This window comes from Rhinolophus sinicus, linkage group LG05 (genome assembly GCF_036562045.2).
Source record: "Rhinolophus sinicus isolate RSC01 linkage group LG05, ASM3656204v1, whole genome shotgun sequence".
Classification (NCBI taxonomy): Eukaryota; Metazoa; Chordata; class Mammalia; order Chiroptera; family Rhinolophidae; genus Rhinolophus; species Rhinolophus sinicus.
The window spans coordinates 85,128,773-85,272,951 of record NC_133755.1 but is presented as its reverse complement, the minus strand read 5'-3'; positions in this window follow the sequence as shown (position 1 = coordinate 85,272,951).

Genomic DNA, 144,179 nt, shown 5'->3' with positions numbered 1-144,179 from the left:
ATAATTTAGAAAAAGAATTGGGAAAGAGATTTGAGATGCAATACAGGATTAGTACTCAGAATATGTGAGGAACTCCTAAAAATCAGAACCACTTAAGATCCTACAGTCTTATTCCAGCAGCTGCTTATATATATAGCTGATTATATATTCACATTAGCATAATCTAACAGCATGCTGCATTACACTCATGCCAACACCTCAACTCCTGCCCCTGGGTTTCCCTCTTCAGATGGAGGCACAGAATACCCCAGATCCCTGCTCGGTGCTCACACATGTGCAAATGGGATGTATGGGAAGGTAATGTTGCATGGAATCAGCCTCTGACTCATAGGAGAGGGGAATTGGCAGATCAGCTTTTCCCTTCTCTCTCTGAATGAACTGTCAGGGACACAGATTATGTAGAGTCTCAGAGGAGGGTCTGCAATATTGAGAAGTCAGTTGCACTGTTACTTCTCCCCCTTTCCCTGACTGTAACAGGCACTTTTGTTCCAAGTCACATCCTCCTGGCTCACCTCTAATTTCAGCTGCAGACGTTTTGGACAGTTCTAAATGAACTTGAACTCATGGTGGCAGTGACTGGCCTCAAGTGAGCTTCATGTCTTTATGCTTTTTGCCTCAGGGTCCTGAAGTCTGCCTCTGAAGCCACTGAAGGCAGCTCAGCACAGGTGCAAGCACAGGATGAAAGTTCAGAATATATCTCTACTGATGGGGAAGGGAAATCGGTAGATGAATGACCCAGATACCCGTCCTTCATAGAGATTTTGGAAGACAGCCATTTGTTTCTCAAATTTCAGCAAAAGCAAGGCCCTATAGCATCACTATTTAAGACTCACCTTTCCTGGGTTGAGGTACAGATGGGAAAGGAATCACTAGGTAATAGAGATGCTCTAGCACCTGAACGGTATTGGGTAATAGAAACTATAAGGATGGTAGAAGAACTTGACTTTAAAAACTGATTTTGAAAACTTGAAGAAAGAATGACAGGCTCAGATCAGCCTACTACCAAGTCAGGACATGCTGTGAAAACCAGAAAATTTCAGTGACTTAATTTTAAAAGATCTTTATCTCCTCTAGCTGCATGACAGACCACATTGAAAATTTGCACTAAGGATTTGACTGTAAAGGTGGTGATACACAAAGGACATTAAATATGAAAACTTGACAGGTCTCCTATACTAGATTGAAAGCCTTGACAGTGAAAGGCTGGGATCCTGAGACTCAGGATAGGTTCATTTGGGTGGATGCCCCTGAGAATCTTGAACTCTCAGATATTCCCGAAACCTTTTAGGCTTGGTGAAGTGGTCCCTCTCCCCTATTTTTTTTCACTTCTCCATTCCCAAATCCCGGAAAAGTTGGTCAGGAAATCGGGAAAATCAGCTCTTTGAACCCACATGGTTGGTAGTATAGGCCGTCATGTTGTGGAAATGATTCATTGTGGAGAACAGAAAACAGTTTATATCTTGGGATTCGGGAAGGGGAAAGCGAAAAAAAATTCCTGAGAACAGGTGGGAATTCCCACCTGGAAACCCTATCTATGAAGTTTCCAGGTTTGAGCCAGTTGCCTTATTGAAGGAGAATTGGTCTCCTTGAGGAAAGGCCTACCATATCACCAAAAGTAAGTTACATACGATATCATCAGAAGTATTTCCCCAATTCTACTTCAGAATGAGCCATTTTTGAATAACTGTACATAGGTAAAGAACAGCTCAACTTTCAAGTCTACTGGATAGAGAGTCTGAAGTGACATCTATACCAGACAACTTAAAATGTAATCATGGACCTCATGTTAGCATCTGGTTTTTGAAGACCAAGTGATAAACAAAGTCCTGGCTCACGTTCATGCCACAGTAGGGTCAACAGATCCGTGGATCCATGCTGTGTTTCCCAGTTCCTTGAGTGAGACATTTTGATAGTTATAGTTAGCAGGTTGTTAACTTACATTGGCTCCTTGATTGGTAGAATATAAGAAATTAAGGTAGGGAAAGCCAAGTACAATCTCTCAAAACTGCATCTCCATCATTATCCATCCAACCAACCTCCAAAAGCAATACAACTTCCCTGGAGGAATTACAGGGACTAGTACCACACACCGGAAGGATGCAGGGGTCAGTGGTCTGTCATTACCCTGTCAATTCACTTGTCTGATTCTTATAAAAACCAGACATGTGTGGCTGATAACAATGGACCATCCTAAACGTAAATGGGATTCCTAATCACTGCTGTGGCAGATGGGGTTTCTTTATGGGAACATATCAACATAGCTCCGACACTTCTCTGGAAAATACTTTTTTTTTTTCAAACTCCAGCAAATAAGGACCACCAAAACTTTTCATCTTATCACAAGGCAAAGTCTTCTGCTCTGCTACAGTCTGACTTAACTGTCAGACCTCTCATGCCAGGCAACAATTAGCAATTATCTCAAAGCAAAGGCAGAACAGAAGTGACTTTTCTCTAACATGCTGCAGCTCTGCCAGCTACCCTTTATCTCAGGTCACAGCCACTATGCCCATGGGGACTGTACGTATCAACTTGCCCAGGCAGTTCCATTTCATGCCTGTAGCCCTACTGTGACTGCTCTGAAGTATCCTGTTTGGACGATTATATTGGCATTGTAGCGACCACAGACACACACCACTCAGATCTGAGTGAATTTGCCTTGAGGAGTGCAGTTAGCCACCAGCCTCCAGATGAAGCTTCTTTGGGATCTGTTGCAGTGTCACAACTGAGGACACTCTTCACCCAGGTAGCTCCCACTCAATGACCAGGTAGGGCAGGGCACCCTAGAGTCTGGCTACTTCTGCTCGATGTAGGGCTCCTCAAGGGGTGGTCATTATACCAGAGGTCTCTGTGAGGCTGGCTGAGGCTTTCTTTGACCTGCACTGAGCTCTGGGTGTCTTCCTGCCAGACCTGAACTGACCCAGTCATCTTATCTGATCAACTCTCCCCCTTTCAGTCTGTCAAGGAGCCTCTCACAGTTATTCCTGGATTCCATGGGCACTTCTATAGTTTCTCCAGGGTTGATGGCTGAGGAGGGAGGCAGCAGTCAGTGCTGATTTATCATCTTAACAAGAAATCTCAGGCTGGGGGTGGGAGGCAGGAGGCAATGGTGCTCACTGTCCCAGCCTCATTCAGGTGAAAGTTATGCAAACTCTTGTCAAAATCTTAGGTTTGTTTCATCTTTGATTCCTCTAGTAGTTGCTAGAACCTCCCTTCTGAAATACTGTCCCAAGGCCATAGGTTACTGGATCAAAGTGCTTCTTTCTAGAGCTCCAGTTCCGAGGATACTCAATGTTACCTCTCAAAATTAAGTTAACTCAGCCTCTCCACAGACCCCTAAAGCCAATTAGATTGCAGGATTGTGCTACTGGATATGCTAATATAAATTGAGTGGAGAGAATCCAGAAATCCCAGTTATATTACCCTCTTGGATACCCTGTTTTCAAAACAACTGCCTGTGAATGTATTGTGTACCGGGTGCTTCCAAATGCCAACTTTATTCAACACATTATCTCAGGATAAAATCTTAGGTAATTGATATTGAACATGTGTCAAGTACATTATTCACTAATGAGGGAATCATGGAACCAGGAGGTGGAGTATGCTCATCTGGTAAACACTGGGGAGCACATCCCAAATATAAGTAGCTAGGATGTCTTTCTTTCATGACACAGCCCCTAGTGAGGGAGCAAGTTTCACTACCCTGATAAGCCAACTCCATTTCCGAGGCTCTCTTACCATCTGGCTTCCAGCTGGGTTTAGCCAATGGGAAGCACTGGTGGGCAAGTGGGAGGCAGGTGACAGGGAGACACCAGGGTATTTTTTTCCTCTCCCCACTTCAGCAGAACCTCAAGCAGTGGCTATTTCACTTCTAGTGAGTGAGTCAGCCCTGCTCTTCTACCCGTTTCCTTTAAGTATTCCCTGTTATGGCTCTAGTCCCCTCTGTGTAGTCTCTACTATTATAATGGTAACACCACGTCTTCCCCTTGACCTTTCAGCCCTAAGGCTAGAAGTAGCTTCTTACTGTTAGTCTGGATTTCTTCACTGTTTCCTGTTTGGCTCCCAGCTCTTAAAATAACCTCGTGGCTTGTTGTCCATATTAAATTCCCTCTATTAAACTACTTAGCTTTGGCTCCGGTTTCCTGAGTGAACCCAGACTATTAAAGCTGCTGATTTATTTCAAGAATAAGCAAGCCATTAAATTGCCATCTTTTTCAGTTGCCATCAGTTAATATTTAGGGCATGGGATATTTAGAGGTATCTTAATTCATGAGCCATTAATCATAGATACCAAGTAATATATCTAGGAGCAAAGTATGAGCAAATTTATCTGTAACTATAAGCTGTGCCAAACCACAAGAGTTTATCCTCCACAATACAGTACTTAGCACAGAGGTTTCAAACAGGCCAAAGTCAGCTTGTAGAAACACAGGGCCCTTACAGTTTAAACAGATAGCGGTAACTTTCTGTAACAACCTTTCAAAAACACTGAGCACCAGTTTAATACCCATTCTAGGGACAAAGTTTGTTTTATCGTCAAGCTTTGAATATACTAGATTGATCCTCCAGGAGTTCAGGGTCTAATATAATCCGCTAGCAGATATCCCAGTGCCCAAACATGGATAACCCAGGAATATTTCTTCAAGGAAGAACTATCCTGAGAGTGACAGCTAAAGGCACACTTTTGTAGACACCATGTCTATTCTAACTGCCTCTTCAAGAAGCCAGATGAAATATTTGTCACTTATCACTCTGATTTTATCAATGCCATTCACTTTCATCTTTAACCCAGAGCCTCTAATTTACTCATTTCACTGACCCATCTACTTGCTAACTCACTTACACCTAGATACACAATAGTGGACGGGACATCAAAAAAGAATTCTGGCCATAGGATTTTTCAGGATGTTCTCATGGTTGTCTTTGCTATAGACCAGAAACATGTTTGAGACACTGATACTTAGTATCGTATAGAGAACATAGCCTCTTATTGTCTCTACCACAAGGTCCAGGCCACACATAGCCCAATACTTATTATATTAGGTTGGTGCGAATGTAACTACAGTTTTTGCATTGTTGAAATTTGCTGTTTGATATTGGAATACTTTCTTAAATAAATGTGGTGATGTTATACATCATTTTTTTTGCTAATGACTTATTACTTGCTGTTTATTTTGTATTTTAGACTATGGAAATTATGTTAGACAAGAAGCAAATTCAAGCGATTTTCTTAGAGTTCAAAATGGGTCGTAAAGCAGCAGAGACAACTCAAACATCAACAACGCATTTGGCCCAGGAACTGCTAATGAACATCCAGTGCAGTGGTGGTTCAAGAAGTTTTGCAAAGGAGACGAGAGCCTTGAAGACAGGAGCGCAGTGGCCAGCCATCGGAAGTTGACAATGACCAACCGAGATCAATCATGAAACTGATCCTCTTACAACTACACGAGAAGTTGAAGAACTCAACGTTGACTATTCTATGTTCATTCGGCATTTGAAGCAAATTGGAAAGGTGAAAAAGCTCGACAAGTGGGTGCCTCATGAGCTGACTGCAAATTTAAAAAATCATTGTTTTGAAGTGTCTTCTCTTATTCTGTGCAACAACAATGAACCATTTCTCCATTGGATTGTGACGTGCAACGAAAACTGGATTTTATACAACAACCGGCTTGGACCAGCTCAGTGGTTGGATAGAGGAGAAGCTCCAAAGCACTTCCCAAAGCCAAGCTTGCACCAAAAAAGGTCGTGGTCGCTGTTTGGTGGTCTGTTGCTGTTCTGATCTTCTACAGCTTTCTGAATCTCGGTAACACCATTACATCTGAGAAGCATGCTCAGCAAATCGATGAGATGCACTAAAAACTCCAATGCCTGCAGCTGGCATTCGTCAACAGACAGAGCCCAATTCTTCTCCATGACAACGCCCGAACACACGTTGCACAACCAATGCTTCAAAACTTGAACGAATTGGGCTATGGAGTTTTGTCTCATCTGCCATATTCACCTGACCTCTCGTCAACTGACTACCACTTCTTCAAGCATCTCGACAACTTTTTGCAGGGAAAACACTTCACAACCAGCAGGATGCAGAAAATGCTTTCCAAGAGTTCATTGAATCCCAAAGCACGGAATTTTACGCTACAGGAATAAACAAATTTATTTCTTGGCAAAATTGTGTTGATTGTAATGGTTCCTATTTTGAGTATAACTTGGCTCTAACACATCTTTTTTAATGATTTAAAATTCACAATCTGAAACCACAATTACTTTTGCACCAAGTAAGGGTGCATTGGGAATCATTGAAAGGGAATCATTGGGGAAGTGGGTTTTCAGCATAGCCATTTTCATAGGGAAGAAGGAGAGGCAAAGAGGAAAATCTGATTTGGTCTGTTTCACAAATCATGGCACCTTCTCCCAAGTCCGCCCCTGTGGACCATTTGCTTTTCTACCTATCACTCTCAGGATAGTTTTTCCTTAAAGGAATGTTCTTGGGCTAGCCATGTCTGGGCACCTGTGGGACTCTGTTCATTTAAACCAGTAAGAAACTTCACACTGGGCTTGTTCAAGCCCTGAGGTCTAACTCTTGAATCAGGAAGAAAACAGTTGATGACCCAGCTAGATTTTACTTTACTGGTGTCATCAGTCTTTCGGTTCTGTCACCCCAAGTCAAACACCACGTTTAGAGGGTCCAGTGGGAATGAGAGCACTCACGCTAGTGTGCATATCTTGGCACTTCTGTTCTCTTGGGAGGAGGAGGTTTTGTGTTTATTCAGCCCTGAGCATTTCCTGCTGGCCTTCACTACCACTGCCTCAAGTTCATAATGCAATCCCAGATCTTTGGTGAGCGACTAGAAGTGAACATTTTTGCTCCTCAAAATAAAAGTTGATGTAACCACATAATTGCCACCTGTTATTCCAAAGAACTACCACTGGGCCAACCTCCTGAAGCTGTGCAGTCAAGCTGCAGCTCCAAGACAGCTCTCCCACGTAACCCTGGAGAACAATAAACAACTCTCAAGTTTCTTCTTGAGGATTTCCATGAGTTCCTTCCTCATATCCAAACATCTACGTGACATTTTCTTGTGGCTGCCCTAATAAGCATCTCAGGTTTAGGAGCAAAAATCTTGGGAAAGACTAGGATAAAGTTTTGAGCAAATCTATCTTATTGGCAGCACCAAGAACTACCCATCAGGTCAGAAAGTCAGGGATCGTTCTAAATTCTTCCTTACTCTTCATTCCTCCTCATCAAGACCTGTTCATTTTATTTCTAAAACATTCTGAATCTATCTAACGTCTCCATTTTTCCTGCCTCATCTTAGTTCTAGCAATACTTCTGCTTCTCAATGAGCAGATTGCATGGGTCAATAGGGGAGGCAGAGCAATTTAAGATTTAAAAATGGAAACCATTCACGTTGCTCTACTGCTTAACACTTTCCTAGTGGCTTTTCATAGCTATACAATGGAACCTACCGTCGCTACCGCAGAGCTCAGGGTTCTTCGTGAAATAGATCCTGCTTCTCACTGTCTCTCCCCTTCACTCATTAAATATTAGCCATACTGCTTCCCTTCAGTCCTTCAAGTGTGGCAAGGCATTTCTGCCTGAAGGCTGTTATTTGCCATCCATCTCACATGACTTCTGCTAGGGGTCTTACATGCCAAAAACTTAAGTTTTTAAAAAATGGAGCAAACATTAATGTCATCATAAAAATCCCTGACCATTTTATCACTGCCTCCACAATGCCTGACTAATCAGATATCACTCGATTTCCTTTCTTTAACTTATTAACTAAAAATGGCTTGTTTGACTCTTATCCATTTCTTCCATAAGAGCACTAAGAGCCTGTTCCTGTGGAACTCATTGAGTAGATTGATATTCAGGCATGGAAATATGCTGCCAGATCTTCAGGAAAGAACTTGCCATTGAGCTGCAAAGAGTGCATTAGCCAACAGCCTCATCTGCAGCACGTCTGGGATTCACCACAGTATTCGAGCTAAGGCCACGTTCTTGAGTATGGAACATAGTGATGGTACCAGGACACTTCTGAGGGACGGCTCTGCAGGCATTCTTTGCACCAGAACTTCCTTTTGGGATTGCCAAGGCTCTCTCAGGGCTGCACTGCAGTCTGAGTTGTTCTTAGCCAACCTTCCATCCTTCCCTTTTTTCACAGGTGCCAGATCAGCATTATTGTTTGAAGCCTTGCCTATGTGTAAGCCCACAGTGGAAAGTTTGCTAACTTAATTGTCTGACCTTGTATATCTGTTCCATCTTCCCTTTATCTTTCGTAGGTATTACCCTCCATAAGTCTCAGACTTCCAACTCTGCTTGGCATTTACTTTCCAGAGGACCCACCATCATGGTTGATAAAAGCAATTTGAGATATCAGAGGACTGAATCACCTCACTGTCCAGATAGCCAAGGTGGACCCAATCCCAACTGACACGTGGCACAACACAGGTGGCAAACCAATTGCTAAAATCTACACTACTAGTGACTCGAGAGAATGTTCCTGTTGAGGGGGAATTCTCTGGCCAGTGCAATGATTCAGACCTTTAAGTACAGAGGAAATGAAAGTGGCTAATTCCACATGGTGGTGATGTCCCACTGCAGAAAGATGAGAAACTGAGGAGTTTTCATGGTTCGGGCCAAGTGAGAGTCAGAGAGTCTCTGGGAGCTAGCTTACAAGAGGTCCTTATCACCTGCAATTGGAGAGTAGACACAGCTATCGAGCAAATTCAGGATCTGGTAGTGAACAGGCTAGAATGATGGTTGAATACTGCCCAGGCAGGTCTGCTACAATGTCAGAGCTCTAGCTGGACCGACCTAGGGCCTGTGAAACATGGGATGGGGACATCTCGGTAGATGCTCCTAAGGACTGTGACTCTTCAGACAGCCCCGAGCCAACACTATCATAGCCTGTACAGGAGACCTACCTCTCATTATTAGGAGCTAGCTTTCCTGCACGCAGGAAGACACTGTAGAGGCCTTTACCCCACAAGGTATCAGATTCCCCCATAAGGGGGCATCCTTTCCTAGATGCCAGGCTGATAACTAGGACTAAATCCCAGTATACCTCAGCATAATTGAGCTCAGAATGTGCTGGGCCTCAATAAAGGAGGAAAGATTATATCCCAAGAAGCTGCAAGAACTAGCTAGCAAGTACCAGCATGAGCCCAGGGAATATATGTAGGACTGGGTTTTGAGGATGTTTATTCAAAGGGCCAGAATATAAAACTTAAGAATACTCTCTCACGACACTATATTTAAGTATGGCAAAGACCCCAAGGGATGGGGCAAACTCACTGTGCTTAGGTTGATTCTTAAGCATTTTAGCATTGCTTAGAATTGACCATCTCTATCTCTAGTCTTCTGAGTTGGTGTGGCAAAGAAGGCACTAGATTTCTTAGGGAAGCAGGCACGTGGGAATGGATGAGTTGTATAAGGCCATAAAATCCACCAAGTGATCAGATTCCATGAGAGGACAGAGATACTCCATTAATCAAGGCCATGATCAACATACTGGTGAAAGGGAAGGGACCCCACAAAACTAGGTTCAGTGGTAGCTCTTCTACAGGCCAAGGCAGAAGGTGAATCTGTCTCCAAATCTGGGTTCAGTAGTAGCCTTGAAGATCATAGAGCCTCAAAGCAATCAATGCCAAGATGCTACAATTACTATATCAACTAGAAAGGTTGCAAGGGTCTCCAGGGGGGCTTGTCCCACAGGGAATCAGAGATGATTAAACATGGCACCCTGGGGGCAAAATAGAATGGCAGCTGAAAAAAAATACAGCTTAATTCATACAAAAGAATGCATTAGCTGTTGGCTGAGGAAAATTGCTTCAAAGTTACAGTGCCTTAGCTACTTTCCAGATTTAAACAATTTTTTTTAAATTAAATTTATTGAGGTGACAATTGTTAGTAAAATTACATAGATCTCAGGTGTACAATTCTGTATTACATCATCTATAAATCCCATTGTGTGTTCATCACCCAGAGTCAGTTCTCCTTCCATCACCATATATTCGATCCCCCTTACCCTCATCTCCCACCCCCTACTCCCCACCCCCCTTACCCTCTGGCAACCACCAAACCATTGTCTGTGTCTATGAGTTTCTGTTTCTCATTTGTTTGTCTTGTTCTTTTGTTGCTTTTGGTTTATATACCACATATCAGTGAAATCACATGGTTCTCTGCTTTTTCTGTCTGACTTATGCTGAGCCAGATCTAAACAATTTTTAAACCCATAACCCACCGACTGAAGAGGTGGCCAGGTCCCAGAAGGAAGGGCTCTGTGACACCACAGCAAGTATACTTTCATTCTTTCTCAAATACACCTATTGGTGAATAGGGTAGGAATATTTAGACACTAAATTTTTCTTGGACACAGGGTCCAAGTTGATATCAATACCTGGAGACCATCAACTTCCTCATGAAGAGTCTCTTTGGCAGAGTCTCCTTCTTTGTTAGAGTGTGGGCCAAGGGGAGTCCAGATAATAAATGGGGTTATGGTCAAAGTATGAGGTTCAATGTGTTTTGCTGCGTCCATACACCCACCTAGAGGTCATTCTTCCTGAATGCGTAGCTGGCATGGACATACTCAACAATTGAAGTAATCCGCACATTGGCTTCTTGGGCTGAATTAACTGCTATCAGTGGGGAATGCCACGTGAAAGCTGAAACTACCCAACCCCTGGCCAAGATTGTGAATCAAAATACCATATTTCAGTACCACCCTTAAGGATTTTAACGCTTCAGGGCTGGTGCTTTTTATCCCAGTCATTTAATTCGTCAGGCTGACCTGTGTAGAACTTGGATGGATAGGATAACTAGTCTTAAACACGTAACCTAGCAGTCACAGTTGTTGCTGTCAAACCAGATGAAATATCTTTGCTAGCACAAATTAATAAGACCTCAGAATATGCTATCTGATTAATGATAAGGTAACTGCTTTTCTACCCCGATCATAAAAGAGAATCATACAGTTTGAATTCATGTGGAGTTGTTGATGTACATTTAGATCTTTGCCCAGGGCTATGTGGACTTTCAGCCTCTGTTATAATATATGCAGAAGACTTCAGTCATCGTGGACATCTCAGAACATATTGATCCATCATAAAGGGAGCCATGCTGATTGTACAGGATGAGACAGAGATGGCTCATACCCTGGAAGTCTTGGTAAGATATGTGTGCTTCAGAGGCTGGACATTATACCCTATGATAATTCTGGGATCTGCCACTTCAATAAAGATTTTAGAGATCCAGGGTTAAGAGAATAATGCGACAACCCCCCTAGTATTAAGACAAGTTGGGATAGAGTGTGTTAGATGTGCTTTCTTTTTTGCTACAATGGCTGATAGGCTTCTTTAGGTTTTAGCAACAACATATACCAAACCTAGGAATATTGTGTTAGCCCATCAAACAGGCTGTCAAGCTCTTGAGATGAACTCAGAACAGGAATTAGACTCTGCAGTAGGTCTGGACTGCACCCTGGGCCGTACAATCTAATGAGGTGATGGAGATGTCTTTTGCTTCAGTTGTGATGGTTTCATGGATGTTTGCATATGTCCAAACTCAAGTCATATACAGACATGTGCAGTTATTTGTATATAAATTACATTAACAAATTATTAAATAAAGTAGATCACAAATTTAAAAAGAACTGTCAGTAGTAGAGAATGGTATGATATAAAATGTATGTCAAGCGCCAGTGGGGAATCACAATGCAGCCCCCTGGGCTTAGAAGCCTAATCATGCCATCTGCAGCAGACAACTATGTACTTTTCAAGAAATGGTTCATGTGCTACCAGTCCTTGGCAGAGAGAGAACTTTAACCATGTGGTACCAAGTAATCACACATCTGCAAATTCCTACTATGTTTGGAGGTCAATTAGACCCACTAGATCACAAATTTGGCTTTCAATACGTCAGGCCCACTGGAACCCTGAGGGACCTGCTCCTTGAACATGCATGGGGAACTATATCCACAGGGCACAAGGGGTGAACTGTGACACCCACAGAGGCATGTCATCAGAATTTCCCTTACAACAACCAACTTGCTACCTGTGACGAGTGAAATTGTCTAATAGCCTCCAACTGTAACCCCTTTGGGATCCACTACAGCATTGGAGAGGGTGGCTTCAGCTCAAATCAACCCCCAGCAGAATGGCAGAGGCCCTCCAGCCTGTTCATCTCTGCTCAATGGAGGAAGTCATTCATGCAAAATATTTCACCTGTTGCTTCCCCATCAAATGAGCTGTGGTCTGAGCCTATACAATCTTCCCTCCGTTCTATTTTTTTTAACAAGTGTCAAACTTGAATTTGTAGTCTGAAGTCTTTTTTCTGCATATTTCTGGATCCCTCCCCCTTCAACATTTACAAACTGTAGCCCAATAAATATCTAGTCCTTCCAACTCCAGAGGTTTCAATCAACATGTTTGATGTATACCCAGCACTTTAGATAGTGCCTGGAATGAAGTAGGTATTCAAATATTTGATAAAGTGCTAAGATAGAAAGGCAGAGAACTTCAGCTCCGCTTCGTAAGATGTTTTGGCAACGGTGGGGAACAGGCTACTCAGGTATTCAAGGCTAGATGCGGATATTGGGAGTAAAGAGTGTAAGCTCGTGCTGGATATTGCAGAGACTGGAAGATGAATTGGACTCTCATGGGTATATTGGAATCTGTCATTTTGCCTTGATAGATAAGACCTTAAAATGAGGAAACATGGAACATAGAAGTTACCGATTCTCAATGACTACCAGGTCATCTCCAATCCCTGACATCTTAAAGGGACACTGACCAGAAGAACAATCCTAAAAGTTGGACTCCTAACTCAAAGATACCCATTTTGTCATGATCTGAACCCAGGGAAACACTAGCTATGGGAACAAGGTCTCTTATTTATTCAGTTTAATAGGCACGTGCCAGGACACAGGGATGAGCTGAGTAGGCCAAGGTCAGCACAAGGGCACCTCTCACGTTTCACTTCTAATCCCTCTGGACACAGAATTCCCGGTCAACGGCAGCAGTTGTGCTGTAGTTTACCCTACAGGTCCTACTTGTCTCTGTGCCTCTGAGACTTCTTATTTCCTCTGGGGGCCCCTGGTTCCCTTAACTCCCCAAGTCACTGTCATTTAAACCAGTACCTAGCTAAGCCTGTCTGGCCCCTGAGGAAAGGGAAATGGTGATGCAATTCTAGGGGGCCCATGAGAAGCAGAATACAAGAGTTATTGGTGCATCACTTAAAATACAGAAGTAGTGAGGTATAAATGCAGATTAAGCAATGCCTCATCATCTTTATTTTAAAAAGTTCTCTCTAGTACCTGAACACTTGCCGAGGCCCATTAATTCAGGCTAACACTAAGTAGGAGATTTCAGCAAAAACAAGGTGTATTTTTCTCTAGGAGTTCTTGCTCTGCTAACAAGGCTTTAATTTTATTTTAGGCAGAAAAGATTCAGAGCATTTTATCTCTTAGGATAGAGTATCTCCAGGATCCTGGAAAAATCTTATGCCTATAACTTGTTTGTTTCTACCATTGGTTTAGAAGTCAAGATGTTGAAATGGTTTTGTCAGTGTCCACCCATCGCAGAGTGTAGGGCTGAGCCATGACTGCAGATACACCAGCCAAGTTGGCTTGCTTGGGAGCTAGAAGGTACCCTCCAGCTTGAGATTCATATTACCCTAGTCATCCTCAGACCAAATTAATTCCTATTGCTATCACACTGGAGTTTCTGCTTATTTGATATCTTGCCCTCGTAGGCAAAGGTACTTTGTTTTGAAAGGTAGAAATGATAGGTCAATATGAAAATTTAGACAATTTATGGGACAGGGAAAACTCGATTTTCAGCCCCTGATACACAACAATGTATGACGTTTTTATATCCTGTAGATACAAAGAAGTGGCCCAGAGTGCTGAGCTAGTGACTAAATCTGCAGCTCCTCGCTCTAGGCTCATTTCTTTCATTCAGAAGCTTGCTAGGTTTCTGAAGTCCTGGACAGTTCCAGGTCAGGCTGACGATCTCTCCCACTCACCCCACCTCACATAGCACCAACTAGGAAAAAAGGTGCTATGTCATGCCCAGGCCTGGCAGGCATCTTTGAACTGTGTGTTAAGCAGGGCTTTGCCATCCATCACAATACCTTCAGGATAAAGGTAGTTCACAGCAGGAAGAAGCTCATGGGGATCATCTGGGCCCCAGAGTTCAGTCCTCTCCTTTCAAGCTTGACTTGCCTTGGGATGCCACCCACAAAGCCATCCACTTTGTCATGTATACCAATGAGATCAGGTTTCAGCCATGAATATAGCTCTTTAAACTGGCTAGCACAGGTGTTTCCGCTCATCACTGCTGAATGCTCTGGGATCCTCTGGGGCTCCAACCTACAGGGTCCACCGAGCTGAGTCCTGGGTCAATACAACTTTGAGAACAAGTAGAACACTTGAGACTGGTACAACATCCTTTCTACTACTGTGTTTCCCCGAAAATAAGACCGAACTGGAAAATAAGCCCTTGTATGATTTTTCAGGATGACATCCCCTGAATCTAAGCCCTAATGTGTCTTTTGGAGCAAAAATTAATATAAGACCCAGTCTTATTTTCGGGGAAACATAGTAGCAAAGGCCAGTTGAAAAAGGCACTCCTATCTTAATGTGACAGGAAGGTGACAAGCTTCCTCCAGGTCATGAAGCAGAGCCTGCTGTCCACTGGTCTCAGCTACAAGAGTCAAAGTTTACGTGCCTGGCCTTGGAGAGTGGCTGCTTTATTACCAAGACCCTAAACCACATATTGTGCCTGGCAGTGCACAAATAACATATTCTAAGTACTTTTTAGTTACCTTCCAATGTCTGACCAAGGAAGACAAGGCAGAAGGCAAGAGGGCACGTGGGATGATAACCCTGCACCTGACACCAGTGATTAACTAGCTACACAAGGAAACCTAGCAGATGCTTTGACATCAGGCACCATGTACCATTTTCATAGCGACGTTATCTTCTACAAGATCAGTGCGGACTAAAGCCTGATGTAGTATGAAGAAGAAGTCAGATTTTTGGATCTGACTTGTAGCTCTTATGGGGGAGGTCTACCTGTCTTTCAAGGTAGGAGGCTAAATGCCAAGCCAACTTCTTGAGAGAATTGTGCCAAGCATTTCACCTATTTTAATCCGACATAAAAAAGCAGAGCAGGCACGATTCCTTGGATAGCCTATAATAGAAGTGCTGCAGGGTCATGGCAGAGCAAGCCAGAGAACAAGAAGAGAATAGCTCCTCACTCTTTGATACACTGCAACCATGATAAATGAAACCAGAACAGCCACTCAGGATGGTAAAGCTGTATGTAGGGTCTGTGGCTTCCTAGGTGTATATACCATACAGGGCTTGTTGTACATCTTGAGTTGCATCATGAACCAGACCCACCTTCTCAGATAAGGGTAGGAGATGAACTCATGCTCCTCAAGACCAGGAAAAATAAGAACAAGTTGGCATTAAGATATAAGAGCCTATGTGGAGGAGCTGTAGCAGATAAACCACCAAAGCCAAGTACAAGAAGTACTCACAGCCTAGCCTTCCCATCAATGGCACATGCCTACCGACCCAGTGCCAAGGCTCCAGCGATGTCCTAGACCACCACCACCATCTTTCCTCTTCCTTTTCTTGTTTCCAGATCAGGGTTAAATACCTAGCCCTGGCTGTAGGAATCATACCAACTACCAAGAACCTCAAAGATCTGCTGTGCCAGGGCTGTGGCATCCGCTACAAGATAATGCTAGAGAATATGTTGTGCTCACTCAATTCTATCTCACTTCCCGAGCATCTCCATCTCACTGGTGGAGAGCTGGCAGGGAAGATCTAGAGCAGCATTAGTGTACCATCCAGTTAGGCCCGCCCTGCAACTCCTAGCCCGTGGCAACGATAAGTATGACACAGGTAGTAGAGTCTCCTGTGACAACCAGAATGCATCTCATATCTGACTACAGGAAGCCTAAGTGACCAGGGTCCCTCACTGCTGTGCTCTAAAATCCATCACTGCATTGTACCAAGGCCGTACTTCTGGTGATGTCTCCCAGCCAGTGACTAATCACGGCAGGGATACTAAGGCTGGTCTGCTCCTGGGGCATGTAGGACTCCTGATAAGCTGCTTTGGCTTGACTCTTTTTTGAATTGCATTGCAGGCTAAGACAACTCCACCTAACCTTCATTCCTTCCTCTCTATTGCTTTCCTCAGGGCCAGGCCAGTCTGACAGTGCTCTAGCCTTTTTGGGCCTCTCCCCATTTTCTCATGGGTATTTACCCTCATAAATTTCTTACACATGTAATCCAGTCTTGGCATGTTTCTTGTAGGACCGGAACTATCACATATCCTTAATTTGTAGGATTTACCATTTATCAGTTACAAGAGAAAGTGATTTTACATAAAACTCTTTGAGAACACTTCCCAACTTGTTTTGAGGCAAGAATAACCCTGATGTCATTAACTGAAAAAGGTATTACAAGAAAATAAACTATAGGCTAATATGCCTTATGAACATAAATATTGCAACGATCCTTAAACTTTTAGCAAATAAAATACAGCACGTATAAAAATTCATCATGCCTAGGTGACATGTATTCCAGGAATGCCAGATGAGCAAAAAAGAAAATCAGTAATTAACATTAACAGAAGACAGAAATCTCGACGCATGCAAAGCATGTTAAATACCCATTGATTGCAATAATTGGACTGGGAAACAGAAGATAACTTTCGCAAGCTGAAAGGTGTTTATGAAAAACCTACAGCTACCAATTTGTATTTCTTAATCCCTTCACCTTTTTCACCCAGCTCCCCAATTCCCCTCCTCTCTGGCCACCATCCGTTTGTCCTCTATCTATGAGTATTTGTTTTGTTTATTTATTTTGTTCTCAGATTCCACAAGTGAGAACGAATGATATTTGTTTCTCAGTCTATTTCACTTAGCATAATACCCTCTAGGGCCATCCATGTTGGAGGCCATGTTTTTATAAGCTCAGTATGGGCTATATGTCCTCGATAGGCCATGAATGACAACAGGAGATACTCCTATGAAACAGGGCTCTCTAGTATGATCGCGTCCACAATTGGCACTTAGCCTCCAGAGGCAAAATGAACGGATTATAATAGGCAGTGAGTCTGGTGTAGCCACCAGTGTACCTTGACCAGCAAGGTTCTCTTGACTGTGGCTAATACACAATCAGGTTCTTAGGGAGTGAGGAAGATGAGAAGCTAACTGGAGTGTTTGATTTGTAGATAGAGGGAAATAAATCAAAGGTCCCAGAGCTGGGAAGCATGGTTTTTCACCACAGCGATATAAAATCGTGATCCTTCACCCAGTTTCCAGATCTAAAGCAGTTCTCTGACCCAGACCCCATTGCTTGAAGATAATAAACTGGGTCCCATTAAAGGATGACTCTAGAACACAACTATAGGTATATACCATAACTATTCTTCTAATTCTTTGCCTAAGCCATTTATTGGAATTATACATGGGGGAGTCACAAAGGTTACTTAAGGTCTGAGCTGAAACTCCTATAAAGAAATTTAAATTACCATCATGGTCTCTTAGAGTAGGGGCCAGATAAGAGTTGTAGTTCAAGGCAATCTCAGTAAGTCCAGTGGTCCAGAGATACATCTACTCTGAGAAGCATTCTTTCCCAAGTCCTCAAGGATGGATCAACTTGAATCTGAAAGAACTCTCAACCAATTCCTTGGCATAGGATGTAGATAGGCACATGGAGAAAATTTCAAGGGCTTAGCCTTAGTGCTTCGTAACAGACTGGTTCTGAGTGATGCTAAATCCTGGAATAAAACTGCAGAGAAGTAGTCACAGAGTCAAGATGGGGACCACTAGCTCTGCATGTTATATCACATTTATGGCCTCTATACAAACCTGAATGTGCTATGGCAAATGGACGTCAAGGTTGCCTAGTTCTCCATGTGATCTCCAATTGTAGTTGCTTTGCTAAATGTGGCATCTTTGATAATACCAATGTGACATGCACTTGATATAGAACATATCAAGTTGATGAGGCATAAGTATGGCAAACATGTCTTTCTCAGTCCCCGCTGAGATAATTTGAGTCAGTTTATACTTATGTGGGAAGATAACTATACAACTTCACAGCCTTGCAAGTCTGTTAACTCTCCTGCTCTTTTGCTGTATAGGCTACAAGATCTTGATCACTTTGACCTGCCACAAAAATACCATATCAGTCCTTTATGTCGCTGTCATGCTCATCAGATCTGGTGAAAAGGAGTAGCAAGTTTTCTGGCTGCCCTAGAAAGACAGATATAACAGGTGGTGAGAGAAACCCTACAGAGATTGAGTGCTTCCATAGTGGTAAGGATTGTAAGATTCTAGTGATCTATTCTATGCCCAAACATCTCTAAAGTAAAGGACATGTTATTGCATCTTGTACCCCCACTACCAAAAATCCACACACATTTGGTGGGTTTGGGTACAGGCAGCATGTAACACACTTGGGAACATTCAACACATTTGTCAGCTTATGCTCAAGGCTCCTAATTTCAAATGGGGCCCAAAGAAAGACAGCTCTGTAGGAGAGTCAAGCTGTTGTGCCAGCTGTTCTGCCACTTGGTCTATATAATCCAACCAATTGCAATGTACTAGAGACGTCTTTGGTTCAAAAGGAGGCAATAAGGAATGTTGAGGCAATAAGACACAATTTGAGAGCCCTAAAGTTTCTTGGACAAAGTCACGTTAACTGTAGCATGAAATTATGCAGTTAGAAACAGCTCCTGGCATATTGTCGTGGCCTCATAGAGACTGACGGTCTAGCTGGGGGACACCAAATGACTGTGATTGGAGTTGGCCATGTGTTAGTATACACAGACCCAAGTCATAAAGTTGGGTGGACACAATAGAAAATGTTTAAAACAATGCAATATACAGATGATGTATTATAGAATTGTATACTTGAAACATATATAGTTTTATTAACCAATGTCACCCCCAAAATTTAAAAAAATGAACAGTGTAATGAGATAGATTATGAATTCTTGAGGGTACAAGTTAGATAAGCAGGTGGTCCAGACCCGACATCACCTACCTCTTTCCCTAAGTTCACGCCTGTTAACTCATGAGGATTTGTTTCCTACAATCAACCATGAGGAGGATAAAACAGCTCTATTTCAAAGCTCAGTGAAGGTGCTAGTCAATGTTTACTGTTGCTGCATTATAGCCCTCCAAGAGAATAGCCCCAAAGGATAGTGGTAAGGGGAAAGCCTCTTAGTGGAAAAGAACTCTAAAGAGTATATCTAGGGTAGCCATACTCTTTGTCAGATTTCTTAAAGTGGCCTCATGATAGGCAAATCCTCCCCAAGAGGGCACTAGACTGATGGCAGCCTCAATATGAGCCAGAATGAGTTGTATGGCCCGTTTGGCTTGGGGTGTGTGTGATGTTATGAACACTTACTATACCTACCCTAGCAAAAAGTACCCGAGATGCCCTCCAAACCTCACAGCACTCACTCGATTCACTCGCAAATGTTGTCCATGACAACCAATTGGCTCTTGATTACCTTCTAGACAAACAAGGTGGTGTATGCAAAGTTATTAAAATGATTTGCTACATCTCTATTACTACTACTAGCCAGGTAGAAGATGTCACTTAACTATGTCACTTGACCACTTAACTATGGTCAAATTAAACGGCTTCATGATTTTGCAGAGGGAAATCCAACAGCTGATTCCATCTGGCAGGCTGTAAAAAGTGTTTTGCCTTCCCTAACCTGGTTTCTGTCCCTGCTAGGACCCTTGGTCTTTATCCTACTTCTACTACTGTTTGGACCATGTCTTCTTAACCTCCTTATTGAATTTGTCTCCTCCAGGTTATAGCAGTTCCACATAAAGATGATGGTCCTCCAAGGATTTCAGCCAGTGCCCTCAACAGAAACCACACTGGCGGGAGGTCTTGACCTCTTAGGTCAGGTAGGTAGAGGGTCTTGGTCCCAGGTTAGGTAGGGTGAATGCCCTGTCTTAGCCCGAAGCAGCTCTGGAAGTCTGACCTGTCCCTCAACAACCCATATAATTATGGATCTGAAAATCCCTTGGGAGGATTTATGAGGCAGGATAGGGAGCCTAGAAAACTGACAACCCCTTCCAGGGTACAACATGAAGTGCCTCACTGGTTACACAAGTTAGCGATTGTATCCAGTACCTGCTGCTGGAGAAAAGCGAGCACCAATTTCATTCTGCAAGGCTAATCCCTATGACCAGGGATCTGACCTTTAACTAATTTTAATGTCATTATAATGTAATTTGCATTGTGGTTGCTATGACTTTCAGCATGCATCTGAAGCCACGACAGTTCCAGAGGAGACAAAGAAGGAAGAAAAAGCAGGAAACAGAAGGTCTTGGCCAGGGGGAGGAGATGAATGAACCACGTCAGTGGGATGTCACCAATTCCTGCCCTGAGGGGGATAAAAACCCCTGATATCACTTCCTCAGCACAACTTGTTCTGAGTTTGCCCACACATTCCTCTCAAGTGGGTACTTTAATTTTCAATAAATCATTTTAGCTTTCCTGGGGTGAGGGAGAAGCATATCTATGTATTGACAGAGAATTGACCCGAGGTAAGGATATGCAGCAACTTCTAGGTAAATAGCCTTGCTATTTGGTCAGGTGCTTGGAAGGAATCACAATAGAAGAATGGATACAAAGTTCTGATGGAAAGAGTGTCATCAGATCTATAGCAGGGGTCATGAAGAATGACCTGTGTATCTCACATCAATGCTATGACATCCAAAGAGATACTGAACAAGATAAACAGACTTGTCTATTTGACAACAACCAGCCTCTGTTCTTGGCCATTCTAATGCTTTCTCAAATGACTCATGAATGAAGTATTTATGATGCCAGGAATGTAGGCTATTGTATGGGCCCAACAGCATGAGTTTCTCCTCATTGAGAATTATGTAGCTATTGCCACTGAATATCTAACCTAATAGCATAGGCTTTTGGTAGTGACATTCGCTATATTGTATCATCCCCTCAAAGACTGACCAGCCATTTGGGGATAAGATGAATATTAGGTCTTTTCTATCCTGCAAGTAATAGTGACTCATCCTTACTGGAAACACGTAAGGGGCTAACCTTTCCTAGTCATGGTGCTTAGCCATCAGCACCACATAAGGGCTCACTAGATTCCAGTTATGTAACATTGTCTCTCAGACTACGGAACCCATTCTATAGTGAATATATAATAGGAACGTGATCAAGAGAGCTATTGGTCCTACCAGATCACTTGGAATCTTCAAGCCCAATAGGATGTTAGAATGGCCTCTTAAAGGAGCAGATCAGGCACCAAGGAACCAACCTGGACACAATCCTTCAGTAATGGGACAGTCTAAGAAGGAGGTATATGCTTTAAACCAATAGCTATAATAGGACATCTATTCCCTAAAAAAATAGCTAAAAAACACAGGTCTTTAGGGTAAAGGGTAGAATAGCCCTTTTCTAGGGTAAAGGGTAGAATAGCCCTTTTCTATTATCTTAGATCCTCTTGAGGAACTGATGCTTCTTTTCCATATGCCTTTAAGCACTGTTGGACTTGAGGTCCTGGGTATCTGGGAAAGAAGTGGAAGAGGAAGAGGAATGCCTCTACCAGAAGACACAATAAAGAGTCTACTAAATCTTAACTCATGGTAAACCAGCAAGCAAAGGAAGGAGTTTATTGGCAGGGGTAGAAGACCCCTATTATGTTGAGAATAAGTTTGTTCCTACATAAAGGGGATTAATTGTGTCTGGAATATCTGGAATGCAGCAAAAGCATGACAAGGACTTAACCAGACCCTCATTCCCCTTGGAACAATGATTTTGAGCTACCTGAATAGGCAAGCAACCCAGACCAGAAGAAGTGCAGACAGAAGATGGAGTGTGGAGCAAACGGGTGGTAGAGGAGGAAGTTATCAATTATCACCTCAGGATAACCTTCCATAAGAGGAAGTGCTGACCATCCCACTCACACTTCTGTAGTAATATTTTGTGTTTATTAAAAGCATCTCAGCTTCTCTCAGTATACCAGATTCAGGGATGTAGATAACAGGGCAGTCAGTATAATCTCAGGAAAAAATGTGTCATAGTAATGTCAGAAGCAAATTTAAAGTCCATGGATTTATTTTCATGGACACTTGTGGCCACCTTTCAAAAACGTTAAGAAACAATTTATGCAATCGCAGAATCTCAGCATGTCTGGTTCCACATAAAGACAAGAATGAGGAAAAAATGCAAAACACATGTAGTTTTGTGACCTGATTTTTCAATCAAGTTCTTTATTTGGAGAGCTGTGACCTTCTCTCTAGAGAGGCTACCATCATGAGTTAGCAACAGGATCATGATTGCATTAGGTTTTGCTTTATGGGTGGTGGTGGTGGGGTGCTGACATTTTTCCTTAAGGGTTTCTAGTTTGCATCTTTGGAGCAAATGATTGCACGAGTGTCATAGTTCTTGTTACAGTGTCATCTCTAGAGTGTTGGCCCTTTCATGTCTCATACAATGAAGTCTTACTGTGCCCTCATCAGCATGAATTTGTTATTAAATAGTGGCCAGTCGCTAGCAATATTGGACCTTTTCTTCCATGCTTGCAGCAGAAAAGGCAGATACATTTGGCAGATACTAAGAACCTAGTAGACAAATGGGCCAATGATAGACCAAATTCACAAGTAGAGCCAGCAAGTAAGAAGATGTTGCTACGTCTGTGTCATCCTCGTCAGCCCAAAAAACGTTTTAAGGAACTCAGACCAAAATAAGTTAGTCCTTGCGCTTGGCTTCTAACCCAGGTCAGTGACAAGTTATTAGCACCTGTATAAATCTTGCATGGCTCTTGATCATTCCTTGTTTCCACCCTTTGCATCTCAGGCTGAATTTTATATCCATTAGATTAGTTTGAGGGGATAGGATTCCATCCTCTCTAGATAGGCAAGACACTTTTGAAGTCAGGTTCAAATTGTGACAGGAACTGCCCAGTTATCCCTCAATATTCTTCCCTTCTGTAACAGGTTTGCTCCAGGCACATGGACACAGCTAGAGATTCCTTTCCCCAGCCTTCCTTGCAGCTAGCTATGGACACGTGACTAGACACTGGTTAATAAGATTGAGGTGATTTATATAAGTTTAGAGTCATGCCCATGAAGGTATATCTTCCTTTCCCTTCTAGTTTTGTAGGCTCTAAATATTTTGAACTCGCTGAGAAGCCCTGATGTGGGTGCTATTTCCATAATGGCACTTGGGCCTGATGCTATTGAGTGGCACCCAGTCTTGTGATTGAGACACCTGCCCCAGACTGTTCCATGAATATGCTTCACTCACTCCACCTTCCTCATACCATGTCCTGGAGTTGATACCTGAAGATCTACCTGGTGGCTATTAAGGTAGATATAGGATTAGATACGATCACGAAGAACGGAAAGTAACCCTAGAATACGAAAATAAAAGCTTCAAATTAACAAGTAGGAGAAGAGGACGGGAAAGAAACTTGATCAAGCTACAGTCTCAGATTCTGCTTTCAGGAAAACAAGAAGCTTATATGCCAGTAGTTTGCTTGGGGACATGAAAGCAGGGAAGATTAAAGGATAGGGACAGAGGCATGTAGAAAGCTGCATTATTAATTTGGCCACCAATAACATCAGCTGGTTGCTCCTCCAGCAAAATTACCCAAGAAGCCTAGGAAGTCCATCTCAGGTCCCAGGGGAAGATAAAACAATGCATTTATCCATTGGCTCTCAGCTCCTATCTGTTGAAATTTGCCCCCATATGCTAACTACCTCATACTACCAGGTCGCTTGGCATGAATGTCCAGTGGATTCCCAAGAGCATCCCATACCTCCAAGTTAGAGAAAAGCCCTGGGTAGCTAGTAGTATGAGGTCCTGTCATTTTATACCAGCAGCTACAGCTAGAATAAAGAGGAGAGACAGAGGGTATCTGACAGGACACACAAGAAGTCAATACACCAGCCAACAGAAGGGGGTTATGGTAAAGATAGAAGATGCAAGTCAAATTAGGTTTCAGGTCCCAGAATGATACTTCCTATGTCCTATTTCATCTGGGTTTTATTTCTTTTAGAAAGAAATGTTGCCTAGCAATGACAAAGAAGCTTTGGAAATAAACAGGAGGAGCCCAAACATGCCAAATACTAATATAGTAGTAAGAGAAATAAGTAAAGCAAAATAAGACCCAAAGCATTAAGCCATAAAAGAATGGTACATAATGATGTTTTTAAATATATCTTAGTGGATTATAAATCAAGACTGACTATATTAGATCTCAAAGTGAGAATTCCCAGAAACTTAACTTCCTTGAAAGATCAAGGAGAAACAAGACGTAGAAGGCTTATAGAATTATTCACTAGCATAATAGAGTAGATACACTGAACTTCACACTTTAAGATACATTCTTATCTCCATATAATAGACACAGACCTCGAGTGTGAACCTCAGAACATCCCTTTGCCAGAACAGTGGGGCCACTGGAATTAAATTGAATGGCATTCAGTTTTATTCTCTTCTGCACATTTTTGATCTTTGCTTCTGCCTGTAGAAAGCCTGAGACCCTTCCATTTTGAATCTCAGAGCCAATATTAGTTTTGCCCTTAGATGTCAGCCTTGCTTTGGACTGCGTTATTTTCACCCACTGCCTCTTCAACTGGCCCCACAGTACCTGCCCAGCTTTCGTGCTTGTGTCCCTGCTCCCTGCACAGCCATTAGAGCCCAACAGAGCTTGAGTGCCTTTCGAGTTTTGTTCATTTTAGCATCTGACTTCCTAGAAATAGGATGTTCAGCTGTGGAAGCAATAGGGGCTTCCAACACTGGATTGATGAGACTTACAGTTTCACACACAAGTCATTACCTCGCACTTCCCTAATAAATTGTTTTAGAAGCAGTGGGCTGAATGCTACCCCAGCAGTAAGTGAGCCATCTTCTCATAAGATAGATGCTCCAAAATCCAGATTCTCCTCTCTGCTCAGTGAGGGGATTCTGATAGGCTATGCTTACAGTAGAGTGCAGAAGATGGTGAGAGCGTTAGTTGGGGCAAGAATCTTGGCATAACCCACTAGACCAACTCCAAATAATCTTGAAAGGAAACTTCTTTGTTGAGTTCATCTCACCCCAGAATGAGACCTATTGTTTGAATTGTAGGAGGTTAAGCTGGAACCGCACAAAACTAGTTCAGAGACATGAACATCTGCGGAACCTATCCCTAGTGCCTTTGGGCAGAAGGCTTTATAAGCTCCCCTTATGTTCATCTTCTTAGATGAAGTGGACCCAATTTGAGTACAATGCTCACTGCTTCTCTCTTCCATCCCACGATCCCCGAGCATAATTCTACCAAATCTGTTTAGACTGGAACCGTGGTTCACTTAAATGCAAAGAGAGCCCCGAGTGCCTGGGAAACTTACATAACCTGTGACATTCCCTGACACTGGCATATTGAGATTCCCATTCCTACCATCGTGATCTCTCATCCTACATTAAACCAGCTCGACAAACCTACTACAACTTTAAACCAGTTGCAGTAAGTCAGTTAACTAGACAGCTACTAGTTCATACCTCTTATCTTGATCAGCTAAATCCTCAGAGGTCTGCCACCCAAGTAAGTCATCTCTGGCTTGTTGCCGAGTGTGGTTTCTTATCCTAGTTTATGGGCTTTGATTTCCTCTAACTTCTTACTTTGGCTTTTTATCTCTGCTCACCAAGGAACTGCGTGTCCCGTCTTAGGCCTCAAACCCAATCCTGGCCCTGGCTACCTGTGGATACACTCAGACTCTCTATGGGAACACATACCAGCCCCAAGTATGAATCAGCATCGGGAGAGGGCCAATAAGATGCCTAGTCCCAGGAATAAATTCAAAGAACTTGTTAGTTGGCCATCGACACCAAGGAAGAATCCTAGTTGGCAGCGCTGACATTTGCTAATTTGTACCATATGTCTTTGCTGACTACTAATAGCTCATTTGTACAGGTAAAGGTATGGACACAACCCAGCAAGTGATATTCTTGTGAACTAGAAAGGGGATCTAATGAATCAGTGACTGAAAATAACCTCACAGCGTGATCTGTTCATAAATCCCTAACTGGGAAGGTCACGGGGGATAGTCACACCAATATCCTTTTAAAACCTGATGTGCTAGCTGGAATTAAGCCCATTATATAAATTTACTTTAAAAGGAGGCTTATAATTCTACATATGAGCCCCTGTAATTCTCCTATCCTTCCAGCAAAGAAACCCAATGGAAAAGGACAGAAATTTGTATGGGAGCTCAGAGCTATAAATAAGTTATTCCTAGACGTCCTTGGTTCCAAATCCGCACACCCTATTATCAGCCTTTCCTGTGGGCTGCCAATATTTTTCAGTAATAGATTTATGTAGTGCCTTTTTCAGCATTCCTATAGAAAAAGACAGTCAATATCGCTTTGCCTTCACTGGAAGATCATCAATTTATTTGGACTGCAGTGCCTCAGGGATATAGGGAGAATTCCACTTATTTCTCTCATACTGAAGGCTAATTTAAATGTTGAATTTCTCAGAGATTCCACTGTAATCCAATATGTGGATGATTTACTTTCATACTCTAGGACATTACTCGACTCCCAGAAGGACACAATTTACCTATTACAACAGTTACCTGTAAAAGGTCTCAAAGGAGAGCAAGTCTCCACTTGCTAGGGTGCTGTGAGATTCATGAGTCACTCAATAAAGCCCATTAGATCTTTAAATTTACTTGGCTGAATTTTGTTATTTAACAGAGGGAAGGCAGAGCACAGAGGATGTTTAGGGCAGTAAAACTACTCATTGTATGATACTGTAATGGGGGTTACGTGTCATTATACATTAGTCCAAACCTATAGGAGGTACAGCACCAAGAGTGAACCCTAATGTAAACTATGGACTTTGGGTGACAATGATGGGTCAATGTCGGTTTGCTGACTATAATGCATCACTCTGGAGGAGGATGTTGGTAATGGGGGCAGCTGTGCATGGGAGGGGTATGGGATATACAGGAAATCTCCTTTCAATTTTGCTGTGGACCTAAAACTGCTCTAAGAAAATAAAGTCTTTCATTAAAACAACAAAAAACTTAATACAAAAGAAAGATCTCAAAGGACAAGCTTCAATTCTGTTTGCCCCAAGTAAAATACCTTGGGCATCTTATATCTAAAGATGGGCTACTAATTAATTGGGAAAGACTCAGAGGAATCCTATCCTTTCCACTTCAAAGAACTAAGAAACAACGTAGGGGATTCCTAAGGCTGACTGGACACTGGGTTCCAAGTTTTTCATTAATGGTTCAACCTCTACATGCCCTATTAAAATCAGACCGACCTGATCCAATCCAGTGGAACCCCAAAGGGAAACAAGCTATAGAAGCTCTATTATCTAAAGCTCCCACTTTGGGACATTCTAATTATAAGCTTCCATTCTTCCTGTTCACACATGAAAATAAAGGAAATGCTTTTAGAGTTTTAACTCAGAAACATGGAGTTAAACGTGTTTAACATGGAAACTATAGGATATTATGGCCAGCAATTAGACTCAGTAGCAAAAGGGCTTCCTTCCTATATGAGAGTCATCTCCGCAACAGCCATGCTATGCAAACAGAATAGTTACAGGCTCTCCTTTAACTATTTATGTTCTTCATTCTGTGGAACCTTTGCTGAACTCTCACCATACTCAGCATTTCTCCACCCGCCTACTGGCTTCTTGCCAAGTATTCCTTTCTTCACCTAATATTACTTGAGCCCAATGTAACAGTCTTAACCCAGCAAATTTGCTACCTTCTTTATATAGGATGAAGATACCCATGATTGCACTTTACTTACTGACCACCTCCTTCCCCTGGAATGATTTACAGGAAACTTCTATTGATAATGCTGACTTAATTTGGTTTGCAAATAAATCTCAAAAATGAACAGGGACATCACCGAGTTGGATATGCAATGGCTTCCACGGTGGGTGTAATTCAAAGTTCTTATTTACCGGAAATAAAATCTGCTCAAGAAGCCAAATGAATTGCTGTAACTCCAAGCTTGTCGATTGAGCAAAGATCAAATATCCAACATTTACACTGCTAGTCACTGTGCCTTTGGTGTAGCTCATGACTGGAATGTTATGGAAGCAACGAGGCATCATTTCCTAACTTCCTCAAGGTAGTCTATAAAGAATGGAAAACAGGTCACAGAGTTGTTAGATGCCATGTAGCAACTAAGACAATTGGCAATTATCAAAATCCCAGGACATTCTAAAACTATCATAGAAGCAAAAGGAAATCATTTAGCTGATGCTTCAGCTAAACAAGCAGCACTAAGCAAATTATGCAGACCCAAGAATGTCTTTTACTTCCACTAAATCAATAAAAGATTCTTATAGTTCAAAAAGTCAGCTGCAGAATAGAAGATATACCTACAGAAAGGGGAAATCTTTGACCCAAAGATATATGGCTTGGACCCAACTGGAAACCAGTATTACCTATAGAAGCTCAATTGCCTATATTTCAACATGTACATGAACACATTGGGGTCCTGAAAAGATTTCATGGAGTTAGCAGTATTACCAGAAATCTCCCACTATAGATCATAAAGTGTATAGCATATATTCCATCTGTCCAAAATATAACCCTAAAACCACTCCATGGATTCCCGGGACATTTCCCACTCCCTTTAGACTCACTTGAGGTACGGCAATTGGATTCTATCCAAATGCTACCATATCAAGGATACAAATGTGTTCTTTATGATTTGCATGGTCTCTCAATGGGTTAAGGTATCCCATTGCAGGCGAACAACAGCCTTAGGGATAAATTTTATTGGAAAAAAAAAAAGATTCCCAGTTGAGGAATTCCTTGAGTTACAGAGGGACGAAGGGACTCATTTCATGTGCAAATAATGCCATCCATTTGTAACATTTGGCCTATTCTACAGCATTTCATTGTCCTCTGGATTGGTGGTACATATCAATGTGCATGTAAAACTAGCTAAATTTTCAGAAGCTTTTAATCTCCCTCGACCAAAAGTTCTCCCTATAGTAGTTCTCAACCCGAGATCTACCCCTTTTGGTAAACATAGCCTTTCTCCTTATGAAATAGTCACTGGTTGCCCTATACATCTGGGTGAAGGGACATATTAACCAACCTTACTAAAAGAAGAAATTCTGCAATTGTCAAGGATTTATTAACCAGCTTAAAGAAATCGATAATTAATAACTGATTCATTTCATAGTGCGCTCCCGGAAAAGGAAGACTTCAAAGACCATGGCCTACAACTGGGAGATTTTGTCGGTTGGAAGAGATATCAAAGAAAAGACTCTCCAACTTTGTTAGAAGGGCCTTTATCAGGTATTACCAACTAATCCACGTGCAGATTAACTTGAGTTAACTTGTGAATTCATACTTCTCATCTAATAAAGGCACCCAACCATGAATGCATATCTGACGCTCACCTTGCCTACAAAGGACACCAAACACTCCTCAAGGATGAGAAGCCACCAACGTCAGAGGTAGATAGCTATCCCAAGATATCAACAAGGCCCATATACCTACGGACTCGTGTTGAACTCAAACCAATTGTTTGATTGTCTTTAACTATGTTAATGACATTAGGCATTAACAGTTGTTCTTTAGTTTTTCTATAGTCCAAAATACATACTAGAAACATGGGCATAGTGCTTTTAAGTGTGCATGACTTTTCCATGTACTTTTGCCAGTGAGATGAGGAACACCCCAACCTTGTCCCAGGCACCCTATGCTGAGTGATATCTTTGCTGGACTGATAGCATGGAATTATAATTCAGATGCCCTCAGTGCCTACTACACACAAAATAACCCTCCAGTCTCAACAGACAAGTCAAAGAAATAAGTATAAGCCTAGACACACACAACCTGTGAGCAGAGCACTGAGAGGTCAAGTATAAGACTTAGTTTAGGACTCTGGTTCAAGAATCCTGAAGACCCGAACCGCCACATCAAGATGAGTAACAGCTACAACTCACAAGAAGTAACTTGGACCTACATACCAAGAAAGGTGTTGGTGTGCCAGGAGTGATTAAACAAGGAAGAGCTGGCTGAAACACAAAGAGAACAGATGCTGGAACTGAGAAGGAGCCCCCAGCGATAGACGGGTGACTATTTGTTGATGGTCTGGCCTGGTCATGGAATCCACCTACTGTTCCATAGCAAGCAGTGGTTTTCCTGAGCACATCTCAGACCTGGGCAAGCAGAGTCATTCATACCATTTATTCTCAGGGCCATTAGTGTCAGTTTAGATGATAGTCCTGCCAGCCAGCCCAGAGTCATTCCAAGTCCTAAAATTAGATTCCTTATTTTTAGTTGTTATGAGTACTTAACTGCAACACAGAATTTCAAGAAATAGGTTCAGTAATTCCAATTCCAGTGTGATCATTATTGGTATTTTGCTTGTTTCATTTTGTTCTCCCACCACTATTAAGCACTCACCTGTGTCCCCATCAAGTTTTATTCTGTGTTTTAGGGAAGTCTAATAAATGCCAATGTTTATTCAGTCTGGCCAATCTATTATCACAAGGCAGACATCCTAGTTTTACCTTTTCCCAACCTCATTACTTCCATTTAGCATAGATTAAGAAGGGCCTAAAGATTGTGTGTTTATAATTACCACAGCCTCCAAAAAAGTAATTTGGTAACTTACACCACCATTGATGCTAGAAAGAGCCAAGTGGAATTCTGTGTATAAATGACCTGTATACATCTTTCATTAAGCAAAAATTAATGACGCCCCTTTTTGCTTAAACTCCTTAACTGTTGAGCTTGAAGATTTCCCCACAAGACCACCAGCTATCCTGGTGAGTTTGTCACTACTCTTGACTGCAAGGCCACTGGATTATGCCTATCCTTACATATCGTTTAGATCACTCCTGAGGAATTTTGCAGACACTTGTCACTTATTAGATTCAGGTGTGCAAACCATAGTGATTAGACATTTATACACCTCACAAAGTGATAATTCCAATAAATCTATTACCCATCTGACACTTTACATAATTATTACAATACCACCATTTTTTTTTAGTGTACAGAGATTTCGCTGCCTAATGAAAAATATGGAAGTGAAAAAAGATACCATGTATCCAAGATTTGGTAGATATTTTGGTCCAAGAGTTTCAAGTTTTCTTTAAATGTTCAGTGAAAGGTATGACAGAAGGCAAATATCAAAACTATACTTTGCAGGTTGCTAAACCATCTGCCATGCCACTACCTAATCCTTTACTCATTTGAGAACAATGTTCCCTTCACAATAAAGAGTATTTCACATATAGGGATAGTTTCTGGCCTTATTTTAGAACAAGAGTAAACAGAACAGAAACTGAGTACACAAGTAGACTAGCCACACAAGTATCAATGGTCTATCATCTTTTTACTATTCTCGTTGGAGCAATAGGTCAAGTTCACACTTGCAATGGGGTGAGGTTTCCTGTTTAAGTGTTTATGCTTCAAGAGATAAGAGATAACCCTGAGTCGGTCAGCTGGCTCCCGAGGCTTCAGCTGGTAGGTTCTTAAAAACCAGATCTGTTCTCAGAGTTTGCCTTCCACATGTCACGTACCATTCTGATTTCTTCTATTCTGACACCAAGTAATTGATCTTGGATTCATGGCTCAACTCTGCCTTTTGATTTTGACTGGATTGGATGATCCAGCTCTTGTTTCTGAAACTGATGCTTTAATAGTATTTTGTACTCTGACCAGAATCATCTTTTGGAAAGCCAACCAAGAATGTGGCAAGTTTTTATGCTGAAGGGGGAAACCTCCTTTCCTGAAGTCTTTCGAAGTTCTACTCCTTGGTTAAAACCACCTTTTGGCCACAGCCATACATCAATGCTCAACAGCTCCTAGGCTTATGTATCCTGGAGGCACTGGGACCTCCATGAATTCAGGGGACTCAGGGAAAAATTCCCATGTGTTGCTTCACAAACCTGGCCAAGGAGCTTCTGGAGTGTAATAGTTTCTAAGATCCTGTTCCAGAACTCTCTGCCTGAAAGGGTAAGAGATCCAATAAACAATGAGGAGCCACAAATTAGTCAAGCAGATTAAACATGACCTGAGAATCACACTTAAATTCACCTGGACCCATCAAGCTAGGTCAAGGTTCCATCCCAACAAATGCCATGTATGAGTGCCTGGCCTCCTGAATAGGCAGGGGCCACTAGGACTCATCCATGCTGTTTAATACAGCAAGCAAAGGGAAGTTATCAACAGAAGGATAGATGAAGCATGGTGAGTTTATATCAATGCTGGATAGCAATTAAAATAAGTCGTGTCACACTGGTCTATGCAGTACGACAAGACTGATGGCTCAGGTTCTGTTGACAGCACCTGTCAGTAGACTCTGTTCCAGGGCATCCTGTTATGAGGATATTCTACAAGGACAGCATGCATTTGACCCACTTAAGACTGTATGCTCATATTTCCCATTTTCACATGAAATACCAAGTCCATAGCTTTACTTTTCCTGCATCTATACCAAGACAAGATAGCGATCAGGAACCCCTTGACTGATAGCCTTGACCTACTAGCAAGTCCACTGAATCTACAAGGTGGCCTTCCAATGCAACATTAAGACAGACCTTACCCAAAGCCTGGAGGAGTAAGTTCTAGTTCCTTGTCTACCAGGCACATGAAGCTGATATCCTGGATCATTAGAGTCCTAGTTGCAAGGACTTGGTATGATATGGGCCTGCAAGGTCTGAAGGTCTAACTTGTATCTAACACCCTGACCTCAATGTTTTATGGCACCACTCTCTAACTTAGTACTTATGTCCTATACCCTGGCTGGGGTTGAAGGAAAGCACACTGAAAGTGACAAAGTTGGGTGCCATTTTTCTTCATTCCTTTGCTCTTCCCAACCACTCACCCTAAGTATTATTTCATTCTGATCCTGGTAACCTGCCTCAACACTACCCTCCTTTAAGGTTGGCAATTGCCTTGTGCTAGACCCAACTTCAGTGGCTACTCCAAGACATCTGCTCCCTAGAATTGTGCTTTGTTTTGAGGAGTTCTTACTTTGGTGCCATGGTTGAACAAAGGCTACTCCAGTTCAGTAAATAGATTAGATGGTTCTCTGCACCAGTACAGGGAAGTTCATTGTATTAGATCTTCTTCATCCCTTAAGTTCTTTCGAGTCAAATCTAACTTTTAGGAGTTGGCTTTCAATTGTTTAAGCCAACAGATGCATAGAATAAAAGTCACTCTATGCATCCTCACCTCATGTTTCAATAACTTTTTGTTATCAAGTTACTTGGACTCCCTAACAGATAAGTACCTAAACTTAGTATTGGCAACTAAACTAAGAGACAGGGACATGTAGGAAGTCCCATTCAGAATATAACGTTCATGGACCATGTTGGAGAAGCTTATACAGTCATGAAAGGAATGCATGTCCCTGAAGGCTGAGCTCTAACGAATGATGGAGACATTTTCAGTAAGTTCAGGCCTTGAATGTCTAGAGGACAGCCAACAGCCAGCCGAGACAGCTAACCAGGACACATTACCTTATGCTAACTGAACACTCACGATTAACTCTTCAGGTAGAGCCTCTAGGTTACAGGGTTAGGTTACAACATGGACTAGACAGTGATGTCTCTGCAGTGGGAAAAAGTGGGTTATTCCCTGGAATAACTATAGTATCTGGCTAACACATAAGCAGGAACTTGAACATTTCTGAGACAGGCAGGATATAAGCTGTACAGAGGAGAATAATCACAGAACCAGCCTAAACCAGCCTTGTCCTCTTCCTAAGGACATGGTAAGTTTTTCAGAGATTATGGAACAAGGCCAGAGATCATGTGGTTAGACAGTCTGACACCTACTAGAAAAAGAATTCACCCTAGAATAACCTTTCAACATCACAGTAGTCCAAATCTACTGTGGACTACATACTAACCAACCCCCAATATTGCCCCCCCCCAAAAAAAAAACACATGTGATGCATGAAAAGCCATGATCCCTTAACACCTGCACACTAAGTTCTCATATCACAATCATGCAACTATAGAATATGTGCCACTTCCCCACTTCTTCCTTTAAATATAACCCAAAACCCTGGGTGTGAGAGACAGATTCGATTGAGTCTTGCCTCTTTCCTCTCTCCTTGTGGTCGGCTTAGCGATAGAAGCTTCTTTTCCTCAAAAGCCGGGGCCATAATATTGGCTGCTATGTGCATCAGGCAGAGGCCCTTGCTTGGTAACAAAAGGATCTTATGACTTAACATTTAACATTTCAGCAGGAGTGCCTGGAGCCAGTCCTAACATGCTGTGGGATGGTTCCCTGATGCTTGGATACAGTGGCCTGTAGTAAATGGGAGGATGGGGAGTAAGGGGGTCAGAGTAACATGGTAATATGACCAGAGAACACACCACCTGGCCATGTGCCCTGGAAAAGCCTGTCCTTCATTAGAGGGACAGTGAATGACCAGTGAGGGTCAGTGACCTACCAAGGAGCCCAGTGGGGGTGTCCTCTGTGGGTAAGAGCTGAGCTAGGAGATGCTGCCATGGGACCAGGCTGCCTTGTGTCAGTCGGGATAAGAGTCTAGAACAGGGGCCAGGTGGCTTCACTTAATTGCTGAGACATGGATGTAGCAGCCATAAGATCAGAATGGTCTTGACTGGCAAGAATCTATGGCAATAGCCTATCAAACCATCTCATATGCCTAGGGATAAGAGGTGGGCAGCCCACAGAAGTACTGCTTGATCTGTGTATTCACAGATCAAAACAAGTGAGAAGGCAAATATTAGCCATTGCAAACAAAAGTCATGACTCCTGTGATGGCATTTTTGGTCAGCTTGGCTAGGTTTCAGCCCATGGCACTAAGCCAAACACTAATCTAGGTACCTTGAAAGTATGAGATGTGAGTAAAGCCCCTAAATATTTGACTTTAAATAAGGGAGATTATCCTGGATAATCTGGGTGGGCTTGATTCTACAGCTGAAGAGTTCAATCCTGCTCTTGATTTTTTCCTAACTGCCTGTGGACAACAGATAACTCTGGCCCACGCCTGTTGAGTTCTAGCCTGCCTGGGATCTTTCCTTTTTTTTTTCTTTGCATTAATTGGGTAATATACATTTGAAACCCTTAAATATGTTGGGAAAAAAATTCCCAAGTTAGGTGAGTGAGTTATTTAGAGGCCACAGAGACAGGAGGACCCTAGAATTTTAAGATTTTTATTAAAAAACATAGCTAACATACAACTTTGCATCAGTTTTAGGTATATGTGATCTCTCCATCTTGACTGCTGGCCTTACAGATTCCAGATTCTTCACTGGCTCCCACAATCACATAGTCAAATTCCTTGTAAAAAAAAATCCAGCTTCTTGATACATACATCCTACGAGTTCTACTTTTCTGCTTGAACCCTAACTGATGTAACCCTTCACCTAGTTTCCATATTTAAGCAAATTTCTAGACTCAGTCCATGGATTGAAGGGGGTAGATGTTTCCCTTGAAGGCCCTACAACATCCCAGTAAAAAATAAATATTCCTCCTCCCCCCAATAGGGACCTATGCACATTTACCTGGGTAACTAATGGAGAAAGGGGAACACTCAGACCTGTCACAGGCTGTTGGATAGAGGGTCTGAACTGACACTGATATCAAAGGACCTCAAGTCTGATCCATCCCCTTGATACAATGGGGAAGGGTAACAAACTGAGACTAAGGGAATTTTGCAGTGGCTGCAGTGAATCGGTAGACCTACTCTGGTCATTTTCCTGACCCTCAAGTACCTAATCAGACAGCAACTGACAGTTCTCACGCTAGTTTCTTGGCCCATGGAGCAAAACCATCATGGTAGGACATAGAAAAGGCCAAGGGGAATCCACTAGAACTTCTCCCTACTCACAGCCAAGAGTAATTCCTAGATCGAAGATGACAGTACCAGGCGTGGGGACTCCCTTTCATATTGATGCACAAAGATGGCTCCTAGAGAAATGAGGTGAATCATGACATATCCTGCAGTATCAACTCAAAATGGTAGCTCAGTTATAGCTGCTGTACTAGACACAGCATCTCTACTACTGCTCAGCCTCCTTGAGCACACTTGTTTGAAGCTATTGATCTGGCAAACCCACTCCAACTCCTGTGGGGAGATTGAAAGCAATTCATATTCACTTCGGATGAGCAGCAGTCTACTGTCTTATCCCAGGGTTCTACATGTATTTCCTGCTCGGCTACAATAATTTCAACGGACTTTTATAGTCTTGAGATTCTGAAGACCATCATACTGTTCCATTATATAATATCAAGTGTTTAACCTCATGAGCAAGAGGTGGTTGATGCCATTACGAGGACACACATAAGCCAAAGAGAAGATACATCCTTCAGATATTCTAAGACCTGCCATATTAGACCTGGGGGCAGGGCAGTTATTTGAGGTACACCAGGAAGTCCACTCCAAGATAAAGACTACTTGTTCTGTTATTCCATTAGCACCTAATGCCTCCTACCCCTTGGTAGCCCTGTTTGGGTTTGAGGGACAGCATGACCACATGCTTGGGAGCAGTACTCTTTTGGGTAGGGCTCTGCATAGGTCCAGAATTCAACAAGGTATCTCCTGCAGTTTGGGCCCTGACCCTCCATGCTAGTGATGCCAAAGGTACACATGGTAAATAAAGATATCACATAGGGTTCTGGAACAACAGGTCCTGGAACAGAGCTGTGCAATGCTCATCACAGCTCCTGAACTGCTCCCAGGCTCTAAGAATGGCAGAGTGTCTGACTGCAAGACATCAAGTGACTGCAAAACTAAAGTTGCCATTTTCTGCATGGTATTTTGGACTCCAGTCTGAGCACATCAGAAACTCATTGCACAACAGAAATGGTACAGAGGATACAAGACAGGCCCAGAACTCCATGTCGCTTACGACTCTCCAACTTCCATCTAGGCCTTACAGGGGGTTCCTCATGATTGGAGGAAAGTTACGGATGCAGGGCTGGTTCAAAATGGTCAGCTAGATATTAATGAGAGAAGGAAAATTGCTACACTGAAGGCTCCTCTATGACCCTGACAAGCAGTGGTGACAAAAGTCCCCCCAGGAAGCAGAGACTCAAGCACTATTATCAGCTCATCTACTTGGTCAGAGAGACAAGTAGACAAGGGTTAAGGATTAGACTACTGGGTAGCAACTAGTGGCGTGGCTGGATGGTTGGGGACCTGGAAGGAACAGAGTGCAAAGTGAGACAAGACCTGGGAGAATCTAGATAAATCTATGGAAGGCAGCAAAGCATGCAGATCTCATTCTTGCATACTTCTGTAGCTCAGAATCTTACCAAAGGCTGTTAGACTTTTGCTTGGCCGCTGTGGTCCCTCTGGAACAGTGAATAGACATTTAAAGATACTGAACCAGATATTCAGGTTGGGCATTTGGAGATAGTTGATCAAAGTTTAATCAGTAGCCAACTTAGTAGGGTGTGGCCTTTGCAGAAATAAGTGACCGCAGCCTGCAGATTCACACGTTAACTTAATGTTCAAAGATAGACGTGCATCTGTGAGCTCTGACATTCAGATCCTGCATCAGTTACAGTTTACATGACCCCTAGTCCATCCCTTTCTCTACTTATCCCATTGTGGGGTGGGGGGTCTTCTGCTGAACTACAACTAGTGGAAACACTAGGAGGGGACTCTCTCCCCTTCCCACATTCGGAGCTGGAAGCATATCTCCCAAAATGCCAAGGAAAGACTTAGTATATACTAGATAAGGGACGAGGGTCCCCATTGCTGCCCCAGGGTATGAAGGAGCAATGAGATGTTAGGGGGCTCTGCTCCCTTCAAGCTAAAAATAACTTGCTTTATGTATCAAGTCAGGGTCTCAGGAGGAAACTGAATTCAACTCAAATGGTTTGAATGAATTAAAGAAAGCCTTGGTGGAATATGAAGGATTCAGGGAACCAGGGGCTAGCAATGGCAGGAAGCTACTACCAACCATGCAACCAAAAGAAAGGAGTTACCTGAGCAGAGTGAGCCAGAGCTATGGAAATGGGTCCTACCAGGCAGGAGCGGCAAGCCTGGAGGGACACACCTACTGTCTGAGATGTGGCTGTAAAGCAGAGAGGGAGTCAGGAAGTACCCAAACCTCTCATCTTCTAGCTCGTGTCCTCCCGGTGCCTAAACCCACCTGGATATTCACTTTCAAGGGAGACTGGGTGATGCAGTCCACAGGGATCTACCCCTACGGGGGCACAGAACAGCGGAGAATGGATCTGTGTTGAGGGTGGGACAACAGCCAGCTCACTTGGGGACCAATGGGTTGGTAAATCAGAAAGGAAAGAAATTGCCACAGAACCCTTAGGGAGAGCACAAAGTACAAGACCCTGTACCCCGTCTTTACATAGGTCCCACCTGCCAAGGACCACACCGGCCGGAGTGAGCCAGTACTGGAGCCTAGAAGACTCCCCTGCAAGGAACACACTAGGTTTGCCAACAGCTAGTTGGGGATTCAGAGCAGAGTCATTTTGGTTTAAAGAGGAGAACAGCAATATTTCATTCAGCAGAAAATACAGCGCTAAATTCCTGCTTGTTATAGAGCTAGCAGAGGTGGATACCCTGCTGGCCGAGGAATTTGCCAGCATCAGCCTTCGTCTGTGGATGTTCTCTGCACGTGGCTTTGGTGCAGCTCCAACACATCCTTGCTCCCTAAATGAGATTAATCTCCTTTTCTTAGTCCTATTACCAGGGAGGTCAGCTACTTCCATTTTCTAATGGAGTTAGATTGGATGATAAAAACCCTGATTAAGGATGCATTATCCTCCTGTCAGAGGAGGTGCCAGAGTCTCAGCTTGGGAAAGCTATGGTGTGGAGGGGATTGTTTGAGGAAAAACAAACAAAAACCCTCTAGGGGTTGTTTTCTACTTAATGAGTATAAAAACAAAGTTAATATACCTGTGTCTTCATTTGCTTTTAGCTGAGCACAGCACTGTTTGCTATTTGAAGACTTTGTCAGTGCTACACAAATGTAATTGTAGTCAGTGTCAGAAAGACGTCTAGCGATAAAAGGAATATGGCTGGAAGAGGACATTGTGTAATGCATTTATATTGCAATTTCAACTTTTTAAAAATTTCACCTGCATACTATAATTAACCCATTTCAGAAATGAAACATTTCACACAATGATGACAAATCCCCACGCTGCTTTCAGCATCTGCTCATGTCCAGGCCACATTTCCCGGCACTCTCATCATTTCACATATCTAAACGCACAAGCCTTCTTTGAAGCTGTGGCTGATCTAGCTGGCATTCCAACTCACAAGCTCCGACTTACCTCCTGTATCAGCCATGGAGTGAATCTAAAGCCTTATTTCTGATCTGACAGCAACATTCAAACACTAACTCACTTCAAGCGGATAGCACTGTGCCCAGAGTGAGTCCCTCATGCATTGACTTTCCACTTCAGGGTTCCGAATTCTGGGGATTTAGGCAGGAGTTTGCTAACTTTGAAAGGAACTCAAACAGAATCTGATAGATAAACACTCTTGGCTTCTTAGCCTTCGAGCAAATAATTCCTGAAGGTGTTCTGAATGGCTCTGGGAGGTCTCAGCAGAATTAAGCCCCTGAGACAGATAGCAAGGATATTAACACCCTGCCTCCTCCGGACTTCTCTGGACCACCCACCCCAAATAAGCTACCCATACATACATCCTCACATCTGGTTGTTTTCAAGCAAGTCCAGGCTAAGGCAGGACCCCTTCCTAGCCAGCCAGATGAGGCACAAGCCCCTTGCCTTAGCATGAGTCAGATGAATGTTTCACAACCACGTGAGTTGTAAAGTAATATGGAGTTATATTGGTTGAGAAAGTTCTAATTTTAAGTGTTTGGCTCAGGCAAGAAAGCCACTTGATCTCCACCTCAAGTTCATTTCCATCAACTAGTGGTTGCCTATGAATGCTCAGTCACCTTTTCATGGTAAATTCTAAGGAACAAGTTCTAGGAGGACATGACTAAGCCTGAAGCTCCTCAAGGATCCGAACAGACAAGTTAGAACTAATTCCAGCACTACTCCCTCCTCCCCCCAGGGGAAATGAGTCTTTCTAATCCTCTAGTTTCTGCTGTTATTCATTACTTGGTCACTGAACACTGAATAGCTTCACCACATCTTGTCTTTCATAGACCCGAGGCCCTTTTTTCAAAGGCTGCTTAGGAAGCCTTCCTGGAGGTTAGCAGCAGGAGTAGGATGGATGGGAGGAAAGGATTCTAATCCCCGCTCAGGAAATAGGCATTTGACAAACGCATATTCCACACAAACTTCAGAGGTATGTTTTGAAGCATATGGGGCTGGTGATTCTATAGCTGGACAGAGGCTAAAATGTTAGTAAAGGCCCAAGTTAGCAAGGGCAGTATGCAAACACAACTGGAGAGGGTGGTAGGAGCCTGGCTCATTTTCTGCCAAATCCAATTTCTCAGCAGCCCCAGGCTGACAGGTAGAGCAGGTAGAGAGGAGGCCCTCAGGTTTCCCTAAGATGGTAGGTCAGGGCCTCACCTCAAAGCATCTCTACCAAAATGCATTTTGTTGATCTACAGGTTTTCCATTAGTGCATTTCCTACACTTCTCATTTAGTAGAATCTTTAAATCCACCATCCCACTGCACAGCCAGTACCATGGTATGGGTGCCCCTGAGACCCTCTGTAGGGGCAGAGCCCCAGAAAGAAGTTTCCAGGCTCTCGACCTCACATAGACAGGTGCCTGGCTCAGGTAGTAAATGGCCATCAACTGTGATTGCATGGCCATCAGCTGTGGCTAGTTGGCCGTCAGCTGTAACCAGTGAGCCATTGGCCACTAATATAACTGCTGTGGCTACGCTAGCAGAGAGAGGAAAAAAAGAAAAGAGAAAAATGGGGGCTAGCAAGAAGATGGCGGCTGGGCTGACAAGCGTGGATTGCAGTTGGGATGGCTGGTTGCGGACAGTGTGGATCCAGCCTCCAGAGAGAATATAGTGGTATGACTCCCCTACCTATGGCTCCGTGGGTGTTCCTTTTGGCCTCACCATATCCTGCGTTCTTGTATGGGGAGCGGGAGCAGAGACCCTGCAGGCCTCCCTGTCGGACGCCCTGCACAACAAATGGCGCAGCGAGCAGGGTCTCCTGCACGACAAATGGCGCAGCGAGCAGGGTCTCCTGCACGACATCCTCCTACTGTTATAACCTGTACTGAAGTATCTATCCTAGTCTCTCAACCACATTCTGTCCTGTGCATCTCCTTCCTTTCCAGTCAGATGCACTCTCCCACTTAGTAGCTTTGTCTTGCCTTTGCCACTAGCGCCCGCTCTTCTTTTAGCGAGGATGTTTCTTTGACTAGGACAATTCAAGTCCCCTGTGTGCGTGCATAGCTACGTTCCCTACTGCTTGTCCAACATGGAAGGTGGTCGTTACTTGTATAGAAGTTGGAGCTGGATAATTCTCATACTAACAACTTCCAAGCATCACCCTTCTTTGCGTTTACCAACCAAAATGGAAGACGTTTTATTTCTCTTCACTGGGCTTCCAGGCTCTACCAACAATCCTTGAAAAAAATAAGCTGAGTCTCCAGCAGCTAATGTCTCCCACGCCTTTGATAAATCAGGGCCGATTCCACTCACATGTTGCCCCTCGAAGGGCACTGGCACTGTTCCCAAGAATGCTAGGAGGGTGCCTGTCACGTGTAATGCTGCTAATCTGCCCACTTAAGCCATTACCCCAGCAGGTAGGTTTGCCATACTTCTGCCAGTTGGCACGGATGTTTGCCTCTTCTTAATTAGATCATCTCTATCTTCATCTCTAAGTGGTTATGTAAAAGGTGTGAGTAGCTAATTAAGCCAGAGAAAGAATGCTAGAACTAGCTCATTTTTCCAGCTAAGTACAACACACAGCACAGAGAACAGGAATTCCTATCTCTGGTCGGGGGAACATCTCAAGGTAGTTCTCAGAAGGAATCACAAAATTCTCATGGTCAATGCCTCATGAATGAGGGTAACTAGATATCACCCTTTCAAGCGTGTGCACACGAGGTCCTTAAGTAACAGTGACGCTCAAGAGAGTGAAGTCTAGAACTGAGTTGATTCCAGAAGAAGTAGGGAAAAAAGCTAGGCCCCCTCCAAAAGGATACTATAATTGCCTGAGAAAGGAAGTCTGCTCAAGTTCATTACAGTATTACCAACCTAGATGTCTCAGCAAGGAAGCATATAAGTGGGAAGATATACAAATGGAGGTTTAGAGACCCTGGTGAAGAGGGGAGACTTGAGGTGATGGCTTAGGAACAGGAGATGTGGGTGTTTACAAGTTAAACAAACTGTTCTAGAGTAGTGAGCTTGTCAACACCCCCAGCCATACCCACCTACTAAACAAATGGCACTCAAAGGAGTTTGACTTGAGGGGGTTGGGTAGGCTGGGGTGTCTTGCTCTTAATCTAAAATAAAACCCTTCCCAGTAAAAGTCCCTTTGCAGTGAACCATCTGAACAAGCATCTCACGTTGAGTACTTAAGAGTCCCCCAAACTTCATTTTCCCTAAAAAATGCATGAATCAGAACAAGAGTTCACCTATGGTAACATACCAATGGGTTGGATTTAAAGAGATCATGTCTCCTCACTCAAATCCACTTAAGTGACCAGGTTAGGTAATGTACAACTTCCAGTGGATTTAATGTCACTTGTAAGAAAACAATATGGTCCTGAAGAGCTTTGAAGGGCTTTCTTGTCTAATCACTGACGATTTATACCCTACTTACCACGTACAATGCTAGCAACTGAAGAGTAGGTATCTGAGAGATTACTCTAGCAACACAAGACAGCTGTGCTTGTGAAGATCAGAATTTTCAGCTCTGCCTTCTACATGAAGCAAGGCAGGATAGAACATGGCAACCACTGGTTGGAGGCTAGAACTAGGACTAAGTGCCTGAGAAAGCACGAGAAGGAAAGAGCCCTACTGTTAGAAGTGCACTTCGTTCTAGGAGAGCTTTGAGAACAGATTCCTACCATGTCCCCTCACAGGTCCTAGTCCCCCAGTCCACTCATATGCAAAGCTGGCCTAGAACAAGGCCAGGTGGGACCCACAGATGATCAGACTGACACGGTAGGCTTTTCTACCCTTCCTTCCTGCTTGCGGGCAATGCTTGGGAGTCTTGTCTTCCTAGCTAAGCAAAGTAGGTCTCCAGGAGGTGGTTCTGTTAGACTGGCTACTTTCCTTGAAGATCCTGGAACCTTTTCTCCATGTCCAATACCCTACCCAGGAGTTAAAACTCAGGGAAGTGTGAGGAGCCCCCTAAAACTGGATCCCCCAGCGTGAACTCTCAAGCTGGTCCCACACTGAAGCCTCCTGCAATTTGTCAGTTATCGCTTAAGTGTTCCTGCTGGTTTGTTGCTGGTTCCTGCTGTGGCTTTTGCTTCTGGCTAGCTGTGATTGTCTCCCGTTTAAGGCAGAAGCTTGTCCCGTGACCTCAGTTCTCTAAGCTGTGGATACAAGTTGTGGATTCAGTTAATGCATCACTCCTGTCCTTATAGCAAGAAAGCTGACTTCTAAGCTCCTACTTTCTAATCCGACATGTATGTAAGAAGTCCAGTTAGGATCATTTAGAATGAAAGCCTCTCAAGCCAGACAGCCCAATACGTGTTCTAAATTACAAAATGTTTCAGTGACAAGTTAGATTCCCTTTGTATTTAAAGGGATAAAAGCCTCAAGTCCTGTTTGATTCTGTTATTGAAGCAAAGAGGCCTTTCTAAGAAGAAATTCCAGCAGGTCTGAAGAAAGCCACTGGCAGACTGGATATGAAACAAGCCTTTAATTTACAAGGTAGTCCAAATTAAGAGGAGAGAAAAGCTATAACATCTCTAATACAAAGTGCTCCTCTCCAAACAGAAGGACTGGGAGAGAATTGTGCTTTTGCCATTTTAAAAAGTGAATGGAAAATGAGCTAGCTTCCTTGAAATTGTGAGAATAGACAAAACAGATCTGTAGGATCTCAAATTTGGGGGGGATTCTCAACTTGAGATGAGACAATAAGAGCAGGAACCGCTGGTTTAACAGTTTTCCTCTTCTGCCAATTATGGCTTTCCTCAAAGGGAGCACAGAATGAACATAATGACTATTCAAGTTAAAATGCACATGAGATTGTGGAAACTTGCAAAAAGCCAGCTCCAAAGAGTTTCCCTAGTTGTAAAACTTGGGTCTCTGAGAAGTGGTTGAAATAAGCAAACATCCATCCTCTCAGTCCTGCCTTGACCCTGCAGAGCTGCCACAATGGAAGGTCATTCTGGGGTATCTCAGAGGGTAAACATAAGCAGGGACAGATTCTGAAACAGCCCAAGGGGTCAGCACAATTTGCCTTCCCTTTGTTTCCTGAGAAAACTTTCCAAAGAAGGATGGCAGAAGAGACCATTTCTCCCCACCCCACCACTCGGACCTACCTCTTAATTAGTCCAAGGCTTCCATGCAAATCCTTAGTCTCACGTTACCTCAAACAGCTTAAAATGTCATGGTGCCACCATCTTTGGTAAAAATGATCAGACGTGCTATGAGCTGGTCCAAAGCTACCCCAGGCCTATGAAAGGAGCCCAATGAGCTGGGAAGTAGAAGTGTTCAGAGACTAGGTCACCTCTGCAGCAGTCCATCGGCTGTGACAGGTGGAGTTAGACTCAGGGGTGGGAGGTCCTTTAGCTGAAGCTACCCTTCAAAGGGACTTCTTGCCCAGGGCAAGACTCCACATGCTGCTCAATCCGCCGTCCGCTTCTCTGTAAACCAACACAGCCGACAGTGAGACTACAGTGATACGAACCTCCTATCTATGGTTCCATTGGTGTTCCTTTTGGGCTTTACTATATTCTGTGTCCACTTGCCAAGAGTGGGACCAGAGACCCTGTATTGCACTTGGCGCAGCGAGCAGGGTCTCAAACAGCACAGGGAAAGGAAACGTGATCTGCCTGGGAGAAACATGACCCCTTGGCAAAGTGGTGGTCTCTCAAGCCTCAGGATGGCACACCATCCTCTTGGCCACAGCAAGCATTGCCTGCCTTTTGGTACTCCACTGCTGCTGTAGGCTCCTCGAGTTGTGGACATCTTACACTGGGGCCACCACTCACCCAGACACCTGGCGCGGCAAGAAACATTCCGGCCAGGTAAGAATGATGTCTGACTCTGGGCAAGAGGACATGTGGCCCCCACACAGTGTGTGGTACCCGGTAGCCACTGTTCTCAGGAGTTGGACCCGTGGAGGGGTGGGAAGATGTGGATGGCTCTCTGGCCAGCATAGAAAGGGCTCTGCAAGTTTTAACTGAGCAGTTGCCGGAGAAGGCAAAAATGCAGCCAGCTGTGGGCTGGATGTTCCTTACCACATTGCATCGTAACATGGAGGAAGTGCTCACCGAAGCAGCTGAGGTACAGGACCGGCAGCCCAGGTGGGAAGCACTGGAAGCTCGAGTCTGCAGTTAGACGAGAAGCTCCACAGTGGAGACTGAGACAGCGACGGACAACGCGAGTGGAAGCAATGTAGCTCCCTACCCCCACGCCTGGCCCATCATGCAGCAAAAGTTGAAGCATGAGCAACCTTTGGGCCCTGGGGGCATTGCTGCTGGTAACCCAGCTGTGACTGAGTTTACAACCTACATAGCTTACACTCCCCATTGAGTTGCAAGAGCTGGGGATGCGATGCCAACAGCACCCTGGAGAGCCAGTCTCGGCTTGGCTACTACATTTATGGGATGAGGTGGCAGACAGTATTCTCTGCTCCCCAGGTGAAGAGGAAAAGCTAGCTTTTGTGACAGTGCATCCATCCCTGCGGCCAAGGTTACAGAATTGCCATAGGTTGGCCCAAGACCAGGGCAACCACACTCTAATGGAGTGGCTCACTGCTGCGGTACACACAGTATGGGGACAGGCTGGCAAGGTGCCAGACACTGAGTAAATGGTAGTCATATATGGAACTTACTCAAATCATCTGTGTAATGGGTATGAGACATGCTATGTTCAACCCTGATATACGGGGGTCCGATGATGAGCGTTTTACAACCAGCATGAGAGATCTGGTTTTGGATACTGCACCTGTGAGTGCTTTTGGATCCTTGGTTGCCATTCTTACACCTTATGTGGGGCAACGGATCCATGAAGTTACCATTGCCATGGCCACCCTAGGGGATGTTGAAAGCGAGGCAAAGGAAGTTAAGACAGGAGGTCAGAGCAGTTGAGACCTGGAAGCCCAAATGAAAAGTAAGGGAGTGAAGCCTCGGGCCTCAGCGAGGAACACACACGCAGATGTGGCGTGATCTCGTGGCAGCAGGGGTCGATAGGAAGAAAATAGACCAACAACCCAATGCACTCTCATTGGAACTTTGGAAATAGCTGCGTCCAGAATAGCAATTCCGGCGAAGCCTAAAGGAGAAGTCCAGGAAAGTGCGACCCGTGGCCCTCCAGGACTTCATGTGGCTGCTTCAGGCCGACTCCTTTCAGCTTGACTAAGGGTGGGGCCAAGTTACCCGGTCAGAGGGGACGAGCAGGGACCGGAGGTCCCACGTGGAACTGTCTATACATTGGTCCCCTTCTAATGTGCAGAGGGTTTTGGCCCTAGTTGACACTGGCGCAGACTGCATCTTGTTTATGGGAACCCAGAACTGTTCCCTGGACCAGCAATCTGCATTGATGGCTACGGGGGAAAGACTGACTGTGGAAGCTGTTTCCTTACCATTGGGTATAGGAAGGCTTCACCCTCGTACCTACAAGGGTGTATGTCTCCCCCGTTCTGGAGTATACTCTAGGGGTGGACGTGCTACGTGGCCTCAGCTTACAGATGTCGGTAGGAGAGTTCCGTCTCCGGATCCGGGTGGTGAAAGCGGTGACACGCGGCATGCTCACCACCCTCCCCAAGTGTTGCCACAGCCCTGGAGTGTGGTTACAGTGCGACAGTACTGCCTGCCAAGAGGGCAGGAGAAGATTGGTCGTACAATATTGGAATTGGATAATTGGTCGTACAATATTGGAATTGGAGAAGGCACATATTGTGAGGCCAATGCACAATCCCTTTGACTCCCCAGTATGGCCTGTCAAGAAGCCAGATGGGACCTGGCGAATGACTGGACTATAGGGAGTTAAATAAGGTGATGCCACCTTTGCATGCAGCAGTACCTTCAATTCACGATTTGATGGATCGTCTGACTGTCCGCCTGGGGACATCACTACGTAGTGGACTTGGCCAATGCTTGTTTCTCCATTGACACTGCACCCGAGTGTCAAGAGCAGTTTGCTTTTACTTGGGACGGGCGGCAGTGGACTTTTCAAGTCCTTCCACAAGCATACTTGCACAGCCCCACTGTCTGCCACGGGCTCGTAGCCCAGGATTTGGCACAGTGGGATCGCCCATCCTCTGTGGCCTTGTTTCATTATGTCGATGATATTTTACTAACATCTGATTCTATTTCAGATTTAGCGCAAGCAGCTCCCTCTCTTCTCTGCCACCTGAAGTCACGCGGCTGGGCGGTGAATGAGGAAAAGGTCTAAGGCCCTGGCTTATCCGTCAAGTGTTTGGGTGTTGTGTGATCGGATAAGACAAAGGTCATACCTGAGGCCATTATTCATAAGATACAAGCCTTTCCCTGGCTGACCAAGGTCTCCCAACTGCAGACGTATTTGGGTCTGCTGAGGTATTGGCGGGCGTTTGTACCCCATTTAGCACAGATAAAAAGGCCCTTGTATAACATGATAAAAAAGGGGCCCTCATGGGATTGGACAGAGGCTATAGAGCAAGCCTCTGTTACCACAAAACGGGCAGTGCAGCAGGCACAGGCTCTGTAAGTAGTGGACCCCGGCCGCCCATTTGAACTTGAGGGTACCCCAAGAGGGGTAAGGATGGGGCCTCTGGCAATGGCAGGAGCGTCTCCGGTTGCCAGTGGGATTTTGGTCCCAATTATGGAAAGGAGCGGAGGTCCGCTACTCTCTAATAGAGAAACAGCTGGCTGCTGTGTATGCAGGCGTAGTGGCCACAGAAGCCATCACAGGAACGGCATGGGTGTTGGTTCAAACAACCTGTCCCGTCCAGGAGTGGGTTTGTACATGGACCCAAGGACCCAAATCGGGGGTGGCACAGACCACCACCCTCACCAATTGGGGTGCCTACTTGGAGCAATGTAGCACCCTTAGTTCAAGCCCTTTGAGCAAAGCGCTACAACAGGTCCTAGGGCCTGTGGAGCTTATAGCCCAGGCTGAGCCAAGTGCTCTGCCTAGAGGGGAGGACTTGGAGCCCTCGCCCTACAAAGAAGGACAGTCCCCAGTACCTGAGGATGCCTGGTTTGCCAGTGGTTCTAGCAGAGGAGCTGCAATCGTTTGGACGGCTATTGGTGTGCAGCCCAAAACAGACACTATTTTTGTTTGATAGTGGGACGGGCCAGAGTAGCCAGTGGGCTGAGCTATGAGCTGTGTGCCCGGGCCCCTAGTTATTTATACTGACAGCTGGGCGGTATTCTGGGGCCTAACATTGTGGCTCCTTACGTGGAAACACCAAAACTGGTTGGTAGGACACCGTCCACTGTGGGGTGAAGCCATGTGGCAGGACCTCTGGGACCCAGGGCAGGGAAAGGAGGTGACCCTAATGCATGTCACAGGTCACTCCCCCTTAGTGTCTCCAGGTAATGATGAAGCAGACGCCCTAGCATGGGTCCGATGGTTAGAGCGGGCTCCTGCCACTGATGTGGCCCATTGGCTGCATAGGAAATTACAGCACGCTGGAAGCCGAACCATGTGGCAGGTGAGCAGACGCTGGGGTCTGCCTTTGAAATGGCAGGCGATAGCAGATGCCTGCTATGACTGTGCCGTCTGTGCCCAGGACAGCCCCCAATGGCAGAGGCTCCCCTGAGAGACACAGCAGATTACATGAGGGAGGGTGCCCCTCACTCACTGGCAAGTGGATTACATTGGACCCCTGCCTAAGGCCCGCTATGCGATATACGCATTTACAGCAGTGGACACTGCTATGGGGTTGATGTTTGCTTGGCCATGTCCGGCTGCGGATCAGCGGCATCCAGTGGTCGCTCTTACACGGCTGTGCACCCTCTATGGTCGCCCCCAAGTCATTGAAAGTGACAGGGGTACCCATTTTACGGGGCAAGAAGTGCAGCACTGGGTGCCAGGATGTACGTACAATGGTTGTTTCATACTCCATACAATCCACAAGCCGCTTGCTAACTGCACTTGCTAGCTGCAATCCACACTTGCCAGCGTAGCCACGGCAGTTATATACAAAACAATAGTGGCTAATGGCCATCTGACTACAGCTGATGGCCATCTAATAATTGAGCCAGCACCTTTCCACGTGAGCCCGAGAGCCTGGAAACTGCTCTGTGGGACTCCATCACTACTGTGGATCCTGTTTTTCTTGCCAGGAGGCCTCCACTTGAAGACCCAGCTACATGAACCCCCTTCTCGACTCCCTCTCCCCTACCTCTGGTTCCAGGATAAGTCTGAGTTACTCAAACAAAGGCTACACAGCTTAGTGATGAAGAGGGTTGTCACGCAGGGTGGCATGTGGGGTCTCTGCTCCCGCTCCCCACATAAGAACGCAGGACATGGTGAGGCCAAAAAGGAACACCCACGGAGCCACAGATAGGGGAGTCATACCATTATACCCTCACTGGCGGCTGGGTTGGAGACACAGGAAGCAGGAGCCACACTATGCGCAATCTGCCGTCTGCTTCTCTGTCAACCAACCTCATGTGCTAACTACAATCCGCTCTTGCTAGCTCAGCCACCATCTTCTTGCTAGCCCCCATTTGCTGCTAGCGTAGCCACAGCAGTTATATTAGTGGCCAATGGCTCACTGGTTACAGCTGACAGGCAACTAGCCACAGCTGATGGCCATCCAATCACAGTTGATAGCCATTTACTACCTGAGCCAGCACCTTTCCACGTGTGGCTGAGAGCCTGGAAACTGCACTCCTGGCTGTCCCCACAAGGGGACACAAGGCACCAACGTGGGAGAGGGAGATGCTGCTTGAGAGTGAGTTTTGCTCAGGGGAGGAAGCTATACAGAGGATAGGCGCCTCTCCACCACACCTAGAACTGAAACCAGGTGACCTAGACAGGGTAGCAAGTGCACAGCTCTCAGTGTTTACTAGTTATAGGACTGGCAGTAAGCCAAGACCTGCGATGACTATTGAAGCCTCAGTAGCCTTTAGTTTACCCATTTTAATAGGTCAAATATTCAAACAGCTTCAGCCACGTCAAATACTCGAACAGTTAAATCAACTCATCCAAGACATAAGAAATAAGTGGCAGGATTTAGGCTGAAGTTACATCTGGCCCTGGAGCCTGTGACCTCAAACTTTTGGTTCTATGAGCCCCATTTCTCTTCCACTGAAAGTCTATTAGGGAGAGCCTGGGACCCAAGATTTGTCATAAGCAGCTTCTCTGTAGGGAATCTACAGTCTAGATTCTGCCTAGTCCTGCACTCATCCTCCCCTGCACTCGGACAAGAGAAGCTCTCAGTGTAAAAAATCCAGAAGCAATTGGATTTACCAGCCCTTTATCAGCAATAACTGGAAGCCTTGAGTTGGCCCTCATCACTTAGCTCCTACTTGACTACCAGTTGAGCAGGCTGGGACCCTCCTTTCAGGACTCTAGTACCCAATCATGTGAACTTTAGACTTTTACTTGGCACAGAGCCCAATGTCCCAAGTAAAGTTGGTTCTGAGTGGCAGCCCAGACCATGTAGGTCGTGGACCCTGACGGGCTCAGGCACATGCGGGACCCGGTTTAAGTCATGTGCTCAGCATCTCAGCCCCCTTTTCCCTGCCCACAGGTTCTTTCTGGTAAGTGCTAAAGCTGACCGTCTATGAGTTCCTGGGTATCTTCAGTCCTTAACATTTGGATAAGTTACAGCTGTGACTACTTGACTCTTAGGTCAAGAGTTCAAGGGTTGCCAGCAAGAGGCACCTGTAATCTATAGTATGAAAACTGGCAAACATTCTTCAACCGGAAAGATATTCAAGATTCTATCCATCCCCCTACTTTTAGTTTTTCATTAAGGCAGCTCATGCAATTTTAAGTGAACACTTTCAGATTACTGGCCTAGCTATGACCTTGTAAAATCCATTATCACCAACCATACTTCAAACACTAAGCAACCATACTTCAAACCCTGAGCAATTAACAAGAAACTTTCATCCATGCCCTAAGATGTCATTTGACGCAATTGCTCAGGACAGGCTCATACAATCCCAGGTGCAGAGTTTGCCTGAGATGGTGAGGGAGCTAAGCAAGAATGAAGTACCAAACTGGGTTCAGAAAGCCTGCCAGGCTACAGGGAGTTTATAAGGCACTTAAGTTCAAATGACACTTGTGACTGATGAACAGCAGGAGTTCCATACAACAGAAAGAGTGTAAAGTGCCAGAAAAGAAAAACAAAGTGATCCAAACACATGAGCTCTGCATTGGCTAGGGGTACTCTACCAGCCAGGAGGTAATGTTTACTGAGCACATACTATGACGGGCAGTGGTTTACATGCAGTATCATCTAACCACAAAACTTCAGAGTTTAAGCTAGTTTCTCAGAATCAGTAACTAGTAAGTGAGCTAGTAAGTGATACAGTTAGCAAGTCTCAGCTAGTAAGTGACAGAGCCAGGGACAGACCCCAGGTGAGTTCAAGCCCTTATCTTCAGTGTCACGCACCACACTGAAAGCACTTTCCCACAAAGAATCCCCACAGAGATTGAGGCTCTGGTGAAAACTGGCTTCACTGTAAGTAGATCAGCTCCTGCCAGACCTGAATCCAGACCCCAGCACTCCCACCTCCAGTTTGAACAAAAGAATCGCTCCTGAAACACTGAAAGTGGCCTTCAGAGGACCTGCCTTAGGAATGTTTGGCCCAGAATTGGCTCAGGTAGGCAAACGCCACACCCACTAATCTTACCCTATTTTCAGGTTAGTATTTCCCACTATTTCCAAGTTCAGCAGGTTGAGCTATCTCCAAGCATCAAGCTCTCTTGATTCTCAGGCCACATCATGTGATCAGTTGCCCTTTATTTCCCTCGAGTTCCCCTTGTGTGCACTAAGGCTTCATTTGCTTCTTCAGAGCCTTCTTCAACTTGTTTGAGTTTTGTTTAAGATGGGCCCCATCACTCTAGGCATATTCTCAGGCCCCTACAATATTTGGCTTGGTCTCTGCCACCCCATTGCATTGAGCCTGCACTCAGAAACCGGTTCCTGGAAGCCGCTAGGCAGGGCAACCAGTCATAGCTCCTAAATGAACATGTTCATTCAAGGGAAAGATGATGCAAATAATGGTAACAGGCCAGGCTCATTACCACGATACTTTAGGTACGAGCAGTGGTTACAACTGTGAGATGGGTTCTACGAGTTACTCCCTATCTCAGGTGAGGTCGAGGAGAGTGGGATGTCAGACCTAGGTCAGCAGGAAACTTCCAAGAGCTGTTTAGCTATGCTTCTGTGAGAGAATGTAACAGCTCTTAGAGGATTGTATTATATTAGAGGAACTTCCGTCAGTCCAGTTCCTACTTGGGCGCTCGCCTGGAATGGATCCTAAGGAAGAGGAGTTGAGTAGAACAATCCATAGGAGAAAACCCTCCTCTTCAAGGGCTGATACTATTCCTACTATCTACTATCCCAGATCAACCCACATTGATATTTTTTTCAGTTGAAGAGAAACGTGGGTATCCAGGCTCATTTTAGAAGGTTTTGCCCGATTTAAGCTCATATATCTGTCCTGGCTTTTACAATAGCACGTCTACACTGTAGCAGCTTATTTCTAGAGAAGAGCATTAGAAAGCTTAAAGGATCAGGAGAAAAGTAAATCAGTAGGGCTGCCGTAGGGCTGCCGTCACCAGGACCTGACCACAGAAGCCAGACCATGGTTTGGAAGAGAGGGCGTTTGACTAAAAAAACTGAAAGATGAGTTTATCATCCTGTCAGAGGAAGGGCTTAGGAAAAGTCACTGACTGACAGAAACTTTTTGTTGGTTTTGAGGAGTGGGAGGCAGTAAGTTTGCTCCTGTATGGCTCTTACAGGTGCAAGCTCTTAGCTAAGAGTTGGCAGCTAGGGAGTTTAGCAGCACTAACCTTCCATGCTTACCCCCCACCAACAGAGCTATTGTTTTTTAGAAGAACCTACTCCCAGGGAAAGTTCATTTCTGGGAGAAAGCATGGCTTTCCCAGACAAAGAAGAGCCTGTAGTTTTGCTTTAGCTACCATGAGAGATTTTTAAGGCTTTTTTTTTTTTTTTTGTCTCCAGTTGAGAGAAACAGACACCTGAAGACAGGTTTTTCAGACATAAGGACGCAGACAGAAGAAGCCTCTTGGGGAGAGCGAGGCAGGAGCCTGTATTTTTGAGCAAGAACTTCTATGAAGAGAACGAAAGGAAAAAACAGGAAAGTGCCCAGAGGATGGCTTTTGGAGACAGCCCCCCACATCCCCTATCCCAGAACTCTTTCTTCTTTGAAAGAAAAATAGGCTTTCTCCCCCCACCTTCCAGGCTTTTTCTGCTTTCCCCACGCCAACTCAGAGGAACCTCAATAGTCACCCCCACTCACACAGCTTCTACCACCCACAACCACCTCAGACTGAGCAGCAGCGCTCTTTAGGCAGCCGACTGCAGATTTTATAGGCTGTGGAGACTTAATTCCACCCCTGCCCCGAAGCACTCCGGGTGGGCAGCTGTTCCTCTGTTTCTCACTGGCTCCCTCCCTCCCAATCAGTAGCTAGCTCCTGCCCCCTCTGCTCATTTTCTGTTCTGTAAGTCTCCAATACCAGTAAAAGGAAGGGGAGGTTTCAATGGCTGCACCCAAACTGAGCAGTAAAAACTGACTTCCTGCCCCTAGCAGTGACTTTGATTGGAATAGGAGGTCCAGCCTCTTCAAAGGCAGAATTTGTAATTATCTCCTGTGTTTGCTCAACTTCCTATTGTTAAGAATCCCCTGACGTGCTTATAAATCCGAGGGTTATCAAGGCTTTTCCCTGGAAATTATGAATCAGAGGTCTTGGATGAGGGTCTGGGAGTCTGTGGGTGTTTTTCATAAGTATCCTCAGGATTTGTGTCTTTAGGGAAGTTAGTGTAATACACTGAAAGGTGGTGTTCCAAAATTCCTTTGAAGAAATTGCTTCTGGTAAATTGTTATGGGGATGCTAATATTCTCCATCTGTTTTTGCTTTGGGTTTGAGTTTCTCCAGCAGCTGCCCCCAATAAGCATTGTTTCTGAGAAAGAAAGAAAAAACGCAGAGTGTAAAAGGGGGCTGCCTAGTCCTGATTTTCACAGCCCCTCTGCCCTTCGCTGCTCCTTCAAGGAATGAGCCACAGATGGGAGGCATCTTTCATAAACCAAATTACCTGAATCCGTTTAGGAGCCTAGCTGCAGGTCTGCCACTAGACCTGAGTGAGGGGCTAGGGTAGGGTGGGAACCTTTTAACAAGAGAAACTGCGGTGTGGGATGAGAAAGTTTCAGATACACAGGGAAGGCCTGGGCAGCCAGAAGAAGGTAGAAACACAAGTGACTTTTGGCAAAGAGGTGGCTTTCTGTGCACCATGCATGTGGCAAATGAACTTGATATAAGACACCTAGTCTGGGATCAGAAAAACTCCAAGGGGACATGTTAAACTCAGTGATTAATTCTTGTTTTTTTTGTAGCACATTTGAAAGTTGATTCTGTAAAAATCACTCATTTCGTAATCAAACTAACTGTCAATGTCCTCGTCTCCACAGGTCCTTCATTTTCCTGACTTTCTATCTTTATTCCTTCTGTTCCCCCAGCCAGGAATGTCCTTTCCTTCGTTTTCTGCCACAAATCGATATTCTATCGATTATTTGAGAACCAGTTGAGATGCTGAATCTTTGTGGAACTTTCTCTGATCTCCCAGTTGGATTCCACCTGCTCACCAAGTGTTTGCCAAGTTCACTTTCTGAGGTGCTGGTGGTTAAGGAATGGAGATGGCCAAGGTCTGGTCTTCTCCCTAGAGAACCTCACACCCTGCTTAGTAAATTGCTCTGTGTTTTGCTCTGTCATAGCATCCCTTGCAACGCTATATAACACACACTTTATTTGCCTTGTATTCAGCTGCTATCACACTGTCCACATCAGTACATTGGAAGTGTCTAGAAGGATGTTACAATGACTTCAATTCTGTGCCAAGAATGCAGTACAAGTACAATGTATGTTTCTTGAATGGAAGGATGAGAGAAAGAAAAAGAGGAGATGGCTGCAAAGAAACCAATCTAATTCTGCCTCCTTCATTGTTTTCTCTGTGGCCTTAGAATTGAGTCTGGGGGTGACATGAGAGAAAGTTCTGGAATGCCTTGGGCTCTAGAAACATCTCTACCTGCATTAAGCTGGCCTGCAAGATTGGGAAGAACAACTATTACCAGAGTGATAGCGGGAAGATACTTCAAGGCAATAACTAGGTCCCCTCTCCCTTACCCATAGTGTATGAGTTCATGTTCTACCCGACACAGCTGTGGGTGAACTTTGAGAACTTAGGCGGTGGTGTAGCGTAGTAGTTAAATATGCAGATTCAGTGTTCATAGTATGGCTTACTAGTCATGTGACCTTATGTGACCTTGTACAAGTTATGTAACCTCTCCAGGCTTCACTGTCTGCATAGGTGAAATGGGAACGCTTATGATTATGATAGCACTCACCTCTCAGGATTACTGAGGGTTTAGTCGAGCTAATACATACAAAACACTTAGAATAGTGACTGGCACATAGTGAGTACTAATTATTATTGTCATCCTCTGCCATATAATGTATGGGCTGAATAATGTATAGTGCAACAAGGCTTAGCTGTTATCCTTCACTTACTCTAATTGAAAAACAAAGGTAAATTCAATGCAGATATAGACCAAGCCTATGCACAGAGGCATTTTGAGAACTGCTGGGAACTTAAGGGGGTGTTGGTTGGTAAAGGTCCCTAACTTTATAGGGCACCCATGCCTTTCCCCACTTAATCCACGTGCTCCTGTTAGAGTCAGAGCCATGAACCCAACAGGGCCTTGGGTGGCTCAGGGTGGAGAGGCTGACTGATGTGTTCACATTCTTGTTATTGGAGAAAATGATTTCTTGTTCCTTTGCAGAGAAATAACATACATTATAAATGATTAATTTTGTCTGTGATGCATAATGACTTTGCATCATGAAGGCTGTTATTGTATAATGACAATAAGGCAAAACAATTTTATTGGTCTCTAATTAGCTTCTGAAGAAGATTCTGGAAGCAAAAGAAGCATAATGGCCACCTGCCTCACTCAAAAAGGAACTGACAAGCAACTGTGGGATGGGGGCAGCTGTGACAGGTAAGTAGGGAGGGAGGAACAGTGCAGCTAACAGTATGCCTCACACCAGCGGGAGTCTTCTCCCCTAGCAAAATTCTCTGGGAAAACATCTGTCCCCAAGCTGGGGCCGTGGCAGAGTGGGGCAGTTAGATAATTCCCATTGGTGGTGGCTGGATGGGGTGTGAGTATGTGTGAGAAGGGAGGGATGGAGGCTGTTCTGAAGACACTGGTTTCTCAGGGACATGATATGACATGCCTCTCCATGCTTACCTGGAACCTCAAGAGCATTCCTCTAAACTCGTGTGTCTCACATGTCACTGAGCACATGAATCCCCTTAGAGAACTTGTTAAAATGTAGATTCTGATTCAGTGGGTTTGGGTTGGGTTCTCAGATTCTGCATTTCCAAATGTTTCCCAGTGACATTCATGCTGCTGGTACTGGGAACATACTATGAATGTCAAGGTCAAAGACCTTGTATCCAACGGCATCATCATCACCAGGGACCTTTTTAGAATTGCAAATGCTCAGGTTCCATGTCAGAATCAGAAACTTTTTTTTAACAAGCCCTCCAGGAGATGTTGGTGCATGTTCAAGTTTGAGAACCACTGTTATAGATTCTACATGAGCTATTCTCGTGGGACGGGCAGATGAGGTTTTAGAAAAACAGTACTCAACTAGCAGAGAAGCCTTGGATGGGGAGACATGGCCAAGAGGTTACTGAGCCAAGCCCTCTTCCAGGTGGGCCCTGGAAAAAGTCCTTTGCCCAGGGGCTGAATGGCAGAAGCTACTGGCACCCTCACCTTTCTTGAATCTTCCACAGGAACTCATGCTGATGGTGGGGCTTTCCTGCGATACTAGCTCTCATCATCCATGAAGAGAAGGCTTGTGGTGGGCATTTTGTGGAAGAGGAAGAGGAGCAGGTTTCTTGAGATTGGTAGAGAGAAATTGCATGCAGAGAAAGGTGTGTGTGTGGGGGGGGGCTTCTTGGCCTTGCCACTAACACAGTGCAACATATACAAACATACATGTCCCCACGCTGGTGAACAGAACTGATCTTTACATTGGGATAGAGACAAGCTAAGTTTTCAAGGCCTGGGTTGGGGTCTTCTAGCCCAGAGGAGAGAAAGAAAGGCCAGCAGAAACTTTTTCACAAAATTCATCAACTGTCTTTGCATCCAGTTAATTCACTAGGAAGACTAAATAAACCCTACAGCCTTATTCATTTTGGAGGGGACCCTCGATGTCTCTGAGCACCAAGACCTGGGAGGTGGGCAGGGCTGGGCTGGGAGCATCTCCGATGGCTGGCTGAGCAGCATTCTGTCAATCATGGCTGTTCAACTGTGTTGTTTTGATTCATGTGGAATAGATTAGGAGTGTGTTTGCCTCCCCCAGGCTTTCCTGTGGAGCATAATTATAGATGCAGTGGAGTAGGAATTCAGGTCAACAATTACTTTAATGAGATGTGTGAAGAGCATGGCCCAGCAAAGGGGAGGGCAGAAGAACAGGGAGGGAGAGAAGTTGTGTGAGGAGAGGAGACAAGAGAAATCAGAGGTGGAGAGAAAGTGAAGGATACTGGCACGATAAGGGGGTAAAAAAAAGAAAAAGAAGATGTTTGTGAGGAGGTGAGTGAGAGAGGAGGAATGGAGAGTGGGGGAGACAGAGAAACTAGAGTTGAGCAGCGCCTGGCACTCTTTTAAAGATGCATGGAGAAAGCTGATCAATAAACAAGGTAAGAGAATGATACTGGGTATCCATGGGGGAGGTTCACGGTGTTAGATTCTGATGTTCCTCTCTTGGTTCTATCTGGAGACAGTGGAGAGATATGGAGAATGACCTTTGTCGTCCAACTGGCTTGGGTTTGATTCCTGATCCCACCCTTTTTGAGCTGTGTGACTTCTGGCAAGTCACTTAATGTCTCTGAGCCTATTTCCTCACCTGTAAAATGAGAGAGAACCATATAAAGTCTATGTCTTAGACTGTTTGGGCTGCTATAACAAAATATCATAGACTGGGTAGTTTATAAACAGCAGAAATTTATTTCTCATATTTGTGGAGGCTGGGAAGTCCAAGATCATGGTGCCTAGTGAGAGCCTGCTTTCTGGTTCATAGGCAGCTGTCTTTTCACTGTCCTCACGTGGCAGAAGGCGTGAAGGACCCACCTGGGGCCTTTGTGATAAGGGCACTAATCCCATTCATGAAACCTCCACTCTCATGATCTAATCACCTCCCAAAGGCTTTACCTCCAAACACCATCGCTTTGGGATTAGGTTTCAACGTGTGAATTTTAGTGTGACACAAATATTTAGTCCATATCAGTGTATAATGATGATCTCTTGTCTGACAGATAGTAGATGCTCAATAAATTACTGTTATAATGAGGAATCCGAGGGTTTCATTTTGTCCAAGGGCTCATAACTAGTCAGTAGCAGAATTGAAATTTAAACCCAGGTGTGTCTGATATTCACTGCCACAGAGGACATATATACATGGCTGTCCTTGTCGGGGGGAGACAAGGTCTGCTTTCCAGGGGGTGACCCTTAGCCCAAGAGGACAGTCATTGTAAGCTGGTGCTGGGGCTCAGGGGAGAACCTAACCAGTTTCAACCAACTTTAACCCAGTCACGGCGGGATTTTAAAATTAAACACAGATTTGAAGATACCACTTCCACAAGCTAGCTTTTCAAGGACATGCCCTTGGTTACATTCCCCACACTCCATAGGTATGTAAGGTGTATCCATTGCTTAGTTCATTCCAGGGCTCACTCCTACGGCCAATACTATTGCAGGCCCCTAAGGAGCACAGGGTTCATCTAGCTGGGCAACTGTGGCAGTCTTGGTAGTGCGCTGCTCAAATCTCCCTTCAAGTTCTAGAACCTGCTGTAAGAATCTGCCTTTGGAATCCATGAGAAGGTTCACACCACAGCCACATTCTTTCCCAGGCTGTTCCCAGCAAATGACAAAATAGGGCAGGAGTACAAGAGCTGGGCCATTGCTGCCCAGTGTGGGACTTCTTTAATAGGGAGGGAGGCTGTGGGGCTCCCCAAGTCCTGCTCAGGACTTTCTCAGAGCTGCACTCCAGCGTGAGGCTCTTTCTACCCAACCCTCCTTCCTTCCCTCTCCCCTTTCTTAGAGGTCAGACCTGCATCACCGTCTAAAGCCTCTCCTTGCCTCCTCTCGCTCCCTTTCCCCTTACTTTTCACACACATTTCTCCCAAGAAATCCTTTGTACTTCTACCTTGCTGTCTGCTTCTTAGCGCACCAGACTGACAAATGAACCAAGATCTATTGTTTATTTTTTTTAAAAAGAAATTTAATTGACAATATAAATCAATTGAACAGAAGTCACAAGCTCCTTCTAAATATCTCTTGAATCTACCCACTTCTCTCCAGCTCCACGGTCACCACCTTAGCTCCAGCTGCCGTCACTGTCAGTCAGGATCCTGGCAGGACACAGATGGCATGCTCAAGTTGTGTAGTTTGTTGAGAAGTTAACAAAGGGACAATTTACAAAGTTGTAGTCCAAAGACATGACTCTCGGTCCAGGGGACAGCCTGCCTGCATCAACTGGGGTAGGGGGTGCGTCCCCCTGCCTCCCGTGCCTCCCATCGGTGTTCCTCCTCGGCCAAACACTAGGCCAAACACCTCTCTTGGAAGCCAGAGAGGTCAAGAGCGTGTTGATGAAAGTCCAAGTCCACTTTCTGGGGAACAGACAGGGTCAAGGATCGCTCGGGTGGGGCAAAAAGAAGATATCTGACACAATTGTGTCTTGTCAAAGCTTTTCAAAATATTGTTGTTAATATTTTTCCTCATTCAAACCAGTGACATTTTAAAAACAGTGCTAACCCTCCCAGCTACTTACAGCCATCCAATGGCTTCCCACACACTTAAGTTCAAGGATCTAGCCCCCACTCTTGTCCGCACTCAACCTCACCTTAGGTTGAGATTAACAGCTTGACCTCACTCTGCCCTCTGGAATGCTCTCCCTCTTCCCTCCCCACTGCCCTTCAACTGTCCTCTCCACCTCATCCTTCAGGTTTCAGCACCTCCCCCTCCACACACACACACACTTTTACATCAGACCAGACAAGTTCTCTTTAGGTCCCCTCTATGACTCCTGAATTCTGCCTTCATAACACTCATTAATATGCAATTATTTATTTACATATGCGGCTATTTGATAATGACAGCTTCCAAAAGGACCGATTTCTGCAAGGTCAGGAGCTTTGTCTGCCTGTCTCAAGGTTGCATTCTCTGAGATTAGAACAGTGTGGCACCCCACAGATACATGTTTGATGAGTAAATAAAATGTGATGGGCAAACCATTTATTTCAGATGATATTGACTTCAAACATTTCTTTCTCTTACTCCCAATCAAGTATTGGGAAGTCCTGGAGCTTTTAATATTTGTATCCCAAGTCTGTCAGGTACCACTAACTGAGCATCTACTATGTGCTAGATATTCTGGAAAGTGTTTTTCTTGAAACCAGTTTTGCAGGCTGGTCCCATACACAGAGGGTAGGGAGACATTGAAGAAAGAGGCAGACCACTCCGGATTGGGAGGTGACAGGTTTAATAAGCAAGGGAATTTACTTAGGAGGTTTGTTTGGGGTGATTGCAAGGTGAGTAGATCTCTGCACTCATCTGCCAGAATCCTAAAAGTTTATATAAAGGCCTTACCTGGGTTCAGTTATGTATATCATCTAGATGGTTTCAATAAAACCTTACTCTCTTGAGGCCGTATCTTTGACAATAGATTCCATGGTGGGAATGGTGGGCTGACTGTACATTCCAAGGACAGGGAAGGACTTGTGGAGTCTTTGACTGGCCACGTCCAGCTCGAGGGTCTGCCAGCAGCCCATCCTCTCATTGACCTCCTCCAACAGTTTTTCTGAATAGGATTATTCATCTACACAACTAGGGCACCTATCTGTATTTTTCACATTAAGAAATAGGCTGAAAGGTAAGAAACGAGTCGACCATTGCTAATCTGATGGCCCAGTTGAGGGCAACATCCAATTCTTTCACTCTTTCATGCCACCCTCCCCCCTGATACATCTCCTTTATGGAATTGCTGGGAGGATTAAGTAAATGAACTCATGTAAAGGGCTTACAACAATGCCTGGACCATAGTAAATGTGCAATCACTATTAGCACTTATTAACGTGTCATATTCTTCCTCCTTCAACTCCCAAGCTTTTGAATGGAATACAATTTCCACCAAGTGGACCCTCCCCCACCATCTTGCACATTATATTAATGTAAGTTCATATAACGATCTGTTCAAGACTTATGGCCTCCTGGACAATGTCCAAGGCTTATACATCCTGCTTGTATTGACTCCAGAACTCCGGAGAATTTATGTCAATAGTTCTGAAGTAAAAATGAGAGCATGGGTCCAACCACTTTTAGAGGAAGCTGAGGCCCAGAAAGGGGACCTGGCCTGTCCTCATGGCAGGAAATCCTACAGGTTCACTCACTCCCCAGTCCTGATGCTGGCTTTGGACTCAGCCCTGCATCCTCTGTCCCTTTGGGCTTTCCTGCTGTCTGGGCATGTGCCCAGAAGGGACACAGCACCCTCAGCATTTCTCCCTTCCCATCCCTGCAGTTACACACTGCAGCTTCCTCTCCTCAGTAGAGGTATTTTATTATAAATCATGTAGGGGAGACAACACATCACACATATATCTCCCCTCCCCTCTTCTCTCCTCCTTCCCCTCTCCTTTCTCTTCTCCCCTTTTTTTCCTACTCCCACTACCTGCACAAACTGAATTACCTTCCCAGGTCTTTGTGTTACTGTGCAAAAGGTCCGGCTGCTTGCCGCACAGAAGCCAAAACTCGAGAGGTGAAGTTGGTGGAAAGAAAAACAGGTTTTATTCCAAAATGCCAGCATTAAGGGAAGACAGTGGACTCCCTGTCACAAAGACTGCGTCATCGCTCTTAATATCGCCAAAAGGTTTTATAGACATGCAAGGAGGGGCAGAACAAAGGAAGGAGAAGTTGGCTAGGCACCTCCAGGAAAAAGCACTTCCCAGAGGCTGGTCTTTCCTAGGGTCAGGAATGATTCGCACATAGATGCAAAAAAACCCTCCCAAGTTACTGGGCCAGGTGTGCACACTGGTCTGAAGTAAATAGAAACACTGGAACTGCTGTGCATAGTAAAGGTACGGTAAACAGTCATCAAGGTTTGCTGGGAGGGGAGGGAAGCAAAGAAAGGAAAAAAAAAACTTTGCACAAAGTCCTAAGCCAAACCTCAGTCAAACCAAATTACATCAGAGGTTTAAATTTCAAAAATAGAAGATGTAGGGTCACCATTACATATGGCCACTTGAGATGCCCTCCCTTCAGTGGAATCCTTGGAGCTTCTTGAATCGATCACTTCTGGGCACGACTTCCCATCCTGTGGGCCACCCTGCTCCCTGGGCCCCAGCTGTGGTAACCAGCTCCACACAGCTTTACAGCAGCTTCGTGCATGTGCTTTCTGACAGCACCCCATCTTTGCCTGTATTGCACACCGTGGATTCCTGCTCTGGGACTTCTCTGATGCCGAGGTATGGGCCACCTGCAGGGACCCAATGGGCGCTGTCACAGGCACACCTGGCAGTTTAAGAGGAATTAACCCCCTTGACCAGATGGGGGTAGGGGTCAAAGGCCTCCCACTTTTGTCACCTACGTACTATACAGGTCTGAGGAGCACTATGTGAGGTCCTGGTGGGAAAGGCATTTGTAGCAGGGCAACTTAGCAGCACATGCTTAGCTGGTTCTCCCTCCTTCCCCCGACTCACTCCCCTGGTCCCTCGCTCTTGCTGAGATTACTTTCCATGTAAACTACTCGTATACACACAAAGCCTTTCTCAATCTGCTTCTGGGGAATCCAAACTAATACAGCATTGTCTCCTGGAGCTACACTATCCCTTCCTGCCCACCGGTCTTTTCCATGGAATTCCTCATGAGCTCCTTTCCACCTTTCAAAGTCCCATCCATTATTCAAGGATCATCTGAAATTCCATTGCCCTGAGCACATCAACCCAAAAGAATCCATTGGCTTCCTGGGTAGCTATAGCCCTTTCTAAGTACTTAGAGCAGTTCTCTGCTCTTAGTTTCTTCTCAACAATAACAGTGAATCACGATAGCTAACAATTATTGATGCATTACATTTGTTGGGCGCCATTTTAAACCTTAAAGAGATTGTAAACACATTGAGGCCAGGCCCTGTGCCAAGTGCCCATAGAGCCTCGCATAGGGTGAGGCCCGATTTCTGTGGTTCTCACAGATTCCTTCAGTGGAGGACAGCTTTCCTCTGGACACCGGGGGTGGGTGGGGGAGGGCGTTCTTTCCTCTCTCTGTTGTGACTGGTTTCTCAACTATAGTTAAGACCTGAGCTCCCTACAGCCTTCCTAAAACTCTATTAAGAAAAGTGAAGTGTTGCCCAACCCAATGTATGAGACATCAAATTATACTAGACCTCCAAGGCCACCTCTTCCTGAAGTCTCCCCATCCTTCCAGAAAGAACTCTGTGTCCTCTGAATTTCTGTAGCCCTTTATCTGCACCCTTTCAATGAAGTTTCTCATTTCCAAACAATTATTGTGATGAGTTATGTCCATAACTTGTCCCTTCACCATGGTTAATCATTAACCTTGGTTAATCATTTACCAAGCTCCAGGGCCTACCGCTTAGTAGCTGCTCAATACACTTTGAATGAATGAAAAACTGAAGTGGGGAAGAGAGGATGAGAGGCTATAGGCAGAAGATTATCAGGTCTCCTGGCATCCTGAGAAATCCAGGGAGGCCACAGTTGCAGATTTATAAAGATTATGGCAGAGTCTACTACTTGTCCCCCCGAACCCATTCTTCCCTCTTACATAAAATGTATAATTGGGCACACATGGCTACTAGACTAGAAATCATTTCCTAGTCTCCTGTGCATCTTATGACTAAGTGCTGCTATCTGTGAGCTGAAGAGATACGAACAAATTATGTCCTTAAAAGGAATGGCCCTGTGTTCCCTGGGAGGGCAGGAGCTGGGGCAGCCACCTTGGGCTATGAGGTGGGAGCTGCATGTTGGTGCGGGCGGAGCAAGAAGATAAAAGGTGTCTAAGTTCTGATGATTATGGAGCCACCCTGCCAATACTAGACCACTCACTGAGATGTCTATGTGAGAGAAAAATGAACTTTGTTTTTTAAGCCATTAGTACTCAGTCTCTCAGTTAAAGCAGCTAAACTTGTATTTTAACCAAAACCAGAACCACTCTGTAAGTCTGATCAGTTCTAAAGGAGAAAAACTAAGGTATATGCCAGAGATATGTTGGGCCAAGGATTTGTGATAGTTGCAGGGTGGGGGCAGGGGAGCTGTGTTGCTGGATAGGTTCAGAACACAACGTATGTGTCTGTTTAGACATATTGCTGTACGGTCCTATTGTCTCTTCAAATTGGCCAGAGGTGGCTGTGCTAACCGGTTGGTTCAAGCAAGCGCTGGACCTTGAGTGGAGAGGGGTTGGAGAAGATGTGCCACCCAAGGAAGCAGAGGCAGAAAGCTGGTATAGGAAACCCTGGTGGGAGACACGGAAGGATACCTCATGAGTTCCTGACAACAGCACCTGATACAGGCACTGAGTCCACAGGGCTCAGAGCGAGATGCTAAATTAGAGCCAGACCTAAAAATCAGGCACTGGGGTGGAGGACCAAGCAAGCAGAATCTGGGATGATTTTCATGAATACTGGTGAACTATATGGTGTATGTGGTAGAGGGTGTATTCTACTGGGCTAAAGATACACAGAGGTAACTAGGAGCTGTTTCACACCTCTGTGCCCCTGCTCATGACGTAGGCTGTGCTTGGAATACCCACCCCTGCCTGTTTCTTCATTTGTTAGCTTCGCTTATCATAAAAAACTCAGCTTGGGGGTCATTCTCCAGGAAGCCCTCCATGACACCATAGGCTGAGTCCGGTGCCCTCTTTGAGCGTCCTCTAGACCATGTTCTTCCCTCTATTGCAGTTATTAGCAACCTGACAACAATTATTATAGGATTACAGTTATTGCAACACAGTTTATGACCAAATTTTACAGGGCTCCCCAAGAGCAGTTAGTTTTGCCTTCATCCCTTCAGTGTTTCCCATGATTCCTGACACACAGTGGGAGCCAGTAAACCCAGATAGAGGAAGGGGATGGATGACTGGATGGTGTGGAAACATAGTGTGTGGGCCTCAGGCATCCCAGGGGATAGGTCACAAACAAATTATCTAAAAGCCCATTGAGATTCCAGGAAGCATTGGGACTGGGGAACAAGGAATGAGTAGAAGGGAATAGTCAGGACCCAGCTCATTTCAGAAAGGACCTAGGGCTGCTCAGAATGGCATAACGCATGTCATCCTACATCCCCAAATCTGGTACCCAGAAAGGAAGGATCAAGTAAACATCCCAGGGTTGAATACGGCGTATGCCTGATGCTCATCTATACATTTTTGTACCCTGCACTCCCAAAAGAGAAGAGGCTGCAGAAAACTCAACATCTCCCCCTCATACACACAGCCACACCTTGAGATGTGTTTTCTTTGGGAAGGAAGGTCAAAAGGCTACAGTTAAATCTAGGGAGAGGACCCTGAGAGGAATCATGCTCTTATGGCTCCTATTCCTTTTTAATCATTTCATTACTAATTAATAGGGTCATTACTGCGCTCTGAAGAGAAAGAACTATGATTAAAGGTTAATGCATTGCTGCACGCATCACACCTCAAATTACATTATAAAAATGTCCAGAGTGTATAATTGAACCTATAAGTAACAATGTAATTACACTTAATAATGTATGTGCCTCCATATTTATTTGTTGCTCTCTGAGGTGCAGACAACCCCACGTGGGTAGGTTCAGCAAGATCCCAGTGACTCACTCCAACAACTTGTCCTCCGTCTCCCCAGCCCTATCAGTTTTCTCCCTGCCCCCTCCCCCCCTCAGGGCAGGAATAATAGGTGACCTGGTCACAAAATATCCATATCATCCCCTTTGCCCACTTCCCATTGGGACAAGGTCTAATCTCAATATTTCCAAAGAGGGAGGAGAGGAAAAGAGAGGGGCAGAGAAAGCAGCAGCAGCCTGAACCCTTAGCACTTAATAGTCTTGCCAAGGAGCCATGATTCTTCAAACCTATATGTCTTAGTCCCTCAGAGTTGCTATAACAAAACTACCACAGACTGGGTGGCTTATAAACAGCAAACATTTATTTCTCACAGTTCTGGAGGCTGGGAAGTCCAAGATCAAGAAGTCAGAAGACTGGGTGTCTGGTGGGAGCCCATTTCTGGGTTTATAGACATCCATATTCTGGCTGTGTCCTCACATGGTGGAGGGATGCAGGAGCTCTCTGGGGTCTCCTTTATAAGGGCACAAATCAATCATGAGAGCTCCACTCTAGTGACCTTAATCATCTCCCAAAGGCCCCACCTCCAAATACCAACACATTAGGTGTTAGGTTTCAACATCTGAATTTTGGGAGGACACAAACGTTTAGTCTATGACACTCTTTTGTAATACCACCCTTTGAAAATACCATTTCCTCCTCTTGGAATATCTCCTCTTTTCTTTTCTTTCTAATTTATTTATTTATTTATTTTTTTTACAAAGCAAGGTACATACATATAATTAGTCTTCAGCATTCATTCTCAGCTTCTAGTATTTTACTTTACTACAAAGGCTAAAAAGCTTAGACTTACCTTCCTCAGACTCCCTTGCAGCTATGATTTTGTGTGCAAATTACACTTCACTGCCCCCCACCCCCAACAGACACACTAGATGGATTCATGTGAGATTTTGAAGGTGTTCCAATGAGACAGAGGCATTTTCTTGATGCTTTGACTGTTTCAAATGGCAAACAAGTTTTTGGAGATGTGATATTTTTGTAGCAGTATTGCTCTCCTTAGGGATAGTGGGGCAGAGAGCTGAAGGTACCTAAAAGCTTCATAAGGCAGAGCCACCATACCATCCCTAGGGTGCTCGGCTCCATACGTACATGAAAGACAACTAAGATTCTATCTTGTTTATGCCAGTTATTTAGGTTTGATTACTTTTAGCTGAGCTTAGTTCTAACAGATACACTCACATTATAGTTTTCTGTCCCTTTTCTATCTATCTTGACATGTTCATTCATCCTTCAGAGTACATCTGCAGAGAGTTAGCATTTAACTCTCAAAAATAACTGAGAGTCATTTATGAACTCGGAGATGATACTGGGATTGACTTCTGTGGTTGATTTTGAGATTAGCCCTGAGTCTTCATCCTTTGTCATGTAATTTTGGAGTGACCTCCCTGGGCAGGTTAATGTACCCACCCTTGACTCTGGGATTGACTACGTGACTTGCTCTGGCCAAGACAGTGAGGAGGAAGTAGTAGCTCCAAGCCTAGGCCCCAAGAAGCTTTGTGTATTTCCACATGTGTTCTTATGCCTTTGAGAACATGCGCAGGCTAGCCTGCTGGTGCTAGGAGGAAAATGAGACACATGGAACAGAGCAGCACTGAATCAGCTGAGCTTAGCCTAGATGAGTTGACCTCCAGCTGACTTCCAGACACGTGAACAAAGTAGTGACCCCATTTGTTACATAAGCAATAAATGCTTATTGTTGTATGCCACTACATTTTTGAGGTTATTTGTTATATAGCATTAAGCAATATATATTCTTCCTTGCGATAAATAAAAATATGTAATAAAATGATCCATAGGTATCAAGATCTTAAATGTCTTATTTAAAAGGGAAACAAATAAATGGAAGTTAGGAAACCAGCATTCTGGTTTCAAGACCTTCTATCTATTGACTATGTGACTTGGGCAAGTAATTTATTTTCTCTATGTCACTTCTCAAATGACAACTAATATATATATATATATATTTTTACCAATTTCACAAGGTTCTCAATATCAATAGTATCTTTGAGAAGAGTGTTGTTGAGATGCTGAAACAAACTTTGCGATTATAAATTATTAGTCTCGTACAGTTTCCCTTCCCTTAAATCAGAACTTTTTCTAAGACAGCTGATCTTGGATGATTCAGTTTTTCATTTTTTTTTATAGATTTTAGTATATAATTCTGAGAGCCTAGATTCATTTCCTCTCCCTGTTCCCCTTTGCCACTATCAATATGTGTCTCCCCACATAATTCGGGAACATTTAGCCAGGAATGATTTCCCCTTACAGAACCAAGTAGGCTTTCTTGCTGGTATGTAGCTTTTGCTAGTGATACTACTCTTTATTTTAAGTTTAGATAATATGCCAGGTTTCACAGCCAGTCTCACCATTGAACAGTTCCCAGGGACCTTTGTGGGGGCATACTCACCCTCTCTAGTTCTCTGGCACCTCATTGCTTTGTAATGAGCACTTACGCGTTTTGACCAACAATTCCCCAATTTCACCCTTGAGTTCCTGCACTATTCTTGGGTGAGTGCCATCTGGTCCCAGTGATTTGTCTATATTTATTTTGTCAATTAGGTGTAAAATCACTTATATGTTTACTGCTATTTGAGTTGGTACCTCTACTTTGTCAGTCCCAAAAGACACGCTGCAAGTGGGAATTTTACAGAATGACATAGAATCATGGAACTTCAGAGCTGAGATGGTCCTTCAAGAGCCTTTTAGAGGAAACATCATCTGTCGATTCATTCAGATATACATTTATCCTAGAAACAATGATTGAGTACCTGCTATTTGCCAGGGCTGGATACTGAGATAAAGCAGTTGGCAAGACAGACTCTAAAATTGCCCAGGTATCTTTGTCAGCATTGCACTAGACGTTAGTGGCTAAGCTGGGGCAAGAAGTGAAGTCCTCTGTCCCCTGCCATTCTGTCTCCCAGAATCATCCCCAGGAAAGATAGGAAGGGGACACAGGAGGAAAAAGATGGAGATGGTTGAAGGGCATTATGAGGAATGGAATAAAGGAAACGAGGAGAATGAGAGGTCAAAATGAAGATCAAAGGTAGTAGGGGGGCAGAGCCATATTGAATGGAAGAGAAAGAAGTTAAGAGGAGGAATATAATGATTCCTGACTAGGGTTAGGACGGAGGGAATAACTGAAAAATAGCTGGCGGGTGTCTCTGCCTCCTTTATCATCTTTATGCTTTATTCCTTCCCATCCTCACTCTGGTTGGCTGGAAGGGAGGTGGAGGTGAGGCCTCCACTGCTGTAGATCAAGTTTATTATACTGTGAGAGCTAATCATTATCATCAAGGGAGAGGTTTATTATTCTGACAGGTGCTCCCCTCTGACATCTTTGATGGCCCGGAATCTGCTCCCAAGAGGGACAGTTAGAACCATTGTGAGTCTTACAAGATGAAAAAAGAACTAATGGGATTTCCCCAGCCTTAATTATGCAGGGCCCTCAAAACACATAACCAGGAATGTGGGGGCAGGGAGGAGGCAGAAAAGGAACAAGTCCAGGAGAGAAGGGAGAGTGAGTATCATATAGAGAGATGCCAGTGAGGGGGAACAGATTTTGCCACCCCAAATTATGCTTTTGGGGAATATTGATGATTTTAAACTGGTTATTTTTAAGAAATGAAAGACTCAGAAAAACCTTTGACCTTCTCCCTAATTGCCTAAAATAATTTAGCTAGAGCTCCTGCTCTAGGAATGGAGCTATCATCACAGACACTATAGTTTAATATGAACTAGTGTGTAACAGACAGGGAGGAACTTAACAAGGCCCATTTGATCAATGTCCTCTCTGTGTCCCATTGTTAAAGATGACCCAGCAAACACTTGTTTACCAAACATTTGCTTTTTCATCTCCATGTAAATTGCCTTCCTGCCCTTTAAAGCCCAAAACTACCACCCTGCTTTCTTCTTAGCTCAAGATGGTGTAAAGCCTCAACTGTTCAATTTGTCCTGAGGTCCCCTATTCTGAAGAACCCCCTATATGTACATATGTAATTAAATTTGGTTATTTTCTTCTGTTAATCTGTTGCATGTCAATTTGATTATTATACCAGCCAGAAGAACTTTGAGGGAAAAGAGGGAACATTTTCCCCTCCCCCAGCACTGGGAATTATAAAGAAAAATTTGCTCTGTTTTGTTGGACTTTAGGTGTTCATAATGGGCTATTCCCCAAGCCCTTCCAGACAACATTCCAGTATGAAGGAAGGCATTTTATGGCCAGAAGCAGTGCTCAAGAGTCCAGTGGCAGGGTGATGTTGACAGCTCAAGGCAGAAAGCCAGGACACAAACTAGAGAGGTGTGTGGTAGAGTCTGTTATTGTTCAGAATATTTGCTGCCTCTCCCAGTGGCAAAATCATACTCCCCCCAACCCCACTGACAGACTTGGTTATGTGGCTTTGGGTGCCCCTCCCCGCAGAAGAATAGAAATATTCACTTTCTTAAACTCGGTGGTTGCAACATGACTTGCTTTAGCCCTAAACTATGAGCCCATCTCAGGTGTTATTTTTAAGTGAAAGGTTTAAGAACAAGCTCTCGTCCTGCTATTTGTCTTTTCCCTTGATTAGTCTGGTAATGTGGGGCTTCTCTGTCAGTCTGGGTCCTAGAGAGAAGACAGCATGGAACAGAGACTAAAGTAGACAGTTGGGAGTCCGGAAAACAGGGCAAACCATTTGTTTAAAATTCCTGCACTAGATATGGAACATGAATGAGTGAGAAACAAATCTCCATTGTTGTAAGCCATTTAGATTTGGGGGCTGGTCCCACAGGGTAATCTAGCCCATCTTGACAGATACAGGGAGGTTATGGGAGCTGCTGAGGCAGAATGTTACTGGTGTTGGCAATAAATCAGTACAAGTTCAAAGCCAAGAATTCAACTATACAAAGGGCTCTGTACCAGGCAGGGATAAATAATCACCATGAGATAGAGGGGTTTGGATATCTGGAGGACTGGAGCATGTAGACCCTGTGAGCTAGAAGAGAAGCTAGGAATTATAATGAGAGTAGGCCCTACCTGATGACAGGATGGGCTCTAGAGCCAAATCCCTTTTCCTCTACTCTTTGTACAAGTTACTTTGCCATTTAGTTTCCTCTTCCATGAAATGGAGGTAATAAAAACAGAACCTAATTATAGGGATGGTGTTGGTGCTAAATGAGTTACCCACAAATGAGTGACCCACATTTGCTTAGAAAACACACAATGAGTTACTTATATACAACCATATGTGCTCATGAGTTGAGTATTTCACTCATTGTCAATGCTCAATAGATGTTAGCTGTCGGTACTAGTCTTTTCAATGCTCCCATTTTGCAGATAATAAAACTGAGTTGCAGAGACAGTACAAGATTTCCTAAAGGTCACATAGCCAACTGACCGCAGAAACATTTTCCCTGTAGCCAGCCAAGAAGTGGGCTGGTTCTGCATATAATGGGTGTGGAAGGTCAATGGCAAGCATTTAATTTGCTCTTAAGCCAAAACAGTTGTTAGTAAATTAAATGTTGATTGTAAAAGGGCCTCCAATTAACATTTACTAATTATGTCACCAGCTCAATTGTCATGCAATTTATATACAATTACCCCAGAACAAATATTTAATTACTTTCTCCTTCATACATTAAACTAATATTATTCCTCAAACTGTGGGGTGGGAATATAGAAACATTTAATTGACATGGAGACATGAAATCATAAAATTAATGAGACAAGAACGCATTGTCCTGTCCTCCGTGTAACATGGCCCTGGGCTAATGAGAAGGAAGGGGATGGCAGAGGGAAGCCCCTTGTGTCTGTGTCTTCCTTTCCTGTAATTGTAGAGGTGGAAGTCACTGGGGAATGATACAGAAATGTGGGACGTCCCTGAATGGAATTTTCCAGAATCCTTGTGGGATGACCGAAGCTGTCATTGATTGAATAGGCATTGCAGCTTAACTTCTTCTTCCACTCAATCTTGCTTCCTTCCTTCTCCAAAGATGTCAATCCTCCCCCCCCCCAAAGACACTCCCTAATGCACATCTTGCACACTAAATTGCCTGCCACAATCTGTTCCACAAAACCTCATCTGCATCAGGAAACCATTGGATTTTTCTGAGCAAAGAAGTGGCATGAGCTGACTTCCCTGATAGCAGGCTGTGACTGAAGAGAGGCCAGTGGTGACACAGGTTAGGAGGTCCCCCTCCCCCCCCCCAGTGGAGGTGCTCTGCTTTAATGGATGGAGGGAAGGTCTCAGCCCTGGAGGAGGAGGACGCAGGGTCTCACATGGGGAGAGGGGAAAAGGCTGGGGGTGGAAGCGGAAGTCTCTGCAGGCACCGTCCTTGCTTTGCCCTCTGCCGGGGAGGGGTTCTGTCTGACACAGGAGCCATGTTCCTCCAGCACCCAGCAAACAGCTCCCCCACAGTCCCCTGGGACTGCCCCTGTGGAACCTGGGGCACTGAACCCTGGGGCACCCAGGATCCATTGGGATGCTTGTGGGTTTGGTTTAGAGAGGGAGCTATGAAATTTACATTACATAGACAATTATTTCACAAGTTGATGAAATTGCTACAATAGATTAATAATCTGCAATAGAGAATTTATTCCTTCCTTAAACCTGTCTGTTCAAGGAAAACTAAGTTGATTCACAGACTTCTACAAACACAGAGAGAGAGCAGTAAACTCAAGCCTTGAGGAGCGGGAGAGGGGGTCTTTGATGTAAATCTTTTCTCAAAGTGTTCTGAAATGCGGGATTCTCTTCAACACTGGCTCTGCCACTTACTAGCCATGTGACTTTAGTCAAGTTATTTAATCTCTGTGAACCACTTTCCTCTGCTTACAACACTGACTAGTCCACCTCACCGAGCTGTGAGTAACGAATGAGACACAGAAGTGGCCATGGTGTGTAATGCTGAAAAATGACAGAGAAATGTCATTTAGTGGGTATGGTGGCTATGTGATTTTCTCTGGTACAGGTGCTGCTAAGGAAAGGGGACTAGCTCCCTTCTACCAAGAAGGCTTTCCCAGCCAGATATGAGAATTCATAGCTCTGAAGCAAGCCTGGGGCCCTCCTCACACCTTTCCCTGGCAGTATTTACCTCAAAGAAAATCTCTCTCCCTGTGACTGTATCAGATTGAAAGACAGGGAGGGACATTCCCAGATATTGCATGCCCATGATGGGTCCAAAACCGTGCTGGGTGCTTTAAGTATATTACCTCAGATAATATCCACATATTTCTGTCAGGAAAATTTGTGAAAGACTTTGAAATGGGGGAAAAAAATCTAACAACAAAAAGGTAACTGTTGGGTATTCTCTGGAGTGCAACCTGCAAGGTTATCTGATCGTGTTGGGGGTCTGAGCACGTCACTGTCTTTGACCTGTTTACAGCTCTGCCAGTCCTAGAAAAGTGATATCATACAGATGATTCTAATCCTTAGAAACGCAAATGAGGTGTGTTTGGTGGTGATGCAGCTGATTATTTCCCACTGGTTATTGACCCGTCTTGCAGATAATTGTAATGTTATTTCAGAATACCTGATTGCCTGTAGATGTGTGTTCTTCGCATTCTCCCCTCAACTGGTTGTTCTGTCTTAGTGGTTTCCTCGTTAATGTATGAGTCAAATACAGGCTTTGATGTGTAGCTATTTTATGTTCATAAGCTTAAGAGTCATGAGCTTTACTTAAAAAAAAATCCTTTAATATTACATATCAGACAATTGAGAGAAGGCTTAGGCAAGGCCATAGAGTCGCAGCTCTCCGACCTTAGATCTGTCTGGTTCCTTCAATTTGATGGAGCTGCCTCAACGTGTCACTCCTACTGACTCACATACGTGCCTTTTCTCTCTTGTTTTTTGTGAGCCCTGGAAGATGGAAGGGCCTGGGCCTCCCACACAGGAGTAATTACTGTTTTTGAGGCAATGAAGGAGTAGGGTCAGACTGGGTTCTGGACACTACAGGTCACGCGATAGACTGATGAGTAAGTGATGGCCTGAGCTGGTAGCGTCAGCAGCACTGTGGAGAAGGGCTTGTGTGGGGGGATAGACAGAGAAGGGATGAATGGGAGAAATGTCCAGAAACCCAAGCGGGGTCCCTCCCCTTCTTCCTTTCTTCCATTACCACCACCTCCTACCACCTGCCTTATCCAGAATTCTCCCTGTAACTATGGTGTAGAGTGAGGATGAGAAAAGTCCCCAGCTCCACTCTGAAGGACCTGGGGCTTAGTCCCCAAATTGTCCCCTGAAATGCAATCTCATGGAGCCCTTCTCTGGGTCCCACAGTTGCATCCCTGGCTCAGGCCAGATGTTTGGGCGAGCCTCCTAACTTGTTTTCTCTAAATTCAGATTCTCCATCACTGATCCAGCTCACACAATTACTACTCCTTACTGCAGCGGTGCTCCTGAAAGAGCACTTTGTGCATGGAAGGCCCTTGGCTGGTTTTAGAAATGTTTAGAAAGTATTTGCTGAAGAATGATGAAAAGCATGCTTCCTTCTTCCCTCGTCCTTTCTTTTATTCATCCAGCCAGCATCCCACTATGCTTCCTCCCACCAGCTAACATCATAAAGCATCACATGGGGTAGTCCTGAGAGATATCAGAGAGGAACTTTCTGATTCAGATGGAAAAACCTTTTTAAGCAATTACCATGGTATAACATTGCCGTCCTTACCCCTTCCCGGCTTTATCAGTCTCCAAACACTGCTCACCTTCTAAGTGTTACATTTCCCTTGTTTATTGTCGGTCTCCTCAGTAAGAAAGGCAGCCCCACAAGAGCAGGAATTTGGTTTTGCTTTTGGTTTGGCCTCTTGTTTTTATATCTTGTTTACTGCCTGGCATTTAATGAACAATCAATAAATGTTTGAATGAATAAATGTGCATTTCACAGGGTCCTGGGTGTTTTTTATATATTATCTCATCATCCTATCAGCCTGTACAGGACATTTAATCACTTCCATTTTACGGATGAGACCAGAGAACAGGCACCTCCTTCCCTAAGGGTGACTCATCTAGAAAAATGAAGGAGCCCAGACTCTGGCGTAGGACTCCTCAGCTGCAACACCTCTAAAACACCTGTCCAGCAAGAGTCCCCTACAGGGCCTAAGTCAGTCACAAAGCAGGGCATTATGAAGGTCACTGAGAGCCATACTGGCCTGAGTGTGAAGGACACAAGTGTGCGCAGGAACAGCAGGGGTTGCCTCTGGAGGAGAAGGGTCTGCAGCCTCGAAGGGTGTGGACAGGACGAGACACACTCAGGGCTAGGATCAGTGAGGGAGGGTAGGGCCCCTGAAGCCAGACAAAAAGTATGAGGTCTGACAATTAAGTTTGCGAACTCATCCTAGAAAAAGTGCCACATACCTCATTGTTGACTATCACTACGGTCACCTTTCAAGTACTCCCCTTGGGAAGCTATGCACCGATGAGAGCGCCTAGTCCACCCTTCAAAGCAATTTTGGAACTCTTTTTCTGCAATGGCCATCAGAGCTATCGTCGTATTACCCCTGATGTCCTGAATGTCATCAAAATGTCTTCCTTTCAATATTTCCTTGATCTTCGGGGAAAGAAAGAAGTCACCGGGGCCAGATCAGATGAGGAGGGCGGGTGTTCCAATACAGTTATTTGTTTACTGGCTACAAACTCCCTCACAGACAGTGACGTGTGAGCTGGTGCATTGTCGTGATGCAAGAGCCAAGAATTGTTGGTGAAAAGTTCAGGTCATGTAACTTTTTCATGCAGCCTTTTCAGCACTTCCACATTAAGTAAACCTGGTTAACTGTTTGTTCAGTTGGTATAAATTAATAATGAATAATCTCTCTGATATCAGAAAAAGGTTAGCAACATTGTTGCAACAAGTTCCCCAACATAATTGTCAGTCTCATATATGGGGAGAAGGAAAAAGGTGGGAAGTTAGGAGCTGGTTTTGCATCCATTCAATGTGTATTGACTATCTGCTATATTCCAGATATAATACTAAGCTCTGGAAATACAAAAATGATTAAGACACAATATTTGCTCTCCAGGGACTTATAGTCTGAAGGAGGAGACACTCAGACATGAGCAGAAGTTGTGGGAAATATTTACAAGAGTTCAGTGGGGCACAACAATAGAAACCTTGAATTTTTGGGGAGGGAGCTGCAGAAGGACGGGCTGTAAGGCAGAGAGGGTGTCATCAGAAGAGAACTCCATGCACAGGGGATTCATGAGTAGCAATAGAGAGGCACAGACTAGGCTGGTTATTCAGGGGGCTGTGCATTTACGGCTGATGCTGCGTGGGTCTGCGCAGGATGTACCCAGAGGACAGGTGGGAAAGGTGGTGGAGGCAGGGTCGTACAGAGCCTGGCTTGCTGTGCTAGGGGACGCTGACTTTATTCCATATGCCAGGGGTCCTCAAGCTTTGTAGGTAAAGGACCAGATGATAAACAGTTGAGGCTTTGAACGCTACCTTTGTATTACAAAAGCAGCCACAGACAGTGTGAACATGGAGTGTGTGTAGCTGTGAAAAGCCTTCAGGCTGGGTTTGACTTTCCTTGTCCTAGAGGATGGGCAGCCATGTGCAGTGTTTCTGTGGAGGATAGTAGCCAAAGAAGATTTGAGGCTAGAATGTTCCAAATAGATTGAAACAGGAGACTTGTTGGGAGATGGGTGAAACAACCCAACTCTGAATGTACAAGTCTGAGTAGGATGGCAGCAATAGGAAATGAAGAGATGCAAAACCACTTTGTGTAGCCGAAGAAGGTCTGATAGGGAAACTAATTCAAGGGATGAAGAGATGAAAGAGTTAACAGTGCTTCCCAGACCTGAGCAAGGGTGGGAGGGAGAAAAGCAATGACTTCATGATTTAATTTTAGGCAGTACCCTGCTGCTCTATAACAGAGATGTAGATAAAGATATTCATCAGGAATTGCAAAACAAATCAGAAAAAATTGCTTCCATGTTACTGCAAAGGCAGGGATTCTTTTTAGAAGCAAACATTACCTGCAGGTGGAAGGGAAGGGATTGGGGGTGGTGAGCAGGGAGAGACACAATATCTTCCAAATAAGCTTTTTGCAAACTTGAAAAGAAACAGATACATCTGGAAAATTCAAAACTGTTTGCATAAGTGATGCACGGCTGCTCAGGCCCTGTTTCCCAAATCCCAGGTGTTACATAAGATAATGTTGCTAAAATGTTTGGGACTTAGGGAGAGAGACTGTATAAACATGTGGTTTTACTATAGCTCATAAAAGATGATTGTGTGGAAACCTCAGAAAAATTGAAACTCTGTACAGTATAAATGAATGTCTTCCCTTCTCATTTTATGGCTGTGCCTCCCTCCAGGCTTGAAGATGTGATTAGAAATGGGTGTCTAGAGGCCAGGCCAAGGTACTAGCATTTAGCAAGTCACCTCTGTTTGTTTATTGTGTTGTGGTGACTTGGCATGTGGGTAAAATAGAGATTAGATGTGCGTTCCTGGGTGCTCTGGGCCAGGCCTGGAAAGAGAAATGAGTGACTATAGAGTAATCAGCAGGGAAATGGGGAGGTGGTTATTTCAGGAAGGCGAGACTCTGTGCAAAACTTCCAGGAGAACTTGACCTCAAAGCAGCTCCTCAGCATTTCCCATTTTCTCAAATAAAATAAAATGTGAAATGGACTTGTTTCTCAGCAGCAGCATTTTGTTTTTATTTGCCTTCGAGGGGACAGACTGTGGTGCCTTTGAAGAGCCAGCTGTGTGTGCAGCCCCAGGGTCTGCTCTCTGGAGCAGGAGCCACGAAAAGAGCAGAAAACGCGGCAGAAGGAAAGGGAGCAGCATGGGAGGACAGTAAATCCTTCATTTCCTGGGAGTCTGCAGGAGTCGTTCCTGGTGTTCCGCTTGGTACTTTGCTGTGACTCCTCCAATAAGACTAAGCCCTCTGGAGCCCACTTGGTACAGGAACCACCAGGTGGGGCGGCACAGGGTGCAGAAGACGAAGGCATTATTATAATGAGTCACTTGGAAAACCTTCCTCAGTGGAAGAGTCCTGCAACCACCCGGAGGAGGCCAGGTAGAATGGAAAGAGCCAAGGTCTGGGAAACACGTGAGGGGTTCAAATCTCGGGTCTGTCACTTGGCTAGATGCCAGGCCTCAAGCTACTGGCTTAATCTCTTGGAAATTTTTTTCCTCGTCTGTTAAATGAGCGTGCAAAGATTTCCAGAGTTTTAAAAGACTTTGCAAACCACTGAGCTTAGGGTGTGCCCATTCAGTTTATACAATCCTCTACATGAGATTGGTATGATCATTACCAAGTCCTTTGTAAGTCCTATTACCAACCAGAACCAGACAGTTCTGACTTTACAGGCCAAGGACAGGCCTGGTTTTCACAGAATGGTCTTGGAAGGACATGGAGGCATTTTAGATCTCCTTTCTGAAACCTTCTTTCAGTTCCCAGATACTGATAGGCTCAGTGCTGTGTTCTGGGCATGGGGGGTATACAGAACAGGTTAGTCATGCTGCCTGTGGGTCGAGAGGTAAAGCATGAGCACAAAGCAATCACTACAGTGCCAGGCAGAACGTGTGGCAGGCTCCACAGAGGGCGGGTAAGGGGGCTGGGACAACACAGAGGGGAGAGCCTTTCTGGCTTTGGAGATTCTGCTGCTTATTAACTGTGCAATCGTGAGCACATCACAGAATCTCTGAGCTGTGTCCTCTTCGTCCTCAGGATGATGGAAATGGTGAGTAGGAGGTCACTGGGAAGAATAAATGAAATGACATATGGAAAAGCTTGTAGCAAAGTGCTGATCTGGGTTGGATGGTTACGATTAGCAGATTTGAGCCCATCAAGTAATTTTCCCTTCTACCCCGTACTTAGCAAATCCTGCAGCTGGAGCTCTGTGATGGGAAGGAAATAGCTCTGTGCTCCAGGAGAGCAGGTTGGTGTATTACCTCTATGCACCCAGTGTGCCACAGGGCTTGGCAGAAGGGGATGGTTCTGCCACATTCAGCATAAAAAAAAATGCATTTCATGGACTGGCCAGAGAGAGCATGTGCATACATCCCAGTGGCCAGAAACTAGGGAAGGACGGGAGAAATAAACCTGCTCTGATCTCTTCCTTTGTGTGCCCAGGCCGACTCTGCTCTGCCCCAGAGAGGCTGACCTGTGGGGACTGTTTCAGTGGGTACCTTGCCCCTGGATTTGTAATGGGGTTCAGTCAGTGGGAGTACCAGCAGGAGATCAGAAACCAGGTGGAAAGTGAGCTGAGATATTTATTACCTGGGATTCCTTTTGCCAGGTCACTGTGGTTGACGGTGTAAGTCTATGGAATGCCACAGCTCCTGTTGGTAGCTCTTCCCCTGCAGCTACTGTCTGCAGCTCTGGTAGTCACTCTGTCCCTTCACCTCATTAGGCCCCGGGAGGTGACAGCATTCTGCTGCTGCTAGCACCGATGCCGCAAGATACCTTAACCGTCCAAACCTTTGTAAGTGGCCCATCCCTTAATGTCTCCATTTGACTCGATCATCTGTTAACACTCAGGCACCCGGACTTTTACAAAACTTGTAAGAGAAATTAGGAAACCATGAACAGTGACATGATCAATAAATGAAAGTTAATGAGAGCATAACTTAAAGAGTTGGAGCAAGATGGTGCTGGGAAGGAGAAGTGATGGTAAGGGCATTTCTGAGGGTGGGCATGAAGGGAGCCTGCTCCACTCCCAGTGTCAGGAATGAGGTCTGACGGAATGTGAGGGCAACACCTAGAGAGCAGAACCTACAGGGAGCCAGGGGAGCGGGAACCGGAGAGAAGGTGCTGGCTTAGACCTGGGAGAGAAGAAGGGCTGCAACTGGGAGGTGAGATGGAGTCTCCCAAGCCTGAATACGGTGAGAAAGCCAGATTCAAAGGCTCAGCTCTTCCCATATCTTCCTTACAGCTGACACGTGCCCTGCCAGTTCCTCCTCGTTGAGGACAGTTTGTGTTCTGATGGACACATGACCCACTGTGGAGCGGGCATACATTAGGAAAATAAAGGGGAAAGACCCCAATCTCTTTTGGAAAATCTCTCAGAGTCACAGACGAGAGATGTAGGAAGCAGACTGGAAAGGGTGGCAGGCATTTTCTGGGGGTCCCTTGGCTTTTGGTCTGCCAAGTGGTTTGGGGCCGAATTGTTTGAGGAACATGGCCCTAGGAACTGGGCTCCCAGGGGTGAGGGGCAGTGTGCACGTGGGTGGGAGTTAGGGAGACTGTCAGATCCAGAGCTCAATAGCTCTGTTTTCGGATGCGTCAACAGAGGGGTTCAATTTCTGTGGAGAAGCTTAGCCGTTTTATTGGAGACACATGTCTACTTCACTGTCCCACCCCAGCCATGTCTTTAGGTCTTCTTTTTATACATATATATTAGTTTCAGATGTACAAAGCAACATAGTGATTAGACATTTACAGCCCTCACAAAGTGATAACCCCCCCAAGACACACACACACACACACACACACACACACACACACACACACGGTGCCAAAAAAATGTTTACACATTTTAAGGAAGGAAAACAACTGTATTAAAACAGTAATACTCAATATATGCCAATAATAAAAGATGAATACAAGTCACATTTGACTTCTGCAATTACAACAGGTGCCCAAAGTGGTTACCATCAGAGTAATTTTAATAGTTTTTTCCTTTCTTAAAATGTGTATACATTTCTGGGCACCGCGTGTGTGTGTGTGTGTGTGTGTGTGTGTGTGTGTGTGTGTGTGTGTTTAATTATAGTTCACATTCAATATTTTCTACTTCAGCTCCAGGTGTACAGCTCAGTGGTCAGGCATGTACACAATCTATAACGTGATCTCACTGATAAGTCCAGTGCCCATCTGACACCCTACATGATCTTTACAACATTATTGATTATATTCCCCATATTGTATTTCATATCCCTGTGACTATTTTGTGATTACCAATCTTTAGGTTTTCTTGTCACATACCACGTGAGACTCGTACTCCCCTGTCAGTACTAAGATGCTTGTATGCATACAAAGTCTGTCTCCTCAGCCAACTATGCCCTCCACAGGGGTCCTGTCTGCCTGGTCTCACTGCAGAACCCCCCATACCCAGCATCCGGTGCTGCCTCAGGGAGCCCCAGTCTGAAGGGAGACGTAGTCCTGCCCTCAGGGAGCCCCAGTCTGAGGGGAGACACAGCCCTGCCCTCAGGGAGCCCCAGTCTGAGGAGGCTGCGCAGCCTTTTCCCCTAAGAAGCCCCCGCCTGAAAAGGTGCTCCTGCCTGCCGTAACATCCCTGCCTGATGAGGGAGATGGGACTTGTACCACAGTTCCAGTAAAAGAAGCTGACAGCAATCACCCTAGAGGCCAAGTACAAAAGTGCTGATTTGAGCATTGTAGAGTCAAAGGCTTCAGGGAACCACGTGAGGTTGACAGAGGGGGCTGGGCTCTGCTCTCAGGAGCCCTGCCAAAGCCTAGCGAGTGTCTGCCTGAGCTTCTCGCAGATGTTCTGCTCACAGGCTGATCATTTTGCACGGTCAGTTTGCATTATGAGCTTTTGGGGTATTGCCAACCATACCTAATTCTCTAATCTAGTTGTCATGCTCAAGTTGTAAAAAACAAGCCACGGGCTAAAGGTCAGGTGCCCAGCTGGCGGTGGATGAAAGGTGGGAGTGGGAGAAGAATCATGAGCCCTTAATCTGACAGGGAAGGTGGGGACCGGCACGGTAGGTGCACAGGTCAGGGACTGGGTGCAGAGAAGCAGAGCACTCCCGTTTCTGAAAGCCACTGAAAATGTCTGTGGGCTGGAACAATGTGGTAGCTCTGTGAAGGCCACCTAGAGAAGGGCATGGGGAGGGTATCGGCTGCCTGGAGTCCCATTACCAATATATCTATACCTATGTCCTGCCTTCCCAGGTATAAATACATCCATACATTACACAGAACATCATCCTGCCTCTCCCTGGCTCACAGCACCTTGACTTGTCAGACAGGACAAAGGATGATGCCAGGCTTGGGGGGAAGGTGAGACAGTGGGCTGCTGACACAACCCTGTCAGTGAATGAAACGCCCAGCTGGTGGAAGATGCTGGAAGAATGAAGTTCTCCCAATCTGGGGAAGAGCTCCTGTGAGGGAAAGTGAAAAGGGGGTTGGGACAAATCTAAGAGAATGATGGCCTAAGCTCTCAGCTTGAGCCCAGGAGGCAGTCTCTCTGGGAGTCCCAGGGACCAGGCCTAAGTTCCTGCTACTAAGTCAGGGCTGGTAGGGAGATCCTGGGAAGTGTAGAAGATTCAGGTTCTAATCACAGTTCTTGCATGATTCCTCAAAGTCAGATGATTTTAGAACTTCTTGACTGCTGAGATAATCCTGCCCAAACCCTTCTCCTGGTACAGATGCAAAAACTGAGTTCCATATAGGCCAAAAGGCTCAGCCAGGTCACACAGTGTGTTAGTGGCAAAACAGGAAACAGAAGAGAAGGTTCCCAACACTCCATCTGGTCCTCCTCCTGTTACCTCAGACTCTCCTCCCTGGACCTCCTAGGCCTCAGGGGAATTGGATTTCCAGGGAGCGGACTCCGAGGTGGAGGTTAGTGGTAGGAGGTTTATCAGAGTCTGCTCTTGGGATCAACACCCGGAGAAGGGAAGGGGTGGAAGCAGGAGTGGGCAGAGGGAGAAGTTGGGCTGTAGCGCAGTCACCATGGAAGCCTTAGCCAACTCTATGGGGGCGTGGGGCATACAAAGATGGAATTGGCCTGCATTGGTCTGTCCCTGGCTGTGGGCTGCTCTGGGAAGGGTGTGACCTTGGGCAGGAGATGTCTTCAGCACAGGTGATCTTCTAGGGGCTGGCAGGTGGGGAAATGAAACCTTCCTTCCTGAAGGGGACCGAAGGGGCTCATCCCAGAGCCACCACATGATAAAAATGGGTGCATCCCACCTGCCTTGAATAACTTATAATATATAGGTGATGTGAGAATTAAATCCGGTATCATGCATACATGTACTTTTAAATATACAGTGGAAATGTGATGAAGTCTTACTCTCTGCAGTTGGCCTGCTTTGTGCAGCTCTGGTTTGGGGATTGACAAAAGCAGGATTGCATGACAGGAGTTGCATTTGTCCCTGCATGTGTCTGTAGGGAACTCAGGAGGGAGGTGGGTAAACACGCAGGCCCTGTGTTTCTCCCTGGGGTTGTTTTGGGTTCCCTGATGGAGCATCTCTCCCTCCAGGGCCCAGCACCCCGGGAAAGTAAGAACACACTTTGCGACTAGTCTCTGGGCGTGCTAGCAAGAGTGCCACCCCTTCTCGTCCTTGACTTTCCAGACTCATGCAATCTGGCAGTGGGAGAAACAGCTCCATAGACTTTGGGATAAGGTTCTACAATATTTGCACAATAAACTTGATCAAGGTGAGAAGAAAGAACACAGGGTTTGGATGCAGGCATGTACTGTCTTGAATCCTGTGCCAACACTTATGAGCTGTGTGGCTCTGAATACTTGTTTCCTTCCTACAAAATGAGAATAATAATAGAGAAGATTAAATAGCCCAACACATATAAAATGCTTATTACCATGCTAGACATGTGGAACATTCTAGATCTCTTCCCTCCTTCTTTGCTTCTGTCCTTTGGGGAGATAGCAGGGACAACAGCCTAGGGAGTAGGACTGGGGGAGCCATAGCTCCTTCTGCTAATGCTTCTTAATGAGAGAACAACCCCTGCCCCCTAAATGTGTCATCCTCTCATTGTGTCAGATTCTTAAAGACAGCCTGTGAATTCAGCACTTTCTTTCTCTCCAAGTTCCTAGCCCATTGCTAGCATGTAACAGAGGTGGAAAACTCAGAGTGGGGTAGTCCAGGGAGGAAGCTATGAGAAGAAAGCGGTGTTCTCTGAGAAGACTGGGAGAAGTAGGGGTGCTTTAAGACTGCCAATACCTTTGGGAAGGCTCTGAGGTAGCAGGTGGGCTGAGAGAAATGACTGATTCACTTAAGAGGAAATGCGATTTTTCTCTGGTCTGTGGACCTTGTCAGGTAGGAAGAGCTGCTTAACTGAAACCTTGAGAGAGTAAATGAACGGTGAGGAGTTTCAAGATTGAATCTTTGTCTCCTTCCTCAAGAATCTCTGTGCTTTTGCAGCTTCACCCCACCCTACGCCCGGCTCCTGGAGTGTTCACCCTCTCTCAAAGGCATTGGGGCACGGGCGGTCAGCAGCCCAAGTTCAGCAGGGGCAATTAAAGAAGAGCTCCATTTCTTTGAACAGATTCCCAAACTGCCAGCAGCCCCTGGAATGCAGGCTTTAAGTAGGATCTAAAATGTAGACCTTACTTAAAGACTGGTTCAGGGTGGCTCAGGTCCCGACAGGAAACTGGACTTAAACACTGGCTGGGAAACACTATTACTTCATTGCTTGGGAGTGCTACCATTTCAGACCTCATAGGGCAGAGGCTGGAAGAGGGCATTGGCAGAGCTATTCGTGGTTTCCCCCTTTTGTCAGAGGAATGGAGGCCTGAGTCCCAGTAGACTGACAACCCAGCTCCACCTCACCTTCCAGAGGACGATTCTTGGCCCATGTTGTGGAGGCATGGAGGGCACAGCAGGTCTATTTCTAGGAACGAAGAGAGAGATGAGCACGTCCAGCTATGAAAGGGGACCCTGGCATAGGATGGTGATAAAAGTGAACTGACATTTTGGGATGCTTAACCATGGAGCTGGGAGGACTGTGGGTGGAGCTGGGCCTCTGGTTGACACTCTAGCCCTGACTTCCTGTTGAACTTTGTGGTCACTTCAGGGGGAGGGATGCTAATAAATAGAATAGCTGTCTTGGAACCAGGGTTATTATTTTCCTTCTTTACCTGGGAGCCCGGGGTTGGAGGTGTGCGTTTCCGCACTGCAGTGGTGGTTTTTGTTTCTTTTTCCTTTTCCCGAATAAACTGTTTTTCTTGTGGATTTATCTGGAGAGTTATTTTTTGCCAGTCGACAATGACTAAGGAGAGTACACTGACAGCAACCTCAAAAGCGTATAAGAAGAATGACCTAATATTTTAAAGAGGGGGGAAAAAATTGAATTCGGACAAATTAAAAAACAAAACAAAACAAAAACACTCCCCCAGCCAAATGCCTAACTTTACAACATGAGAAGCAAGAGTATGGTGTGGAGAGGGGTGGGGGAGGGGTAGCACTCGTTCCTGGTGCTACCCAGAAACGATGACAGCAGTCTGAGCCCCCCAAAGTCTAAGGGATGTTTTATCATTGGTAAGGTCCTTCAAGATGATGTTTAAGAACCAGCTGGAATATTGCTTCCTTATCAAGCCTTATAGGGTTGTCATTCCCCAGGTGGAAATTCTCCATCTCCTGGTTAAGCTCCCACAGAAGTTTGCTTTCACCTCTTTGCAGTGTGAATTTCTTATTTCCTCCACAATTGTTTTCCTATCTGGTTCCCTCCCTAGACTGTAAGCTCCTTGAGTTCAGGGATCAGGCCTTGTTTAGCTGCTTCTCCTTACACTACCTGGCAGAGTCTACTGACGTGAACATAAAGAGAAAAATGCAGAAAATGAATGCTCTAGAAGACCAGTAGGGGAAGTTGCTGGTGTCCTTCTACCTGCCCACTGCTGTAGGTGTTTGCCAATTCAGGAGAACTGACAATGGTCTCCTGAATGGAGAATTGTCTCCAGTTCAGGAGAATTGTCCAAGGCCAGGAGGACCCTCCCCTGGGAAATCACTACGGAGGAAGGCCTTGGCAAAGGAAGCTGTGGTCCCTACCCACCCCCCCACCCTCCCTAGACTTCAGCCAATAACCAACTGACATTGGAGACCCAAAAAAGCTGGCCTGCTAGCCTCAAGGTGGAGCCAATTCTGTGGTGCAATTTGCACTCTAGAGCTCCTTGTGGGATCACGCTGATGATGTGAGTTGCTACCTGAGATCATATCCTTACTTAGCTTTTCATCCCGCCCTCTCCTGCTTTCCCCATTCTTTCTCTCCTGAGAGTGTTCCCCCAATAAATCATGAACAAGAGTTGCGTCTCAGGATCTGTTGTTCACAAGCTCAGCTGAGGAAAGACTAATGTGTATGGTTACCATAAAAAGCTGGCCTGGTGTGGCAGCCCTCAGATAAGGATATAAGTGACAGTAGGTTACTGGAAAGTGATCCCAGGAAGCTCTGTGAGGAATGGGAAGTGAGGCTAGAAAGGGAAAAAGCCAATAAGGAGCTCACTGATAAACAGGCCACCCCTGTGGGCAATAGACACTCAATTCTGCTAGGAGCCCTCTGAGACACTATGCACCTAAGATCTGTCTACCTAGAGGGGCAAGAAGTTTGGTATTTATCCACCAATTCCTGTCCATTGTTGGTTGAGACTTGCTCCTGAGACATTACCTCCTAATACTTCAGACCTGCCTGGCTCCATCAAGGATAAAACACGGTAGGGCAGAGAGATGCAGGAAGCCATGATTGGCTGGGGCAACTGTTACAGGTGACCTCCTGGGTAGGCCAAGACGATACGGATGGAGGTACCAAACTCACATGAAAACCAAAACTAAACCACAACAAACAAATAAACAACAACAAGAACAACAAAACTGGTTATATTGCCAACTGGATATTTTTAGGCACGTCACACTTCATGTGGCCTCAAAGTGAACTCACAACTTTCCTCACCATCGCCCAACCCCAAGCTACTTCTTCTCCTGCTTCATTTTCTGTTGCATGACTGGCCAGCGAGTTGACCCAGCCCGGTACCTGAGCAATGGTCTAACTTGCCAACAAATCTTTCATTCCCTCAGGTCATGAGGCACAAATTCCTCTGTTCAACCCTTCATCTTTGAGCTTGCCCGGGAAGTCTCACCCTTTTCCATGTCTGCTGGGCTACCATTTATCCTCTTCCAGAGAATCCCTGCTGGTTTTTGTTATTGTTTTGTTTGTTTCTAGGATGGCAGCTACTCCTTCCTTGACAAGACAGATATTTACCCATCAGACAGCCAGGCCCCTCACTTAGGTGAAAGTTCGTGACCAAGCCTTATCTTTCAGCCTGAATTCTTGAATCTCCACTGAGAGGAACCATTTATTGGACAAACAAGATTCTCTCACTCTGCGACGCTGAGGGTTTTGTTTGGCACATCAACCCTTGTGCCCTGTCTGAGTCTCCAAGGGAGAAATTGCTCTATTTTCAGAACGAACACTTCCCGTGTTCCTCCAAAGCAGCTGGAGTGCTTTTATCTCATGGCCTCTGTGAATCAAGTGATGGATTGAGTTTCCCTTTGTATTGATTTTTAGAAAGTCAGACAAATTCATGACCCACCTCGGGCAAACATAAGGACCTGAGTACCCCAGTGTGAACTTCTTTCATAGCCTCATCTTATCTTTCCTATTTTGTTTTTCTATTTGTCCTGCTTCCTTCTACATTGATTTAAGATTTTATTTTTGTTTAAAGTTTTATGCATTATATCGAAGCTGCCTTGAATCCTGCTGAGACAAGACAGATTACAAATACATATCTACACGCACATCAGCACAAAAACATATCTACCTCTTATCATCTTCTCTTCCCATCCTTGCTGTGTCCAGGCCCTCATGCATCACCATTACTCAAATAATCTCCCTGGTAAATTCCTGCTTCTGGGCATGGCCCCAGTCCATCCTCCACACAGCTGCCAGGATAATAATCTTTCTAACATGCAAATCTCATAGGGTCACTGTTGTAATAGAAATTCTCCAATAATTCCCTCAATGTCTCCAGGGTACATCTAACTCTTCCCTTACATAGCACGCAAGGCACTCCCTCCCCAATACCTGGCCCCTGCCTGACTGTCTGTTCAGTCACATTTCTCACTTCTCCCTCCTCTTTTCCCTAACACACCTCATTTGACATTCCAGTAATCATGACAACAGCAGACTGCGTGTTCCCTCTGCCCCGGCTTCTCTTGTTCACCTTCCACACTCCTACCCATCCCTGAGACTCAGCTTAAAACCACCTCCTCTGTGAAGCCTTCCCTGATACCCTGGGCAGACTCTGATGCTCCACCTGTATGGCCAACAGAATTTAAGAACTTTGGTCACAAAGTCAGAAAAAAGGTGAGGAAATTCAGGACCTTACGGACTTGCATTCTAACATCTTCCAAGCTAGAGCAGAAGACACTAAAATGTCTTAAGAGAGCTAAAAATATAGAAAGTCCAGGCAGGCAATAAAGGAAGCCAGCTGGGTAAAGGAAGGTCTCTACCCTTTCCCTCAACTCTTCTTAGAAGACATAATTAGATAAAGGTATGACTGGGGGCAAGGATTGCAAAATCCCAAATGAAAAGAAAGACTCCCCCACCCCATCATCCTAGCAGTCAGAACATTGATGTCCTTGGTCACGTACGGCCACGGTGTCTATGTCCAGTTTGGAGTCAGGACGGTACGTAACTTCCGTCCACATGATATAGTTTCAGTGTAATGGACTTGAGTTATTAACCTAGCAACGTTGACTCTTTTTAGGTAGTAAATTTGCTTGCCTTGCAACAGTGATTCTCAAATGGGGCCCCTGATCCAACGGCATCAGCATTACCTAGAACTTGTGAGAAAGGCAGATCCTCATGTCTCCACCCAGACCCCACGCGTGGGTCAGAGCTTCTAGACGCAAGGCCCAGTCTCCTGTGTGTTCACAAGCCCACCAGGACATTCTCCCGAACTGTATTAGTACAGTGCTTCTCAATCTGGGCTGCACATTAGAATCTCCCGGGGTTTTAAACAATGCTGACTCCCAGGGGTGTGCCCCACTGCCTAGTGTTTTCAACTCTAAGTAGGGTTAGAAGAAAAGGTGAAACAAATCAAATCCATGACATTCATACTTTTGGATTAGTTAAGGAATACATTTGACAACATTGGGACAATCTGTGACCTTGGTATTTGATAAGTTTTTATTGAATATATGCTATCTTAAGGAATCTCAGAAATTGGTGTTAAAATTCCAATTTACTTTTTAAAATATCATATGCAGAATTTCAAATAAATGCAAATATTTATGGCAGTGTCCGATGAGCCAGCAAGAACCTATCACCAGCTTCAACATTTACCAACTCAAGGACAATCCTTCCCCTTCTAGATCCTTTTGCCTTCCTGTTTAACTTAGAAGCAAATCCCATATGTCACGGCACATTATAGACAGATGATAGATAGATAGATAGATAGATAGATAGATAGATAGATAGATAAATTCCTTAATAACATCAAGTGTTGAGTCAGTGTTGAAATTTCTGTCTCATGAATTCCATAAAAATTTTTAAGGTTTTTTTTTTTTTTTTTGAATCAAGAAGCAAATAAGAGCAACACATTATGATTGGTTCTTCCTTTAGTTTTCTTTTTTTTTTTAATTCATAAGTTACCACTTCTTATTTTTAAAAAATTTCCCAATTTAAAACTAATAATTGATTTTAGGCCTGTAATTTTAAAATTAAAATTGGTAAAATCATTTGAGTTAGTTTAGTGAAAATGTTGCTATTAGACCAATACTTATAAATTAAATATAATCAATTTACTGCAGTTGTTTAGACACTTGGGAAAGTTTTCTTGTTAGAGTCATAAGTTTCCCCTATTCTTCCTACTTGAAGAATTTAATGAGTAAACAAAATATATTAACTATATGAATACAGTTTAAAATGTTTAGTAAATTTAGCTAAGTGTAAATTAGACTATTAAGAGAGAATTAAATGTGTTCATCTTGAACAGATAAACATTATTCGAAAGTCCCATGGAAAATGATCATTTCATTTTTATTTAAAATATGCTATATTTTTTAATGGAATAATAAGAATTATAGTTGATCGTAGACTTAGGAAAAATAGATTTCACAATCTTTTGTTTAAAAAATTAATTTAAAACCCATGTAATTGTAAATAATCCTTTCTGCATACTTACACACAAACCCATGCTGACATTTTAAGCACACTTCAATTAGAGTAATTACCGTATTGTAGTATAATGGCGTGTGTCCTCTTCTGTCTCCCCGTCACGCTATGAAGTCTGAGCTCTTTGCAAGTAGAGTCGTTTCAACCTGGTGATTTCAGGCCCTGGTTAGAGCCTGGGGTGGGCACTGGGAGGCTTCCCACTGGGTGCAGCAGCAGGGGCCCTCAGCTGTGGGACCCTTCTCTTCAGGGATTGATACAGCTGCAGAGAGCCCCGTGAAGGGCCAGCCCCTCAGGACAGCTCGTACCCAGGACCCGATGGTGTGGGGGTAAAGAAACAACTCTGAGCTCCTCATGGTCACCAGGTTTCCTGGGCCAGCATCACTGCTCAGTGTCGCCCTCCCTGTACACTCCTGTTGACTCCTAGGGCCCTCCTGAAGAAACATCCTGCACACTGTACTCTGCCTCGCCACCTGCTTCCTGGGAGACCAACCGGCAAAGCAGGTGACCCATAGATAGGAAAGGCAGGAGACAATTATTTCCAGGTCAAGAAGGAAACCCTGATAAAAGTGGAAGATTCAGGAGCCCCACATCTATACGAACTGACTCCAGCAAGCTCTGGTCAGATCCTATTCACCTGAGGTCTCCGGGGCCACACACTGATCCAGGCACTGAGGTTCACAGCTGGGTGGGGGCCAGCACTGCAGGAAGAGGGAAAGCAAGTTCTGTAGCTTTTGGCAGTTTTATTTCTGCATGGGCTTTCTATTCCTCTCCTGTCCATTTCTTCTAAGAAAAATCCATCGTTCTCGGCCTCTATGTTATTTGGTTTCAACACATGACGGACCAGCTCCCAACATATAATGTGCATGTCTTTAAACTCTACTTTAATCTAAGTCTGGTGAATTTCAGTAACCTCTCCCCTCCACACATACACACAATGGATCTGACCCTCAGAGTCCATTCTCCAGGCTCTTTATGAAACCAGTTGGAGGCATTCTCCATGGCCAGTGTTTGATCCCCTCACCTACCCTGTGCCCCAAGTCCTCACTCCTTACCCCTAAATCACTTCCTCCAACAGACAGATTTGGAAATGCCGTGGGCTAGATCAGACTCCTACATGTGTCTCTATATGAGGGTTGACTTTCAATCAGAAACTAGTGCCCCAGCAGTCATCTGAATTGTTTTTTTAAAAAAGGATGCATGAAGAGAAACTTAGGAAGATTGAAAACAGATCAAGAAAATTTCTCTGTAAGTGTGTGGGTTGCCAGAAGAAGCAAAGAAAGCTTAAACAAATAAGATACATTTTAAAAGCAATGACTGAACAAAAATATCATGAAAGGAAAAACAGTCTCAGTCGGTTTATCAAGTGGGGCAATTCTCGAAGAAAACTGAAGAAAGCTCCTCTGAGTCCCCCACCGCCACCCCCCCAAACCAAACCACCTTGTTAAGTTTTAAACTTTAAAGACAAAGACAGGATATTTAAAGGGCCCAGGGGAAAATAAAGATCACATTTAAAAATGGAAGAATTCCAACAAACCTGGGTCTCTTTCTCAGGATGACCAGCCATAGAGAACTAGAACTCTTGGCCCTACCTGGCCAGGTACAGCCAGGACAAAGTCTCTAGGTGGGAAGACCATTATAGGAAACAGTGAGAGCCAGGAGCACATAACTAAACAGAGAGGGAAAGTACAGAGACTTTAGAAGAGGTAAGTAGATCGCAACCTTGACAATATCCACATTTAATCACACAAGTAAACACCATCAGGAAATGAAACACACTCTGTGAGAGACCACGAGGTATACAGATGAAATTTTTACCATTTCATTATAAATCTCTAGCTTTTCTCAGTGCTTAACATGTCTATTTTTCTACACTTAAAATTTTTTATTATCTTTAAAATTATAATAATTTTATATGCTTTAATATTTCCATCCACCTTTTTGGACTAGACAAGATATAAATCATTTAAAATATATGATTTCATAAAGTAGTTCAGACTCCCAAGATATGAAAATGAAGTATGAATTGGAAATACAATAGAGGAGAGACAACTTTGGAAATTAAACGAGTATCCCATGCAGAAAAGGGCTCATCCTTTATTTCACTATTTCATACACATTTACTTACTGCCTACGGTGAGTTTGATATTGCACTTGACTTTGTGGAAAAATAGGTGAACCAGGAAGTGTTCCGGGCGCAGTGAGAGTATTAATAAAGTCAGTAAATGAGAAAGAAAATATATTTTTGTATTTATTATAATTTAGTAGAATTATTCTAGGTTACATGATAATCAAGTTGATACCTAATTGGAAGTGCATAATCCTTCATACATGGTTTTAACTTCCAAGAACAAATGTGAAAAGGAGAACACAACCAGACTAGTAACAGAATAAGAATTACGAAGTGTTGTTTTTAAAGATTTATCCCTCACAAAGAACCTATTAGATGGATTCCCTAGTTGGTTTCTTTAACTTTCAGAAAAATCAAGGATACTTGATTTTATGCAGTCTTTAAAAAATATATACATAAAAAATGAAATGTTAGCTAACATTCGTTGAGGCAAATACAGCTAATCCTCACTTCTGATAAATACCAATCATAAAGGCAAACTAGAACAATTCACTTTGGAGAAACAAATGCAAAAATTCCTACATAAATATTAGGAAATAAAGTACTGCACCTTAAGAGAATTATTTGCTAAATCCAAAGCAGCTTTAGTCATAGAGTTCAAAACTATCATAGAGAAATGAAAAACCTTTCATGATTAACTTTATCAGTAGAGAAACAAAATAGCAAGTGTCATTCTATTATCTTAATATGTGCCAGGAATAACTTTGGCATGTTTAAAAATCCATTTTGTACACAATTCTTTAAGACGAGATGGGTAGCTTCTTTCTTTAAATTATTTAAATTAATTACTTAAAATGGATTCTTCATTTCACGTCAACCTACATATTCTGACTGTAGTTACATGCAAGGCCCACCAGGGATGTGAACGTTAGAGTCATTGCCTTAAAGAAACGAAAACAAAAACAGGAACAAAACAAAGATGTCTTCTTCATTGTACCTATTTAATATAGTACTAGAAGAGCCCTCAATAACTACTGGAGAGGGAAAGCAATAAAAGACACAAATATATGAAAGAAAGAAATAAAATGTTTCTTTTTAGCAGTGACCTAGAAAATCAAAAGAAATCAACCACAAAATTATTAGAGGTAATAAATGAATTCTGTAGAGTTATGGGATATAAGATGCAGGCTCAAAAATCAATTGTGTTGTTATGTACTAGTAGCACGCGGAAAAGAAAATGAAAATGAAGGGCCATTTATGGTAATAAAAATTTGAATATCAACCTGCACCAGGAGAGATTTATTCAACTAATAGTATAAATATTTAATGGGAAAAACACGACATTAATGACTGGAGAGAGAGAAACTACCTCATGCCCAGGAATACCAAATGCAGTGAGGTAACAACACACCTATGTTTTCCCGGTGCTCCTCGGCCCCATTAGTACCGTGTTTCCTGGAAAATAAGACCTAGCCAGACCATCAGCTCTAATGCGTCTTCTGGAGCAAAAAGTAATATAAGACCTGGTCTTATTTTAATATAATATAAGACCGGGTCATAATATAATATAATATAATATAATATAATATAATATAATATAATATAATATAATATAATATAATATAATATAATATAATATACCGAGTATAATATAATACCGGGTCTTATATAATATAAGACCAGGTCTTATATTAATTTTTGCTCCAAAAGACACATTAGATCTGATGGTCCAGCTAGGTCTTATTTTCAGGGAAACACGGTACCCTCTCCCTGTTTGCCAAGGAGTACCAAAGCCATCGGAAAAGGAGCAAGTACCTCACTGATACCCAGTATTGTGGACACAATCACCAATTTGCCAGCTTGCTTTCTGCTTTGTTCATTTCTTCATCACCACCTCTGTCTAACCTTCCCAGTTCTGACTCCCAATCATTGAATTCTGGGTCTGAATTTTTGGTTCATTTTTCTGCTTATTCATTTTGAGACATCATCTTGGTGAGTATCCCCATGGCCAGATTAAGCAATGGTGGCTGTCCTAATTGTTCAGCCTCCAAACACCCCCTTCTTGGGTATTCCTTTAGTTAGCAGGACCCCAAGTGCACTTGAAAAACATATTGCTTTGACTAACAGTGCCCCCTGTGCACTTGGATGATATAAAGGTGAGATTTAATGCAATTTGAATTTAAACTTCCACTGGATACCTTAGAGTGGAATCCAATTGCGAGAATGAATGATGAAGAAATAATTTGGAAAAAAATAATAAGGTGTGCATGTATGTTTTATGCACTTCTTGTGTGTGATATTTCACTACGAAAGATGTTTAAGAAGGAAAAGGTAATGTGGTAAACTAATCTGAGAAATTAGCTTCAGAGAGGACAAAAGCTCACGTGGGAGGTAAGGAGAAAAGATAGTTTGAACTCACATCTTTTTGACACCAAAAGCCAGGTTCTTAAATACTACTCTTTATAGACTCCAGATGAATCAGAGATAAATATGAAATCCAATTCATAAAAAAATTATCTAGAAGAAAATATAACAGAATATTTATCTCAGTTCTGGAGGGAAATAAATTTATAAGTATTAAAAATGGAGGATATCATCAGGAACAAGATAGATGTGCTGAAATCCATAAAGCTAAGGACTTTTGTACAATAAAAAGCAATAAAATAAATACCAGAAGGAGAGCAACAGAAAAGGGAAATGTATTTGAATATAATCAGAAAAATTTACTGTCCAAAATATACAAAAACATGATAAAATATATAAAGTCTTTGTATATTGTGGAATTTGAGGTTGAGACTCAAATTCCACAAAACAAAAGATCAAAAAAGATGAGAAGAAAATGCTAACTCAAGGAAATTTAGATGGTAAAACATCTCAGGGAAAAAGGCATTCACACTATCAATTAGAGAAATGCACATGAAAATAACTTCAAGATGTACACATTTATATTATATGCATTTAAGGAACAAAACAGACCATTTCTAGGGAGGAGGGAATGGCCCATTTTTGTATTAGGTCTCCAACTGCTATAGGGTTTTCTTAACCATGGGGGCCTATTCCTCAAAGACCCCTCCAAGCAGCTTAGAAAGGGCATGATTCATTTTACCCGGTCTAGACTTAGCCCAGATGAAGAAAAATATTTTAAAGCCATAAGATGCTAGACAATTAACTGTTAGTGGCATCATCATAATTACTCCTTTTCATGATTCATTTACCTACTTTACATCATCCCCTTCTTTACTGGGGTTGGTGAACCACAGACATGTTTGGGTGGAGCTATAGCAACTGGGCATCATTTGGGTCCTGCAGGAAAGCCAGAGTACCAGGAGAGCAAGGCCAGAGGCAGAAAGTGGGCCCAAGAGTAAGAGCAGGTCACGAATCTGATGGGCCAAGGCCACAGCCAGAGTATAGAGATAAGGTCTGAGGCAGTGAAAACCCGCAAAGTGAAGGTCCAGGGAGAGTGGCTGGTTAAGATATGGCTTAGAAAGTGTTATCCTGGGGTGGTTTTCCTCAGAGTCCCAGTGTGGATAAGCTCAAGTCATTTAAAGAGATTTGGGACAGACATAAATATCTATGACTGCCCAGAACATCGTGCTGTTTCTCCTATGTGTCCCTTTGCACGTGTATGTCTAGCTGCCAGGGATACTGTGTTGGCTTTATAACCAGTGGGCTTAGCAAAGCTGAACTACATTTCCCAGAGTTCCCTTCTCCATACATGTTTGGTTAGAGCCACAGGACACACTTGCAGATTTGAAAGGTAGAAGTGAGGCAGTTGCCCAGCTTACTTCCTGAAGGATGAAATTTAGGCCATGTTTTAGCTCACGCATGTTTTGCAAATCTGCTAATTCTCCTGCTGGCATGGGCAGCAGTAGGGCCCTCATCTCCTCCAGTTCCCATGAGATCTCTTCCTTTAGCTTTCCTGAATCCTGGGCCAGGTATGAGGGTGACCCTGCAGTGAGAGCATGAGCTTCCCCCACAGGTCATCCAGGGAGAGAGCTTGGAGATGGGAGAGACAGTCACACATTTCAGCTTGTTCCTTGTGGGGTCCAGCTGTCTCTGCGCCCCTCCCCACTTCACAATGTTTTCCCTTCCCAACACCAGCCCTGTGGGTTCAGGGTCAGCACCAGACAGGTGAAAACAGCCAAACTGAGATTTTACCAGCTCCCACTTAATGTCAGTTGCCTATTGTATCTCAGGTACAGAATTTGGTACGAGAAGTGATTCCAGTAAATGGACTCATAAGTACGAGTTCTCTGTATTGGTTCTGGATTAGCTGAGAAGGGTCCTCTGATTTGATTAGATTTACAGGCATCAATGACCATGTGTCCAGTAGTAAAAAGGACGTTGGTAGCCCATGGCAAACAGTGGTTAATAGCTACTTAAATTCTCACCTGTAGACACCTAATCAAGTGTCTGTAGAAGGCAAGGCTTTGGGTGACAAGGTGGTTGCTGCCATAGAAAGTTTTAGTGACAATAAAGAGTATAATGGGATTGGCTGATTTTCCTAACTGTGCCTGAGGACTTGGAGAAAGAAAATAATATGCTTAGGGCTTTAAATTTCAATCCAAGTTCCGTTAAGGGTACCCGAAAACTTCTATGACTGACTGAAAAGATATCTTTATCACATGTAGCCACAAAGATTTCTGGAAACTAAACCCATAGTCTAATCTCACAGGTAGTTGAATTACAATGCAAATTGAATTCTAATCTCTCAGACTCTTAGAGCAAATTTACGGCTGTTCTTGGGAAAGAGTAGAAAAGAGTGAAACTCGAATGGGGATATGTGGAGAGATTCTGATGAAGCTGGGGACCTCGGCCCCCTAAATCTTGAACAGTCTCTTTTTCTAAAAGAAGCAGCCCCTTCCACGCCTGCCTGAGGAGTTTGGTCTCCCTTTGCATGGGGAACCTGTAACAGCCTTCCCTGAGATAGCTGCCTTGCAAGGGGCTACTGAGTCTCCTTGAGACCTATCTCCACCTCTCATGGCTTAGAAATATCATCTCACTAAAGTTCAAACAGGCCCTAGGTAAGGTGTGAACTGCTACCTATGAGAAGGTGCCACACATGCCAAAAGAATCGCATGGGTTCCCCCCCAGCCCGTTTATATAGACAAGAATCTGGAGGATATATGTGCAAATGAAACAAAAGGGTGTTAGATCAGTATGGGAAAAACATAATATTGGATTAGGTAGAATTTATTTATTGAGATGGACTCAATAAGTAGAGATCCTGTTGGTGCTAACTCTAGTTACTGGGAGTGTCTCCAAACGTCTGTTTGGTTAATTGACCTGAACCCCATGATGGCCTACACTCAATTCAGTTGAAATGCCCGTCTTTCTTAGATGCATTGTAGAGGAAGCTATCCAAAGGCTTATGGAGATGAGAATGCGACCGGTAAAATGACTCCTTATTTAAGACCTGCTCCCCCACCCCCTAAGTATATCACCTAGAGGACACTCACTTCACCAAGGACAGAAGAAATACATTCACGGGGGGAAACACAGCTTGGTTGAAGAGCTCTGTAGCAGCTATACTCTAAAGGCCAGGAACGGCCATGGGAAATACTGCCTTCAAATGAGGCTCCCTGAATCCAGGGAGATCGATAGATCCCTGGGGGCCAGGGGATAGGCGGCGGCACCTAACTACCAATGACATGGTAGATGTGGAGACTTTGGGTGCAACAGAGCTGAAGAAGTAAGTAGAATGTTTTGAGGTGCACAGATCTTTGGTTGTTTTGAAACAGAAATAGAGGGATAGCCTATTCTATTTTTACTTGATTTATGTAAGCAAAAAAGCTTTAAGCACAGTAACAGAAGTCTAACTTAAATTGCCAGGATAGAGATTTTCAGCCCCTCGACCAATTCTTAGAGTTGAGCCAGAACCTCTGGAATGAAGAAGAAGGCGGGTCCTCTTGAGAAAGACCATGTTATAATGCCAAAAATGTGTACTACAAATCTTCCTACCAGTCTCCCCTAAAGAAGCCAATGACCAGTTACGGGTGACTAGCAATGGGGAAGGGAAATAATCAGACTTTCCAGGGATTATGGATACTGACACTACTTCCTGGAGACTCCAAATGCCTCTGTGGCTCCTGAGGCAGAGCAGGAGCTCATGGAGGTGAGGTGAATGCAGTGGGCTGGTGGGTCTCAAAGCCTACCCTCTGGGTATTTCAAGAATGTATCATTGGAATAAACATAGGTAGAAGCTGACAGAGTCCCCCACATTGGTTTCTGATCTGGGAGTAAAGACTATCTTAGTAGGAAAAACTAAGTGCAATAGTTATTTGCAATAGTCATTTGAAGATTTGGTTACCACTTCAGCTGAGTAGCAATACCTTGCAAGTCTGAGGCAATGAACTCCACGATGTGTTACCTGCTTTGAATCAGTAATTAATATATATTTCCCCATATCAGGATTTATGGGGACAGGAATCCAGGGATAGAAATGAGAGTGGTTTCTCTCACTGTTACCCCTAGGGAGTCACTAGCAAAAATTTTGCTTACCATTCCCATCACTGAGCCCTGTTACCAAGGGAGAAATATTTCTGCCAGGGACACAACTATGGTTCCATTAAACTGGAAGTTGGGACTGTCTTCTGGCCACTCTGGGCACTCCATACCTGTGAATCAACAGTCAAAGAAGCAGGGTCAGCTGGAGTGATTAATCCTGACTAACAAGGAGAAATTAGGTGCACAAGGGGAGGTAAGGAGCAGTTTATGGAATGCAGGCAATCTCCTGGAGTGCCTCCCATGCTCCCATGTCCTGAAATTAAATGGAAAACTACAATAATCCATGACCCAGAATCTTGAGGAGCAAAGATTTGGGTTACTCCAACAGACAAAGGACCGTGCTGAGGAACAAAAAGAACGTAAAATGAATGGTAGAAGAAAGTAAGTTATAAATACCAGCTACAACTACATAACCAGATTCAGAAATAAAGATGCAAGCAATTATATTTTCCTTATTTTGATATGAATATATTTTGTATGTATTCATCCATCCCCCCCAGTCTCTTGTCATCTAAGTTGAGATGTATTAATATAGTTAATTTCATATCTTGATATTTAAGTTACACAATAGTCAAGGGAAGATACAATACAGCTGGAAGGGAATTAACCCAAAGATGGATAAAAGAATGTCATCTCTTTTGAGGAGATGGTTGGTGTGTTTTCAGTGTATGCAGAACAGAGTGGCCTCATGTTAGGTAGAAGCATGACTTTGCTATTGTCTAAGTCTGGAAGTTAGGTCTAAAGAGATGTGTATCTCCTGTGCCCCATTTCCTTATCTGAAAGTGCTGAAGGATCACATAGTCCTGATAGACTTGTTGTAAAGGTTAAAATGACATGGCTTAAGACATATCAGAGGCACTCGATGGTATCTTATTTTTATTAGTAACAGAATATTGTGAGTAAGCACAGGATCAAATGCAGCCATGTATAGAAAAACACTGACTGTTAGACATTACAAGTAAAAGGTGCTGATATGTTTGTGATTGGAGAGAGAGAGAGAGAGAGGTACAAGGACATCAAGTGGACTGTGGTGGCTTTGTACCTTGTTAACTTAGCTCTGTTGGAAGTGCCTCTCCTAGAATGTATGTTTTCAGGCTAGAGTTGGCCATCAGAGAAACTTCAGTAAGTTTTGGAAGGCAGAAATGAAAGTAGTCCTGCTTACTCTCTGAAGGTCAGTGTAGGTGAGTCTGCTTCTTTGGTTGAATCCTGGCTGATACATCAGCACGTTTCTCACTGCAGACAAGGCAGGGGGCTCCTGGTCTCCATCAAGGGGACTTTTACTATATTCTCCAAGATGGCCAAATGTTGGAATGACTACTACTGGCTTTTGTTTCCTTCGTCTTATTTAGTTCCCCCCACAGGTAGGGGAGCAGCCATTCTGACTGGCGAGTGACAGAATTCCTTTGACCATAGTCCCAGTGCTGGGTGAGGTAACTGTCAAAGGCTGCTGCTCATATGGGACATACTCTTACCCTCTCAGACAAGCAGACATTTAGACTGAGTATAACCTTTTGCTCTTCTTTCTGTTCCCATTTGGTGTTGATTACCAAAAGGGAGGTTCCAGGTATAATTTCATGATGACAGGTAATAGATTCTGCCACCTTCTCCAACATAACACTTATTAGGAAGCCCTAAAGAGAGAGAGAGAGAGAGAGAGAGAGAGAGAGAGAGAGAGAGAGAGAGAGAGAAAGAGACTTATTTAGCCATTAATAAATATAGAGGATAATAAAAAATTAGAAAGTGTTCCATTGTATTTAGGTTTCAAAAGAGTCAGACATCAATCTATTTTTTTAAATCTGTTTTGTTGCAGTACAAAGAGAACAGTGAAACTATTCATCTTAACTGCTTGGAGTTTTCACTGAGGTTTTTATAATGTTGAAAATGCACCTTCAAAAAGAAGCTTTGTAAGCATGATTGTTAGTTTATTTATATCAAATGACAAAGATTTTCTTAAATTGGGAAATGTATCATACATACATAAGAGTATTAAAATCATAGTTACAATGTAAAGAAACATTATGAGGTTATTTAATGTTAAGAACTATCAGTACCTTAGAAGCCCCTGTGTGTTACTTCCCAGTTGCATACTCCCTCACCTACAGAGGTAGCCATTACACTGTTTTATTTTAATCATATTCTATTTTGTTACTTTTCACCACCTGTGCTAGTATCAGATGCAAACCTAGCTGTGTAAGGAAAGGGTAACATGGTCCCTGTTAGATGAAAGCTTACGAGGGAAACTGAGCTGAACGGAGTCTTTTGGTCAGTCTGATAGCAGGGCACACAGTTAACACAGTCTAGAACAGATAAGAAGCTGAGCAAAATTCACCAGAAGATTCCATCTGTAGATTAAAAAATAGGTAGCTGGGATCCTCACTTATAAGTCATCAGCACATCATAAGTCGTCACACACATCTGGACCAATTGTCCTCTATCCCCACTGTACAGCTGTCATCATGGGATCTTCATTTATCTTATTTGCCTCTCTCTTGTGATGTATCACCTCCTTCTTAAATATCATATTTTTCTCTTTCTTGGTCTATTCTCTCATTTTAGTAAAGCACAACCTCCACGGATATTATTGAGAAAGGGTGCATGTGAAGTATGATTTTTGAGACTCTGCATATTTAAAAAGGTCTTATTCTGCCCTTCCTCTTGGATGATAGTTTGGTTGGGTATAGAATTCTAGGTCAAAGATAATTTTCCTTCAGAATTTTTAAGACCCTGATTTATTGCTTTCTAGCTTCCTAGTTGCTGTAGAGAAGTCAAAAGGCATTCTGATTCCTGATCCTTTTCAAGTACTTGCATTTTCTTTGGAAGTTTTTGGAACTTTCTTGTCCCTAATGTTCTGAAATTTTACAATAATATATTTCACCCTGGATCTATTTTGAGCCATTATGCTAGGCATCTGCGTGATTTCTGTTTTTTAATCTGGAAGCACAAATCATTTAACTGATAATTTTGAACCAACAATTGAGAATAAAAAGGAAGCCCATATATATCCCTAACAAAAGACTGATTTTTATAGAACCAGTTTTAAATCTGTTTGATCAATCAATGACAACTTGCCTCAGTCTTCTATCAAAGATAAGTTGCTTCATTAAACTCATTTCTGAAAACCAGCCAATCAATAATAGCATTTGAAGGTTAGTCAATCAGAAGTCAACTTACTGCAGTGAAGTCTTGCCTAAGTAAGCAGACTTCTAAGGCTAGTGCCAGCCTACTCTCCACTCTAAAACCACTAAAATCCCCAAATAATCCCTGACTCCAAAACTTTACAGAAATTCAGCAGTCTTCTTTTCTTGGAGAGATTGTTCCTAACTAGCATATCTTTTCAGTACTTAAGCAAGAAATTAAGCAAACCCCTGTATATAACTGCCTAATCTTATACTCCCTTACCTCCAGATATAACCTTTAAGCTGTTTTTGTTTTAATTTTTTAATAGTTTTTATTTTGTACTACCTATACATGTATCCCTAAACTGAATATCAGGCACAAACTCAGCTGTATAAGAAAAAAGCAACATGGTCCCTGTTGTATGAAGGCTCCCAGGAGAAGCTGAGTTGAGTGGTCTCTTAGCCATAGCTTTTTGTTTTGAATATTGAGTGGCAGCCTTTTTCTTTTGAACTACAGGTTTGAAAAATAATGACCTAGAGCTCACTCACACTTACAATCACTCTCATAGCAGAAACTGACACGGCTATGATGTGTTACAGTTTACAATGCATGTTGTACACTTAAGGTCCCATTTCTGACTCTACCCCTCCAGAGTCCATGGATTGCTTGTCTTAGCCTTGGTTTCCCTCAGCTTAAAATCTCCCTCCCAACTCCATGTCAAATCTAATAACTCCTTCTGGAAGCCTTCTTAACTCTTCATGGGACAAGAGTAATCAATTACCCAAAGAGAAAGATCATGGAATGGGCAATCAGGTCCTAGTTCAGCAAATCAGTTAAATGACATTAGGCACATGTCCTCCTGTTCCTCACTATGCTTCAGTTTTCCTGTCTGTGAAATAAAGCTTGGACCAAATCAATAATTATTCACCTCTACTGCACAGGAGAATCACCTGGCAGTTATTTTAAAATACGGACACTATGCTGACCAATTAAATCAGAATCTCTGAGCATGGGGCGTGGGCATCGGTATTTACATCTCCCATATGATTCTAAAGTACAACCAGGATTGAGAACCTGAGCCAGGTGAGCTCTGATGCTCCATTCAGTGTTTACACTTGGAATTTCGAAGTACTGAGATATCTCATTGAATAAGTTGGACATCGTGTTGATAGGACTCTTGGTTTGTTGGTTTTCTAGGGGAAGTAGAAGCATGCAAAGGCACAACACAAGAACATATGGTGACGCAATTTATCTATGTGATAGATATTGATGAGCGGTATGCTAATGGAAGCTTGTAGAAATCAATGAACACAAAGTGTAGATCGCAATCTTTTCTCAGCCATGCCTGTAACTGGTACCTGTAGTAGCGAGTGATAAACAGGGACTAACATCTATTAATCATTCTGTAGCTTATTGAGGCTACATGTGTTGGGAGAAGGGGTAGCTCTAGTTTGTTAGAACCTCACTCACAGCAGCTGAAAGTCACACTATCTACATCTCCAGGTCCAGGGTCCCTTCAGAAGCAAAGGTCAAGTGCAGACTTGGATATCATTAGAAACATTATCCTTATAGTAGACACTAATTGAGACGGCAGTTTGCTTTCGACTCCCCAGTGTCAGACTCTGATACTCAGGATGGGGAAGGCTTCCAGGAGTCCTGTCTGAACTCTTGATTTTGCCCTTCAGGAATATTTGGAGCTGAATTTTTCCCCCAAAGTGGTATCTCGGGAGAAAGTCCACTCCTCCTGCTGCTTAGATCCCTGGAGCGGTCCTGTCATCTGTCCATCCTGCATCCTGGCTATACGGCTATTCCTTTGAATTTTGTGAGTTATCCCAGGTCCTTCAGACAAAATTCCTTTTTCATTTAAGTTAGGCAGTTTCTGTTGCTTACAAACAAAAGAATCTTAACGATTACAACACCTGTCCCCAAATAATAATACCTTCCAGTTATTGAGCATCTGGTATTCACCCAGGACTTAAATATATTATTGCTAATCCTAAAAACAACCCTATGTGTCAGCGTTATCACCACTGCCCAAGTAAGAAAATTGAGGTTTTCAGTGATTTGCTCAAACACATAAAGCTAGTAAGCAGCAGAGACAGGATTTGAACTTACTTCTCTCTAACTGCAAATCCTGTATTTTTCTGCTGTTCCATGCCACTTCTCACAAATGTTTTATTAGCCAATGACGAGCCCTTTCTACCCATATCCAAACTCACACATACTGGGCCCTGACTAAATCTCACGAAGAGGAGGAGAAAGGGCATGGGAGATTCATCTGTGCCCCATGTGCACCTGTCTTTTCTCTTGATGATAGGAGCTTGCAGGGGTCAGAGCCAGGCTCTCAGCCCAGAGGGCCTGTGGACAGTTAGTGAGTACTAAGCAATGCAGATAATAAAGACAAGAAATTATTAGCATGTTTCATCAAAGAAAGACTGAGCCCCGAGACACATGTAACTTGGATTGACATCCAAGGATAGATATAGGTGAGGATCCTGTGGTTGAAACTGGATATTGCTAGGTTAAGACCACAGAAGTAATCTCCACTGAACTCTTGCCATTTTCCATTGGGAGAACTGGAGTCCAAAGAAGGGTGCTATCTGCCCATATTGCACAGCAACATGGTGGCTGAGGCATATTTTTGTCTACTAGCCCATGCCCAGGAGATGGTTTATCCCTTCATTCCATCACCTTAATATCCCTGTTTGTGATGACAATGCTGCTTTCCAAAGGGAGTTACACTTAGAAACTGTCCTTTGTTCCCCATGACCCTAGTGTATTCACTTGTACTGAGTTTTGTCCTCGAGGCACACTGGCTCTGGAAGGGAAGTCCTTATTTTCCCACATGGAGATCTTGTAGTCATCTCTTTACTTTCTAGAAAGACATGTTTCTGGGGATCCTTATTTTTTCTTATTGGATTTCTGAGATGCAGGTGTTCAGAAGTGAGAGAAAACGGATACAGTGGCAGGTGAGAGACAAGAACCCCAGAAGGCACTGGATTTCAGATGGACACCCTTTGTGACATAAGTGCTCTTACCCTGATATGACATGCTGGTGATGTTGCTTAGGGAACTCTGGGCAGGGTCCCTGGATGACCCAGCCCATCAGTCTGTCTGTCCTCAGATGTTGGCAGACGTGGAAGCTCCCAGCAGTCTGCTTCAGATCTGAGGATGTACAAAGTACTTGCTGGTGAAACCACCCACTGCTTCCTTCAAAAGGAAGGAAGCAGATTGAACGCGTTTCCCAGACTCAGGGGAGGATAAGACATGCAGTAGAATTTTCCTATGCCTCATATCACTGATTTCAGCACATCTGTGGTGGACAGCGTCCCACTGCAGGGTACAGTGGAAGATTCTGTTTTTCTGCCTCTGGGCTTTCTGCAGAGCTGTGGATTTAGTCCACACCTGGGCATAGCCAGGAATGCAGGAGAGTTAAGAACCCCAAGGTCAATCCTCTACTAATGGGGGACAGAAGCCAGGGGACAAACATCCCGGCCTTCTACCATCAAAGGAACAATTCTGAGGCATATTCTACATGTTTCCCTAGAGTGACCCTAGCAGGATTGAAAAATAGATACTCTGTACCCAGTAAACAATAAATCCTCCACCCCGTTCTACCCTCAGCCACTGGTAACCTCTAATCTACTTCCTGTCACCATTAATTTGCCTTTTTTGGATCTTTCATATAAGTGGAACCATATAATATTTGTCCTTTTGTGTCTGGTTTATTTCTCTTAGCATAATGTTTCCAAGATTATTTCATGTTGTAGCACATATCAGAACTTTGTTTTTTATAGCTGAATAACATTCCATTCTATGCATGGATATGTGTTCTTCTGTGATGGGCTTAGCGTGTCTTCAAGGGTCATCTACACCGTAGCATGTATCAGAATTTCCTTCTTTTTCAAAAGCTGAATAATACCCCACTGTATGTTATATATATACCACGTTTGTTTATCCATTCATCTGTCGGTGGACACTTGGGTTGTTTCCACATTTTGGCTATATTGAATAATGATGCAATAAACATGGACATACAAGTATGTATTTGAGTACTTCTTTTTAATTCTTTTAGGTATATATCAGGAGTGGAATTGCTGGTCATATGGTAATTCCATGTTTAAATTTTGAGGAACTGCCAAACTGTTTTCCATAACAGCTGTGCCATTTTATACTTCTACCAACAATGTACGAGGTTTCCAATTTTTCACATCCTTGCCAACACTTATTTTCATTATCATTATTATTATTACTATTATTATTATAGTGCCATTCTAGTAAAGTGGTATGTCATGATTTTAATTTGCTTTTCCTTCATAATTAATCATGTTGAATATCTTTTTATATGTTTATTGGCCACTTGTATATCATCTTTGGGAAAATATGTATTTAAGTCCTTTGCCCGTTTTTTAATTAGGTCGTTTGACTTTTTGTTGTTGAGTTTAGGAGTTATTTATTTATTTTTGGATATTAAACACTTATCCAATATTTGATTTGCAAATATTTTCTCTCATTTTCTATCTTTCTACCTCCTGGATAGTGTCCTTTGCACAAATTCTTTTAATTTTGATGCAGTCCTATTTACCTTGTTTTTGGTTGTTGCTCAGTTTTTTGGCATCATATCCAAGAACCCATCACTAAATCCAAGATCATGAACATTTATTTTTAATCTTTCTCCTTCTTTAAGATATTTATGGTTTTAGATCTTATATTTAGATCACTGACCCATTTTGAGTTAATTTTTGCATACAGTGTAAGGTAGGGGTCAAACTTCATTCTTTTGCATTTGGAAATCCAGTTGTCCCAGAACCATTTGCTGAATTGATTGTTTTTCCCTTCTTGATGAACTTGGCACCCTTGTTGAAAATTAATTGACTATAGATTTATGAATTTATTTTTGGACTCTCGATTGTATCCCATTGGTCTCTATGTCTATTCTGTACCAAAACACCCTGTTTGGATTGCTGTGACTTTGTAGCAAGTTTTGAAATTGGGAAGTGTGAGTCTTCCAATTTTGTTTTTTCAAGATAGTTTGCTATTCAGAACACCCTGGAATTATATATGATTTTGAGGATCAGCTTTTCCATTTCTCCAGAAGTCTTGAATTATATTGAAGTTTTAGACTGCTTTGGGTAATAGTGCAATCTTATCTTCCAATCCATGAACAAGAGATGTCTTTCCATTTGTTGAGGTCTTTAATTTCTTTCAGCAACGTTCTGTAGTTTTCAGTGTACAAGCCTTTCACGTCTGTGGTTAAATTTATTCCTGGGTGTTTTTATAGATATTCTTCTCAATAAATTACTTTCTTAATTCCTTTTCAGATTGTTCATTTGCTGGTGTATAGAACACATATGTTTTGTGTGTGTTGATTTTATCACCTGTAACTTTACTGAATTTATTCATTGGCTCTAGTAGATTTTTTTTATGGTTTCTTTGAAATTTTCTATTTACTGGATACGTCATCTGTGAATAGAGATAGTTTTACTTTTTCTTACCAATTTAAATGCTTCTTAGTTTTAATTTTTTCCATGTCTGATTGCTTTGGCTAGAACTTCTAGTACAATATTGAATAGCAGTGTTGAAAGCAGGCATTCTTGTATTCTTCCTGACTTTAGAAAGCTTTTAGTCTTTCACTATCGAGTATGATGTTAGCTATGAGTTTTTCATAAATGTTTTTTATTGTGTTAAGGAAGTTCCATTCTATTCCTAGTTTTCTGAGTGTTTTTAAAATGAAAAGCATTTGGATTTTGTCAGATGTCTTTTCTGTATCAATTCAGATGATCACGTGTGTTATTATCCTTTGTTCTATTAATGTGATACATTACATTGATTATTTTATATGTTAAACAACGCTTGCATTCTTGGAATAAATCACACTTGGTCATGGTGTGTGATCCTTTCAATATGCTGTTGGATTCAGATTGCTAATATTTTGTTGTTTAGTAGGGGATATTGGTCTGTAATTTTCTTTTTTTGTGATGTCTTTATGTAGCTTTGTTATCAGGGTAATGCTAGCTTCATAAAATGAGTTAAGAAGAGTTTCTTCCTCTTCTCTATTTTGGAAGAGTTTGACAATGACTGGTGTTAATAAATTCTCTCCTAAATGTTTTATAGAACTTAGTAGTGAAGCCATCAGGTCCCAGACTAATAATGCACTAGCTTTCCCTCATTCCTTGTTTTTCTCTCCTTGCTCTCTCACTGCTCCCTCATTGGGATTGCTTCTCAAACAAACCATCTGCTCCCAAGTCTCACCTCAGGCTCCGCTTTCAGAGGAACCAAAGCTAAAACAAGATATAATGAAAATGAGAGGTTTATATAAAAATGTTGTAATGTAAAAAAACTTTAAATTGTATGACAATCCAGGGAAGTGGGGAGAAAGGGAGAAGAGATTTTCTGTCCAGCACTGGTGAACTAAGAGTCATTATGACAAACTGGAGATTCAAGAGAGAATGTTGAGATATTCAGGAAAAACTGGATTCAACAAAATGAAAAATAGCTGAATGAGCTAGTAGTAAGATCTGGGGAGGTGGTAAGAGCACATTAAAAAGAAAAACAATAATAATAAAGACCACAGAAAAGGCAGAAAGTTGAGGGAAATGAAGAACGCATTAGTCAAGATGGGGACTTAGTCCCCAGCCATTAAACAAAGCAGGGAGTAAGGCCTCGTGGAGGACTTTCCATGGGCAGAGAACAGGAGGCGCTGGTGGACATGGTGAGGGTTTGTGGTAGCCCTGAAAATATGCCTTGCAGACCTTTCACTACAGGGAGCATAACTGTCCTACAGCCCTGGCTGCTGTGCTCTGAAATCCATTTGCAGCAAGGCCAGACTGTCAATGGGCTGCTCCCAACCAATGACTGAGCGTAAGCAGGTCCTTGAAAGACTCGGACTCCTCTGATGGGGACTTTGGCTTGAGGACACTCCAACAGCTTTGCCAAACCTTCTTTAGATTGTATGGAAGTCTAGGATGTTTCTACCTAACCTTCTTCTCTCTCTGCTTCATTCAAGGTGAGTCTTACTTTGTAGTCGGATGGCTTTTTCAGACTCTCCTGACTCCATCCTCATTTTCTTTCACAGGTGTTTCTCCTACTACTAAAATCCTTGTACATTTAATCCCTTCTTGGCATCTGCTGTTTGGAGGACTCAGACTAGACATCGTCTATGACATGTCCATTTTGACCCAAGGTTGAGGAGATGGACCTTGTGCCTGGACAGAAAGAGATCATGCTTCATCAGATACCTAGAAGAGAAAGGAGGCCATGCCTGGCCTGAGACAGGAAAGAGGTGACCCAGCAAGAGAGGGCAGTGAGAGGACAGTCCTGAGGACAGTTCCAAAGACAGAGGAAGATAAGGAGTCAGTAACTAAGAGGACCCTAGAAATAGGCACAGTTGAGATAAGCCCATTCAATGCTTGAATTGATGTTAAATTACCTGGGTAAGATGCTTCATACTCAGTAACTTATCTCTCTTTTGCATGGTTGGTGCCCTGAAATATGCTACATTATATTAAAAATAGCTGTGTACACTCCAGTGGCTGACTATACTATGCTCCATCTTTGCAATTTTTCAGGTGGTGGCCACAGGCATTTACAAAGAGCAGGAATTACAGGTACCTGGCCTAAAGAATGCCTCTGCACCCCAATGCAATTGCTTTAAGGATGCCCCAGGATTGTTGCTGTGTCCCAGACCACTTCCCAGTCCCTCCCTGAAGCTAGTTTTAGATCAGCCCTGTCTACATGCCTCTTTCTTCACATTGGCAGGGGGATCACCTCTCCAGGGAAAAATATTCTTTAGATTCCCCAAAGTTGGTGAAAGGAAGTTTTTACAGATGCCCTTGAAGCCCTTCCTTTGAACCTTGCTGAGGGTCACACTGGGAGATGTATTTCTCTGAAGGATGTCTCCACAGGGGAATCAGGCTCCTAACAAGGAAGGAAAGGGATGTTTCTCTGAACCCAATGTCCACTGTCCCCCATGGCAGACACCTGGGTGATCCGGAGAATTGGTTCGCTCCTTGCCTCCAAGGTCAAGGACACCCTTGGGCTAGATATCAATTTGATCTCCAGATCCAGGCCCCACCCTGCTCTGTACCCAAGAGACTCACCCCTATGCACTGCATCCCTGGGTCTCCCTTTCCCTCAACTTATAGCTGGGCTCAGCCAATGAGAGGCACTAGCAGGGAGTCAGAAATCAGGAAATTAGGAGAGAAGTAGGGATATTTATCCCCTGCTTCCTCTTGGCGGTGTTGCTGTAGGTTGGCCATGTTCCTTAACTGAAGGTGACAACTCCTGTCCCACAGGATCCCCACACAGCTCCCTTTCTCGCTTGGTTCCACCTGCCACTCCTTCCCCTGGGCTGTCCAGACCTAGGATGGAAACGGAACCCCTTCCCCCACCCCGAGTCCTCTACCATCCTTTAATGCTTCCTCACTCCCTGCATGCAGCTTTGTAAATATCCCTTTATTAAACGCTTCTCAAATGACCCAATTTGAGCTGCCATCTGTTTAGTGTCAGGACCCTGATGGATACATCTCATCTCCTAAAAGTGGGGCAGAGATAATTTGCCAGCAAACTCACACACCAGCTTTGTCTTAATGGTGGCCATACCCTCAGTCCCACCCTCCAGGAGAGGTGCACTGTCCTTGTTCCCTGTGGAGAAAGGGGTAGTGGGTATGCTGGGTAGAAGGAGCATTGAGCTGGGAGTCAGGAGTGTGAGCTGCTGTCCCTATCCTCCTACTGACTCATGGTGTGACCTGGGACCAGTCCCCTCCCTCTACTTTGTTAATCTGTGCAATGGTGTCAATTGCTCTGCCCGCCCATGCTGGCAGCCCAGGATTCCTGTGTAGATACCCGCTCCTCAGGCCAGCAAGTCACCTCAATACAGGACCATTCCCAGGCAGGGGATCCAACCCCTCAGACCCCACTGCTCCTCCCTATCTTGGGGACAAACAAGATCCTCCCCAGGTGATGCACAAACATGCCCTTCCTGTCCCCTTACATTTAAGAATTCAGAGAATAGATGATATAATCTGTCATTGGCTTCTGAAGGCTCAGAAGGGAGAGGTGACACTCTGCCAATCTCCCAGGTGGGAAAGCAGGATATGTGACTTCCTCTGGGAACTTCCTGTCTCCACAGAAAGCCTCTGTGTCTCAAGCTGCCCAGAAAGAGAAAGAATACGTGATTACGTGTTTGAGGCTTCCCCAAGACTGAACATGGTTCTGACTAACACAACCAGCCAATACGTCCATGAGACAGAACATTTTTATTTGTGAATAATAGGCCCTTATAAGTACGTAGAAATCACTGAGCCAAAGCGATAAATTGAGCATGTTGGGTTCTAGACCACGACTCAGCTCCTGATGGTAGAATGGGCTTCTTTGCTTGAAAGGGAGTGTCTCCTCACTGGACATGTTTAGAAGGGTATTGGATGCTCAGGGAGGGGAAGGAAATGTATCAGCCAGGTTCTGTGCAAGAAATGAAAAACAGGTAGTTTAAGTGGAAAGAGATTGAAGACATGGAATTAGTTGCCTGAAAATCTTAGGAAGGGCTAGGACTATTGGGCTAGGACTGCTGGGCCCAGGAATGCCTCTCAGAACACCATGGAGCTGACCCATCAGGGGAGCTGCTCCCCTGAGGCTGCCACTGGAGTTGTTGAGTTGCAGATCACACCCACAGCCATGAAACAGGGTCCAGGAATTCAGACCTGGTAACCAGCCCTGCAGCTGTGCCCCTGTGACTATCTTTCTTGAGCTATCCTCCTTGCCGGAGACCGGGGCCGGAATGTGGTTTTCAGCCATCGTGTCCACCACAGCTGCTTCTCAACACCTAAGAAGCTGAAGAATGGGCATCGGAAGGCTGCTGTGGAGGGAGAAAAAGCCATATCTCCAGAATCTTCCTTTTCAGTAGAAACATAACCAAATGAAGCAGTATGGTGGTCTCCACCTCTCCTTGTTTCCCAAATATTTAATTGGAGAATTTAATTCACATGCAGAATAATAGCTACAAGGGAGTCTGAGGCATGTGGTTTTGAGCTTTGCAACCTTTGCAGTGCAGGAAGACACCTCGGAAATAGGACAGAATGGAGGATGAACAGCTGATCCACCATAGTAGGTCTCCTGCATTAGAAGGAGGCCACTGCCATGTGCAAAATCCCCGGGGGGGTGGGGGTGGTGCCAATTCTCTCACACCTTTCTGCATTTTCCTCTCAGAAGGGTATGTGGAGACCCAATATGGCTGGACCCAATAATACACCTTGTGCCCACGCCAACACCAACTGGGCAATAAATTATATGCAGATTTGATTTAGTAATTTGTGTGTGTGTGTGTGTGTGTGTGTGTGTGTGTGTGTGTGTGTGACAGAGACAGAGAGAGAGAGAGAACAAGACTCTGTCACTTTTGTACTCTGGAGTAATGTTGATGTTCAACTGTTCAAATAATTTCATATCCCCAACATAATAGAGGTTTTGGATATACACAGACCTGGGTTTAAACACCAGCTCTGCCACTGCGTGACCCTAGACTAGTTGCTTGTCTTCTCTGAGCTCAGTTGTTTTTCTGTTTTTTTTTATCTGTAATGGGATTCATGACATTGACTTCATAGGATTGTAGCCAGGGGAAAATGAGATAAAATCTGGAAAGTTCTTGGTGGAGTGCCTGGCACACATGCACAGGGGTCTCTAATGACTATCCCCATTGGTTAATATGTTTTGCAGGAAGAGCTATCTAACTCCCATGTGAGGACATTGACTGTCCCTGGGATAAATATCAGTTGCAGCATTGTGTTTGAGAGGGAGAAGTGATGAGATTTTTTTTTCTCTAGTGTTTCCAGGAACCCTCTGTAGACCTTGACCTGGTCTTCAATACAGCACACGTTACCAGAGATTGCAGCTTCCAAACAGAAGGGGTCACACAAGTAGCACAGTAAGGAGGAAGGGTAGCAAACGTTTTTTTATATAATTCATCAGGATCAATGTTTTTTTCTAAACTGTAGGTTAAGGCCCATTAGTGAGGAGCAAAATCAATTTGGTGGGTTGTGACCAGCCTTTTTCGAAATGAAAGAGAATGGAAGGAAAAAGAAGAAAAGTGACGAGACTAGAGATCAGAAAAGAGAATTTGAAAGTGCATCGTATTAAGAGTACTGTTTTGAGAGTACTGTTTTGTTTCGGTTCATAGATGCGTGTGTGTGTGTGTGTGTGTGTGTGTGTGTGTGTTGGGTCACAATGGGAAAACACATTACTTGGATATGTTTGCGAAGTAGCAATCAAGATAACCAATCTCCTCCTTTGGAGTGGGAGGAACATTGATAACCAACCTGCTATATAACTTGCAACAAAAAGGGATTTGATTGAGAATAACTTAATTGCCCAGGAGATGAAGTTATACCTGGAAATTTTCAACAGCCCCACTGCTCACCTCTCAGCTCCTGTGGGTCACTGTCCAGGGGACAGCTGGCCTAGCCCCGCAGGAGACCCACTGTCAGGTTGGAAGGGTGTCTCTTCTTCAGAGGCATTGTGTTTGCTGTATACTGCCCCCCTCTCCCAGTCTCTCTTTTGCTGAGCTCACTTCTCCTGTGCTCTTCCATCTGCTCCTCTACCCTGGGCTGCAGTTTCCTTTCTGCGGCTCCTCTCCTGACGTCTCACCTGCTTCCACTGCTAAATGGCTTTCTGCTCTCAGCTAGCAAATAATTCCTGGCACTTCTCAGTCTGCACACAGCTACTGCTGCCTGTCGCTGCTGCTGCCCATAGCCCCTGGGGCTGGTTCCTCTCAGGCTCTCAGCCTTTCTCGTGGCTCTTAATCAATAAGACACGGGAGGCATGACGGGATTGCTACATGGTGCCAGAGGAAGCTCATTCGGCCAAGTTCCTCTCAGAGCCTTAATTTCCTCATCTGCACAATGGGCATGAAAATAAGTGTCCTGTCTCCTCATCAGTATGTTGTAAGCACCACAGAAGATGAAAAAGTGAAACCAGTAATGTCCTTCAAAGGAGCTGTAGGAGTTTAAGAGGTTTTGTGCTCGTCATAACCTTCCCTGTCTTTCTGATTCTTCTTTGCCGCCCTCCTTTCCCTCCTTTTCCTTGGTGCTGCTTACTGTAGCGCATCTAAAAACCGTTGATTCCTACGTGCAGTGGTCCTACACTTAAGGAAACTCTTTCATCTTGGAAGGAAAGGACCAGCAGGGGACAACTCCCACCCCCTGGGAACCCAAGGCTGCCTCATTTTTGGTGCTATCTGGTTTCCTTACCTTGAAACTCCCGAGTCAAAGAGACCCTCCACTGCCACTTACAACTGGTTGATTGTAAGACCAAAGGAAGAGATTTTTTAATTGTAATGGCTTGTTACATGTGAGTTATTCTTACTGGAATTAAAGTCACTTGACTCCTGGTTGAATACACAGGATAAACTTGTTCCCTCTACTGGTTTGGGACAATGGGCTGCTGCATCCCAAGCCCTGTCCGTCCTCCCCCCCCCACCCCTTCACCCCCCACACACACACACACACATGCAGCGCTCTGAACTGGGTGTTGCAGGTAGATGCAAGATCTAGCGGACCAGGAAGAGGCTCCTGGGAATCAAACCAGGAATCAGATGCTTAAGATGTAGAAAATGCCTTAGAATGGCACTGTCCAACGGAACTTTCTGTGATGGTAGAAATGCTCTATTCCTGCTCATACAACAGCCATAGTCATGTGTGGCCATTGAACACTAGCGTGAATGCTAGTATGACCGAGGAACTGAATTTTTAATTGTATTAGAAATATATATGAATTTTTACATTTCAATTAATTGAAATGTAAATAGCCATTTGTGGCCAGTGACCACCCTCTTGAATAACACGGCCTGAGAATCCCCTTCTAGTCCCTCCGCCCTGACTTCCCTTTGGAAATCTCGCCTCTGAGTCATTACTTTCCATGGAGGGCCTTGAGTCTGAGAAAGGTGAGCAGGAAGGCCTCTATGCGTCCCTGGGCCCTGGCCTCCTGCAGTCCTCTGTCCCCACAGCCTCCCTGACTCCAGCATTCAACTGCCCCACAATCTGAGATGCAGCTCTCGAATAACAGCAAAGGCAGGAGGCAAATACACATGGAGGGAACCAACACCAAGATTAAGTGATTTAGGGGACAAACCACCTGCTGAGACAGTCCTGCCTAATGACACATCACAGGTGTCCATTTTGGACCAGGACACTCTATGCCTGGGCCCAGCTCCCTCCCAGCCAAAAAACTACCACTTCATTTTCACTAGTTGAGGGTCCCCTGCAGCCAGTGGACCCTTCCTTCCCAATAACCCCTCATTCCAGGGTGAGCTGGGAGGATGCCAACTCATTTTTCCATGAGCCCTTTCAAAATAAACAGAGGGAATCCAGGCTGATACAACTATGATTGTGGGATCATTGGCATCTAGCCTGAACGCACACAGTAGGCCTGAGAGACAGGGTGAGCATTAAGACAGACTGAGTGACAAACCCCGGAACCCCCAGACCTACCTCTGCTGTGAATTCTCTTCCCTGGGTAAGTCACTTAGTGGGACTCGGCTTTCCCATCTATTAAGTGAAAATGATGATTAGATTAACACATAGGATAAAAGCCTCTCTCAAGTGCTCCACAGAAAGACTGACATATAGTAGGTGCCTAATTGTGCACCCCATATTCATGGCTTCATTGATAAATTCAGTCGTCCAGCTGGTATTGTCAGAAACGGCCAGAACTTCAACCAAGCCCTACAGAGATTCTCATACATTAGAGAATCTGCTTCTGGAACTAAAAGGGATGAATTTTCAGAGTTGGGAATGGAAGGAATCTTTCTTCTGCTGCTCATGTCAGGGAAGACTGATCTTTCTCCCCATCTCACTGGCGCATGGACCCTCAACAATCTGGTTTGTAGCCACAGCCTTGCTCCCAGCATGCTTTGTAACTTCGGGCCTCAGTTCCTTTATCTGTAAAATGGGGGTGGATTCCCCTCCAGCTCTGCCACTCAAAGGTCCTACAGCCTCCCTGCAGAGGGAGGTGTGAGTACATTTGGAAGCAACTCTGTTCCACAAGGAAGATTTTCCAAGTTATCAAATTTCACCTTCCGTGTCCCTCATCTGAAGATTGTGATTAGACGCCAGGATGAAAAGGAAACCCTGCAGCCTCCTCTCCATTCTCGCTCATTCCCTGATGACACCCTCTCTTGCCTGCTGTCTCTTACTTGCCGTTTCATTCCTCAGCTGTGAGGGGAAATTTGCATATTAATTTCAAAATGATATCAGTTATTAGCCATAACCTGTCACGTATCATCCAATGCATCTGGACCTGGATTAGATTCAATGTTGCCACAGAAAAAAAAGACAGGGGGGAAAACACTAAATAATTTAAACTCATTATTCTACTAATCCTCCGGCTTGGCTGGGCTCTCTGGAGGTGAGTTAGGAGGTAATTGAAAACACGGAGATTCGCTGAGAAGACATTTGAGAACGAACATTGCCAAGCCTTGGAAAGCATGGGACTTGATGTTTTCCCCCTCATTTCCCCATGAGGAAAGAAAGAGAGTGATGAGCTGGGGTAGAGAGAGAGGCCAAGAACGGCATGGCAGGGAGGTAGAGTTTTAAGACACAGGGCGGGGTCACAAGAGGCCAGCAAGGTTCACTTTCAAGTACAGTACAGGGGAGCCTCTACTGCCCCCATCAGGGTCCTAGGGGAGTGAGGACGTGGTGAGCCCCGTGCTGCAGACCCTCACCCACCTTGCCCCCTCCTGGGGTCTTTTCAGCCTTGTGCCTAAGAAAGTGCTCAAATCAGAATTTGCCAACGGGAAGCCCAGACTTGTGTTCAGTTTAATCTGAATACACAGTATCTTTTTTCAAAAGATGAATTTAATACCAACACTATAAGTCAGGAACGCTTACATAGAAATTCAGAGGTCTGCTTTCCTTGACAGAGCAAATTTCTGGCAGCACTGGGTCCATAGTTTCCTGAAACCGGGGCCGGCTGGGGCTGAGTTGACTTAGGCAGAGCCTGTGGGTCCACACAGACCCACCAGGTGGGCTCCCCTCCTTTATGGTACTGCCTCAAGCCCCCATGCATCTGTGTTTGCAATCCCTTGTTTCAGAGAGAAAGGCCCTTCCACTGTAGCTCCCAGGAAATGGATTGGCTACAAAGTGGGTAATCAGAGAAGCCCAGACTCAGCTTTACCCAGGTCAGGCAGACAAGGTCGGGGCAAGGGAACCAGCATTTGCAGGACACATACTTAGCCAGGTGCTGTGCCAGGAACCAGGCTGACAAGAGGGGAACGGCATGGTCCTTAGTGCAGGGTGTCTTAGAAGGGAGATGGACTATGTCTATATAAAGAAAACAACTAAAGTAGCTATGAGAAAGAATTTGTAACAGAGGGATTCAAAGATAGATTTGTTGGGTTTCCCAGTACTGGTGGAAGTCCATGGAGGTGGGTCACTCATGTGGCAGAGGTGACCGAACACAGCCCCGTTGTGGGAAGATGGCAGGCCTGACCTGCGTATTCCAGGAGAAGAGCATCCGCAGAACTGGGCAGAAAATACAGTGGTCTGGGTTCCAGGACAGGATCTGCCAGCAACTTGCTTAGCAAAATACCCCTGGGCAAATTACCAAACATTTCTGAATGCTGGTCTCCTCAGCCATAAAACAGAACTGATAATGATGCTTCCTGCCCTCTCTGTTTCCGGGAGCAGAGAGTAGGATGTGAGAGAGCAGATGCCTCCTGTTCAGGGAACTTAGAGAGACAGTAAGGTACATGCCAGGGGCTGGGGAGGAAAGACAGAGTCCCACCCTTTCCAAGTGCAAACCCTTTTAAGCTACCCAGCCCCTCCCCACAGGGTGTGGGACACCTGGCACCAGCCACAAGGGACCCCATCTTCTCCCTCAAACCAAATACTTGGTTATTAGCTCTGTTTATTGCTGCTGTAGGGATTATCTGTTGCTTAATTAATTTCTTAACAAAGAAGGCTGTGCAGGGCCCTGCACAACTAGAGAAGTGGAGGCAGACATTGCTTCACCGTCATTTCTCCCTCTTCCCCCCACATCAGGGCCTGCACTGTTATTACAAGTTCTCATTTTAGGCTGGCAGTCTGTGCAAGTCAATTGTCCTTTCTGGGCCTCAGTTTGTTCATTTGTAAAACGAAAAGTTAAACCATTGTTCACAAGCATATTATTTTCTCCTGTTTCTTTCGGTAAATTTCCCCCACCCCTGCTTCTCACTGTCCTGAATCTCAAAACAAATAAGAGAGTGGGCAGTGAAAAACCATACTCTGGCTGTTCATCAATTACGGCCTCTAATCGTGTGGGAATCATTTTATTAATTGTTTCCGCCCGACGGAGCCTCAGCTATACGAAGGGGGTTAGAAAGTCCCTTGATTGCTACCTAAGTGATTAAAGGAAATGAAGCTAAGTAAATCCCCAGCTTATATCTCACCACGGAGACTCTAGCAGGCTTGTTAGCGAACTCGGAAAATGACCTGTAGTTGACAAGATCTCTCTTGGGTTGAGAATGAATCTTGTATTTGGTTTTGTCCCCGAAGATGGGTTCCGATGAATCACGGCTTGAGTGGGCTCCCATGGCGCTGTGTACAGTTCCTTATCACCGGCATTAGGCTTTGTCTATTTACAAGCCTGTCTTTCCTGCTGGACGGCAGTGTCACCCACTGGTCTTGCGGGTGTCTGCCCCAGAGCAGGCCCTGGGGGGATGATTGTGAATAAATGAATGAATGATATGTGGTATCCTAAAACCGTTCATTCCCTGAGGATTAAGGATGAGAGACTCTGTGTAATTTATCTTCAGTGAGCTCACGCTGAGCAGTCCCTGCTGGGGTTTCTGTAACACCAAGTGTCCTGGAACTTCAGGTTAAGCCTTGGTTCCTCCCATTGTCATGCTCCTCACCCCTAGACCTGCTTTTCTTGGGGAGCAGTGCCAGGTGATCAGTACTTGGACGAGGGTGAGGCAAGCGAGACACTTGCTAGGGTGCACCATTTCAGAGGGACACTAAATAACTCAGGTATCAAATAACAGTTTCATGCAATATGTCAAAAAATCAAAATTAATGCAGAAAGAATCCATAATGAATCAAAGAACAACTTTTTAAATAAAGACAGGACCCTCCTGCCTCACTCGCCTCACCCAAAAAGGGTCTTTGTGGAAATACTGCCTCAAAAACAGCTCAGAGTAGGAATCCAATAGTAAGTAACATGTCCATCCATTGGCTTGGACTTTGGGCCCTTGACTTCCTAAGAAAATGTGGCCTGGGGGATACTGGTTCTCAAATGAGAAGTGGGGATTTCAACGCATGACGTTAGTGTCCCCTCCCTCACTAGCTGTTAGCATTTGAACTCCCAAGACTACATGACCATTGAGGATGCTGCCAGATGGTATGAAAGACAAGCATTGTAAAGAGAGCCAACAGAGCCAAGCTGGCCTAGTGGTGGCCCACAGAGCATGGGACCTGGTGGCTACATACTCTGTTTCTTGGAGTCAGGCACTGCCATACTTCTGCTGCTCCGAGGGCCATGGAGGGGGCGGTGTGAGTTCTATTTGGGGTATCTGCACTGAGGAGGACCTTATAGATCCACCGGGCCTCACGATACAGGCCCAGCCCCCACCACAGGGACATTTGGCAATGTCTGGAGACATTTTTGGTTGTCACAACTGGGGAGGAGACTGCTATTAACATCTAGTGAGTAGAGGCCAGAGATGCTGCTAAACATCCCACAATGCACAAGGCCATCCCCGCAACAAAGAAGGATTGTTCTGTGTAAAACATCAATAGTGCCAAGGCCGAGAAACCCTGAGGTAGAGAAAGTGGGAATAACGGGTTCAAATTCACATGGAGGGAGGGCCAACTCCTTTCCTCTGACTCCTCACCAAAAGGCAGCCACCTCTGAACCAGTCCCCTGAGTCCTGAGAGTCTGTGGTGGCTGCCTCTGCACACACATAGGACTAAGCCCAACTCAGGCGCTTGTGAGAGAGGATTCATGTTTTCCTTGTCGCTTTCACCCTCCTTGGCTTTCAGAAAGTCCGTCCTGAGGGCTACCCTTAATCTCTCCCCACCTCAGTTGAAGAATGTTTGATTTCTCTGTAAGGGTGGAGATCGGATGTCTCTCTCCTGCTCCACCCCCTTCTGGCCCTTTGAAATAATTCACCAGAATATTGCTGATTGAGGTTCCAGGGTCAAAGAAATGAAAAACAGCTCAGGTATCACGGGGAAGTGTAAGGGCATTTCGGTTTCTCTAACACCTTCTCCGTACTGAGATAAACCGGCACCAAGGTACTTCACGCTGCAACCAGACAGCCTGTGTTGGGTTAATTACCATGAGCCCTGAGCTCTCAAGCTGGGGCTCATGGGCGGGAAGGAAAAATCCCTCTTTGGCTCAAAGTGACAAATCCTCAATACAGAGACAGATCCTATTTGAGACAGAGCCCACCGAGAACCTGTTTCTGTAAATTGGATGAAGAGGACCCGCCCCACAGGAGCCATTCATCCTCCCAGCAAACACTAGTTGAGCACTTTGTGCTGGGCACTGGCTCTTCATTTTGATGTGCTACAGAACCCTCTGGAGGGCTTGTTAACACACACATCCCTGGGCTCCCCCCAGAATGTCTGATTCAGTGGGTCAGGGTGGGGCCAAGGATTTGCATTTCTAATGAGCTCCCAGGTGGTGCTGCCTTTGCTCATGGACCACATTCTGAGCACCACTGTGTTCAGCTGTTCTAGATAATAGCCATACAGCAGCATGTTCTAAGCAATGAACATCATCCATAAGTAAACCATGTAATAGGTTAGCGGCGATAAGTGCTATAAAAGAAAAGAAATATAAGAGGAGAATTAGTGGGAATCAAAAATGTGAGGGGAGGGAATGAGGATTGACCTTTTACATAGAAGAGTCGGGTCTCATTGAAATAGGGGGACAAAGCATCCCCGTTTTCCCAGGTCTGTCCTAGTTTTAGCACTGAAAGTCCCACGTTCTGGGGAACCTTAGAGTCCAGGAAAACAGGGATGGTTGGTTACCCTACCTTGAGTTAATACCGGAGGAAAGATTGGAAAGAAAGATGCAGTCGTCCATGCAGACATCTGGAGGACCTTTCAGGCAGAGGAAATAGCACAAAAAGCTGAGGTGAGAGCTTGCCTATATATTTGGGGATCAATAAAGACTCCGGAGGGAAAGAGGTTGGGCAGGAGGTCAGAGAGGTAATGGGTCAAATCAAGCAAGGCCTCCTAGGAAAGGAGTAGCTACCAGTGGGGTTCATTGCCCCCGCTACCTTAAGGAGCTGGGCTGGCTGCTACAAAGTGGGGGCAGGAAGGAGCATATCTTAAACTCTGGAATCAACTGGAGAGTTTTGAGCAGAGGATCTAACCAATGTATTGAGAACAGACAGTAGCGGGGGTGTCTTCAACTGCCTTTCCCCCCAAGGCAGAATCCAAGACAAAGGCTTGCAAGTGGGTGGTTTATTTGCTATGTGATCCCATGGAGCAAGAAGGAAGGACGGGAGAGTGAAACTGGAAAAGAAAGAAAAACCAGAAAGAGAATGCATGAATGAGTTGGCCACTAGAGTGTGATTTTGACAGGCTACTGGGACTCTCAGCCTGGAGAATAAAGGGGAGGCACCATTCCACTATCTTCCTTCCCCCATTGATCAAGTTTGGCCTCCCAGGTTTTAGCTACCACACACTTCTGGGTTGCTCGCGCACGCGTGTGTGTGTGTGTGTGTGTGTGTGTGTGTGTGTGTTGAGTGGGTTCCTGCCAGCACACAGGCCTCAGTGTCATAGAAGCCCCAGCACAGGAAGCGAGAAGTATATGGCGTGCAATTACATAAGGTGCTGTTAGATTGTTCCCTGTGCGATGCGGGCGTGTAGCATACACAGGACCAAATGTCATAGCTGTGGATGGAGTGAGAAGTGGGGACAAGGGGTGCGAAGTAATAGATAAGAATCTACCCCTTGAAACACTCAAACTTTTTTGGGCGCTCCACTCTATCTAATCCATCGCAGTTTCCTTCATGGTACCTGCAATAGCTGCCTGTAATATCTCTGCTCAAACTTAATATAGGACACTAAGTGGCACTAGCTTTGTCCCTGTGACTGCAACTGATCCTGAGACTATAATTGATATTCATCATCTCCCTCCCCCAACACGCAGCCTACACTTCCCTCTCCCTTGGCTGCTGGTCTGGGTTGGCTTCCTGGTGAGATGCTGTTAGGCCTTATCTCAAGGTGTCTGACCTCTTCGTTGCCTTGCCATCTCCAGGCTGTGATAACAGCCGTTGTATGTACCACCATCAGGCATGGAGGCCCAAGAGACAGCTCAGTGTATTCCTGGGTTCTAGGCTTGCTCGTGCCCGCCCCTAGTGTGTAACAGCAGCCTTAGCTCCTCGTGGTGATCAGGGCCAATTACTTCCACCTGTAGAGTCACCCCTTCCTTTGCTTATTGGTCTACGAGCAGGAGGAGCCCCAAGTGACCATGTTGTTGTCACAGCTTCGAGTTCAGGGTCCCCTGATGGAAGTGTATTCCCTCCCTGGGAATCTGACAGAGCCCAAAGTTATGAGGACAGGAAGCAAACATTCTCTAAGTGGTCCATTAGGAATGCTAATGAGAGTGGCACCATTTATCAACCATTGGTCCAGTTTGTATCCTAGAGGGTGGCACCCCAAATCTGAAGAGTATTGTCAACTTAGCCTGTTCACTTTCACACACGCTCATATCTGTGTATACAGGCACAAATACATGTGCCCATGTGTGCCCCCACCCCCTGCCCTCACACACACAAATAGCATTCTAGAACCTAGGCCTCAGCTAAACCACATTCATTTAAACCATGTGTTGTATAATAAAGAATTTGGCAGGCTATTGTTCTTGGGTCCTGGGAAAGAACCTCTAAACCTTGGAATACCCCGTCTTATTCATGGTGGGCTCTTCCACAACACCTGAGATTTGCTAACAAATGACTGAAGATGGGGGCTGGTCATGCCAGAAAGACCAAACATGTGATTAGATGGTTGGCACTTTGACTCACATAATATCAGCCCGACCTCTTGGGAGGGGTGAGGGACTACAGATTAAGCTCGATGTGGTGGCCAGTGTTTCAATCATGTGTTTGTAAATGAAGTCCCAATAAAAATTCTGGATGCTGCAGCTCTAGTTGGTGATGCACATGAATGTACTGCAAGGGTGATGCATCCTGAGGACGCAGAGGCTTCCCATTGGGACCCTCCCAGGCCTCATCTGTGTCTCTTCTTATGGACACTCCTGATTTGCATCCTTTGTAATAAAACTGTCATTGTAAGTAGAGTGCTTTCCTTAGTTCTATGAGTCGTTCTAGTGAATTATCACACTTGAGGAGGTAGTGGATACCCGTGAATTTACAGCCAGTTAGTCTGAAGTATAGGGGGCTTCAGGGGATCCCCAAAAATTGCAGTCAGTGTCTGAAGTGAGGGCAGTCTTTTGGGGGACTGTGCCCTTAACCTTGGAGTTTGACCTAACTCCAGATGGTTAGCATCAGAATTGCATGGAATTGCACCCAAAACTTGGGGACAGTCTAAGAACAATCCAGTTCGAGGGAAAAGAACAGAAATGAGCCACAAAAGGCAAATTAGAACCTTTTCCCCACCCCGCACTGTTGAGAGCATGCAGACACAGATGTGCAATTCTGTCATCTGTACTGCTGAAATATTAAAATACTTTCAACTCCATTGCTAAAGACACACTGCTCTGAGACTCCCAGTGGCCCATCCTGCCTCTCTTCCAGGATTCCCCCATGCTGACCACTCTACGCTCCAGAAACTAATGAGTTAACACTGTACAGCAGCCTGCAGGCCATAGCCACTCTGACCAGTCAGTGCCAAGCCCTCCATTTTGTTAAATATTTTACATTTCAGCCCTGAGTGCAGGGTATCTCATTGTGGGGGTAGGAAGGGTGGAGAGCTGTCAGTACCAACCATATTTTCCAGTATCTAGCTCTGAAACACTTTCTCAAGAAAGAGCCATCAGGGTCTTGGACTATAAGGACTATGTACAGAAAATACAAAATAAGGGACTGAAGAGTGAAAAATTCAGTCAACTGGGTTATTTGGCAACATGTAGATTTAGAAGCAATCCATTCGTCAGATTGAATTCAATAGTGTTTTGTTTGTTTGTTTGTTTGTTTGTTTTCCTTTTCCCTACCTTCAGCCCAAAGAAGAATTAGCAAGCTAGCAAGCTGAGACATGTCTCAGAATCTCTCTGTATAAAGAAGGGACTCTAATTGCTCTGTTCCGGAACTCAGGTATTTTGGCCAATTCTAAGACACATAAATAAGCCTGTTACTCAGGCACAGAGGAGAGTGGGATTTATTAATTTAAATGAGCTGGTGTGCTGGTGTCTGGGGAAGGACATCAGCATGACTCACTGGCTTGTCCCAGGGTGTAATTTACAGTGAGTTTTCCCTTTATGTTTTGGATCAAGTTGAAGCTAGAGCATCAATTTCCTCAAGTTATTATTACTATAATTCATTATTCATTGAATGTTGACTCAGGTTAACACAGGCAGGAGCAGAAAGACATGGTCCACCCAAAGGGCAGGAGATCCAGACAGTTCCGTACCGAAATAACAGAACTTCTGGGATCAGAAGAGGGTGCTGTCTCCCAAGGACTCATCTAGAGCTTCTTGGCGTCCACTACAGTCACCCCAAAACACAGGCTTTTGACAGAGACAGTGTGTATAAATGCAGGCTTCGTGGTGAATTGGTCACACATTGGTCTATTTGTTGACCTTAATTCGGACAAAGAATCCAGTAGGGTGGGAAAGGGCCAGGGCAGAGCACAGGGACAGAAGCCAGGTCCTAGGATGGGGGATGAGGGTAGGAGATGTTTCATTTGGGGCCCGTCCACTCACTTTTAGCCAGGTGCTGGGTTAAGAACTAAGGGTTTGGGCAGGTGGGAGGGAGCCGGATGTAGGCATCCATTCACCAGCTCCTCCCCCACCTAAGTTCACTTCTTCCCCTCCTCTCTCTCCCACCTAGGTTGGCCTCCCATTGGGAACAGAAGTATGTCTCTTCACTCATCAATCTTGCCAAACAATTGTGCAGCTTGGAGGTGCAGGTCCAAGTGACAGAACATTTTAGACCTAGTAACAGAAAGCAATTAAGTGACTGTTGGTGCTGTTGATAAATGCAATAGGATTTAGAGTTAGGGAGACAAAAATGATTTCACAATACCAAGAAGGGGTGACTGGTGACCATGTAATGACATGCCTTGCTCCCTCCTGCTCTCAAGCATCTATTGAGCATCCATTGTGTGCCAGATTCTGTGTTATATCCTCAAGGCATTCTCTACTGCATATGGAGATGCAGGGAGGAGAGGGGAACTCGGGGGCAGGGAAGTTACTTAACCTCACTAAGCCTCAGCTGCCCCATCTATGAAAGTGGAGCGCTACCCCCACCACACAGGACGGCTGTGAGGGGAATGCATGTAGTGGGTAGCAGAGCACACATGCAGATTAGCCATTTATCTCTGTCATTAACAATAAGTCTTACTTGTATACTCAGCATACTGAAAAGCGATACTTTCACCATTGCTTTTATTTGAAATTTTCAATGAAACATTCGTACACACATATCACAAATGTGCAGTTTGATGAATTCTCACAAACTGAATACACGTCTCTCATTTGGACCCAGATCAAGAAATAGGACACCAATAGGACCTGAGGACCCTCCCCTGCCATCTGCCCCGTCACTGCCCCGCACCCCAGGATAATGATTTTCTTGACTTTTAACAGGATCTATTAATTTTGCCTGTTTTTGTCCTTATTAGATAAACGGAATTGTCCAGCATGTAAATTTTGCATCTGACTTCTTTCATTTGAACGTGTTTGAGGGGGTTCATCCATTTTGCAACTGACTTGGCATTTGTCTGTGAACTTTGCAACTGATCATTTTTTTATGGAGCTCAGAACCAAAACCATGGCCCACCTCTAGGAACACCCAGGATCACAGGACAGGCATTTACCTTGTCCTACTCTTCCCTCATCCACATTCTCTCTCTCTCTTTTTCTTTCTTTTTTTTTTTTTTTTTTTTTTGATAAAGCATAAAGATGGTGTCTCTAGTCCCATTTGGAAGAATACAAGGTAAGACAATTGAGTTCACGAACTCATCCTAGAAAAAATGCTACATATCTCATTGCTGAATATCACTACAGTCACCTTTGAAGTACTTCCCTTGGGAAGCTATGTACCAAAGCCAGCACCGAGTCCACCCTTCAAAGCAGTTTTGGAACTCTTTTTCTGGAATGGCCATCAGAGCTGTCGTCGTATTATCCTTGATGTCCTGAATGTCATCAAAATGTCTTCCTTTCAATATTTCTTTGATCTTCGGGTAAAGAAAGAAGTCATTGGGGGCCAGATCAGGTGAGTAGGGAGGGTGTTCCAATACAGTTATTTGTTTACTGGCTAAAAACTCCCTCACAGACAGTGCCTGTGAGCTGGTGCATTGTCGTGATGCAAGAGACGTGAATTGTTGGCAAAAAGTTCAGGTTGCCTAACTTTATCATGCAGCCTTTTCAGCACTTCCAAATAGCAAACTTGGTTAACTGTTTGTCCAGGTGATACAAATTCATAATGAATAATCCCTCTGATGTCAAAAGAAGTTAGCAACATCATTGCAACAAGTTCATGAACTTAATTGTCAGACCTCGTATATCTGAGAAAATAATAATAAAAATAACTGAATTAACTTTAGTTCTCCTTCCTTGCCTAACCCAGGGCTCCTTTCACTATACAACTGTTTTAGGGAGATGATGATGAAGATGTGGCTGATGAAGGCTGACGTGTGCTCTTCTTACTGTGCACCAGGCCTTATTCTCATGAAATCCTCATCACAACATACTTCCATCCCTACTTTCAATTAAAGAAACCAAGGCACAGGGAGGCTCAGTGTCTTGCCCAAGGCCACCCAGCTGGAAAGTGGTGAAGCTTGGATTAGAGCCCAGCCTGAGCAGTCTGGTCCTGGAACACTGCTCTCCGTCAGCACCAGGCACTGTCGTGGATGACATCTTCTAAGCCACTGCGTTGTCATGCCTTTCAAGGCATGGCTCCTGGCCTGCCCCCTCCATCCTTTTCATCTGTTACCAAAGCACCAATGACAGGTCTGATCTGCAGCCTCCCATGAAGGGAGCGTGTGTGTGTGTGTGTGTGTGTGTGTGTGTATGTGTGTGACTAGAATGTGAGTGAAGCCGCTGATTTTAATGCAGATGAATGCAGAGCTGAAGGCTCCAATTGCGCAGTCTTCTACACCTTCCCTGGGCACCAGGTGTAGTTATCAGTGTCTTTCAGCAGAGCCACAGGTGGCCTTCAGTTGCATCAACAGCCTTTAGTCATAGAGTGGGAAATCCCGGCAAGCCAGGCTGACCTGTATGGGTGGATGGCCAGAGCTGTCATCTGTGGATGGTGTTGGCCCCGAGGCCAGCCAGACCAGAAGTTTCCGTCACTGAGTGGCCCAGGCTCTTGACAAAACTTATTTCTCTACTTCAGAGCCATCCCTTAAGGCAAGAGTTACATTTCCATTTTCCAGATGAGGAAACTGAGGTCCGAGGAAGATGTGGTCAATTAATAAAAGCCTGAGCAGTCTGGCTTGATCTGCCATGAAAAGGGAACCCCAGTGTTAAGGAGAGAAATAAAGTGACAAAGGGCCAGGGTCCGCGGAGCAGGGGAAAGAGGGTGACATGGCTTCAACCCGAGTCATGGCTGCTGGCGCAGAGCATGCTCCCTGGCTGTCTTCCCCCTGAGCTGGATCAGGCCCCTGGCCTCCAGCAGCTGCTTTGACACATGAGAATTACAGAGAAAACATGCACGGACCTCAGGCTCCCCAGAAAAACTACTGCCGCTGTGGTTGCTTCCTTGGGCTTTAATCCTTCTTACCAGTTAATTTTCAGTCAATTCTGTTGACAATTGGCCTGCACTCTCTCCAAGAGCAATAAACACCTTGTATTTATAAATTATTCCATCAATAGTTGCCTGAAGATGAAATGGAGTAACCAAAGGCTGGGTGGAGAGGATGGAGAAGAAAGAAGGCCCATTGACTACAAGGTGAAGTTTAAAGGAGCAGACGGGCCAATCTCCAGCCCCAGTGCTCTGAAGGGGCTGCCTGTCCTCAGCCAATAATGCCTGTTGTCACACTTAGGACTCAGGATTGATGCTGTCACTACTGAGGCCCCCAGGTGCCTGGCATTTCTCAGTTATCACCTCTAATCCCCACAATAAACCTGCATGGTCAGCATCATTCTCCCCCTTCTCACACGTATGGGAGCGAAGGCTCAGATGGGTTAAGTCATCTGTCCAAGGTCCCACAGCTTGCAAAGGGCAGAGCCAGGATCAAGCCTTCCACTGGCTGACTCTAAATGTCACCTGGCAGTCTCCCAATGTCAGCTTACTCCCTTACGGAAAATGGCTTTGAAGTGTATTTGACTGCAATCCATGGTCAGAAATAGATTTGACAACTTCCTGTGCCTGAAATCATCCCTGTGCCCTTGTGGTCCACCGCCCTCTGCCCCAAGGGCTGAAAGGCACTGTCCTGTCTGGCTTCTGAGGAGTCTCTACCATTGGGGAACTCCAGGGGCACGTGGATAAAGGAGAGTGAGGTTGAGGGGTATTTCTCTCCCAGCCTCCTTCTTGCTCAGTAGCAGCGAGCTGGCTGTCCCTCCTCTAAAGGCTCCTCTTAAGGTCGCCTTTTCTACATGACTCCTCTGTTGGGTGCTGGAAGGTACTCCCTCCCCATGTACCTTCTGCTGGAGGGGTGGTAACAGCCCTGCTGCTAGCCCCTGGGTCCTGCATGGATGGGTGTTCTATTATCTGCCTTTGTAAATAGCCTCTCTATTAAACCCTGCTCAAGTTGTGCTCATTTAAGTGTGCTTTCTGTTCCCTCTTGGGACCCTGACTGGTACAGTGACCCAGTACACACACCTTAAACGAAAGTTTCAAAAACAACTTTTCATTCTGTCATGCCCTACCTTGCCTCACCAAATAATTAAATTTATTTCATAATCCTTATTTTGAAAACAAACAAATAAGCATAAAACATTAGACTACGGTAGGTAGGGTCCGCAGTGATCATCCAAGACAACCCTGTCTTTTTTGGGAAAAGAAACAGATTAAGAAAAGAAGTAACTGCTCAAGGACAACTTGCTGAGGCAAAGGCTGCACTAGAATCCAGACCAGGTGACACCAGTCCTGCTCTCAGTGTGGAGACCAGCAGTCCTACTCCCCTTGCTTTGGGGACCCTGACTCGTCCATGCCTTTCTTTCCCTGAGAGCTGGCTGGAAGGTGTTTATCTCCTTACTAACCATCTTTCTCCCTTTTCCTGGTCTTTTCCAAGGCTGTCGCTTACTCTTCCACTCACGAATGGCACTGCCAGTGTTTACAGAAGCCTTGCTTGTCAGAGCTGGAAGGGGCCTTAGCAATCACTCCGTCCAACCCTCTCCTTTTACAGATGAGGAAGCATGTCATCAGAAATACGACATGCCACTAAATCACCACCGGCCTGAGTCACAGCACAGTGACTGAGGCCAAACATTATAGAGAGAAATGTCCAGACGCTCCTACAGGAAAAGGCAAAACCCTGGAGCGTTGGTCTGGAGAATTTGCAGTTAGGGAACGCCCTGTAAGCAAGGAGGTACCCAGCCATGACCCACCATAGCTCCCCTCCCGCTCCAAAAGAAACAAATCTGGCAGAAGTCATGGTGAAGAGAAGGGAAGCCTGAAGTTTCACCTTGATCTTAAGGGGCTGGGTTCCCGCCTGAGAATGAGCACTAATGATTGGGGCTAGGAAGGCAAAGGGTAGGACTGGGTGAGAAGAAGGGCTCCAAACAAACGGAGTGACGACTCCTGCTCTCTCTGGCAGCTAAAGCTCCTCTCCCAGTGCTTGTGGCTATGGCCTTCAAAGCGGGGACCACTTTAACCCTCTGAGTTGTTAAAAAGCAGACTCTGGGGTGTGGGGTGGGGGTGGGACAGGAAGAAATATTGCAATTTCCATTTATATTTATTTTTATCTTTAACACACTTTTTTCTTCTATTACTTAATATCCTGACTCGCAGTATTACATAATATAAAACAAATTCATATACTTATTTTGGGGGTGAGAGCTAACGTGTTCATTCGTAGGATACAAATCTATAAAGGTTCTTGGTTACTGCTCTGGGGAATCAGGGACTCTCAAGTGTGGTCTGCATCAGACACACCCGGGCAGCTTGACTGAGGGGTTCCAGGCCACGCCTGCTGCAGCAGAGTCCGTGGGGCAGGGTCAGCAAGCTGCATGTTAAGCTCTGCGGGAAAGTCTGTGCCCGCTAGCAGATGGTATCGGTCACTCTGGGCTTTGCTTCTGCAGCAGTGGGAAGAACAGCTTCATCCACAGTGGTCCCCTGTGCTCCCATCTCCAGAGCTGTGTCTCGCAGAGAAATAGGTCCTGGGCAGCCGTGCCTTTCCAGGCACTGTTCAAGCGTATCTGGCTGGCCAAGGTGGTGCATGGGGCTGAAGTCTTCAGGGATGTGCCCCCTGATGTAGAAGGGGCTCCCCTTTTCTAATTCCCACAGAGTTGCCTGCAGGCTGGTATGTCTTTGTGCTGATTCTAGATATGCCTGCTGGGGGTGTCTGACCATTTGCCAAGACCAGAGTGGAATCACCAGCGAGGACAGCCCGTGTGAGGGCAGGAGGGAAACGTGACTGAAACACCTCAGGACAGGCTAGGGTTAGAAAAACACCCCCAGGACTGGCTGGGGTTAGGAAGAACTTCCTGATGTGAAGGTCTTGAAGTGCAAAATCATGGAGGACCTACCTCAGGAAAGGGAGGAGAAAGAGAGAGGGAGGGAGAATGTAGAATAAGGGAAAAAAAGGGCAGATGAGAGAGAATAAAAGAGGTAGAACCTGAAAGAGAAGCACAGAGAAAACAACTACTCTTGAGATGAGGGCACAGTGAGGCACAGACAGTAGTCAGAGGAGCACACCTGCCCTATAAGCGAAGCTGGGGAGAGGGTCAGTGGGTGGGATCATGCTAATTTTAGAGAAAAAATTTCTGCCTCCGTGTGCCCCCACGACCAGTCTGTATATTCCTTTATACTGGCCAGAAATGGCTGGAGTAGAAGAGAGGCAGACTCTACAGACCAGGAATGCTCCATGTTTCTGGGACCTGGCAAAGACGAGAAAGGAATTTCCACCGTCAATGCTTTCTCATTGGCTGCTGGGACCCACTTACACTCTTGTTTTAGCATCTGAACCATAAACCAGCAAATTACTTGTTGGGTTGTTTTAGCCAGGATGCTTGCTGCTGATGACATTTCCCTGGTGATACACGCCAATTGGAATTCTCCAGGGTGATTGCTGTTATTGCATCATCAGGAGTTGATCTTGGGAGCATTTGGGTTTTGCTGATTTAATAACCAAGCCCTAGAGACTACGCCATGGGGGGAAATGTTTAGTCTGATGAAGAGAACTAACGAGGCCCGTGTCTTCTCCCATAGGGCAGGCCAGAGCTCATTTAAGAGAGTGAAAGTAAAAGGTGCAAGAGGAACATTTGTTTGGCCATTGATTTTCCTGGCAATAATTTGCAGCAAGATAAGGGACCCCTTCAAGGTCATGTGTCTGTGTATTGCTGGGTGAGGACTAGGGTATTCTAGGGGGTTGGCTTTTTAAACGAGTTTGCTGACTTCTCTAGGACATCCATCAGGGGGTGAATGTTTGTTGTTTAACCGACAGTTCTTGTCCAGCTGGCCTGGCTCTCCACCTGTATGAGCCATGTCTGGACAGAGGACTTGCCCCAAAGACATCAGACCCAGACCCCAGGAGCATGAACCCTGGAGCAAAGTCAATGATTCACTGTGCAATTTGGAGACAGGACAGGCCACCTCTGTAGGAAGTGATGGGCAGCAGTGCCTGTGTCACAGCTTGCACAGGTCCAGGCTGATTTTCTGGCTGGGCCTACACCCTGGTTCTAGACTCGTGATCTGCTGGAGCAGACCCTGTGATTCCCCAAATCTGACCAGAAGCTGATTTTATGGCGCGCACAGGGCCTTAGAAATCCTTGAGTCCAACTGCTTTCTTTTTCAGATGAAGTTGAGGCCCATGATAGAATCCGTATCTCTGTATTCTATTGTGACCTGACAGCCCTCCATCCCTGCCTTATGGTGCTGTTCAGTATTGCTGTAAGTCACTGGGGTCCTCCAGCTCCACAGGGAGAGTTCCATGAGGCCGTGACATGCATGATGTTTTCAGGGGCTTAGCACAGGACTTGACACTCAGCAAATACTCAGGAAGTACTGGAATGCATACATGAATGAATGAGTGAATGAATGAATGAATGAATGAATGAAGTGACTTGCCCAGGAACACATAGTTGGTGGTGGTAGAGCCAGGACACCCAGGACTAGCATGGGCTCAGTGATGCTTAGACCCCCACACCGTCTACCAAGGGGTAGAGCAGAAGGGTTAAGTACACAGGCGTCTGGCCCCTGACTGATGGAGTCTGAGTGTTTGTTTGTTTTCTAGCTGTGAGGTAGCTAGGGATGCATGCCTCGCAGATCCCTCGTAAAGGGGAAATTTGTTTTTAAGAGACAAGGAGGGCAGAGTGCTGACAGCCTCCAGCTCCTACACTTTTAGGGTCCACCTCAGCTCTGGAGCCAAAGCCAATTCCTCCCAGTCAGGCCCAGCCTATGATCGAACATGGTGGGTGCTAAGGCCTCACCACTTCTGCCCAGAGCCAGACTCCTGTAACAAGTAATCTCTTCTGGAGATCCCCACTGGGCTGTGTCATGGTGCAAAGCGGTCTGATTTGCTCCCTGACCCGTTCCCTTTGCCAGCTTTCAGGTCTGCATTATGGTCTGAAGGCTCTCTCTGCCCAATCCCACTCTCTCCCCCTTTTCCACAGGCATTACTTCTAAGAAACCTCAAAAATCTTCTGCTTCCCAGAGGACCCAACTGACAGAAGCTCTAAACTGAGACAATTTATGTAATTTCTGTACACATCATTTTCTTTTCTTTATTTTTTTTTAACTTTTATTTATTTAAGTGTGTTTTTCTAGGACCCATCAGCTCCAAGTCAAGTAGTTGTTTCAATCTAGTTGTGGAGGGTGCAGCTCACAGTGGCCCCTGCGGGAATGGAACCAGCAACCTTGGTGTTAAGAGCACCACGCTCTAACCAACCAAGCTAACCTGACATCCTGAGCCATCTTTTTCGTATCTTTAAATTGAGGTGATGGCGGCCCCGCCTTTCAGGTGGTTGTGGGGAGTACCTGAATCCGTGTCCATAGCTAGCACAGCACCTGGCACAGGTAAACACGCGATACCTGTTAGCCAGTGTTATTACTGAGGAATCCTGCTTTCATGGATTTCTACTGCAGGGCGTCCTGCATCTGGGTGAAGGAACCATAACAAGACTGTGGACTGATCCAAACATTCTGCTGGATGCATCTGAAGTAAGGTTATAGAAACAACATTTCTGCTCCCTTTTTCTGAGTAGCTACTGGGGGAGCTAACAGAGGGCAGGGGCTGGGGTCAGGGCTAAGCAGAGACTGTCCCTCTCCTGTGGAGTCAGATCCTGAAGGTCAGGAGTGTCCACACCTGCCTAGCCTTAGAGAATGAGCTTGGACACCCACCATGTTCAAAACCCAGTGCTCTCTGGGAAAAGTTATGAAGTAGTGGGGAGCTGCCTTTGGTGCTTCTTGAGTCCCACTCTTCTCCCCCAACTCCTTTGGCCTCTTTCCTACCTTAATCTATGTCCTCAGTTACTCTGGGTGACACTTGTAGTTGAGACATTGGTTTATGAAAGAACCAGAGAGTTCTAACCCCAGTCCTGCTTCAGTAGCAAGCCATGCCCTCTGTCTGGGAAGAGGCTCAAGGTCACTGGGGTCAGTTGTGGGGGGGAAATAATGTCTGCTTCCCCTTCTGGCTCTAACATTCTACGTCAGGGGTCTGCAAAGTCTTTATCTAAAGGTCTAGATAGTAAATATTTTATGTTTTGCAGATCATAAGGTCTCTGTTGCAGCTACTCAAATCTGCTATTGCAGCACAAAAACATCCAATATGCAAAAAATAAATAAATAAATAAAAAGTGCTCCCTCCAGTAACACTATCAACAAACACATGTCCTTTGGCCCGAAGGCCATAGTTTGCTGACTCCCATTCTATGTAATAAATACGATGATACTTTACAAAATAGTGTCTTGGATTTTTTTGAATAAATACCCAGAAGTGGAATTGCTGGGTCATGAGGTAGTTCTATTTTTTTATTTTTTGAGGAACCTCCAAAATGTTTTCCACAGTGGCTGTACCAATTTGCAGCCCCCAAAACAGTGCACGAGGGTCCCTTTTTCTCTGGGTATTTAGCTAAAGAAAACCAAAACACTAATTCAAAAAGATATATGAACCCCTATGTTCATTGCAGCACTATTTGCAATAGCCGAGATATGGAAGCAACTGAAATGCCCATCAAAAGATGATTGGATAAAGAAGATGTGGTACATTTATACAATGGAGTATTACTCTGCTATAAAAAAGAATAAAATCTTACCATTTACAACAACATGTATGGACCTAGAGAATATTATACTAAGTGAAATGTCAGACTGAGAAAGCCAAATACCATATGGTGTCACTTATATGTGGAATCTAAAGAACAAAATAAACAAACAAAATAAAAACAGACTCATAGATACAGAGAACAAACTGATAGTTACCAGAGGGGAGGGAGGTTGGGGAGGTAGGTGAAAAAAGTGAAGGCATTAAGAAGTACAAATTAGTAGTTACAAAATAATCACAGGGATGTAAAGTACAGCTTAGGGAATCTAGTCAATAATGTTACAACAACTATGTATAGTGACAGGTGGATACTAGACTAATTGGTGGGGTCAGTGCATAAGTTATATAAATGTCTAACCACTATGCTGCGACTAATGCAAAATAACATTGAATGTCAACTGTAACTGAAAGATAAATAAACATTTTTAAAAAAATGTATGACGATACTGCCCAGGGATAACTGACTCCAACACCTGAACATAGCGCTTATTGGGGGAGGGAAGTGGGGGGAACACACCAAGTTTTGTCAATGAGTTATGAGAGGTTTGCTGGGGGCTTCTCCAAAGCTACTTCCTCTTCTTCAGCAGGAACCTCTGAGAGAGAAGCTGTTTTTCTCCGGATGGTGTGGTAGCCGCTATTATGATGGTGTTCAGAGAAGAAAACTGACCCAGGAGTAGAGCAAAGCCAAGGGAATCACAGAGAAATGGGGCCAGAGTCTGCTGACAATAGGAACTCCTGGATCAAAATATGCCTGAAGCCCACAAGTCTCTGAATTTTGCAATAATTCATTCATTCTATTATGTCACTTAAGACCAAGCTAAGTGTTCTATCATTTACAAAAGAAAAACAAATCCTAACTGATGCAATTAGGGAATTCATAAAAAGAGAAACCAACCTCCCACCCCACCCCCCATCCCATCCCCCACCCCACCACCTCACCACCTCCCCACCCTCCCAGCCTTCCACTACCGCCATGCCCTGCTGCCAGGTGACAAAGAAATGAATCTTGAAATGGCATGTGGATGGCAAAGAAATCTCAGCAAGAGATCTGGGGACAGAGGATTCAGCATATATTCCCCAAACCAGATTTCGTGGGGAATGGATTCTCCAGGACCCATGTATGGCCTGAGAAAACTGGATAGACAGAGGCCAGGGTTACAAAGGTGGTATTCTCATAACCCCCGGGCAAGAAGAGAAGGGAGCCATTCCACATCACACACACACACCCAAAATGAGAGGAGAGAAGGAGCCAGAAAACACCCTGCGGTGCTCTGACACCTAGCGTGCAGTCAGGGTTAAATAGATCTACTCCAACACATTGCCCAGGACCCAGGACTCCTAGCCTCAGGCCCCAATTCAAAAGGCCCACATCTCTCAACCCTTTGCTTAGCCTGCTCTCCCTAGTGTCATGCAAATCGCCCTGCAGCAGACTTTGACAGGTCCTGCTGGGTAAACAACACTACTGCAGAACCACCTGGAACACTGATTGAGTCAATCAAAAGGAGAAAGGTGTAGCAGCCAATTAGCCTCTGCGTTATTTGTCGATGTGTGCCAGATGAATTGCAATTATTAATTACGGGGTGCAGAGGGCAGACGTGTAATTATGGACCCTTCTCTTTATGGGAGATGACTGTGGGTGATGGGAACCTGAGAACCAGAGCAGAGATAACCAAGTTCATGATTCTTGCTGGGCTCGGTGAGGGGTCATTCTTTAGGCTGAGACGTGGGGAATCACAGGGCCACACCCAGTGGCTTTTGAGGGGAGACACAAATCCAGCGCTGCCAGCTGGGCTGCCCCTGAAGGTGGTTCCAATTCTGGCATGGGATCTGCATGGTGAAGGTGTTGGTGGTTAAGGCAGAGACATGCTCCTGGTCCTAGATCTGCCCTGATGCACCAGATGAGCCAGGACTAGTCACCCCACCTGGGATTCAGCCTCTCACCTGTTAATGAGGGGTTGTTCTGGAACTAGTGTTTCTCAAAGCAGGGGTGCTGTTGGCACTTGGGGCTCGTAAGTTATGTCAGTGTAGGACTATTCCACATATTGCCCGGGGGGGGCACATTGATAGGAATTCCCCATCCCCAAGTGACTCCAGCCACTGTGACACCCCAAACCACACACCCATATCTCAGCATGTCCTCTAGCGAGACAGTAGCACCTCTGGCTGAGAACCTCTAATGAATGGTAGCCTTCCTGGAGAGCTGTGTGGCCTTTCTGTACCTCAGCGACCTCATTTGAGAAACGGGGATCATAACGTGCCTTCCTCTTTGGGCTATGAAGATTAAATAAGATATCACCTATAAAAATGCAGCATAGTGCCTGGCACATAGTAAATACAATAATTGTTACCCATTAAAATGTATGGAGCCCCCTCCCGAGGATGTACTATCTCAATTCAACTCTGCAAAGCACATTCCATTATTCTCACATCACATGTGGGGAAACTGAAGACCTGAGTGAGAGGTTAAAGAACTTGCCAGATTTCAACCATGGGTCAGTGTGACTTTCCAGCCTGGCCTCTTAATGATCCATCTAGGGGGGACGTGACAAGGCCAGGTGCTTGCTGACCTGTGTTATAGGTTGTCCAGGCTGTGAGGGTGGAGAAAAGGCAGGACAGTGGCCTTGGACTTCAGGTGACATCTCAGGGACACAGACGGGAGTGAGGACTTTCCTAGTCTGCCAAGCTGCTTGCTTCTCAGGCACCCTGTTTGTAAATCCAGACGTGCGGTCAAGGATTGGTTAAGATGGTGCTAAGGAGCAGGAATGGAGGGGCATAGCTCTGGGGAGCGGGTCTGTAATAGCAAGGCTGGGGGGCAGGGAGTTCACAGAGTGTTGGCTGCACCCAGGGGTGGCTGCAGGAAGGGCATCAGGCTGGAAGGTTACTTCCTCCTTTGCTGCTTGGGGCAGCAGAGGAAGGTGGAGCATGGGACAAAGTCCTCCCATGCAGACATTTGGAGCCCAGTCAGGGTATCACAGAGAAGCCACAGAAAGTTCAGGGAGACCCATGGGGTGGGAGTCAGAGGTCTTCGTCTGTACAGGGTTAGTAATGGGGGAAAGGGCATTGAAGGGAAGAGGGGGAGACCCCCATCCTCCCCAGCAGAGTCAAAATACAGATATCAGACCCTTGTAGAGAAATGCAGCCCTGCCCGTGCCCTGGGCACAACCTTGGGCAATTTATTCAACCTTTCTGGACTCCAGATTTCTCAGCTATAAAAGGGGGTAAAAATAACCTTCATTCCCACCCCCATCCTGCACCCCAGCTCAGTGAGGATTATATAAGGTGACGTAGGTAAAGAGCCTAGCTTGGCACCGGGCACAGCAGCCCACAACGTGGCATTGCCTGGCCCTCTGAAAAGCCCCCTCTTCTCAGCCTGTGTTCTGCCTGTGTGTTATAACTCTTCCCTGAGGCAGCCGTTTAAAAGCAGGAACTGTTACTGGGAAGAGATAAAATCCTTGGCACAGCTCAGCTATTTGCAGATATGTGTAACCAGCCCATGTTCACGGGCAGGAGGACACGCATGGCAGCGTTTTATCTTCTTCCCGTAAAGCGAGGGCCGAGCCCCGTGCCAAGCCGAGCTAAGGGTTTGATTTTTTTAAATAGACATTTAGGATTCTACTAACGCTTTGCTAACTCCCAGTCAAATCACGACATCAAGGAAAGAAAAACTCCATTTGCTGCTAAGATGTTGAAATGGCCTTTCCCAATTAGTCTGTGTGCTCCAGGAGGGGGAGCCCAGGCAGGCAGCCTAGAGCCATATGTGCTCATGTGTATGTTTTGGGGTCTGTGAGCCACATGGAGGAACGGAGCCTGCATGTCCTGGGGGAGGGGGCTGGCGTTCAAGTGACGCTCTGCCCTCCATGTCTCCCCACCAGGCTCTCCAACAGGGTCCTGGGATGTCCCTGCAGGGATGTGAGACCTTTTCATTACTATGATCAGTTGCATGTTTTGCATATATTAGTTGGTCTGATCATCTCATTTGCATTAGCAAAGACCAGAACTCTCATAAAATTGCCCAAAGGACATGATTCCGTGCAAACAACATCCTCTATCTGGAAGCTGCCATTCCCCAGCTCCCCACAGGGCCTTGCCTACCAGGAGAGCTCAGGTTCACCTTTCAGGACTCAGCTCACGGGCAATAATAATAGCAACAACAGCAGAAACTTGTGTGGCCCTTACACTGCCAGTCACTGATCTAATTGCTTCTTGTGTATTAACTCATTTCCTCTTTTTGTGACTGTGGTGGCTGAAAGAATGGCCACAAATTCCTGCCACTCTTCCCATTGGAGAGGTGGGGTCTAAGCTCTCTCCCCTTGAACCTGGGCAGGGCCTGGGTCTGCTCTGATCAGTACAATGTGGTAGAAGTGAAGTGGTGCCAGTTTCTAGACCAGGCCTGAAGATACCGGCAACTTCCACTTCCATCTCCTGGCACAGTCTCTTTGGGAGCCTTGGGCCACCACATAAGGAGTCTGACTAGCTCAAGACAGCCACACTGGAGAGGCCACATTGAGTGATCTAGCGGACAGTGCCAGCTGGCCCCAGCTTTCAGTCATGCCAGCCGAGGTACCAGACATGTGAGTGAAGCCCTCTGGGACCCTCCAGGCTGGCTGAATAACCTCTGAGTGACATCAGTTGACACCATGTGGAGCAAAAGCACCAAGCAGCCCAGCCCTGCCTGGGTAACTGACCCACTGACGCAGGAGATACAATAAAATGGCTGTGATACATTGTTATGCAGCAGTCAAGCAACCGACGATCTAGTACCACCTTCTGAGGTAGGTACAATGGGATACCATTTGACAAATGAGACGACTGAGACACAGAGAAGTGAAGTAGTTTGGCCACGGTCACAAAACTATTAAGAGGTAGAGGCAGGATTTGAAACCCAGGCCCCCTGGCCCCCGAGCCCATGTCTCCTCCTCTTCTCTGAACCCTGTATTGATGATTCTCCCAGGTGTCCTAACACCTCTGGAACTTACCCACCGGCAAATCTTCTCCCCTACTAGGAGCAAAGTCTGCTGGAAGGCAGGTCCCAATTCCTGGCCATTATCACAGCTCCGTTCCTAGCACAGAGCAAGAGTACGTTATGTTTGCTGAGAGAGTGGAGGGGACAGATAGATGGACGGATGGACGGACAGACGGATGGATGGACGGATGAATGGGATAGAGCCTGAGAAATGTGGGGGAGCTAGCACTGTTTGGGATATGGGCTTATTAGAGGTACCATGTGAATGTCAGTATGTGGGAAGCAGGGGGTCCTGAAGGAAAGGACAGCCACACACCACACAGAGGGGAGCAGAGGCCACTTTTCTAACCAGCTTCCTGATTGTGCCCTTTCTTCTCCAGGGTCTCATGAAACAGTCACTCTTTGAAGGGAACCACTGATTTTGAAAAACATTTCTAATTCAGTATTACATGTTGCCTCCAATCTTTTTTTTTTTTTTTTTTTCCTGCCCAATCTTAACAAGGACCAAAAACAGAGACACTAAGAAATAGACATGTGAGGAACTTGGAATGTCTCCTGACTATCTGAACACTGATTTTTACCTCTGAATGCCCTGGTAGCCCAGACAAAAAGGTAAGTACGTTACAATTAAGAGTTCGGATGTGGGGGAGGTTGGGAGGTCTCTTAGATCCAGAACAAGCAACCTCCAATAACTGCATGTGCAAAAGGGTCACCTCTGACTCTCAGGTAGGGAGCCCTTCCATACTCAGCCCCCAGACACATGCACCTGTGTTTTTACCTCCAGTCCACCTTGAATGCAATGTTGTTTATTCCTGTCATTTCCACTGCTATTCTCTAAGAGTCTGAGTTCTTTCATCTCTCACACATGAATCCTCAGTTCTGGAAATCTTGTGCTTCTTGCCAGATGAGTCAGTGTCCTCAAGATCTTCCAAACCTCCAGAGCCTTCTGGAGAAATAGGAGTCCCTGGGCTCCCTCCACCAACACTCTTTCCTTTAAGATTCCAGGCAAAACTAAAGGATTCCTGTCATCTTGCTCAAGAGCGATTTTCTAGGAAGAATGGTCACTCCAAACCTCACTGGCAGTTTTCATTGGGCCTTTCTGTTTTCTATATAACCCATGACACAGAGCAGGATTAAATTTACAGGATACAAACCTTTAGACGCCAATGATTAGGTTCTATAGTTCATGGTAGCAGATAAAAAGAGGCTAACAGGCTTATTTGGAGTGATGAACTTTCTCCTGCAAAAGAGGGTGGTCTCTGCTCAGAGTTCAGAAACAGCAATTTATCCACAGGAGGGATTTATGGCATCGATGCTCTTATAGAGGTTGTTGGATAATACAACAGTTCACCCAGAGATATTCACTGTCTCATTCACCCCATAACAGTGGCCAGGACAGCAGGTTCTGAGCCACTAGAGAAAGTGACATGGATACCCATACACAGCTATTCCCCCTCCCCTGCCCTGTTTCCCACAAGCCTCTACCACTAGGCCTTGCTCAAAACAGAGAATCAAACTGACAACCTAAGGAAAATGCTTAATCCCAGGCAAGATTCGCCCTGCCAGGTCTCCTCCCTGTTTCCTCCCACCACACACACACACACACACACACACACACACACACACACACACACTCAATTTCCCCAATCTCTGCGTTCAGGGAGCTAATTCAGTTTACTACCACCTTGAGTAAAATGGGAATCACTGAGCAAAGAACTATCAGACACAGACAAAGCTGAAGATAAATTATTTTTGGAAAATTGTCATTTTGAGTCACCCAAAGGCAGGCTTCTCCACGATTGGTAAGGGTGAGGAAGGAGACAGCCAAATGAGGTCACTGGCTGTTCCTTCCACCAAACACCCTCCTCTGACCTCCATCTCTTCCTGGTAAATGCCATCTATCTTTCAAGGCCTAATCTCCCAGCCAAACTTCCTCTCTCTGAGGCCAGGGCACTCGCCTGTCATCTCATGGGCAGCTCTGCGGTTAACTGTGCAGTCTCTGTAACCAGTGGCCTGGGCTCGACTTCAGGCTGCTTCTTACTAGCTGTGCCACTTTGCAAAAGCTACTAAGTCTCTCTGTGCTTTAGATTCCCCTTCCACGAGACAAGGATGAAAACCATGCCTACCCGAGAGTGTTCTTTGGAGAATTTGAAGAGCATGTTAATTATTGTCATTATCATTATCCCTCCTGGGGCTGCAAGCACAGGGCTGGGCCCTCGAAAGAGCTCAGACTGGCTCCCGAACTGACTTGTGGAAATATGGCATTGGCTGTAGTCCACTAGTGAAGTGGGAACAAAGAGACGATAACGCAGTAGAGGAAGCTCCAGGAGAAATCTGAGGGCCCAAGGAGGGAGGTGAAGCTGGGGATCCCACCCAGCACACCCCAGTTGTCTCTACCACACGGCCCTGAGACTTTCCTCTGCACCAACCCCTACCTCCTCCTCCTCCAGACTCTGGGACCATCTGAGAGCAGACTTGAAGGGGAGCTCAGGCCTCAGATCCGCTCTGCAGGGGGCTCCAGGCAGGGATGGGCTGGAAAATGTTAAAAATCAGCTCTCTGGAGGAGGAGAGGGGAACAGTTGTGATTCATAGTGTTTGCTCTTTTCCATGGTGTAAATATTCCCAGCGTGGCTGATTCCAAGCTCCCAGTGATGGCACTGAATGAGAAGAGATATGCCGTAAGCACTCTGTTATATAGTATTTCCACTGTATGCCTTCAACAGATGTAAATAACCTGAAGAGCTTGGATCATAGTAAAACGTAGTTAAATAATTAGGAAGAGATGTGTTTTGAATATTTCTTGCCTATCTTTTTGATGTAATATTACTTAATTATGTTTATATAATTTTAAATAACGGTTGTGTTTTTAAAGTGACTGTCAAAATTTCTGAAACTTTGACTGGCTGTCCCCTCATTAGTAACCCTGATGTCCGTTGCAGCACACACCCGCCTCAGGCCTTTGTACTTGCAGCCCCCTCTGCCTGGTGTGCTCTTTCCCCAGATAACTGTGTGATTTCCTCCCCACTTCCTTCAGCTCCTGCTCAAGCATCACTTGGTCACATATGAAAAGTCCTCCTCTGGCCATTGTATATAGCAGCACCCCCTTCCCGCAGTACTTCCTTCCTAGCCCTCTAACTAACTCTGCTTAGTTTTCTCCAGAGACTTGACATCACAGACATTACTATCTGTTTATTCATCATCCATCTTCCCCCCTGGAAGCTCCATGAAGACAGGGATTTCTGTCTCATGTGTTCATGGATTCCTAGTTAAGTCATATCTGGCAGATAGTAGGTGCTAAATGTATATTTGTAGAATGATTATGTGTCTATAGCTCACTGTAGTCTGCAAGGTGCAGCCACCATTTTTAGTGCATCTGTTCTTATAATCTCAACGTGGTTATGACGACTCCCAATTTACAGAGATTTCCTTCCTCCACCACAGAAGATATAAGGCTTACTGATACAGTGACTTCTCCAAGATCACAGCTGACTGGGGGACCTGCCAGGCTACTATTCACTTCTTTGACTGCTAAACCAGGGTTCTGCCCCAGTACCGTGATGCCTCTCAAAAGATATAAGAACTCCACTGGTTGTTAGGCCCCTAGAGGCCTGGAATATGCAGGTCACACTATGTATTTCTTGCCTCTCTTGAGCCCTTAGCGAAGCTCTTGGAACATATTAACTGCTCAATAAACCTGTTGCTAAGTTGAATTGAAGTCAGACAACTTTTTGTTTTTGCTTTCCAATGTCCTCTCTCACTCCCTCGCACTCTCCCAAGTTCCATCTCTCCTACCTACACCATCTCCTCATCAGCTATTGGGAAGCTCTGACAAAGCTACTAGGGTCCAGCTTTGTCTGTCAAGGCTTAAAATATTTTTTTGTATGCAATTGCAAGCATCCTCAACTCCTAGCACATTACCTGGCACAAGAATATGCTCAATAAAAAATGTCAAATGAATGAATGAATGGATGATAAATGAATAAATAAACTCTGTGTGTGTGTGTGTGTGTGTAGGTGAAAGGATGGAAGGGATACTGCACTGATGGTGGGATTTCAGGCATCCCGGAAGAAAGGGAAGGGAGAGAGGGTCTCCTGGAGCCATGGTACTTGGAACACAGGAGCAAGAGGCCAGGAACCTCCTTCCTTCCTGTCACAGCCTTGAGATAATGGTTCTGCCCCAGAATTAAACAACATATTGAATAGGGAGCAAGAGAGCGTTTCATTTTTCTGATGACTGGTAGGCCCAGTGCCTCTAATCTCCTTGTTATTCTTAGAGGGATCTCTTGCTTGGCAGGGAGGAAGGAGGTAGGGAGCCAGGCTCCATAGGTCACCTTCCATAAAATGAGATGTCAGCTGGTGGAAATGAATTAATAAAAAGGACTGGATTCTGATGACCCAGGCTCATTCTTGATAAAACTTGGATTGGGGACGTTTTTCCATGGCCTCCACTACTCAAGGGAGCAGCGGGAGGCCAGGTGGAGAGGAGTAGATGTGCACATTGTGAGGTGGGGGTTTTAATACCTGGTCTCTGGCTCTCTTGAATGTTACTTGCTTCTAAAGGGGGGAAATACTGGCTGTTTCTTGGACAGCTTTTCCTGGAGAGGCCCAGAGGTGAGTTGGGGAGAATCCAAGCCTTCCAGGAAACTTGGGCACCAGGACCTGGAAATATCCTTGATGATTTCAAGGCTTCCCAACCTTTTCTAATGCTAAGAATCACCTACTGTAATTATTAAGCGATACAAACTGTAGGCCAGTGGTTGTCTTATTTTAGCAGGTGTCAGACTCACCTGGAGAGCTTGTTCAAACCAATGGTGGCCCTACCCCCACAGTTTCTGATTCAGTAGCTCTAGTGCAGGGCCTAACAATGTACAACAAATCCTCAGATATGCTTGCTGCTACTGACGCTCCTGGCACCACACATGGAGAATCACTGCCTAAGCCTGGCCTCCCTAGGCCAGAACCACCATGAGAGGGATCTGGATGCTGTGTTTTTCACAACTTCCCAGGTGATTCTTAGCATCAAGACAGTTTAGGGAGCTACTAAAATGGGAGAGTCA